At 39.6% G+C, this 144,179-nt stretch overlaps 1 protein-coding gene and 1 pseudogene across 4 annotated transcripts; both read left to right on the forward strand.

The window, feature by feature from the left end:
- Window positions 1-635: 635 nt before the first annotated feature.
- CHD1L (chromodomain helicase DNA binding protein 1 like) lies at window positions 636-56,261 on the forward strand. Of its 4 annotated transcripts, none has more exons than XM_050749758.1 (23): window positions 636-709; window positions 12,478-12,590; window positions 14,721-14,827; window positions 15,659-15,773; window positions 16,382-16,413; window positions 20,025-20,106; window positions 24,050-24,216; window positions 25,876-26,027; window positions 27,590-27,682; window positions 28,957-29,053; window positions 31,113-31,186; window positions 32,368-32,478; window positions 35,488-35,602; window positions 36,225-36,378; window positions 40,166-40,331; window positions 44,751-44,899; window positions 45,734-45,897; window positions 46,715-46,920; window positions 48,059-48,157; window positions 51,989-52,059; window positions 54,125-54,239; window positions 54,899-55,007; window positions 55,931-56,261. In XM_050749758.1, the coding sequence occupies exons 2-23, from the start codon at window positions 12,567-12,569 to the stop codon at window positions 56,007-56,009; spliced, it is 2,481 nt and encodes an 826-aa protein (XP_050605715.1). In that variant the 5' UTR covers window positions 636-709; window positions 12,478-12,566; the 3' UTR covers window positions 56,010-56,261. The 4 variants fall into 4 exon arrangements, with proteins under 4 accessions (XP_050605715.1, XP_050605706.1, XP_050605724.1 ...); XM_050749749.1 differs by lacking the exon at window positions 636-709 and adding an exon at window positions 748-937; XM_050749767.1 differs by lacking the exons at window positions 636-709; window positions 12,478-12,590 and adding an exon at window positions 863-937.
- Window positions 56,262-84,663: 28,402 nt separating this feature from the next.
- LOC126932376 (prostaglandin reductase 1-like) lies at window positions 84,664-85,815 on the forward strand (annotated as a pseudogene).
- The last annotated feature ends 58,364 nt before the right edge of the window (window positions 85,816-144,179 follow it).

Consider the following 144,179-nt stretch of genomic DNA (forward strand, 5'->3'; position numbering starts at 1 on the left):
GGACAATTATAACACCTAATTATTGGTTATTGTGAGGGTTAAATAAGAAAACATACTTAATGCCCTTAGGACACCACCTAGAACTTCATCAATAAATGCAGCTATTTTGTTATTATCATATTTATATTAGTGATGTAGTACATGATAAATCCACTCAAAGCTGATGTTGAGTCACTGAACACATTGCCCCAATCTGCTCGCCATAATGCACTCGAGATACCCACTGCAACAATGACGTCTTTGGTGATTTTAATTTACTACTATTCAGAGGTTCCCAGTTTTGGCCTACAGGTCACAGGCAGTAAGAAATGGATTTCAGGGACTAAACCAACTTATCACTACGTAAACCGATCAAGGACAGTTTGATCTTGTCATGAATCACTGGAGGGCATGGAACAAGTCCTCACTTCTACAACCCCCAGGGCCCAGCGGAGTATCTGACACATGATAGTCGATATTGATTAAATAATAAATGAATGAAGAGCATATGCCACCTCCTTGACGGGCAGTTCAGGCAACCAGACGCCCTGTGCGTGTTCAGACGCCTAGCGCGTGATCAGACGCCTAGCGCTTCAGAAGCATAACTAGTGAGAACTGGGCAGCCCTTCCACTCCGCACTGCAAAAACTGCCTAAGCCAGAGGGTAACTGCACCAGCTCCGCTCCGGAAATCGTGGCAGGACGCGCCCTCTGGCGGCGCCTCGCTCGCAGGTGGGCCCCAGCGCGCCGCCGCTCGCCCCCGCGCGTTGGGAGGTTGGGAGGGAACTGCACGCAAGGGCGCGCGGGGCGGGGCCTCTATTGGCTTGATGGAGCGCGCGGGCGCTGCCAGCCGCGGGGGCCAAGCGCCTGGCTTCTTAATGCGGCTTCATACTGAGGGCCGAGCCGAGGCGGCGCGGGCGCGGGTGCAGGAGCAGGACTTACGGCAATGGGGGCTGACAGGTGAGCGGGCTCCGGGCGGACTTTGCCCAGGCGGGCCAACCTGTTGGGACTGCCTCTTGCGGGCCGGAGGCGCAGCGGGTGGGCCGCCCGGTGGGCTGTTTACCCGCCGGCGCCAGGACCTTCCTTCGCTCCTGCCGTGGGCGGAGAGAAACCGCGCCCGGGCCTGCTGGCCACGTCCCCCGCCTGCGCGGCGCGCGGGGCGGCGGACGCGGGATGAATGAGGTCGCAGTCCCGGGAGCCAGGCCCGGCCCCCGGCCTGTGGAGGGGAAACATGGTGAGATCAGCGCCACCTGCAGGCCTCCGATGAAGAGTTGGACGGCCTGGTGCACCAAGGATGTAGGCTTCCGGTTGCTGTTACAGTGGGTTTGGGTCCTGGCCTGGGGAGTTTATTGGTTGTTTCTGTAAAACGATCAACTAATCTCCCAGCTTCAGCTTCTCCGTTTACTGTGTGCGCGCAGTTATTGGAGAATTCGCCACTGATTAATTCTCCCAATCGAGTTACGTGCGGTAGTGAGCGGACAGACTCAAGCAAAGCACTGTTTTATGAAGCTATTTTTGTGTCTTGAGTCATTCATAAATACTGACTGAACCACGCACTATATGCCAACTTAGCTTGTCCGCTCACCACCGCACGTAACTCGATTTATTGACACTAGCCCTTGCGGAGAGTCTGCAAAGCGCGAACCTTGCAGGCCCCGCAGCCCTGCAGCTGCACTGCTGACGGTACTTACTGCAGCCCCAGACCCCGCCCTCTTCCCGGGTCTGCGCTGACTCGCCGCTGAACCCCCAGCCTCGTTTTCCTTATTTACAAGTGGGGAACGTAGTGTGTGCTTTGTATTAACAGAATCGTGCATCAGTAATAAGAATACAGTCGTTTATTCATTACTGATTAAATGCTACTGGGAGCGTATTCTTAGGCATTGGCTACAGAGATGAGCTAAACAAATATGGACCCTTCCTACCTAGAGTTTTAGACTAGTGAGAGTGCATTTAAAAGTATAAACAATAACTTAAGTGCTCAATATCATGAAAGAGTGAGGTTTGTCATTCTAGGAATGAAACAAAAGGTGCAGTTCTGTGTTCAGCTTAGAAGAGAGAAGGATGAAGTTGAATGGAGAGGATGCAGATGGGAAAGAGAAAGACCTCTCCTTGATTCCCTGAGTCTGTAAGAATTTGTGGCCGTAAGGAGTATGTATGCAGTTTAAGTACGAGCTTGTCGACTGGTCTTTTTATGTTTGACTTTATCTTAAGTTGATGTTTGTGGTGTTTGCCTATTTCCTTTCAAGTGTTGGGAATGGTTCTTTAAGAACTTGTGTGAGAGAGGGCTCAGAAAAGTGTGCCAGTTGATACTTAGCTGGGGATAATATGCCGGGAGAAACGTACATATGGGCAAGTGTTTTAGTGAAAATGAGGAGACAAGAGGTTGCAAGTTTGAGTGGATGGAATGGAGTGAGTAAATTCAGAATTAAGTAGGCAAATGTGGCAGCTTGGATAAATTGGTAGTGGAGAGAAGGAAAACAAAAAAGCAGGGTCAAAGGAATAGGTACTGAATATTATAACTTGAAATTTCTATTTCTATTTACCAGAATAAACTAGTATTATGAGAAACTATTCTTCATGAGTTGGTTAAAAAAATTCTTACTGCTTTTTTTTTTCTTTTGGTTACAGAAGTAGTACATATTTTCAGTAAAACATTCAGGGAAATAGCCTATGCATAAAGAAATAAATATTAATCTCCATAATCTCCTTACTGTTAACATGTTCTCTATCCTGTATAATTTCCTTTACTTTCTGGTGGAGGGGGAAGGTGCAAAAATGGAGTTTGATGTACATGCTTTTGGGAAATCATAACTTTTTTTGTTTATCATTCAGTCTTCTTCAACGTCATTTTTAATGGTTACAGTGTTTCAGTATATGGAGGTACCATAGTTTAGACAGTCCCTCTTCTTGGTATTTATTTAAGTTCTTTTTTTTTTTGCTATTGTAAGTAACACTAATAAATATCCTTGTAACCAAGTATTTATTATAGCTATGGACGTTTAATTCCTGAAAAGTACTATTTCTAGAATAAAGAATATGCAAAATTTTTGCGTATTTCTCCATACTCTCAGTAACACTAGTATTTTCTAATTTCAGAAGTTAACATGTTATTGTATTGTTTAATTTAATGTTTATTTGGTTACCAATATTGATGGACATTTGGATATTCATCTTTGGATCATGAAATTACCTTAGGACCTTTTTGTTTCTGGAATATGCAGACCTGTTACTTCTTGCTCTTTTGCTTGCTGTTTCACTACTTGTCATCTCCCTGACAGAAGGGCAAAAGAATCTACATCTGGAGGTTAAAAAACTAAAGACTACCTTTCCCAAACCCCACCGTAGTTTGGTTGTAAATGTGACTTGGCTTTAGCCAGGCACATGACTGTGGGAGATTTGGAAGGGGAAAGTGAGGGAAAGGACTCAGAGGGGTTTGGGTTTTCTGCTTCCCTCTTGGCTACTACCTCATGGGTCTCTGGGTGGGTACAGAGCATTCATTTTGTTACCACGGTTGATAGGTTCCTGGAGCTGACGGTATGGTGGCCTCCTGGTTGGTTCCTGGCTTCCAGGTCATGGAGGTAGATACTTCCTTGGTGTGCCTGTTCTGTGGTGCTTGATTTAGCAGTTGCACCCAGAAGATCAGCCTGGATGTTACTCCTCCAGCCCTTTCGACAATTTTGTGGTTATCTAATTCCCTGTATTACATCCTTTTCTGCCTAACCTACCAAGGGTAATTTCTGTTTTTTTGCTGTTGACTCCTAAGTGTTAAGTATTGTTATCTTTGTGGATGTAATTCCATATTATTTTTGAAAATTCAACTTTTTTTTTTTTTGAGACAGGGTCTCACTCTGTCGCCCAGGCTGGAGTGCCGAGGCCCACTGCAGCCTTGACCTGCTGGGCTTAAGTGATCCTCCCACCTCAGCCTTCTGAGTAGCTGGGACTACAGGCATGAGTCACCAGTTGTAAGAAATAATACAGAAAGATCCCATGTAACCTTTACCCAGTTTCCCCTCATGGTCACATCTTGCAGTGTGGTACACTATCACATTGTGTATGCTTGCACCGATGGTACGCTATCACAACAGGATATTGACATTGGGACAGTCAAATCCAGAACATTTTCCATCTCCACAAGGATCCCTCAACTTGCACTTTGATAGCTATACTCACCTCCCTTCTACCTCACCACTTACTTAACCCCTGGCAGCCGCTAATCTGTTCTCCATTTCTATAAAATGTCATGTGAGTAAAATCATACAACATGTAGCCTTGGGGGACTGGCTTTTTTCACTCAGCATAATTCTCTGGAGATTGATCCAGGTCATTGCATGTATCAATAGTTTCTTTTTATTGCTGAGTAGTACTCCACAGCACAGTATACCACAGTTTGTTTTACCACTCACCCACTGAAGGATATCTGAGTTGTTTATAGTTTGTGACTATTGCCAAAAAAGAAAAGAAAGATACTGTAAACATTTGTGGATAGATTTTGTATGAAAATAAATCTTCATTTCTCTGTAATAAATGCCTAGGAGTTCTGTGAGTGGGTCATATGGTAGTTGCATGTTTAGGTTTTAAAGAAATTGCCAGACTTTTTCCAAAGTAGCTGTACTATTTTACATTCCCACCAGCAATGTATGAGTGATTGAGTTTAGATTCTCTGCATCCTTGCCAGCATTTGATATTGCCACTTTTTTATATTGACTATTCTAATGTATGTGTAATGGTATCTCATTGTGGCTTAGATATGAATTTCCCTATTGGCTAATGAAATATGTAACCTCTTTGATAAAATGTCTTCTTCTGTCTTTTGCCCATTTTAAAATAGGATCCTTTGTTGTTGTTGTTTTTTCCACTGTTGAGTTTTGACACACTCTAGTCTTTATTTACTCTAGATACTGGTATTTTCTCAGATATATGTCTTACAAAATATCAGGGGAAACCCCGCCCCTGATATTCAACGTGGGTTCTTTTCTATTTCCCTAAGCGTTGTCTGGTCTGAGAAATAAAGGGAAAGAGTACAAAAGGAGAAAATTTAAAGCTGGGTGACCAGGGGAGACATCACATGTCGGCAGGTTGCGTGATGCTCCCTGAGCCGTAAAACCAGCAAGTTTTTATTAGCAATTTTCAAAAGGGGAGGGAGTGTACGAATAGGGTGTGGGTCACAGAAATCACGTGCTTCACAAGGTAATATCACAAAGCAAATGGAGGCAGGGCGAGATCATAGGACCACAGGATGGGGTGAAATTAAAATTACTAATGAAGTTTTGGGCATGCATTGCCATTGATAACATCTTATTAGGTGACAGGGTTTGAGAGCAGACAACCTGTCTGACCAAAATTTATTAGGCGGGAATTTCCTTGTCCTAATAAGCCTGGGAGCACTACAGGAGACCGGGGCTTATTTCATCCCTTTGCCCTCGACCGTAAAAGGCAGCCACCCCTAAAGCAGCCATTTCTGAGGCCTACCCTCAGGGGCCATTCTCTTTCTCAGGGATGTTCCTTGCTGAGAAAAAGAATTCAGCGATATTTCTCCTATTTGCTTTTGAAGGAAGAGAAATATGACTCTGTTCCGCCCAGCTCACCAGCAGTCAGAGTTTAAGGTTATCTCTCTTGTTCCCTGAACATTGCTGTTATCCTGTTCTTTTTTCAAGGTGCCCAGATTTCATATTGTTCAAACACACATGCTCTACAATTTGTGCAATTAACGCAGTCATCACAGGGTCCTGAGGCGACATATATCCTTCTCAGCTTATGAAGATGACGGGATTAAGAGATTAAAGATAGGCATAGGAAATCACAAGGGTATCGACTGGGGAAGTGATAAGTGTCCATGAAATCTTCACAATTTATGTTCAGAGATTGCAGTAAAGACAGGCGTAAGAAATTATAAAAGTATTAATTTGGGGAACTAATAAATGTCCATGAAATCTTCACAATTTATGTTCTTCTGCCGTGGCTTCAGCCGGTCCCTCCATTTGGGGTCCCTGAGTTCCTACAACAACAAAAGTTTTAAATTTTGGCTAAAATTTATCAATTTATCAATTTTTTTTCTCTTACGGATAGTTTTCTTGTGATTTGGTGTCAAATATAAGAACTCATTGCCTACTCCTAGATCCTAAGGAGTTCTTCCCTAAAAGCTTTACAGTTTCTTATTTAAGTCCATGATCTACTTTGAGTTAATTTTTATTGCACAAATTTTGATATGTTGTATTTCCATTTTTATTTAGTTCAGTGTATTTATTTCCCTGGAGACTTCCTCTTTTGATGGACTGTTTAGAAAGAAGTGTGTTGTCTAGGTTCCAAGTGTTGAGAGATTTGCCTCTAATGTTTCTGTCCATGAATTCTAATTTTATTACATTGTGGTCAGAGAACATACACTCTACAATTTCAGTTCTTTTAAATGTGTTAAGGTTTTCTGGCTCTCCTTTAGTTTGGATATGGATTACTTGTTCCCACCAAATATCATGTTGAAATTTGATCTCCAATGTTGGAGGTGGGGCCTAGTGAAAGGTGTTTAAGTCATGGGGGCAAATCCTCCCTGAATAGATTAATGCTGTCCCTGAGCGGGGAGCAGAGAGAGTGAGCAACTTCTTACTTTTTAGCTTCCAGAAAGCTGGTTGTTAAAAAGAGCCTGGCATTCCCCACCCCTTTCTTCCTCTCTCACCATGTGATCTCTGTACATGCCAGCCCCACTTCCCCTTCTGCCATTAGTGGAAACAGTCTGAAGCCCTCACCTGAAGCAGATGTTGGTGCCATGCTTCTTGTACAGTCTGTAGAGACATGAGCCAAATAAATCTCTTTTATTTATAAATTATCCAACCTTGAGTATTCCATAGCAACACTAAATGGACTAAGACAGGCCCTGAATATGTTGTATGGTCCATGGCACTTGAAAAGAATGTGTATTCTCCTGTGTTTGGGTATCAGCAGAGCTTCATTCCTTTCTGGAGGCTCTAGGGGAGAATATATTTCGCAGCATCCAGAGGCTGCCCACATTACTTGACTCCTGGCCCCTTTCCTCCAACTTCAAAGCCAGCAACATTTCATCTCTTTGATCCTTCTCTAGCCAGCTTCCTCTCTAACCACAGCTGTTAAAGATTCTCCGAATGATGCATGTGATTAGATTGTATGTCCATTGCATTATCCAGGCCCACCTGGATAATTCAGAATACTCTTCCCATCTCAGGCCCCTTAGCCTTAATTATATGTTCAGAATGCCTTTTGCCATGTAAGGTAACATGCTCACTGATGCCAGGGTCAGGGCTTGGACATCTTTGTGAGGGCCACTATTTTGTCTACCACTTCATCCTTTTACTTTTCACTTATTTGATTATTTTTGGGTTGAATTTCTTGTAGACAATTTATAATTGGGTTATGTTTAAAATCCACTCTGGAAGTCTTTGTCTTTTTTTTGTTTTTTTGTTTTTTTTTGAGATGGAGTTTTGCTCTTGTTGCCCAGGCTGTACTACAATGGCGTGATCTCGGCTCACCGTAACCTCCTGCCTCCCAGGTTCAAGTGATTCTCCTGCCTCAGCTTCCTAAGTAGCTGGGATTACAGGCATGCGCCAGCACACCTGGCTAATTTTGTATTTTTAGTATAGAGACAGAGTTTCTTCATGTTGGCCAGGCTGGTCTTGAACTCCCTACCTTAGGTGATCCTCTCGCGTCAGCCTCCCAAAGTGCTGGGATGACAGGTGTGAGCCACTGTGCCCAGCCAAGTCTTTGTCTTTTAATTGGTATACTTATACCATTTATGTTTCATGTAATTATTACTGTGAGCTTAACTCTGCCATCTTATTTTTATTGTTTTTAATTTATCTGTTTTTGTTTTCTTTTTCTTGCCTTCTTGTGAATTATTTGAACATTTTTTAGAATTTTAGTTTTATTTACAGTGTTTTTTAGTTTATCTCTTTGTATAGCTTTTTAGTGGTCGTTACAGGTATTGTATATAAATGTATGTGTGTGTGTATAAAATCACAGACTACTAATACTGTCATTTTACCTATTTGAGTAAAGTACGGAAACATAACTTCCCTTTATATAAACATTACTTCCCTAAATATTTATCTTCCCTTTATATTTTTAGCTTTACCTTCTGTTTATAATTGTCTTAAATATTTCCTTTATATACCTTTAGAACCACATCAGACACTGTTATAATCTTTGCTTCAGCTGTCAAACATAATTTTAAAAACTCAAGAAAAGGAAAACCTGTTGTATTTACACATATTTTTGAATGCTGCATTCTCACATTCTTCTTGATGTTCCAAGGTTCCATCTTTTATCATTTCCTTTTTTTTCCAAGGGCCTCCTTTAGCCATTCTTTGAGGGTAGGTTTGTTGATGATAAATTCTTTGTTTTCCTTCATCTGAGAATTTCCTCTTCATTCCTGAATACTATTTTTCTTGATTACAGGAGTCTGGATTGGCGGTTCTTTTCTTTCAGTATTTGAAACATGTTGTGCCATTTCTTTCTGGCCTTTAAGATTTCTGACAAGAAATCTGCTTGCATTTGAATAGTTTTTCCTCTTTAAGTAAGGTAGTGTTTGGTTTTTTGTTTTGGCTGCATCTAAGATGTTTTCTTTGTCTTTTGTTTGCAGCATTTTAATAATTACATACCTTGGTGTGTATTTCTTTGGATTTTTTTTTTTTTTTTTGAGACAGAGACTCTCCTTGTCACCATGCTGGAGTGCAGTGGCGCTATCTTGGCTCACTGCAACCTCTGCCTCCTGGGTTCAAGCGATTTTCCTGCCTCAGCCTCCTGAGTAGCTGGGATTACAGGCACCCACCACCACACCCAGCTAATTTTTGTATTTTTAGTAGAGACGGGGTTTCACCATGTTGGCCAGGCTGGTCTCAATCTCTTGACATCATGATCTGCTTGCCTCGGCCTCCCGAAGTGCTGGCATTACAGGGGTGAGTCACCACGCCTGGCAGGATTTTGTTATGTTTGCAGTTTACTCAGTTTCTTGAAACTGTAAGTCTTTAGCCAGATTCAGGAAGTTTTCAGCTATTATTTAAGTACTTTTTCAGCCCTATCCTCCTTCACCTTTTTTTATTGGACACCATTGAACAAATGTAAGATCTTTTGTGGTAGTCCTGAAGGTCCTGAGGTTCATTTGTTTTCAGTCTGCTTTCTCTCTCTTCTGATTGTAATCTCTGTCTAACTTCTGTTCTGTAGAGTTCACTGATTCTTTCCTCACTTCCTTCCATTCTGCTATCAGTAGCCTTTTATTTTGGTTAGCGTATTTTTCAGTTTTAAAACTTCCACTTGGTCTTTCTTTATATCTTTTATTTCTTTGCCGAGATTTCTGTTTCTTACCCGAGGTTTTCTGTTTTTTCAGTTGCTCAAGTGCATCCATAACTACTTGTTGAAGCATTTTATCATTACTGCTATAAGGTCTTTGTCAGATAATTCTACCGTCTGTGTCATCTGGGTGTTGGCACCTATTGATTATCTTTTTTCGTTCAGTTTAAAATCTTCCCAGTTCTTGATCTAATGAATGATTTTTATAATAATTAGAGCCAGGCGTGTTTTTTTTTTTTTTTTTTTTAAATCATGTTCAAACCTCCTGTTTGACTGTCTTTGTCTGATGCTGCTCTGGCAGGGGAAGAGGGTCTGCTGCCTTGTTATTGCCAGGTGGGGATAGAAGTCCAGGCTCCCCCTTCAGCCTCTGTCCAGATCTGGGGATTGGGAAGGGGCTCCTCCTTCCTGCTGGGCGAGGGTGGGAGTTGTGGCTCCCTCCCGAGTCTCTACTGATCCTGCAGGTGAAGGCCAAGGGGTAGGGCCTTGTTACTGGTTGGTGGGGATAAAAAATCCCAGCTCCCTACTTGGCCTTCTCTTATACCATCCTGGCTGGGGTGCTGGGGCACTCGTTATAGCTATAGGTGAGAAGTCTATGCTTTCCACTTGGCCTTTGCTGGTGGGGACCACAGGTTTATTCCTGTGCTGTTTACTAGAATAGAGCAGTTATTATCTAAAAGTTTCCTGTCTTGCTAGGCTGCCATTTTCTAGCAGGAGCAGGCTTGTGAGGGATGGGGGTGGGATGGTTTGGCTGTGTCCCCAACTAAATCTCACCTTGAATTGTAATAATCTCCACGTGTCAAAAGTGGTGCCAGGTGGAGATATTTGAATCATGGGGTCAGTTCCCCCATATTATTCTCGTGGTAGTGAAGAAATCTCACAAGATCTGATGGTTTTATAAATGGGAGTTCCCTGCACAAGCTCTCTTGTCTGCTGCCATGTAAGATGTGGCTTTGCCCCTCATTTGCCTTCCACCGTGATTGTGAGGCCTCTCCATCCAGTGGAACTGTAAGTCAATTAAACCTCTTTCCTTTATAAATTACCCAATCTCAGGTATTTTTTTTTTTTTTTTTTTTTTTTTTTTTTGAGACGGAGTCTCGCGCTGTCGCCCAGGCTGGAGTGCAGTGGCCGGATCTCAGCTCACTGCAAGCTCCGCCTCCGGGGTTTGCGCCATTCTCCTGCCTCAGCCTCCCGAGTAGCTGGGACTACAGGCGCCCGCCACCTCGCCCGGCTAGTTTTTTGTATTTTTTAGTAGAGACGGGGTTTCACTGTGTTAGCCAGGATGGTCTCGATCTCCTGACCTCGTGATCCACCCGTCTCGGCCTCCCAAAGTGCTGGGATTACAGGCTTGAGCCACCGCGCCCGGCCAATCTCAGGTATTATTAGCAGCATGAGAAGAGACTAATATGTGGGGGGTTGTTCTGATTTTGGTTTTGGTCTACATCGGTTGGTGTTTCCGGTTTGCTGATTTCTTGACCTGTCAGACTGGGATATATAAAGCAAAAATAAATTCCAGGGAACTTACTACCCTGTCCTTCCTCAGGTCTCAAGGTCCCTAGCGAGTCTGCTTCTTCACTGCAGCTTTCAGAGTTTTTTTTTTTTTTGAGACGGAGTCTTGCTCTGTTGCCCAGGCTGAGTGCAGTGGCGCAATCACGGCTCACTGCAAGCTCCGCCTCCTGGATTCACGCCATTCTCCTGCCTCAGCCTCCCGAATAGCTGGGACTACAGGCGCCCACCACCACGCTGGCTAATTTTTTTGTATTTTTAGTAGAGACGGGGTTTCACCGTGTTAGCCAGGATGGTCTTGATCTCCTGACCTCGTGATCTGCCTGCCTCGGCCTCCCAAAGTGCTGGGATTACAGGCGTGAGCCACCGCGCCCGGCAGCTTTCAGAGTTTTGTGCTTGCTTTCTGTAGCATGTCTAGGGTTTTTATTTGTAGTTAGCAAGAGGAATAAGGGAAAATAAGTATACTCCCATCAGAAATAGAAATCTGTGAATTTTCTAATTTATAAAACGGGGATAATACCTACTCCATAGAACCATTATAAGCATTAAATGAGATACTGTAATTTATTTATTATTATTATTTTTTGAGACAGAGTCTCACTCTGTTGCCGAGGCTGTAGTGCAGTGGCGTGATCTCAGCTCACTACAACCTCTGCCTCCTGGATTCAAGCAATTCCCCCTGCCCCAGCCTCCCAAGTAGCTAGGATCACAGGCGTGCACCACCATGCCCAGCTAATTTTTGTATTATTTAGTAGAGACAGGGTTTCATCATGTCGGCTAGGCTGGTCTTAATCTCCTGACCTCAGGTGATCTGCCCGCCTCAGCCTCCCAAAATGCTGGGATCACAGGCATGAGCCTCCGCACCTGGCCTGAGATACTGTAATTTATGTGAAGTGTTTACTGCTCCTTTGGTATTTGTAAGTGCCTAAGAAAAAATAACTTATTTTTAAAATTTTGTACAATTAATATATATTTTGAAGATTTTTTAAAGGTATAAGTTCAACCAGAAAGTTATGTTTTTGCTAATAGTTCTTATATAAAGTATGTTTAGGGTTTTTCACCTTCCCAAGATATGGCTATTCTTTGAAATCGGATTTTTTTCACCAAGGGAAAGAGAAAAGAGAGTCAGTAAGCTCCATATTAATTTCACAAGTTTTCTGCCATCCCTGTACACAGTTAAGCACCCTTTGTGAAACATCATTTCCATTTTTAAAAACAGCGCTTCTGTGTTGAAGCGTTATTCAATGTAGTCCTAAGTTTTTTCCTTTAGCATTGATGACATATTTAAATGGGTGCAATTAAGCAAGCAGACACATGTACAATCCATGTGTTGTTGCTCTTTGTTCAGTTGTATCAGTAATGCCTCATTTCCCAGAATAGACACTGGTGTGAGTCTCAGGCAGTATAGAGGCCAGATCCCAAGTTGACTTTCTCATCTATCAAGTGAATCAGGTAACAATGACGGGCTACTTTGGGGCTTTGAATATAAAGGTGAATAAGTCTGCTCAAAAAGTAGTTTGGAAGTCAGCAGATTTTTAGATATCCATAACTCCTCAGCAAAAGATATGGCCAGTGAGGTTTAGAGTTACGTGAATTTAGGCTGTGTTGCTCATTCAAACTCTTAGAACATTGCCTGTGCATGTGCTGAAATGTCTGCTCTTCGGATTTGCTTTATTTTTTGTTTCTAGGGATTCACCTACGCTCTTATCAACTGGAGGGAGTAAACTGGCTCGCCCAGCGCTTCCATTGTCAGAATGGCTGTATCCTGGGAGATGAGATGGGCCTGGGGAAGACATGCCAGGTGTGTTACGATGAGACGAGTACTGCACACCGCCACTGCGGTACCTCCTTATAACTCATTCTGGAGCTGAGAGCTCTGGAGCTAAAACAAAGCTCAGTTTCACAGATGTCCCTGGGATCCAGGCTAACTGGCTCTTGTACCGGGAAAGGGCCTTCCCTGTGGTCTTCTCTGCCTCAGTCATTGCAGTTGCCCTGTTGACTTTATTCAGGGCCAGCAAATGCTACTTGTCCTTTCCTCAGATGTTCACATAGCTCTGCTTTAAGCTCTCTAAAAAGATACCACCTCCAAATTTGTTTTGCTCAAATTTTGTTTAGACTTTTTGCATCTATGTTCATGAAAGACATTGGTCTGTAATTTTCTTGTAGTGTCATTATCTAATTTTAGTATTGGGGTAAAACTGGCCTTGTAGAATGAGTTGAGAAGTATGCCCTTCTCTTCCATTTTCTGGAAGAGTTTATGTAGAATTGCTGTAATTTCTTCCTTAAATTCTTGCTAGAATTCACTAGTGACTCCACACTTGTTTTGTAGACATACCTGGATTATAGAATAAAAGATAAACTTTCTCGAAATTGCATCCTCAGGAAAAGCTAGACTGAATGGTTTTAATTCATTAAGTCACTTATTAAAGAATGGTTCCAGGCACAGTTTGGGCTGAGAAAACATAGATAATTTAAAAAGAAAATTATTTCTGTTATAAAAACTAACTACCACCCTGTAATGTAAGCACTCTAACCATAACCATGAATTGCAATGAATGTTTTGCATGATTGAACTTTTGTTTTTGAGACAAGGTCTTGCTCTGTCACCCAGGCTGGAATTCAGTGGCATGATCTTGGCTTACTGCAACCTCTGCCTCCCAGGCTCAAGGAATCCTTGGTCTCCTGAGTAGCTGGGACTACAGGCGCAGGCCACCATGCACAGCTTATTTTTAATTTTTTTTTTGTAGAGATGAGGTCTCACTGTGTTGCCCAGGCTGGCCTTGAACTTACGGGCTCAAGTGATCCTCCTGCCTCAGCCTCCCAAAGTGCTGGGATTACAGGTGTGAGCCACTGCACCCAGCCCGTGGTTGAAATTATAGTGCATATATAGTTTGTATTTTGTTAATCTAGCAGTGTCACTATAATGTTTTGCTTTGTTATATTCTTCACAATCATTATCAACATTGCATAATCTTCCATCAAGAGAATTTATAATTTACTTAAATGTTCTACAGATGAGAAACGATGATTCCTCCTCTTTTTGTGCTGTTTAATCTTGATGGAACATCCTTGTGCTTGTAGCTTTCTCAGGATTTTGAATTATATCCTTAGGACAGATTTTTCTCAGAAATAGCTCAGCATTTGAAGATGGAGTCTGTTGACACATTTTTGTTTTAAAATAGGTTATTTTCTCTGTATATTACAGCAACATTCAAGTCATAAGGTGTACTAGAATCTTCTGAAGTATGCTCATTTGCCTTTACCAGTATTTCCATTTTATGCCCTTCCTTAAGCTTAGGAGGATCATGTATTATCTGTTTTCCCCGTTAGAATCTGTCCTCCAGGAGGGCTGGGGGTTTTGTCTGTTTTGTTCACTGTTGTATCACTGGCGTATAGAACAGTGCCTAACAAATAGAAGACACCCTGTAAATACATATGGAAGAAAGGAAAACAGTAGGGGAAGGTGGGAGGAAGTGAGAGAGGAAGGAAAGCATCCTCCCTCGGGAAAGCCTGGCAGGCAGCAGAGGGCCACCATGCGATTGGGGGTTTTTACAGTCATATCTTGGCACTTCTTGCTTAATATTTTCAGAGTATTGCAGATCTTGGTCATCAGTTGGATTTTCATTGATTTTTATTGTCTTTCCTGACTTTTTCTTTACAGTAGAGGTTCAATTACCTAAACATTGAGCCTCATTGCTTGTTAACTACTGAAGTAATTGAGTTCCATAAATTTCCGTGGCAAGTATATTGAGGCTTACATGATTTCGCTCTACGAATGGATTACTCTTCTAATGTGCGGAAGATTGTACGATATTTCTTTGTAAAACAAGTCTTACACAAGAGTGTGTGTTCCCTACAGGGTTGTGGGTACTTCATGGTTGTTTCTCATGGAGAAATGTGATCAAAACTGCCTTCTTTTTCTGTGTTCCAGACTATTGCTCTCTTAATTTATTTGGCAGGAAGATTAAATGATGAAGGACCATTTCTGATTCTTTGTCCCTTGTCTGTTTTGAGCAACTGGAAAGAAGAAATGCAAAGGTACAGAGTAGATGTAGCTGAAATTTTATTGTTTATCTTCATTAAGATTTTTTTTTCTGGATGATGTATAAAATATGATAAAACAACCTATTGTTGGAATTAGTAAGTTTATTCCAGAAAACTTTGAACTTACGCAGTGTAGGTAGACACTGAGGATATAATAGGGGAAGAGTAATTGGCAATTTAAAGGTCAGTAATCGTTTATAGTAAGTATTGAACTTAGAAGCCATTTTTTGTTTTGTTTTTGTTTGTTTTTTTCTTTTGAGATGGAGTTTCACTCTTGTTGCCCAGGCTGGCGCGCAACGGCACGATCTTGGCTTACTGCCACCTCCACCTCCTACGTTCACATGATTCTCCTGCCTCAGCCTCCCAAGTAGCTGAGATTACAGGCATGCACCACCACACCCAGCTAATTTTGTATTTTTAGTAGAGACGGGGTTTCTCCATGTTGGTCAGGCTGGTCTCGAACTCCCGACCTCATGTGATCCGCCTGCCTCAGCTTCCCAAAGTGTTGGGATGACAGGTGTGAGCCACCGTGCCCAGCCTATTTTTCATAGTGACGTAGCAAGTAACTAATGTGGAAGAGATCGTTTTATTTTTAGAGTCAGCACAAGACCTTTTTAGATCTGATCCCTTTACCTGTTCACATAGGAACTTGCTCTGAGGTTCAACCATTACTTTAGATATGATTCAGAGCCCTAAGACTCTGGTTGTAGGACCTCATGAGGTCGGCACATTGCAATCCTCCCATGAAATGTGATTTTCCAGATATGTACATGCTGTCATATGGATCTAGTGTTTATGTTCATCTACTTCTTTTCTTGGATTCAGATTTGCTCCAAGTCTTTCCTGTGTAACATACGCAGGCGACAAGGAGGAAAGAGCCTGCCTTCAGCAAGACCTGAAACAGGAGTCACATTTTCATGTGCTACTGACTACCTACGAGGTATTCATTTGTTTCTCTATAGCAAGAACTCCTAACCTATGACCTTAGAATTTGTAGAGTCTGCTGAAATTATATTTAAGTTTTGTTGAGAGCACACAGTTTTCTGGGCAGGGAGTCTGCCTTCATCAGAGTCTCAAAAGAGGGCTGTGACCAAAAGAAGTGAAGGATCATTGCCCTTCAAATTAGTTCAATCTTTTCCTTTCTTGGTGGATCAAGGGGGAAGGCTTCTCAAGGAGGCGGCAATTGAGCTGCCTCTTGGTTGATGAACAGAAGGCAGGCAGGCAGGCAGGGGAAAGGGTTTTGTGGACTGAGGAATCATGTCTGTTACTGGAGGATAGGAATGGAAGACACCTTCGGCTGCCTTATTTTAAATCCTCGTTCTTCAGTCCAAGACAGTGTGTGACGCTGACCTTCCACTTAATCAGGCTTTTTTTCTCTTTGTTTTTAAGACGGCGCTACTTAGAACTTATTTTCAGGACATTTTTTGCTTAATGAACAAATGAGACTTAGATAAATCCTGCAGTTTAAGAGAGTTCACAGAAAACTAGCTTATCAATATCAGAATTTATCAATTCCAGCCTTTATAATGTGTCTTCCTAATTTTTCAGATTTGCTTGAAAGATGCATCATTTCTAAAATCGTGAGTAGGTTGTACTGTTTAAGAACTTGCGTTGAATGTATCGTGAATGTCATGTCTTTCCTTCACGTTTTAGTACTTTGCCTCTCCTGGCATGTCTGGTATGTCTTAGTTCTCTTTATGGGTAGGCAGCATGACGGGAGTCCCCATGTTACAGTCCTCTACTCATTAGCTGTGTGTCCTTGGGTTAGTTATTTAATCTCCATGAACTTCAGCTTCTTCATCTGTAAAATGGGGATAATTGTTTCTTACCTCAAATAGCTGTTATGAAAATTAAATGAGATTAAATATACTTTGTATGGTTAATAGATATTAGGCTCTTTACATGAAACTTGCGTAGACCCCTTTCAGTACTACCATTTGAAGATCTTACTGTAATATAGGAGACTCATTTGAGCTGTTTGCTGGAAATAACCTAAAGTAGCAATCAGTGCTATGGAATTAACTTTTTAGAAAGGGAGTTTTAAGTGTACCTCTAATTAGTTAACTTTTAGACCTCATGTTGGCCCATGAAATTGGAAACTCAGATTTAACTCTCAATACCACCTGATAATGGGAATGATAGGGTCATGTCAAGATAACAGTTAAAATGCAAATTAAACAAGGGCTAGAGTTTAGATAAGAAAGATATGTTGACAGGGTTTCATTCTGTGTAACCTCTGTAGTTATGACATGGTTAGGTGGATATTCTGTATTTTAATATTCAAAAATTTTTGTTTTAAAAGTATTTTATCAATATTTTAAATGTTATTTCTCATCCAGGTTCCTGTGAGTTGGATTTCTATTTTCGTGTTATTGTGAAATACTAGGGGCTAGGTCATAGATTCACGACTTCTATCCAGTATTTCATTTAAGTGAGCATATTATCTTACTTTTTTTTTTTTTTTTTTTTTTTTTGTTGAGACGGAGTCTCGCTTTGTCACCCAGGCTGGAGTGCAGTGGCTGGATCTCAGCTCACTGCAAGCTCCGCCTCCCGGGTTTGCGCCATTCTCCTGCCTCAGCCTCCCGAGTAGCTGGGACTACAGGCGCCCGCCACCTCGCCCGGCTAGTTTTTTGTATTTTTTTTTAGTAGAGACAGGGTTTCACCGTGTTAGCCAGGATGGTCTCGATCTCCTAACCTCGTGATCCGCCCGTCTCGGCCTCCCAAAGTGCTGGGATTACAGGCTTGAGCCACCGCGCCCGGCCATTATCTTACTTTTCTTAAGAAGATATACATTCCCTCTCTTTTTGTTATTAATATTCAACTTAATATTTGTTGAAAGTCACTCACTGGAAAGACATTGTTCTGAGAGTTATTGGCACTCTCGGGAAAGTAAATCATAGAGCTACCCTAAGAAGACATAAACTCCAGTGGAGGGATAAGAAGTGTACAGATATCCATAATACATAGCAATATATGGGAAGTCTCAAAAGACAGTAAAATTGGGACATAAATGTTGTTGGGTACTTTACATAAATTATCCTATTTAATCTTCATGAAAACCCTACGAGGCAGCTATTATCATCCATTTTACAGGTGAGGAAAGTAAGAGATTTGGTAACCCATCCAAGGTTACGTTGCTGATGATAAATAGCAAAGCAGACATTTAAACCCAGCATTTGGTGCTGTGGAGCCTCTTTTTAAGAGAACTTCTCAACATAGCTAGTTGTACTGGAGTTCTACATTATTCAGCAGAAATAGAATCTTTCTATTTCAGATCATTTGTTTTCAATGCATTTTCAGGTAGATTTAAGAACCTAAGTAACAGAGGGATATTTATAATACTGTCTTGTAGTATGAATCCCAACAACATAGATATATTCTTTCAATATATTTGGAAGGTTATATTGCTTATTACCATATTGTACATTCTGAGAATAGCAGGGAAGTGTAATATCATCTCTGCCCTAAAAAGATTTATTATGAAGAGTTAAGGCTGTGCATGTTACAAATATGAAAAATTTGAAATGTTTTGGACAATAGACTTGTGAAACTCTTTGCATCAAGAGGATTAGAATTTACCTCATCAGACTTTCCATTCAGTGCTGGAATTCCCCCCATCTTTTCCTCTTCAGGGAGCATCCTTTAGAGTATCCTTTGATGAGGGATTTGACCCACTTCCTTTCATGAGCCAAAATCCACCTCTCTATAGCCTGTTTCACTGAACAAGCATTTTTTGGACACCTAAATGTCTAGTTCTTCACTAGGGAATAGAACCTAATCTGTTTTGAAAGCTAATTCAAACAGAGCCAGGCACCATCCTAGAGAAACTTCTGTACCTTATCTCATGACCACTGTGCAACTTCATCTGGGCCGTTGTTTCTTACCATCCTTAAATGCATCCTCTGCTCATGCCACCCAGCCTTCTCCTTTGACTTCCTGCACTCTCTTTGGACCTTCCGTCCTCCCTCTACTCACTCCTCTCAGTAGGTGAATGGTAGTGTAGTAGGCACCTCTGTTCCTCCGCCTGTCCTCTGGAGTTTCTCTGTAGCCTCAGGAAGAGGGCCTCCTCCTTTTAAGGTGAACCTCTGCTCAAGATCTTTCTCTAATTTTGGGGGAATTTTCCTTTCCATACCTACTGTTTTTCTAATATTCTGTTTTACCGGTATATACATTTAGTTTTTTAAATATGAAAATAAAGTAGGGGGATTCCAGAATGTTTATAAAATAAAAAGTAAGCATCCTATAATTTCCACTTTATTATCTTTTGCATGACTTTTACATTTATAAAAGAGAATATATGATATTTGTATCTTTTTATTATTCTATAGGCCTTCTAAATTGCAACATAATCATATTTATTATTTAAAATGCCGTGTAATATTTTACCATCTATTATTGGACATTTAGGTTATTTTTCCATTTTTTGCTGTTTTAAATAATACAATTTGAAAAATTCCCACATAAATCTTCTTCTGTATTTTGAATTTTTTAAAAATAGCTTCCCAGTAGTGTTTGTCAAAGTATTTGCTTTTATGACTGAAACTTCTTGAGAAATTGCTGATGTGACCCACTATGCTATAAGATGTGCTCTGGCAGCAGCCACTAATGACTTCCATGTCAACAAATTCAGTGGATGTATCTTCCTGGACATCTCTGTGAGATTTGACTCTGTTCACCACTTCCCCATTTTAAAGTCACATTTCTTAAGTTCCTGCAGCACCACTGTCTCTTGATTTTTTTCTTCTGTGTTTGAACGTCAGCTCTGTCTTTATGACCTCCACCAAGTCACCTAACCTTTCTGAGCTTTAGTGTCTTTGTTAGTAAAATGAGCACAATTGTCTGCCTGCTATATTCTTTTGGACTAAATAACACATAAAGCCCTGAGGTCAGTGTCTGGCACAAAGTAATAGATCATAAATGTTTCCTTTTCCTTTCTGTCTCTGGCTTCTTCCTTTCTTCATAGGTCTTTCCCATTTTGTTAAAAAAAATCCCTTAGTTTTACTACCTTATCCAGATACTGTATTATGCACATGGTAGCCTCTCAGATAGGAAGGTAATTTGGTAGCACTTGTAATAGAAGGGGCTTACTGTTAGTCTTTTTAATAACAGGCACAGTTTTGTAGTAAGACTTTTGATTGTGAAATATGTGTTTAAATTACACAAAACTGAAAGCTTGGGTTTTCTCTCACAGATTCCCTTGGAGTGTTCTTGTTGTGGATGAAGCTCACAGGTTGAAAAACCAAAGCTCCCTGCTGCATAAGACCTTGTCAGAGGTAAACTTACAGTGTAGCCTTAGTTTTTATATAACCCCTTCTTTTAAAATAGACATTATATTTTAGAGTAATTTTAGATTCACAACAAAATTGAACAGAAACTACAGATGTTTCCCATGCATATGTCCCCACACATGTACAGCTCTCCCCTGTCCCCACACATGTACTGCTTCCCCCGTTATCAACGTACCCCACCAGAGTGGCACAGTTGTTGCAACTGATGAACCTACATTGATACATCACTATCACCCAAAGTCCATAGTTTACATTCGGGTTCACTCTTGGTGGTGTGCATTCTGTAGGTTTGGACAAATGTACAATACCATGATATCTACTGTTATAGTATCATACAGAGTAGTTTCACTGCCCTAAAAATTCTCTGTGCTCCACATATTCATCTTTTCTTCATAACTCCCTTAAAAAAAATACTAGTTTAGGCCTATATAGAGTCAATTAAATTGAAACCTTTTTTCGAGTTTGATTTCCGCAGAGCTAAATAAACATTTTATGGAAGACAGAAGTAGTACTGAATATGGCCTAACTTCTTTTTTTTTATATAGGAGATAGGTTTACTAATACCTGGTGAATAAGAACCCTACCCCAATAAAATGCATTTTATTTCAGAAATGTTTCAACTCTGTTTTGATCATCTTCAAAGGGACAATTTCTTTTAAAAAATCTTATGATTCTTCTCTACGCAATAGTAGATATATCAAGACATGTACCCCTCCCCCCAATTTACCTGTTGAAAAAATTTGATAGTTCACCTGGGGTCATAAAGAGACCAATTACATGCTATTGAATATTACCTCCAGTTTCTTGTCTTTGTCTTACTTTTGAGCATAATACACTTGCTTTCATTCCTTTCTCTGGATCTCTTGCATCATTCTGGCAAAGTAGATGAGAAATATCATTGTAGCCTAGATTGGTCCTTTTTTTCTGAGGAGTCAGTGCAATGTGAAATACCCTTCTTCTTACTGACTTGGTAAAGGTTTGTTCATTGATGAGACCTTATATGTTAATTTCTGTGATGATAATTGAAGTTTGTTCCTTGTCCTATAATAAACCAATTGATAAATTTAAAGGTCATTTGGAGGAAAGTCTTAGATACGAATTCTATATTTACTGGCCTAAAAGTTGCAGTTTTTAGAGTCTTAATGTAGATATGATCACTGTGTATTATTAGCCCAGTCTCAAAGGTTACTGTCCCCTGGTGGGGCCCCCTCTATCCCTGGTGTCCTTTGCCTTCTTTGTAGGGACTTTTAACAGTATCTCCTTCTGAGAGCTTGTCTTGGTCTGTTTTTCACAGAGTGGGTAATTCACATGAGCAGAAATTTACTTCTCACCGTTCTAGAGGCTGGGAAGTCCAAAATCAAGGTGCCAACATTTGGCAAGAACCTTCTTAACTGCATCCTCACGTGACAGAAGGTGAACGGGCAAGAGGGAGCAGAAGAGCAGGCTATCCAAATGCTGCATGACACTTTTTTTCTTTTTTTAAATAAAGGCCTGAATCTTATTCACGAGGGAAAAGCTCTCATGAACTAACCACCTCTTAAAGGCACTACCTCTTAATACTATCACATTGGCAACACCTGAATTTTGGAGGAAACACATTCAATCCATAGCAGTTGTCATATCCTGGCATCTAACCTTATAAAAGATGACTTCATAAACTACTGTGCCAGTTTACTAATTTACAATGGGAGGAGAGAAGCACGCATAGTAAAAGAACCTGGACATTGAGCGGGGAAGCTAAGCTCTGTTGCTGGCCCCAGAGCCTTTTCTTGTTATTCATAAGGAAACTAAGGCTCAAAGGGATTAAGTGAAGAAATGATTCTGGGTCATCTAAGCATTCCTTTTTAGATGAGGCTTGGGTTGCAGATAACTAGTTGGTTGGAAAGAAAATACATTTATTTATTGGACTGAGAGATGGGGAGGGGGATACTGCTGTTGGTTGTTTTTTTTTTCCCCTAATATTGTTTTCAGTTTATAAAAGTTGGAAGCAACCTAAATGTAAAATATAGGGAATTGGTTGTACAATGTATGCCACATTCACACAGTGCATTTGCAAAAGGTAAGGCTACCAAGAACAATTATGTAGAAGAATATTTAATAACATGGAAAATGTTTGCAAAGTATTTTATACACACAGAAAAAAGCTTACAAAATACTATTTACAAATAGAGATAGTCTCTTAATCTTTACCCCAGTTATAATTTTGATCCCAAAATGGACCTAACTGAATCAAAATGTTAATTTGTGTCATAGGTTAAGTTACCTGTAGTGACTAGCAGCCTTGGTTTCCTTTGTGACCTCACAGCCTTCATTTACTTCAGCTCTTTACTTGGTGAACACATATTGTAAGAATGTGAATTGATTTTTGGAAACATTTCTTTTGACGAGTTCCCATACTTGAAATACTACAAAAACATCACCTAACAAGCAGAACAAGCATGAATGGGTAGACATTGATTAGACATTTAAAAAGAAACAAACAAAAAAGGAATATGGCAAAAAAAAAAAATTGTTTACGTATGTTTTCATTGATTGTGTTATTCATTTATCATTTTTTATATTATAAAAGCAGTGTCTTCTATGACCCCCTCCAAATCAAAATATAGAAAGACAAGAAGAAAAGGAAAATATTCCAGTAATCCTACTCCTACATTAACACTTTAATGATGTATATGCTGCCATAATCTTTGCTGTGTGTATACACCCAAAAAGTAGTGTATATACGCATATAATATTTAAGAAGTCAAAATGTATATTATTTTAAATATCAAAATACAGTACACTTGTGTATGTACGTGTGTGTGTATATATGTGTATATATGTGTGTATATATATACATTTACATACTACGTTTTGACATTTAAAACAGACTGGGTGTTATGGCTCACACCTGTAATCCCAGCACTTTGGGAGGCCGAGGCAGGAAGATCACTTGAGCCCAGGAGTTCAGGAGCAGTCTGGGCAACATAGTGAGACCTTGTCTCTACAAAAAAATTAAGAAATTAGCTGAGTGTGGTGGTAAGTGCCTGTTAGCTCCAGCTACTGCAGAGACTGAAGTGGGAGGATCACTTGAACAGGGAGGAGGAGGTTACAGTGACCAAGATCATGCCACTGTACTCCAGCCTGGGTGATAGAGCAAGACCCTGTCTCAACAAAAGAAAAAAAATGATATACATACTCAAGATGTCAAGATGTGGCTTCCCCCTTTTGATGTATTATTTAATTCTACTGGTGTAAGTTCTTGTGAATGTCAGCTTAGAGAATATCTTTTGCTTGATCGAATATCTTTTCTTCTTTTTCCTAACCTACTTCATCTGTCTCTTATTCTTGATGTTCTTCTCTGTTGTTCAAAATTTAAGAAAATTTTTTCTCCATTTGAGATTCTCTGTCGTCCTATGTCCAGAAACATCCAGAAATCTTGACATCTTGCATCTGACACACCATTAAATTTTATAAAAGGACAGCCTCCTATTATAAATCTTACTTCTTGCTTTCAGTGGCGGGGCCTGATGCTGTAGTGTTGGGTTTTCAAACTGCATGAGCATGTGCATTGTGTCTCAGATAGCTCAGTAGACTCCCCCACACAGGTAGTAACACATAGTTTGAATCCCCACATAAATTGAATAATAACAGCCATATTAAATCCTCATGCAGTACTTCAGAATTCACAAAGTGTTATTACCTCCTCATATAACAGTATTTTCTTCACAGGATTATTATCCCCTTCTTATAGTTGAAACTGAAGAGGTATTATTTCCTGCATCAAACAGCTAGTATGCAGCTTGAACCTGAGCCATCTGATTTCATGTCCCCTTGGTCATTCCATTAAATCATGCCTCTCTCTGTGTGGGTAAAGGTTGTGATGGGGTAACTCAGCCTTGCATTCCAGTGTTACGGAATTTTTATTTTATTTATTTGTGTATTTGAGTTCTCAGTGGTTTTCAGTCTCCTGTTGACCGGAACTCCCATCCAGAACAGCCTCCAAGAGCTCTACTCCCTCCTCAGTTTTGTGGAGCCTGATCTCTTTTCCAAGGAAGAGGTGGGAGATTTTGTTCAACGCTACCAGGATATTGAGAAAGAGTCTGAGTCAGGCAAGTTCCTTTCCAACAAATCATCCCCAAGAAGTCTTGGCACAGAAACCATCCTCATGCATAATGGTTATAGGTAGAAAAGAAGGAGAATTGATGACCAGAGGACACCTTCCAGGGAGACAGAGAGCTGCAGATATTAGGGAGACGTTAGATCACACATGTTGTTCCCAGTTGTCTGCTATTCATGACTCTCTTAATTGTTTGCTATGTGATTTTGCAGTAGAGCTTCTTTAGTTCATTTTTAGAAGAAATAGAAAGTGCCTGCTGATTTGTAGACTTTTTTTTCCCAACTTGTAATTTCTATAAAGACTTTGTTAACTTTATATGTCACTTCCTGAGGGAAAAGAGTATGTGAGTGCTGTAGTCCCAAACTACTGTTCAGCATTCTACAGCACTGGTATTTCTTTTAATGCTGCACCAAAACCAGAATTGTGGGATGGGAACCCTTCCTCATTCATACAGCCAAGAGTTGTAGTCTTCTGTTCTTGTATCTTTGCCCCTCTGTGTTGGAGGATTATCTATATATCCCTGTGATACTATCCTGGGATGATTTTTGAAAACAGATGGGAGGTATCTCAACTAGTGAGTTTGTATGTACTAGGTAAGTGTGAATTTGAGGGGGCTTCTCACAGCAAAAATCCCCAGACCACAGACTGAAGATTACCTGGTGAACCTGCTCTGATTACTCCCATGTTTTGGGTTACTTGATAAAATATAAGACTTCTAGTCAAATGCATGGCATACTTGTATTACATGGGACACACTTGTGTTAAAAAGTTGTTCATTATTTATTTGAAATTCAGATTTAACTGGGCACCTGTATTTCCATTTGCATATCTGGCAATCCTAAAGGTAGTGTAATTCTAATTTAGAATAATTTTTGAAATTCAAGACACCTGGGGAAAGAATAAGGGATTTTTTTTTTTTTTTTTTTTGAGACGGAGTCTCGCTCTGCCGCCCAGGCTGGAGTGCAGTGGCCAGATCTCGGCTCACTGCAAGCTCTGCCTCCCGGGTTCACGCCATTCTCCTGCCTCAGCCTCCTGAGTAGCTGGGACTACAGGCGCCTGCCACCTCGCCCGGCTAGTTTTTTGTATTTTTTAGTAGAGACGGGGTTTCACCGTGTCAGCCAGGATGGTCTCGATCTCCTGACCTCGTGATCCGCCCATCTCGGCCTCCCAAAGTGCTGGGATTACAGGCTTGAGCCAAAGAATAAGGGATTTTTAAGTCAACCAAATTTGAATGCTGGCCACATTCACATCCAGCTGTGTGACTTTGGATACGCTGCCTAATTTCTGAGCCTCACTTAGCTATAAAAATGGGGACAGTATTCCTCACTTGAAATTTCTAAGCTGTTTTGCTGATCAATGAGATTAAATGCAAAAATACTCTGGAAACAAAAGAGCTTTGTGCAAACGAGATAAGTAAGAATCAAGTTATTTTGAGTGTTCCTAGATCTTGGGCTAAGAACCAGTCCTGATTCCAGAAAAAAGAAGATCCTAATGAAGGAAGAAATACTATAAAAAATGACCATACTGGCCTAGAATGCAGAATAATTGTGAAATGAGAAACAAAAATAAATTCCTTTAAGTTCTCTAGTAGTTCATTGCCTTGGTTCTACTTTTGTCCGACACTTCTTGTATTTTTTTTTTTCTTATATAGCAAGTGAACTGCACAAACTCTTGCAGCCGTTTCTGCTGAGGCGAGTGAAAGCTGACGTAGCTACAGAGCTTCCCAAGAAGACAGAAGTAGTGATATACCATGGCATGTCAGCATTGCAGAAGAAATACTACAAGGCCATTTTGATGAAAGACCTAGGTAATCAGAGGGCACTTGTCAATTTAGAAACTAAATGAGGATGTGATTTCATGTAGTAAAATATTTTATAATCACACTCATTTGTATGATCCCAAGAATATGGGATGGAATTTTGTATTCTGAATAATTATGGTCAGCTACAGTGGGACGGTGGCGGAGCATCTTAAATGTTAACTCAGCCTCGGTTGTTGCAGTTGTGAAATTTCCTTTTCTCCCCTCACTCAGTTTTTCTTAGTGCCTGTAATTAAGCAAACATTCCAGGTGTCCCAGTCATGCCTTTCATCCTCCTACCCTGTGAGATAGGGTAGTCTGCCTTCATTTTCAGTTTTGCTTTCCAAGGTTTCAGTTCTGCACTGAACTGTAGTCTGAAAATATTAAATGGAAGATTCCAAAAATAATTCATAAATTTTAAATCAAACTCTGTTGCTAGTAGCATGAGGAAATCTCATTCTGTTCCACCCAGGACACGAATCCTCCTTTTGTTCTGCGGATCCGTGCCGTCAGCGTTAGTAGCCTGCTCTGTCATCAGTCTGATAGTCATGGTATCACAGTGCTTTTGTTCAGGTGACCTTTATTTTACTTACAAATGGCCCCAAAGCACAAGAGTAGTGATGCCTGCATTTTGGATATGCTAAAGAAGCCATAAAGTGCTTCCTTTAAGCAAAAACGGTTAAAGTTCTCAATAAAAAAATGAAAAACAATTATATGCTGAGATTGCTAAGAACAACTCTTCTGTTTGTAACCTTGTGAATAGTGGTATATTGTTATAATTGTATTTGATTATGAGTCATTGTTAATCTTTTACTGTGCCAAATTAAACTTTTTCATAGGTATGTATGTATGGGGAAAAAACACAGAATACATACAGGGTTTGGTACTATCCATGGTTTCTAATATCCACTGACGGCTTTGGAACATATTCCCCATGGATGAGGGGGAACTGCTGTATTTAAGAGAGTGCAAAACTTTTTTGTTGAATCAAACTCACTGGGAGGAATTGGCAGTGGCAAAGGAGAGATAGAAATGAAATAATTTCTCAATTTGCATTTTTTTGTCCCTTGACACCACAACAACAGTTTGAATTTTTTGCTAAAGAGTCCTCCTGAGTTCAATTTATAGCGGAGGGTCAGACGGAGTCTGGCTCTGTCACCTAGGCTGGAGTGCAGTTATCTCGGCTCACTGCAAGCTCCGCCTCCCGGGTTCACGCCATTCTCCTGCCTCAATAGCTGGGACTACAACAACCCGCGCCCGGCTAGTATTTTTAGTAGAGAGGGGTTTCAGTACTCCTGACCTTGTGATTCAAAGTGCTGGGATTACAGGCGTGAGCCACCGCGCCCGGCCGTGGAGGGTCTTTCTTAAAACAAAATGGTTAAGAAAAGTTTATGTGAACATGCTGTTAATTCTCCATACAATTCAGTGAAATTTGGGAGGTTAGTATAGGTTCAAGGGATATAATTGAAATGATTAAGGTTATTTATAAAAACTCAGGGTTTTGGTTTTTTTTTTTTTGTTGTTCAGTAGGCCATCCGTCTCTTTTCTCTCTCTCTCTTTTTAAATTTCAGATGCATTTGAAAATGAGACGGCAAAGAAAGTTAAACTACAGAACATCTTGTCCCAGCTTCGAAAGTGTGTGGATCACCCATATTTGTTTGATGGTGAGGCACTGCCTTTTCCTCCCACATTATTCTTTGGTAATGTTTCTGTGGCCAAATCATACCAAAATTCTTCAAAATAATTGGATATACTTTCTTTGTCTACTTTGTTTATTCTCAATTTCTCTGTATTGGTGTTAACTCGTATATTGTTCATGTTCAGATATCTTCAGTTGTCCCAGTAATATCCCTTCTGGGTATGTTTTTCTTTTTTTGGTTAAATCCATGATCCAGTCCTAGACCCTGCAGACCCTGCATTGCATTTGCCGTGTCTCTTTTTTCTTCTATGGTCTGGAAACATTCTTCAGTGTTTTTTCCCCCCTTTTTTTTCTTTCATGACATGAAGAGTCAAGACCAGTGGTTTTGTGGAATGCGTGATAATCTAGGTTTTTAAAAATCATTTCTTCATGATTAGATTTCCCATTGTCTTGAACTGACTCAGTCAGCCTTTCCTCACCACTATTCCAGGTTCACTAATGATCTCCCTGTTGCCCAACCAATGGTTATTTGTCAGTTGACATTTCAGTTACCCTCTCAGAAGCCTTTGGCACAGTTGATCATTTCTTTCTTGAAGCACTTTCCTCCCTCAGCTTCTGGGATATACTTTATCTTTTCCATCTGCTCCTTCTCAGTCTCCTTTGTTGCTTCCACTTCATCATACAGACCTCTGTACATTTTCCCCTGAGCACTGCTTTAGTTGCATCCTAGGAATTTTGATGTGTGGTGTTTTTGTTTTTCTTCAGACTGGGGCTTTTTTGATTCCCTGATTGGTAGCCCTTGGAGCAGGCACTCCTGTGGCCGCTGAGACTCTAGATAGGATCAGTACAGAGGGCTTGCTGCAGTCATTTTAAGGGAATCTCTGCCAAGTAGTGCTACGAACTGTTTAAAGATTGTACAAAATCTCAAGTAGGTGCATATGAGAACTTTTTTAAGAGGAGGGGGTGTTGGAACACATAGGTTTTGAAAGAAGCCCTCCAGATTATTCTGACTGCCATTTTGACTTATACAGTGAGTCTCAAGATTTCAGTTTTGGGTCTCCTTGACCTTTAGCATCTTCTTATGCCTCAGTTTCCTGAAGAGTGGTTTCATTCCTTAGATAGATGTTTATTAGGCTTGTTGGATGTGCCAGGCTCTGTAATTGGTGTTAAACAGGACTGAGATCATCATGCAAACAACTACTTACATGAGGAGCTTTTGGCTTTTCTTCCTGTAGCCTAGCTATTGGCTTCTGCCCTTACTGAGGGCACATTACTGGGAGTGGGTTCTTTCTTTTCTAGGTGTGGAGCCGGAGCCTTTTGAAGTTGGAGACCACCTGATTGAGGCCAGTGGGAAGCTTCACCTGCTGGATAAGCTACTAGCATTCCTGTATTCTGGGTAGGTTCACATTTGCTGCTCTGAGCTAACGACTGTTAAGACCTGACTATTGAGGAACTCACTGAGTTGTTCAGGCCAATTCCAGTTTTCTTTTTTTTCCTTAACGCTGAATCAGGTTCTGCCTTCTCTGTGGCTACACTCCCACCCCATTCTATACCACTCCACCTTACCCCTTCCACAATCATTCTTTCCTTTCCTGAATTCCTACAGCACTTTGATCCTAATCCAGCACTTGGCAATGTGCTGCCTTAATCTGCTGTCTGGTTAATTGGCGTATGTTTACCGTATCACTCCAACTATATATTGTTTGGCTCCACAAGGACAGAGACAATACTGAGCATTTCTTTTATAGTTGCCTGCTAGTAACTTGCATTGAATTGACACATAATGAAGGCTCAGTAAACATTCATTTCTGTTAACCTGTGGGGTTTGATTTAAACTCAAGAGGAACTTGGAGGACTTTCTCAGAGACATGGGTTGCGCATTAGAAGACCAGGTTTAGAGCCAGGTGCTGTGGCTCATACCTGTAATCCCAGCACTTTGGGAGGCCTAGGTGGGCGGATCATGAGGTCAAGAGATCGAGACCATCTCGGCCAACATGGTGAAACCCCATCTCTACTAAAAATATAAAAACTAGCTGAGCATGGTGGCTTGTGCCTGTAGTCCCAGCTACTTGGGAGGCTGAGGCAGGAGAATCGCTTAAACCCGGGAGGCCGAGGTTGTAGTGAGCCGAGATCATGCCACTGCACTCCAGCCTGGTGACAGAGTGAGACACCATCTCAAAAAAAAAAAAAAAAAAAAAAAAAGACCAGGTTTAGTTAGTGTTCAGCAGCCATGTCTTCAGCTTATGCCTAATCCTCCTAGTCACCAGAGTTCTGTCTTTCTAGAGGAGTCTAGGAAAAGCCCAGATTCCCATGGGTTTCAGAATTATCCCTTTGGGATGACTGTCTTAGGTATGGGCTGAACTAATTATAAAACTTTGGATTTGGCAAAATTGCTCAACTTTAGGAATGTGCAAGTTAAATAATTTAATGTCTTACTGTATTTAATTGGTTCTCATATATCTGCCATAAGTATGTTAGAGTTGGAGAAGGACCTATAAATGCCTTCTGGCCAGTTTTTTATTTCACAGACCCAAAAAGGTTATATGACTTGCCCAAGGTCACACAGCCAACAAATGGCAGAAATGAGATTAGAATTGAGGTTTTCAGGTTCAATGCTTTCTCTACCTGTTTGGGGCTTGAATCTTGAAAGAGTTTCCCATGATTGTTCCTCTTACACTTGTTGCAAGCTCAGATTAAATAAGTTTTTATAATGAGAATGTTGTTTTGACAGTGCTGTGCTTCTTTGTTTATGCACATTTAAAATAACAGCAAGTAACAAGGGACTCTAAGCCTGACTTTGTTCTTGACTTACTCCATCATTTTGCCTCCTCCTTTCTTCTCTCCTCTCACTATATAAAAATTTTCTCAGGTATTACGGAAGATGAGACGTCACTTACCCCTTGCTTCTCTAAAGTAATGCTTCTCAGACTTTTCAACCCATATAGCTGTAGATGAGAGGATAGTAACTTTACACCCCCGACAGGGAAGGGTTGTAGATGACTAACCACAGCTTTCTACAGAGTCTCCAGTTTTTCTTTCTTTCTTTTTTTTTTTTTTTGTGCATTTGAATTTTGCATTTTACTCTTCACATATCTGTATTTATTTTGCTACTAAAGTGAAAGCTTATATTTCTTTCCACTGAGCAAAGTGGCATTCCAGAAAGAGGCACCTTGTTTATTCTAGGGCTTATATCCCCTGTTGCATTGACATGTCCCCTGGGAATAATCTCCACTCTAGTTTGAGGATGACTGCTCTGAGGGATACAGCTACCTGTGGAGGTGTACTCTCATAGAAAACATTTGGAGTTTCTGAGGCAGTCTATAAGTCATATGCCATTTATATTTCTACTTTGGTATTTATTTATAAACTTGTATTCTTTGGTAAATTTTGCCTGAAGGAAATTGACCTTAAATACCACTAGACTTGGCAGTGTTTCCTTTTCTTTTTCTTGCCAGGGGCCATCGGGTTTTACTTTTCTCCCAAATGACCCAGATGTTGGATATTCTCCAAGACTATATGGATTACAGAGGTGACACCTTTTGGCCACTACATTACCTAAGGCTCTGTTAGACTTAACAGTCCAGATAGGTTCATGAAGAAGAATATGGGATATGAGAATATTACAAAGGAAAGCAGGGTGAGAACATTACTCAGAACCAAAAAATCAAAAGTAAGGCGAGAGGAGAGTGATGTGTGAAGGCAAGGATGGACAGCAGAGAAGAGGCACGTGGGCGGAAGTAAACACCCACTTTCCCGTCAGTCACGTGGTTTAAAATTATGGACTGTAGAGCAAATGTTGTGGAAATGTTGTGTTTTTGAAAATGTATGATAAAGTTTCGGTGACTAGAGCTTTTAGTGTCTTGTAACATTCACCTCAACAGTTGGGCACTTATTCATGATCAGTGAAAAGGCGAATATTGAAATTATAGAGATACCAGATAAGCCAGGGGAAAAGTAAGAGCAACTTTTTCTATATAGACAATAAAGAATGTTGGTTATTACCTGGGAAGTCTGTGTAATATGTAATAAGATTTGTGTGAGATGATGAGAAAAGCCTCTAATATGAGTTGATCTTGAGCCCAGTGTTGAATAAGTATCAGCTCCAGACCTTATAATTTAGAAAAGTAGTTCAGACCGGGTGTCTTGAGTTCTGCAGTATACCTGGTCCAGCGGACACTTGCAGAAATGATGCTGGCACATGCCACTGGCTATTGAGGGGCCCCCAGATGCACAGACAGCCTGAGCTTGTAGCTCCCCTTCCACACATGGATGCACAGAGACAGGTGGTGAACTCTTAAAGCGTCTTTGAAAGGCAGATTGCTGGGCCGTTAGAAGGGCTCACTCACCTGCCTCCAAGCACTTGTCTTCTGTTTGCATAAGAATTACGTCTCAGCAAAATTGTAACTACCATAAGGATAGATGCTCAGGGTTGCTTGAGAACAGTCAAAACTGAGTATTAATTCCGTAAATGCCAACGACTTCAACTGCATGTACTTAAAAAATCCAGAGGAGTATGTTATGGTGAGTTCTTTTGTAAAATGATAATTGTCCCTGTTAGTTTAAATTTTTCCCATGGGATTTGCTTAAAGTAGGGTCGTGCCTGTATATGCAAAGGGACAAAATTGGCCTTTGGTTTTGGGCTTAATTTTTTATTCCCCAAAGACTACTTGAAAAGGGTTAAGATTTCTGTTTTTCTTTCTCTCTGTAAAGGCTACAGCTATGAGCGTGTGGATGGTTCTGTGAGAGGAGAAGAGAGACACTTGGCCATTAAGAACTTTGGACAGCAGCCCATTTTCGTTTTTCTCCTGAGTACTAGGGCAGGTAGGCTGCAAAGGCATTGATGGAAACAGACAAATGAGGGATAATAGAGTACTATTATATCCCAACTGTTAGTATACTTTTTTCCTTAATTCTGTGAAAGGTGAGATTATTGAATGTAAAACAAGGTACTGGACTTCAAGCATGGTGCTCTTTTCTATCCAGCCTGTCCAAACTGTCATCTCATCAAAGAAGCAAGGCTGAAACCTGGGGTTATTGGAAAGTAATTTTAATCTGCTTTGACCATTGACCTGGGAATGTCCTGAAAGGTTTCTGTAATTTTGTGGAATGTTTCATTTACATTCAGTGGAAGTAGCTCTTCTTCCCAGCCGTGAATTTGTCTGCTAGTTGTCCTTCCTCTGGACTATTCCTCTGGAATAGTGTTGAAAAGCTTAACAAAAATCTAGTTGTTTAAAAATGTGATTATGTTGAAACTACCAACTTTTTAGAATTATTTATGACATTGTCCATATGTGACTTAAATCATGAATATTATGACATATGTAATGCTTTACTAGTTACAGAGTGCTTTCATAATATGTTACATAATTTGAAATCAGTTCTTGGAGATGAAATGATTCTGTAAGTCATTGTGGTGTCTGAGAAAAAAAAAAAGAGGCCAGCACGGTGGCCCACGCCTGTAATCCCAGCACTTTGGGAGGCCGAGGTGGGTGGATCACTGGAAAGTCGGGAGTTTGAGACCAGCCTGGCCAACATGGTGAAACCCCGTCTCTACTAAAAAAAATACAAAACTTAGCTGGATGTGGTGGTGTGTGCCTGTAATCCTAACCACTAGGGAGGCTGAGGCAAGAGAATCACTGGAATTCAGGAGGCGGAGGTTGCAGCGAGCTAAGATTGCACCACTGCACTCCAGCGTGGGTGACAGAATGAGACTCTATCTTAAAAATAAAATAAGAAATTATTCTCATGTCCTGGAGCAAGCTGACCTTAGTTTTGAACTCATAGGATCCTAGTTTCATTATCTTAGTTTTGTAGACATAAATCTGGATGGAGTACATGCAGGAACATGAAAGGGGTATGTGTCTACTATTAAAGACAGATTGATATTTTTCTAAAAAGAGAGTTCAGTCTTATTTAGAAAGCTTTATAAATGCCTAGTACTATAAGGGTATGTGAAAGAAGTGTTAGATACAATTTTTGATTATAAGGAGATTATTTCACCTGTGTTTATCTCACTAATAAAATTAATAACATATTCATTTGGCCTCAGTCTTCCAAGGTCATAGACTGCACGCAGAATCTCAGCCATTTTCTCATGTGATCAGTTGCCTCGGGGTTAGTCTCAGGAGAAACTGAAAGAATCAGGCAGTGCATCATCACTGTCAGGAAGACAGTTTTATTTATGCTTTAATGATGTCATCATCAGAGAGCAGCATTATGTCTGAAATGTCTAAAATTAGGAAAAAAGACATCTCTGCTTTTCAGTTAATCTCCTTGGAGGACTCAGAGTAGATCTTCTGGGGGCTGAAGCTGTCCTGGATATTAGCCTTTTCCAAACACTGACTGTTGTGTTTGCTATCACAGTTTTGCTGTAGTTTTGCGGTATTTTCATGTATTTAACAGGTTTCCTTCCAACTTTGAAGTATTTCTGCGATTGAATCATATTGCCACCAGATGGCAGTGATAGCTCATGAATATGCTCCTATTCATGGATGTGGGTGTAGCTTATTTATAAAAATCTCACCCCTCAGTGAAGAAGAGCTGCACTTAGACAACATGAATTCAAGAAGATAATTTTATGGAACACAGTTTAAAATGAAATAAGCACTTGAAAAGTATTACAGTATAGTGGATAAAAGCATGGGCTCTGGACCCAGACTGCAAGGGAATGAATCCTGGCTCTTTCACCTTCTAGCCTTGCAACTTCAGAGAAGTCCCTTACCCTCCCTTTCAACATCTATAAAGTGGGGATAATCGTAGCAACTACTCAGCTTCCCGACAGAGTTGTTGTGAGGGTTAAAGGAGTTAATATAGAGAGAGTGCTTAGAATAATGCCTGGCAAGTAGTAAGCACAGCATAAGTGACATTATCATTATTATTAGGTATAATTTAGCATCTCTCAGTAATCGGTCATGATTACCTCCTTGTTCCAACTTCAACTTGATACGAAGACTTCAATTAGAATATTCCTCCCTGATTTGTCTGGAGATCCAGCTTATGGTCAGTAGTCCTTCTCAAAAGTTAGTCCTTAATTCAGGTTCATGGAACAAGCCCTTTCAGACTTGCTTGTTTCAGCAACAAGCTCTAACGACCCTGGCAAGAGGGAGTCTGTTTTGTACTTGTTTTCACATTAATCAAAGAGAAGGCTGCAATGTACCTTCATGGTCCTCTTAATGAATTCCTGTAACTCAGTTTACCTCCTCAGCTCTCTTCCTGCAGCACTGAAGACAGACCAGCGAGTTGTTCCGTGGAGGGTTCTTGTCTTGCCGCTGGTTTTGTTACTTTCTCTTTGATTCATGTGGAAACAAGTACAAAAAAGACTCTCTGCTCAGGAGGAGAATATCATCCCCTCTTCTCATTAACTTTTTGTCAGAGATCTTTCTTCCTAGTTGTAACTTGCAAGAGACATTTGGCGCTCTTCTCTTGACAGTGCACACTGCAGACCTCTCATATTTAGATCTGTTTTCTGAAAGAGCACGCGTCCTTTTCCTCAGACTACTCTAATCAAAACCCAATCAAGGTTTTTAAGCAGAAGAGAAAAAGTGGCTCCATGGCACTGACTTAAGTATCCACTTTTGCCACTTGCCCCTGCTCTGCTCATTCTGTTTCATTCAGTCATAAAAATTTTCCCTTCAGGCAGTAAGAGGTCAGGTAGCACTTCTCACTGCTAGAACAAGGCTCTGGAGTTGGGGGTGTGGGTCCATTTGAAGGACGAAGCCAAGTGTTTTGACTGATTTCAGTTTATCAGTCTGACCCACTCTAGCCTTGTGCTTATTTTCTAGCTCCTCTTCTGTGTGTTGCTGACTATGTTCCTTTTTGCATTGTTTGCAGGTGGAGTTGGCATGAACTTAACAGCGGCAGATACTGTGATTTTTGTTGACAGTGACTTTAATCCTCAGAATGACTTGCAAGCAGCTGCCAGGGCTCATCGAATTGGCCAAAACAAGTAAGTGATTTTTTTCTGCTTCCTTGGCTTGCCCAGCAGCAGTTCCGGGTTGTGAGAAAGGTGAAGAATATAGTCCTGGCAACAGTCCCACACTGGAAGCCGAGAGACCACCAGGTTTTAGCCCGTCTGTGCTACTGACTCCTAGGGTAGTATTGGGTGGGTCACATTATCAGTCCAGACTGACTTTATTGGAAAGAGCAAAATCAAACCGTGAAAGGATTAGAAGGAAACTTTAGAAGTCATTTAACTCATCCTTCTTGAGTCAGGTCTAACTCAGTTAAAAAATGGGGTTATGGGGCTATGGAGCGAAGCTAAAAAATAAAAAATAAATGTTGCCCTTTGAGGATAATTTGATCTTCCAGAGATTTTGCTTGGCCACAGATAAGGAATCTCAGTCATGGTTACCCCATCATTCTTTCCTTGACTCTCTTGAAATGGTTCAGAGAGAATTTTGGGCAAGTTCCTCTAACAAGTGCTCAGGTCCAGATGAACCAGTTTCCCTTTCATTGTACCCTGAATATGGTATTTGGTTTTGTTTGCTTTTAGATGTATTTACCTTGCATACTTTTGCCCAGCTTTGCAGACCTTTATAGCACAATACCCTCGTTTGACTTATGTCCAGGTCTGTTAAAGTTATTCGACTGATTGGCCGAGACACTGTGGAAGAAATAGTGTCTAGGAAAGCAGCCTCCAAACTGCAGCTCACCAACATGATCATAGAAGGAGGCCATTTTACTCTGGGAGCCCAGAAACCGTCTGCTGATGCTGACCTCCAGGTATGATATGATATATTGTTCTTCACTTTGGAATATGCCAGTACCCTTTGTAGAGAAGCATGTGAATGAAAAGAACCAGCACTCACCAGCCACTCTCCCCCAGCTACACATTTGTTCTTGGCCTCCCTCACACCTGCCACAGTGCTGGTTGTGTGCAGGGTCTGTAGGAACTAAGAATTCAGATCCAAGCCTCATCACTTCTTGGCTGTTTGGGTTTGAGCAGCTTTCTTAACCTCTTAGATCTACTCTTTTTGCATTTCTAAAAATAAAGACACCACGGGTTACATCAGAGGGCTATTAAGAGAATTAGTTAAAATAAAGAACTCAGCGTAGTCAATAACAATTAATTCTGTACCACCTTCTTAATCCCAGACCCTTTGATCAGTGACTTACATTACTTCATACTCACAAGAGGGCGAATGAGATCAGGAATTCAAAATTGTGCCATAGAAAAAAATGGGTGAAAGAACTAGAGGTAATTTGCTTAAAGAAGGGAATACTGGATGGGAGACAGACACTGGATTGGAAAATTTTAGAGCTCTCTTTTGGAAGAGGACTTAGAGTTATTCTGTAGCAGCCCTTGGGTTAAAATTAGAACTCATAATATTTCCTGGATCCTTTGTTTTTGCCCTAAGGATGAGGGGCTGGATGCAAAGAGACCAACTCCCAGGATACTAGAAAGATGCAGGTATGAAGGGAGTAATAAATGTCTGTCAAGGGCAGCATCAGTGGGAGAGTCTGGTGTGAGAAACATTGCAAAAGAAGGAAGGACAGGAGCTGGCTACTGTTTAGAGGTGGGTCTCAACAGTAGGGAGATAGAAAACTCAAAGATGTCTGTGAGGTTTTAAGCCCCTATGATGAGGAGAGTAGAAAGGAAAATAGGAGGTAGGGCAGAGTTTTAGGAAGATAAAGATAATTTAGGCTTTAGTCAGAGTGTGCAGTAACAATACAATATAAACATAAACCATTGTTAGAGGCAGACTCAGACAAAAGGAAAGAATTTTATTTGCAAAAGTTTGCAAGATAGAGTAGGCTTGGAAAGGACTAGTCTATCAAAAAATAGAAGTGTTTAAGAGAGAAAAAATTACACAATATTAGAAGCAGTTACTAAGTTTGTAATTAGTCTGAACATGGGTTTTAAAACAGCAGTTTTCTCACATGGTTACCATATCTGCAAAGGCCAATGCATATCTCTACATATCCAGTGTTGCAAAAGTCAGGGATCCTGTTGTTTTTGTTAGGGAGTCAGCAATTACAGGAAAGGCTCAAGGTTTTATTAATTTTGGGACTAGAACTAGAAAGAGTAACCCTGGGTTTTATTTATTTGTTTGTTCTTTATCTTAGGGGGTAAGTGTGGCTTTTTTCTTTTTCTGACTTTCCTTTTGTTGCTGACTCTATGTCACATGCATGCTTAATTAACCATAATGGTGATAGGGCAGGCTGTACGTTTTGTTTTCACATTGTCTAAGAGACAATTGCAAATATGAGATGAAAGCTTGAGAGAGAGGTAGAGGTACGCTGTAGATACCCTTAAATGCAGTTTTCCACAGAACAGTTCTTCATAGAACCTTGAGAGAGAAGGGCACTGCTGGGCATGGTGAAGGGATAACTGACAGAGCCTCAGAAGGCCCACATTCTCTTGTTAGAGGAGGAAGGATGTCTTAGGTTGTTTGCACTCTCCCAGTGGAGGGAGCTCCAGAGGTCCAGTGCGGGGTATCTTGTGATGTGGACACATCACTGTGAAAGGTGTAGACATACTTCCACCCCATGGGGCCACATACTAGTGGGAACATGGACTGTTGGCTGAGAGGGACTCTATTGGACTTACTGCCCAGCTCATGGGTATCGGGAAGTTACTTTCTGACTCTAATGTCTGATTTATCTCTTCCCCAAGCAGATGCTATGAGTTATTTGTGGTTGCCAAAAGCAAAGGTGATAACTCGATGCCCTTGTCTAGAAGGAAAGCAGGGGATTTTTTTTTTTTTTTTTTTTTTTTTTTGCAGCAGTGGAGTCTTGCTCTGTCTCCAGGCTGGAGTGCAGTGGCACGATCTCAGCTCACTGCAACCTCCGCCTCCCAGGTTCAAGCAGTTCTGCCTCAGCCTCCTGAGTAGCTGGGACTACAGGCATGCACCACCACACCTAGCTAATTTTTGCATTTTTAGTAGAGACGGGGTTTCACCATGTTGGCCAGAATGGTCTTGATCTCCTGACCTTGTGATCCGTCCGCCTTGGCTTCCCAAAGTGCTGGGATTACAGGCATGAGCCACTGCGCCTGGTGGATTTTTTTTTTTTTTTTTAATACCAGAAAACCAAAAGTAAAAGATGTGGTTCTGATTTGGTAAATCTAAGCAGTAGGTATGGAGTTCTGAAGGCCTGAAAGAAGGAAACCGGTTTTTTATCCTGCAGGGAGGACACAGTAGAAACAGGCAGGCAGATGCAGGTATAGTGAACACTTACTGGATGCTGTGTGCTGAGTGTTGTCTGAAGTGCTCTTTTCCAGTTGTTTCAGTAAATAAGAATAATAGCAGGATGAGATAGACACTATCTTTATCCCCATCTTAAGTAATTTGCCCAAGGTTATTCAGATTTAGGATTCCTATCCAAGCACTCTGTAACCTCCCAGCACATGACCTTAATTACTGTAATATACAGCTTCTCATAAAAACACATGTAATTTCCTTAATGACTAAGACACATTGCAAGTGAGCAATAACAAGGGAGAGCCAGGAGGTGAGCATAAGTACAAGGGGGTTGAAGGAAGAGTCCCAGTATGGACTAATTCTTACCATAAATAGTTGATTTCCTACTATTCTTGGTACCAGCTGCCAAAGCCAGTCATCCTGGTTATGTATATGGAGGGTAAATATAAATATATCTAGGTACATTCATACTTAAGTGAGCTGTGTATTGTTTTTTCAAGCAATTACAGAATACCTTAAGATTTCCAAGTTACTCACAAAATAGACGATCTAGAGATAATTAACCCAGTCTAAAAGGGCAAGATGAGAACAAGGGCCCAAGGTTGGAATCCACCTTGGGTCAGGATCTCAGCGTTAGTACTTAGGGAGGTGCAAAGTTGGAAGTAGCAAGTGAAAGCCAGGAAAAATGATCTATGCTTTCTGTGTGGTTCCTACAGCCATAGGCAATAGGCTGACAGTACTCCAGAGAGGGACGAGAGAAGAGAAACAGGATAGTGCAATGCCAGAGGAACATCCAGAAAAATTCAAACAGAGAAAAGGCCTTCGGGTCTGGTGGTTAGAAGCTGTTACTGGTCTTTGCCAAGGTGTTTTCCATAGACCACTGCATTAGGAAAACGAATTGCCAAAGAAAAGGAGTCAGTTCATGGTAGAGGTAAAGTTCCCAGTGTAACCTTCCCTTTCTAAGGAGTCTGGCAGTGGAGAGGTCGGAAAGTAGCTAACAGGGTCTCTGACCTCAGGTGGCTGCTGGGAATGCTTATGAAAAAGAGTCAGGGAGAGGTGCTGTAGAAACTGCAGGAAATTACTGTTATTCTTCAAAAAAATTGGAGGCTTATATATATTTTTTTGTTTTTATGCAGAATTGTCAAAGTCAGTACCTCCGATAATTATTTATCACCTCTCTGCTTACCCATCCTCCCAACTATGAAATGTCCCTGGCTGTTACCATCTATGATGGGGACAGCAGAAAGGCTGCCTGTTCATTAGAGAAGGACTGTGCCTGGTGTCGTTAATCCACTTAGCCAATCACTGATATCCTAATGTTTCTTTTCATGAGAACTTACTGGACTTTTTTGTTTCCTCTATTCAAGTTGAGTGAGATACTCAAATTCGGTTTGGATAAACTGCTTGCCTCTGAGGGGAATACCATGGATGAAATAGACCTGGAGTCCATCCTGGGAGAAACAAAAGATGGCCAGTGGGTCTCTGATGCCTTGCCTGCAGCAGAAGGAGGGATAAGAGAGCAAGAGGAAGGAAGTAAGTCGGAGATTAGAGCAGAGCAAATGGCACAACCACCCCAAGCTAGAGCTCATGTCCCCATGGAAAGTTTTGGATGCTGCTCTCTGGGACATCTTTTTTCTACCCTACCCTATTGTCATCTTGGGCACACTGTTTAAGACTTGCTTGATACAAGAACTGTATCCAGACTAACTGTAAATATGTGTGGCTCTTCCCTTGTAGCTGAACTGTGAACCAAAATCATAGTATTAATGTTTGTGATAGTATCAATCTTAAGGCTTTGAATTTGTCACTTTCCTCCCTTGGTTGCAAGCATCTTCTCCTTTGTTTATTAGTGAAGCCTCTACCATCCTTGGTATGATGCTCTGCATATAGTCATTCCTCTTCTAAACAAGAGAATTACTTGTTTGTTACATTGCAGCTAACATTGAGCATTTACTTTGTGTTCATCAACAGTGTGGACTTTGTCACGTGCTTTCTCCATTTAATTTCCACAATACGCCATGAGATGAAGGAGATGGTTGCCTTTCTCTTAAATTTTCTTTTCTCGATTTCTCAGCATTTGTCATTTTCTTCTTTTCTATTCTGAGTATTTAAATTTCTGACTTGAAGTAATTTTTCACATGGTAACTTTGTAAAGGCATTCCCTGGCATCTTGTAGTTATTTTGAAATGACTTATTTTTCTGGACCAGCTGCAGCAGAGATTCAATATGGACTGGGGTGAGAGGTTTGGGAGTCTTACTAGGCTTCTTAATTCACCGGTGCTTTCTTTCAATAATAGAGAGTAGTGCTGTTTCTTTACTAGATGGTAGCTCCTTTTCATGTTGGGTAGCGGTAGTGGCATGATTTCTGGTTTTGCAGTTCTCTTTTGTTTCTATAGGACTGTGAATTTCCATCACTTGCTTTCTCTTTCTTTTTGCCACAAACTTGTCAAAGGATGTCTCCCCACTTCTAAGTTGTCTCTCTCTTCCTGCCAGAAGCAATGCCTCCCCAAATTCCTGGCTGCATGTGTTTTTATACCTTCCCTTCCGTTCAGTTCCTTAGTAGCCACTTCTCTGATCCACCAGGTCTCAGACCTATCCTCATTATCTTGCCACTTGGATTGTGACCCTCTTTTGCGGGTAAATTTTATCTCTGACCTTTCCGGAACCCCCCTGCCCTCTCCTCTGCATAGTCTCTGCCTGACTGTCTACTTTAGTGTGGGCTTTGGAGCTGGCTCAGCTGGTTTTGGGGGTTCATTTCTCTTACTTCCATAAGTTGAAGTGTGTAGTATTTTCTGACTCCTAGTGTAGTAGGCATGGATTGGGGCGGCTTTGTTCTCCTTGTTGATCTGTATAGTTTTTGTAGGATAGGTGGAAAAGTTGGAATTTGGGCAGCTGGCATTGTTTTACAGGAAACTGCTTTTTGACTTTTTTTATGTTTTACTTTAAAATTCTTTATAAAAATATCTTGTTCGTATTCTTCAAGAACTCTTTCTTGTTCTCTGCTTATTGTTTTAATTGTACTCTGTTCTCATTTCAAAGACATACTGTCTTCTCTGGGGACATTTATTATGGCTTTTTAATATGTATTCCAGGGAGGATATTTATTATTCCAGGGAGGATTTTTTTTTTTGAGACGGAGTCTCGCTCTGTCGCGCCCAGGCTTTTCTCGGCTCAAAGCTCCGCCTCCCGGGTTCTTCTCCCACTCCCGCATTTTTTGACTTTTAGTAGAGACGGGGTTCTCCGTTCTCGATCTTTTGTGATTTTCGGCCTCCCAAAGTGCTGGGAAAAATTATATCTTTTTAAAAAGTATTTCTCTTCCCACTGCATTGACTTTTACTTCTCCTTCTTTTTTTTTTTTTAAAAACCACATATATATATATATTTGCTTATTTATCTATTCATTGAAATTTGCAGATAAAATTGTGTTTATCATGTACAACATGATTTCTTGAAGCACACGTACATTGTGGAATAGTTAAATCTAGTTAATGAACATACATCACTTCATATGGTTATATATTTGTGGTGAGAACACTTAACATCCACCCTCCTAGTATTTCTCAGGAATACAGTATGTCATCATTAGCTATAGTCACCATGGTACCTCTTTTTCTAAAAAAGAAAACTTGTTTGGGGGTCTCTTGTTCTCATTGATAGTTTCCCCAACTGTCTGGTATTCCCTGGCTGTCTGATCACATGTGCTGATGAAGTGCCACAAAGCTGATGGCAGCTCTGGCATGGGCAGGGGCATGGGCCTTGGGGCTTATTCCTGGTTGGCGAGTCAGCTTTTACGTGGAGGGCACCTTCCCTGATCCATATTTGACATCTTTTCACTGGGCAGCCCATTTTCTCCTGAGACTAATCCTCTAGTATTTTCCCTGGGAGAGGTGAGAATGGAGTTCATCTGGTTGCTCAAACTGAAAAGGCAGGGTGAGTCAAGGGCTCATAGCACTCCTGCTCCTTGGGGTGTACATCTTCTCTCAGCTCCCCCCTTTGCAGTACTCTGTACTTATAAGTCCTAAGCTCTTCGGAGATTGAGAGGGTCTCTAGACTCCTAATGAGCCCTTGGCTAGGCACCTGTGTTTTGTTTCCATGGCTCTTCTTAATCTGTCATTATCCCTCCAGCTACTTTGCATTTTCCAAAAGGTTATTGAACTTTTTCATCCACCATTGCCTCATATATCTTTTTTAAAATTCCTTTAACTGTCACTTGGTGGTTTCAAGTGAGAGAAGAAATAGATGCATGTGATCATATTTTTAAGTTATAATTGATTATATTAAATAGCAACACTTACACTCAGTTCTGTACTGATCCAGATAATTTCAGCTTATTTTCCTAACGTTTACTAGAACAAAATAAAGTCACACTCTTTTCCAGAAAGATAATTATATTTCTCAGTCAATCCAACTGCCTAAAATAATTTTACTTTTTTTAGACAGTCCAACTGCCAGGAAAAATCCCCAGTTGTATTAAACTTTGGATTTTTCTCTTTGATGAATGGGTATGGGTCTGCTCTGTGGTAAATGATTATCCTGGTAGGACAGAGATGCGTGTCTAGGCTTGTGATGGCAGAGTGAAGATAGGGAGCATGATTACTAAGAATGTAAGTGGATAGGAAAGACTGGTAATTAACGTGGCCCCAGTCAGAATTAAATAAAAAACAGGGTTGCTTTATCTTGAATGCCAGGGTTTTTTTTTTTTAAAAAGCATGTTTGGAAGTTGAGACTCACATGCAGTATGAAGCTACATATGTTGATCATATTTGACACTTCTCAGCTCTATTTTTTTCTGCTTGTTGATAGAGTGCCTCATTGAAAGCCCCCTGCTGATTTAATTAGCAAATGCCAATTAGAATTACAGCTGGTTAGATCTGGGTACAAGTGTGAAGCAATTGATCTCTTGAGAATGAAAATGTTTTGCTTTCATACTCTCTAGGGAAAACATACTTATAGCGGATTTCACAAATGTTGTGAAAATACATTATTTGGTAACATGTGCTACTAAAGATGCTTCCCTATTGAATCATTATCTTACCTATCTGTGGTTGCTAGTCTTGGCTGATCCTAACTTTTCTTAATCACTTGATTCATGATGTTGGCAGATCACTCCACCTCATTGAGCCTTTGTGTTCTCATCTGTAAAATGGTCCTATTAATGCCTGCTTTACTCTTTTACACAGTTGGAACAATCAGACACGATAATAGTTGTGAAAGTGATCTGACAGCATGAAGTACTATTCAAGATGACACTATTGTCTTCACTGCTATTGTTATTACCACAATTATTATTTGCTAGCCTGTTATCTCTCCACCCTTCTACAGACACAATTATATACTGAAAAGAGCACACTGGCCTTAGAATCAGAAGATCCCGCCTTTTCTAGTGAGAATTGCAGAGTCCCTTAATTTCTGCCTGAGCAGAAAGTTTTCCCTTTCAAAAGTAGGATTAGTTATAGCAGGATTGTGGTGAGGATCAGGATGAAGATGCTTGCCAAGATCTGTAAAGAATATTGTAAATCCAAGGGATTATTCTTGTGATTCTTCATTCTCTCATAGATTTGCCAAGTTGAATATTAAAAGTGTGTTTGGAATAAAAAAGTATAGATTTTATTAGATGATCTTAATGTCAGTGAGATTTGTGCTGAGGAATAGTTGGGAATGAATGAACGAGCAATGAACGGAGGAATCCAGCAGAGATTCACAAACCATCTAGGGATGAACGAAAGGGCTTTAAGCCATGCTTTCCCCTTGGAAAAATAAACACATGGGATCCCCATGTAGAACCCACATTCTTCAGTGTCAGTGGGATGGGAAATGAAATAACCTTCATCCAGACTTAGCCCATTTAGAATATAGGCTGTTCTCTTGTCCACTCTAGTTATTGTTTTGAATAGCATTAATCTATTTTTCCTTGGTATCTAACATTTCTCTCTTTGTGTTTTATGTTGTTAGAAAATCATATGTACTTATTTGAAGGTAAAGATTATTCTAAAGAGCCCAGTAAGGAAGACAGAAAATCATTTGAACAACTGGTAAACCTTCAGAAAACCCTTTTGGAGAAAACTAGTCAAGAGGGCCGATCACTCCGAAATAAAGGCAGTGTAAGAACTGTTAATTTATTTAAAAGTTGTTCTTCCAAACTCTCATTCTAAAAAAACAAAACAAACCAAAAAATGATGCTGGCGTTATTTTGTTCTCTTAGGATGATTTGTCAAGAAATAAGTATGTGTTTGTTGAAATGTTAATATAATAACTATACCCCAGTATAAAAACTATGTAAGAAAGTCAGCATAAAAAACATTACGAAGGAGAGAATATATTGTACGATTTAATGCAGGGGAAAGCGGCATTGTCCATCTAAGTCACCCCTAAAGGCATCCCTATATTATACCAAAATACCATATCCTGCTGTTGGTAATGATGACCCTATGGCAATAAGAGGATGGCAATCATAAATGATACATGTAGTGTTCACAGTGTTTGGCAGTTCATATGTGTTCATTAAATGCTAGCTATCACTAAGATAATCATGATGTTGAAATATAGTCTTAAAAAAGCTATATAATACATTGCAGAAAGATTTCCATTAAAAATGGGTGAAGTGGCATCCTGCAGGGTATGCTTTTAGTCAAGGAAAAAAGTTACTTTTCTGAAGTACCTTATTCCTAATGAAATGAATCAAAATGACTGTTTCAACCATGCCAATGCTGTGGCTGAGTTTACAGCATGGTATCCTGACCACTGTGCCTGAGAAGTGTGTAGTATGAACAGTGCCTCCAAGTGCTTTGGCTCCAGTTCCCACCATGCAGGGTGGGTGGAGATGCAGTGTTCTGTGGAATATTAAGCATGTTGCTAATGTACAGTGTGCATTAGAGATAATGAAACTTAGGGAGGAATCTTCTTGACCCTGGTGATGGATCTTGTTCCTCCTCTAGGTTCTCATCCCAGGCCTTGTGGAGGGATCCACCAAAAGGAAGCAGGTCCTGAGTCCAGAAGAGCTGGAGGACAGACAGAAGAAAAGACAAGAAGCTGCTGCCAAGAGAAGGAGACTGGTAGAGGAGAAGAAGAGGCAAAAAGAAGAGGCTGAACATAAGAAAAAGTATGTCTGCATTAACCAAGCTGGGGACCACAGTTGAAGGAGTCACTATTGTATAGTGAGACCATAGCTGAACATCACTTTAAAAATACAGAAAATTTCTTTTAAGCTGGTTTCTATTGGTAACAGAATACTTTTTAAAAACATTTCCTCTATGTAAGTGAAAAGTCTCAGTGCGTAAGGCAGGGAAGATGCATTCCATTGAAACCAGAAATTTTTTTTTTTGAGATGGGTTCTTGCTCTGTCACCCAGCCTGGAGTACGGTGGTATGGTCACAGCTCACTGCAGCCTCAATCTCCCATGCTCAGTGATCTCCCCACTATAACCTCCCTAGTAGCTGGGAACACAGGTGTGTGCCACCATGCCTGGCTAATTTTTTTTTTATTATTTGTAGAGACAGAGTTTCACTGTGTTGCCCAGGCTGGTCTCAAGATCCTGGGCCCAAGCTATCTTTCTGCCTTGGCCTCCAAAGTGCTGGGATTACAGGCATGAGCTACCTCTGCCTGGCCAAAACCAGAAAATTTTAAGATTTTATTGTAGCTGTCTGACAACGAGTAGTTTACTTGAACAATCTCTTTTAGTCATGTTCTTAAAAACAGGAACATTCAGTGAGTGCTCATTATTGAACTGTAGTCAGGAAGCAGTTAGCCTAATCAGTAAGACTTGTTTATTTACAAATAAGTAGAAAACTTCAATCCGAGTGAGTTTCTAATTGCATTTCTACTTGGCAGATATTGTTTGTGAACAGCAGTATAAAATGTGCTCCAAGGGAAATTGTGATTGTCTGGGTTAATTTCCTTTTCTTTCTGGCCTACTAAAGGATGGCCTGGTGGGAATCCAACCATTATCAGTCCTTCTGCCTGCCCTCTGAGGAGAGCGAGCCAGAGGACCTTGAGAATGGGGAAGATGAGAGCTCTGCTGAGCTGGATTACCAAGACCCAGATGCTACCTCCCTCAAGTACGTTAGTGGTGATGTGACCCACCCTCAGGCTGGGGCCGAGGATGCTCTCATCGTGCACTGCGTAGGTACGAGAAGTGGTATGGGCTGAGGATGGGGCCTCAATCCTTATGGTGCCAAGAGCTGGGGAGGATGGGGCAGAACCCTGACCCAGGGGTGGTGGTCCCAGTGTAGTATTGCGCGGTCAAAAGAGTGTGAATTTTAAAGTCAGGAGACATTCCAGAATCATTTCACTCTTGGCGCTCTCGTTTACCTGGTTTAGTTACCCAGTCTCTCAACTTCCACTTCCTTATCCATAGAATGGGACCATATCTGCCTTATCCTCTGCACATGGTTTTTAAGAGGCTGAAGTGAAGCAGCATTGACAAGACAAACAAATCCTTTGAGAAAAAGCAAACCTTCAAGCTCGTTCCCTTGCTTGACCTTTGTACTTTTTACTTCATCTGCCTAAAACCGTTTCTTCCCAAATAACCACATCAAATGTTCAAATGTCTGTTTCTCAGAGCGGTCTTCTGTGATTACCTCATATAAAACAGGCCCCATCCTCCCTCTGTTATTCTCTGTCCCTTCTCCCATATTTTCCTTTATCACATCTATCCCACCTGACATATTACCTACATATTTGTTTATTTGACTGTTGCATTGCATTAAAAATACACTTCATGGAAGCAGGGGTTTTTTCTTGTTTGCTGCTGTGACTCTGGTGCCTAGAACAATGCCTTACATGTAATACATGCTACCCAACATTTGTAGTGTGAATGAATGCCTATAAATGCTAAGATACTAAGCAGCTTTGTTAGTACCAGCTTGAATAAGTCATTTAACCTTTCCTGTGTGCTGTTTTATAACCTTGCCTGTGTGCTGTTGCATAACCATTGCTTCTACTCTCTCTGTAATGTTCCGTCTACTCTCTGTCCTTCCGCAGTCATCTCCCAGGAATCACAGATGCACCACAGAGATTTTGCTCATTGAGAACACTAATTTTTGAGATGCTTTCCTATTATGATGGCCCCAGCTATATCTTCCAGAAAACACAAACATATTTGGAAAGTCCAACCTGTGATATTCCTAGGAGAGATAAGATATTTTGTTTCTTCCCTTTGAAAAATCATTCTTCCACAAGTCCCTTTTGTGTGCCTTTGTTTTTCTAAATTGGGGACTGGACTTTACCTCCCATAGATGAAAATCTTCTCTTTCTTCAATCAGATGACTCTGGCCACTGGGGCAGAGGTGGTTTATTTACAGCTCTGGAAAAACGATCTGCTGAGCCAAGAAAAATATATGAGCTGGCGGGGAAAATGAAAGGTAAGAAGCAAAGCAGAGGGAAAGGTTACGGGTGGAATAAGAGAGGAGAGGACACCTAAGACTGTATCGTGAGGGTTACATAGCACTGGATAAGGAATCAGAATAACTGATTGGGAACTGAATTCTGTCATAAATTAGCTACTTGTTCTGTGACTTCAAGACTTTCCCTTACCTTTTCTGTACCTGTTTCCTCATCTGTGATTTGTGAATAATACTTGTTCTGCTTACTTCATGGAACTGTAGTGAGCATAATGAATGTGTGTATTCTGAAAAATGTCAATCCCTGCATACATGTTAAAGTCTTGGAATGGGCTGGACACAGTGGCCCATGCCTGTAATCCCAGACTTTGGGAGGCTGAGGCAGGAGGATTGCTTGAGGCCAGGAGTTTGAGACCAGCTTGGGCAACATAGTGAGATCCTGTCTCTACCAAAAATTAAAAAATTGGCTGGATGTGGTGGTGCACACCTGTAGTCGCAGCTACTCGGGAGGCCAAGGTGGGAGGATCACTTGAGCCTAAGAGGTTGAAGTTGCAGTGAGCTGTGATTGCACCACTGTACTACAGCCTGAGTGAGAGTGAGACCCTGTCTCATAAAAAAAAAAAGTATTGGAATAAAGATGAAGGAATATGTCATGGAAACATCAAAGATCTATGGGAAGCTGGGTGTGGTGGCTCACACCTGTAATCTCAGCCCTTTGGAAGGCTGAGACGAGGCAAGGAATTCAAAACCAGCCTCTCCAACATGGCAAAACCCTGTCTCTACCAAAAAAATACAGAATTAGCCAGGCGTGGTGGCACATGCCTGTAATCCCGGCTACTCAGGAGTAGGCTGAGGCAGAAGAATCACTTGAACCTGGGAGGTGGAGGTTGCAATGAGCTGAGATATGCCATTGCACTCCGGCCTGGGTGACTGAGCAAGACTGTCTCAAGAAAAAGACCTGTGGGAGAGAAATCAGACATACCATTAAAATACTGACAAGAGCTTTGGTTTGGTGCTGAGGGGAATGAAGAGGTTTTACGAAGTCAGCACAACCTGAGGTATAACGCTCCCTGGAGACAGAAATAAAGCTGTTTGGTGCCAGGGGAACTTAGAAGCCTGAACAATGTTGTCCCTTGGCATGGAGAAGGGAAAAAGGCACCTCCTTTTACACCCAGAAATAACAAAGTGGCAAGAGGAATAAAATTATTGTTGTGGTTATTTTCTGGAGATTGAAGGACCTCGTATGATAGAGAAGGGCCCTCCAGATTCCTTAGAGATTGTTTTTTCCTAATTCTTGCCAGTTCTCTATGGTGGAAAGGGATATAAGAACTTAGTATGACTACTTTTTCTAGTAAGACAAGTTACTGAAAGAAGGGTTAATGTGTGTTGAAATAGTCAATCCAGATCTAGATGCTAATTGGGCAGCTGGCAAAGCAAAACCCAGGAAAGGTCAGACCTGGAGGTGCAGATTGAGGAGTCCCTGTTTAGAGTCTGTGTTTGAAACCATGTGGGAGAGAGGATGGAGAAATGAGAGGCGTAGAACAGACCTGGAAAACACCTCCACTTAGGACTTGAGACAAGAAGATGGAATTTCACTTAGAAAATTAGGGACTTGAGACAAGAAGATGGAATTTCTGACAGAAGGAATTGTCAGAAAATTAGGCTAACATGGTGAAACCCCGTCTCTAAAAAATACAAAAAACTTGTGCAGTATTTACTCGGGAGGAGGCAGGAGGTAAACAGGCGGAGCTTGGTGAGCTGAAAGTATGTCAAGAAGGCAAAGAAATTCATGGTGTCAGACACTGAAGTGAGGATGAATTGGGAAAAGGCCATGGATTTGACCCAAGGTTGCTCACCTTGGAGCACTTTGAGTGGGGAGCTCGGACTTAAGGCCTGAGTGCTCAGTAAGGAAATGGAGATGGGAGTGTGCAGTTTTCTCTGGAGAAGGATTGAAGCAGGGTGCAGCAAAGTAGATGAAACTGTAGACTAGAATTCCCAGGGAAGGCTTCATGGAGGTCCTGGGCCTGGAAAGGTGGGTCGACTTTGAGTAGGTGGAGTGAAATGGCAAGAGGGTTCCCAACTGCTCATTACCACACCTAGTATTCCTCGTGTGTGGATATTGAAGGACCCCGGCAGTTACCCCGTTCCTTTGTGTGGAGGATGGCGTACAGGCCAGGCAGGCCAGAGTGGAGGGTTGAGGCGGAAGAATAGAGGAGAGTTTTGTTTTCACCGGAGGCTTGGGCCTGAAGACCTTATATGATTTGTCCAGGGAGATGCCATTCTGAGCAGAACCTTATCTAATGGAATGGGTAATGGCTGGTCGTTTTTGGGGGATTTGATCAAAAGGATGGTGTAGCACCAACAGTATTTTAGAATGACTGAACAACACGTTCAAACTGCTATCAACCTAACCAATAGACAGTGTCTGTAAAATAAAATGAACAAAGGTTTTTTGTTGTTTTGTTTTGTTTTTGTTTTTGAGATGGAGTCTCACTGTCTGGAGTGCAGTGGCACGATCTTGGCTCACTGCAATTTCCACCTCCCAGGCTCAGGCGATCCTCCTGCTTCAGCCTCCCAAGTAGCTTGTCCCACAGGCGCACACCACCACACCTGGCCACTCTTCTGAATTTTTGGTAGAGACAGGGTTTTGCCATGTTGCCCAGGCTGGCCTTGAACTCCAGAGCTCAAGTGATCCACCTCTCTCAGCCTCTCCAAGTGCTAGGATTACGCACATAAGCCACTGCACCCAGCCTGAGGTTTTTAAGGAGAAATGAGGAAGATTACATACTTTTTTTGAATCAGTTATCCTTGGCTACAAGGATTAGTAACAAGGGTGGCACCAGGCCGTGGTTGGGCAGGAAGTTGATGAGCAGATGTCTTTGCAGAAGTATATTTTTATGTAAGGTTGCCAAAGCCCTTGTTCAAGGTTGTGGTTTTTGTAAAATCTGTTGTGATAGTTCTTGTATTCAGACATTCGTGCATTACAACCTTCCCTTCATGGCCTTCCCTGGCTGTATTTGTCAGAGTTTTGTTTTATTTTTTGAGATAGGGTCTTACCCTGTCACCCAAGCTGGAGTGCATTGGTGTGATCATAGCTCATCGCAGCCTTGAACTCCTTTGCTCAAGGGATCCTCCCCCCTCAGCCTCTTAAGTAGCTAAGACTACAGGTTCACAACACCAAACCTAACTAATTTTTTCTTATTTTTTGTAGAGACTGGGTCTTGCCTTGTTGTCCAGGTTAGTCTGGAACCCCTGGCTTCCAGCAGTGCTCTCACCTCAGCCTCCCAGAGCACTGGGATTATAGTCGTGAGTCACTGTGCCCAGCCATATTTGTTAGAGTTTTTAACACAAGTATCTCTATTTTGATTCTAACTGCTTTCACATCAGCTTATGTAAAGCCATAGAATTAAATTAGCGCATTTTTCTTCACTATCAGTTTTATATGATTTGGATAGAGTAGGAAAATATACAAACAGATACAGATAAAGTAGAATGTAATAATTTGAATGATTTAAGACAAGCACAGAAGTACCAAAGGAGTTTCAAGCTCATAATGCTCCCTCCCCAAAGTCCCCCAGCTACCTCTGGGTTTTGTATTCACTTTCTGATGTCTATAGGGGTACTTTGTTGTTAACGTTTGAGGAGCATTAAATTAGGAGATCATAAAAATTCAGGAGTGAAGCAGGTGAGTATCCAGCTAAGAGGTTTACTGAGGCCAGGAAAGTGAGAAAGGGCTATGTAGGAAGGTGGGTCCTGAAACTCAACTGAATTTGAAGAAGGCGAGATACAAGGAGGATTCATTCCTTAGTGAACTTGGTGTTCTTTATGTTTCTCCTTTCTGTTTTACCTCAGACTTGAGTTTGGGAGGTGTCCTTTTATTTCCTGTTGATGATAAAGAATCAAGAAACAAAGGGCAAGATTTGGTAAGTAAAACTCATCTCTTTTCAGAACTAAAAGTGGACTCACATCAACTTCTCTTGAAGTGTCCCCTGCCCCCATTGGCCTCTCTACTAGTGTATTAGTTTATTAGGGCTGCCATAACAAAAAGCCACAGACTAGGTAGCTTAAACAGCAGAAATGTATTTCCTCACAATTCTGGAGGCTGAAAGTCCAAGATCAAGGTGTCGGCAGGTTTGGTTTCTCCCAAGGATTCTCTCCTTGGGTTGCAGATGGCGGTTGTCTTGCTGTGCATGCACAGCCCTGGTGTCTGTGTGTCCAGATTTCCTTTCTTATAAGGATAGCACTCACAGTGGATCAGGCCCCACCCTAAACCCTTGTTTTAACTTCACTGCCCCTTTAAAGACCCCGTCTCTAAATACAGTCAACATGAGGTACCACAGGTTAGGGCTTCAACGTATGAATTTGGTGGGGACACAGTTCAGCCCATAACAAGCAGATTGGGCTGTAGCTTTCACTGCACTTTCCGTGTCCCCAGGCTTCCATCCATCCGTCCCCGGAGCACTGTCCAGACAGTAGACCCCAACTAAGTACAGGGTTTCTATTTGTGTTTTTATCTTCAGTACCCTACATAGTACTAGCTCGTAAGAAATGCTCCATAAACATTTACTGCGTGAGTAAGAAGGCATGACTCAGAACTCTGAGGGTTTCATTTCTTATTATGTGAAAATTTCTGTGAAAGATTGTGTTTTCTAGTCAGCCATAATAAAGCAGGGGAGAGGAACTAATACATGTATCCTGTGCCCACCTCAGAATCCTTTTGCATCTTAGGCATCTTGGGATGCCTATAGTGAGTTTGATTTACCCCACCTAACTGGCTTTCTCCAAGGCCTGAATTCACATTCAAATTTTAAGCCAGAATTAAGAAGAGATTTCAAAACCAGGCCAAAAGAGAGACTCATCCTCTTGAAGTTGCTGTCTGTGTGACTGTGTTAGGCTGTTTTTGCATTGTGATAAAAGAATTCCCTGAGACTGGGTAATTTATAAAGAAAAGAGATTCATTTGCTCATGGTTCTGATGCTGTACAGGAAGCGTGGTACTGACATCTGCTCCTGGTGGAGGCTTCAGGAAGCTCACAGTCATGGTTGAAGGCAAAGGGGGAGCTAGTGTATCACACACGGCAAGAGCAGGATCAAGAGAGAGTGGGAGAAGGTGCCACACTGCTTTAAATAACTAGATCTCATGTGAACTACCAGAGTGGGAACTCATCACCAAGGGTATGGCACTAAGCCATCCATGAGGGATCCACCCTATGATCCAATACCTCCCACTTGGCCCCACCTCCAACACTGGGAATTACATCCCAACATGAGATTTGGAGGGGGACACACATCCAAACTACACAGTGAACTAACAGCAAAGTGGTTCCTGTAGAGTCATTCCTTCAGTAACTTCTAAAATGCTAAAAAAGGAGAAAAGTAAAGTGTCTGTGCATGAGAAACTCAGAATCCAGTGATTCAGGAAAACTGTTTACAGTGAGTAGAGTGCCATGTCTATGATATGACTGTGATGATGTTATCCCAGAAACTCCCTTGACACTCTCCAGCTCTGCCCACTTAGGTTAGGATGGTTGAGAGATACTTGGCATTTTGTCCTCATGGGAATTGTTCAAACAGAGATGGAATGACTGCTTGTCCTGGGGGTTGTGGAGCTGACTCAGGCATCAAAGGGCTGGGATGCAGGAGCCTCTAAGATCTTTTCCATGACTACAATTCGGAAAAATTCTTTTTTTTTTTTTTTTTTACCCTTGAGAACTTTTGGAAAGTATATGTTTTGGACTCATTCTCTGGTTTTAACATACTTTAAAAAGAAGAAGAAAAGCCTGTATAAAGTGACCACCAAGTGAGAATTATGATGGCATGTGAAGTCACACACACAGTTAGGACATTGCTGTTCAGACACAGCATCTGAAAGAGACGGAGCCAAGGCCCAGTGACCCATCAAGGGCTGTGCCGCCTCCAGGGGCGGTCACTTGGTTGATGGTGTGGCTGTCTCATGTCGGGTTGGTCATCTGATGGAGGTTTTTTCCAGTTGGCCTTGATTGTGGCTCAGCATCGTGATCGCTCCAATGTCCTGTCTGGCATTAAGATGGCAGCACTAGAAGAGGGCCTGAAGAAGATATTTTTAGCAGCAAAGAAGAAGAAAGGTAAGCTCTTCCTCCTGTGCTCAAGAGTAGATGAATTTGTTTCTGGGCATGTGATATGACTTTTGATAGGACTTTTCAAGACCCCACTTAATATGCATGGTAAAGGCAAACCACAGAAGTGATCACCCCACCATCTTGTAGTCAGATAGCCGTCCTTTCCAAAACACTTTTAATGTTGGTTATCTCTGTAGGCCGTCTCCATTCCCTGGGTATTTTTATCATGATTTTACAGATGAGGAGGCAGAGGACTAGACATGAAGCAACTTGGTCATATGTAGTTGGTAAATGCTGTTTATTTAATCACAGTTCCCAGTAACAGACAGTTCTTCAACAAAAATTGAGTTTAGTTTTGTTTCCAAACCTAGTGTGTCTCAGAGCTTATTGAATTGATTGGCTTGTTAGAGAATCTTTGCTTATTTTAATTTTGCCTCCACCAATCATAATCTGTTTCCATTGTATGTATTTCTAGAACATGTGGGTCCTTGTGTTCAACAGAATAATTTAATTTTTCTTATTACAATTCTTCCCGCAGAATATTTTTGACATTGTAATTACATGCTTTGAGTGAGATAGTCAATAATTATTTTCTCCCATGTATATTTTATACCCATCAATCAATTTTTGATGAGTGAAGACATCTGTTCTTCTCTTCATAATAGCAAGTGTTCATCTTCCACGTATTGGACATGCCACGAAAGGTTTTAACTGGTATGGTACTGAGCGACTTATTCGGAAACATCTGGCTGCAAGAGGCATCCCGACTTACATGTATCCTTTTGTGATCTTAATTGTGTGTTCTCCCAAACCAAGAGGGAAAATGTGTTCATTTTCTGGTGTCACTACTTAATCCAAGGCCAAGTTTCTTCTTGCCACAGTCTTTACTCTCCCCCTCTTCAGTGAGACAAAGTAAGAAGCTTTCTAACTTGTGTATATCAAATATGTATACCCAACAAGATCAACACATCCAAGCATTGCTGGATGCTAGCAGATAAATTAAAAGATACATGAAGGGGAGAATTAATTGAGCAATTGTTAATTTGGTAACATATTGAGTCACATGACTTCTCTAGAGATCCTTCAGGTCTGTGGAACAAGGCGTAATTCTAAGAACTTCACACTGTTCATTTTAATGAACAGTTAAGCAAACAAATAAGTGAATACAATAGTATTCCTGAACTTTTTTGATGTATTATTAAAAGGCAGTATGACATTTATTTTAACCATGAAGTCATGATCTACTTTAGTTAGACTAGTGTTTTCTTCTAGTAACCTCCTTGCTATATAAGTTAGCATATTTTGAACTATTTTACTGAGTCCCAAAATTACTAGAGAAAGCAGAATTGACCCCCAAATGCTATAATCACACAGAAACTCCATCTTTTTACTTAGATATTTGACTGAAATTCACTCAGTGATGGTCTTCAAGATACTTAAATCACTATAAAAACTTAGTAGAGAAGCCAGCTTTTATGTGCTTGCACAATTCGAGCAGTATGTAAAGAGTTTTAGTACCCCGAAAACAATAGTAGCAATAAGTACTAACAATATTGAAAGTATTTATGATATCGTGAAAGAGAATTAAAGCATACTACTTCTAGAACAGTTATTTCAGTGATTACTAGAGAACTAGTCGTTTTGGTAAAGTTAGTTTTAAAGCGATGACAGGTATCTTCCTTGACCATCCTTATCAGATATTATTTTCCTAGAAGCAAGTCTAGTGTCCTTCATTCACAGTCCTCATCTTCCTCCTCAAGACAGCTGGTGCCTTAACAATTGGCCCAGCCTCAGATCCTGTCTTTAGCAACCAGCTAATATTTACCCAGAGCTACTGCAATAGAATATTTCAAAATGGAATCAGGATCTGGTGGGCCTCAAAAATTGTCTCTTTTCTGAGTTTCAGTGTGGTTCTCCTGGATGTTTTGTTCTATTTTGGCACCTATAATATAGAGAAACACAACTTTTTTGGGAAAGCCCTTTGACCCCAGCTTGCTAGTTGCATAATAATAAATTATCTATTCCTAATGGTTTTATTGCTTTCTTTCCCCCTATATTTAGTTTTCTTCTCCTCTACCAGAATGATTACTTTATAGAGGGAAAGGCCGTATGGATTAAGGAGACATGAAAGGTCACAGAACAGAGTGGCTCTGGGAGCCGGAAGCACCTTCAGCCAGTTCATGCCTTCAAAAAGAAAGGACCCAGGAAGAGAGACTGAGAAGTGAGATTCTTTATCCAGACAAATAGTGTACCTCTTTCTCCTTTTTGCACTGCACAACATCAAGATCTGGAAAAAATACATTGATCTAGAGCTTGTCAAATGTCACTTCAGAAAAACCATAGGATCTTTTTTCTCCTAGCCACCAAATCCAATTCAGCTTCAAGGAATAAGGGAATTGTGAAAAGGGTGCAGTCCCATCACAGCATGACTGATGATACTGGGGAGGGTAGGAGACCCAAGAACCAACAGAGAAGGAGTCATGGAGGGAAGACTGTTAAGTCGTGGCTTTTCACACTTGGGTGTGTCTCAGTCTTGGCTGAGTATCCTCACCCAGCATCATTTCTGCTGACTTGAGGCCATCAACACCTAGAGTGCTATGGAGACCTGATGAGAAGTCTCAGTCCTGGGCTTTGATGTGGGGAACCCTGGCTTTTGGACTCAGAGCCAGGACCATGGTCTTCTAAGGAAGGTGGTACCTGCATTTTCCTATTCTGACTCTCTTCTCACATATTCACCCTTAGGTAATATAGCATCATGCTGAAGACCTGTTTCATCGAAAATTCAGCATTCCTTAAATTTTTTTCTCCCAAAACTTGCATCGATTTTAACTGCCTCCTATCCACTACTCTTTCCACCATCCTTAACATGTAGATTATTATAACAACTTTAAGATTTTATCTTAAGATTTGTATCTTTACAAAGATACAAATCTTTAAGATTTTTATCTTAAGTCTTGCCTACAACTGGAAGCAAGATTAAAACTCCCCCTATTCTGTCTACCATGCTCCAGTCATGTGGGATTTTTCTCTGGATGTAGTCCCTGACCCATGAACCTTGGTCTTTTGGTAAGCTGGGCATAAACAATATGGAGGAAGATCAGAAAACCCATGTAGCACATTGTCCCTTCAGTATGGGGTCACTTCTCAGTGGCAGTGCCCTGATTTGCTTGCCCACCTCTCTTAACTCTTCAGAGTCAAAAACACTGTCCTACTACATATTCAGAAATCTGCCCTATTTTTTATAATCCATTCTTTCTATCAAAGAGGTATCATTCTCTGGGAACGTAGAATGAGAGCAGCTATCTATTCTATTTACCCCAAGGGCTTGTTCTCTTTCTTCCACACCATATCTTGATGCCATCTCACTGTCCCCTCTGAGGATGGAGCCAGGAGGATGATACCAGATTTTATTCACCGTTGAGCTTTTGTAGACTAAACATCAGCTTTTGTGCATCCTAACCATGAGTATAAAAATCCCACTTATTGAGACAGTGAGGACCTTAAGTCTGCTGAAATTCTTCTATAAGTATAGGCTCGTATTTTCTTGACTTTTAATACATTTGTCTTATAACAAGCCTACAACTTCATTTTTTGCCCCATAAAAACTGTATTAATTAACCCTTTAAAAATACAGCTTGGATCAGCCATTTTTGAGCCCTAAACTATTTCTACGTCTGTGTTTTCTGTTTTCCCATTGACTAACTGAAGCAGTTGTCCCTCAGTATCCATGGCGGATTGGTTCCAGGACCTCCCATGGATACCAAGATCTGGGGATGCTCAAATCCTAAATACAAAATGGCATAGTATTTGCATATAACCTCACATCCCCCTGTATACTTTAAATCATCTCTAGATTACTTATAATACATAATAAGATGCAAATGCTATGTAAATAGTTGTCATACTATATTGTTTAGGAAATAATGACAAGGAAAACAGTCTGTAAATGGTCAACACAGATGTAATTTTTAAAAAATATTTTTCATCCACAGTTGGTTTAATCCATAGATGTAGATGCCACAGATACAGAGGGCTGACTGTGTAAACTCACTCTAGCATTACTTACTTTTCACCACAGTCTGCCTTCTTGTTTCCAAAAGACATCTGCAGTTTCTCACTTGGGCTCATGCTGGTGTGTCTCCTTATGCTGATGCCTCTTCCTCGACTGCCTTACTCCTCTAAATTATTTTCCCAGCATCCATCATCCCCTATCAAATTTAGTCTTTAATAACCCAGAAAAAGGCATTTTCTACATTCCCACTAAATTGTAATCTCGCAGGGCTACCAATGATAGCTGGGTTTATAGCACTTACATAGCTCCCTATGTTCTCATCAGTGTATTTACTTAACCCTCGCCTAGACAGTGAGGTCTTTGAGAAAAAAGGACTGATTCAAGCTATATTTTTAAAGGGTTAATTAACTTAATAGGAAATAGTTTTTTGGGGGCAAAAAAATAAAAGAAGTTGTAGGCTTGTTACAAGGTAAAGAAAAATGTATTAAAAGTCAAGAAAATATGAGCCTATACTTAGAAAAATTTCAAACCAGTAAGCTGACACTCAAATCTTTGTTGAGTTGAAATTTTATGGAAATAACTAGCTATCAATTTGGGGACTATAATAAACTAATTAATCTTAATTATAGTTTAAATCTTAAAATGAGAATATGGAAAAAAACGTTATTTTCACGGTGTCAGACTAGCAGTTGCCCCCTTAATTTTTTTGAGATGGAGTCTCACTCTGTCACCAGGCTGGAGTGCAGTGGTGCGATCTCGGCTCACTGCAACCTCTGCCTCCCAGGTTCGAGCAATTGTCCTGCCTCAGCCTTCCAAGTAGCTGGCACTACAGGCGCATGCCATCATCCCCAGCTAATTTCTGTATTTTTAGTATAGACAGGGTTTTACCATGTTGGTCAGGATAGTCTCTATATCTTGACCTCGTGATCCACCCGCCTTGGCCTCCCAAACTGCTGGGATTACAGGCATGAGCTACCACGCCTGCCCCCTCCCCCACCTTTTTTTTTGAGATAGAGTCTCACTCTGTTTCCCAGGCTGGAATGAAATAAAGAGGAATGAATTTCTTGAGACAAATGAAAATGAACACACACTAAAACCCATGGAATACAGCAAAAGCAGTTCTTAGTGGGACGTTTATAGCAGTAAGTGCCTAATCACAAAAGAAGGAAGATCTCCAGCAATGTATTATAACTCAAGGAACTAGAAAAAAGAACAAACTAAAAAAAAAATTAGTAGAAGAAAGGAAATAATAAAGATCAGAGCAGAAATAAATGGAATAGAGACTTAAAAAATTACAAAAGATTGGCTGGGTGCGGTGGCTCATGCCTGTAATCCCAGCACTTTGGGAGGCCAAGGCAGGTGGATCACGAGGTCAGGAGATTGAGACCATCCTGACTAACACAGTGAAACCCTGTCTCTACTAAAAATACAAAAAATTAGCCAGGCGTGGTGGCAGGTGCCTGTAGTCCCAGCTACTTGGGAGGCTGAGGCAGGAGAATGGCTTGAACCCAGGAGGTGGAGCTTGCAGTGAGCCAAGATTGCCTGGGTGACAGAGCAAGACTCCATCTCAAAAAAATAAAATAAAATTACAAAAGATCAACAAGATGAAGAGTTGGTTTTTGAAAAGATAAATCTTTAGCTGGACTAAGAAAAAAGACTCCAAATCAGAGATGAAGGAGACATTGCAACTGATTCTACAGAAATATAAGGGATCAGGCTGGGCGTGGTGGCTCATGCCTATAGTCCCAACCCTTTGGGAGGCTGAGGCAGGCAGATCCGCTTGAGGTCAGGAATTCAAGAACAGCCTGGCCAACATGCTGAAACCCCATCTCTACTAAAAATAGAGGTCGGCGCCTGTAATCCCAGCTACTTGGGAGGCTGAGGCAGAAGAATTGCTTGAACCTGGGAGGCAGAGGTTGCAGTGAGCCGAGATTGCACCACTGTACTCCAACCTGGGCAACAGAGCAAAACTCAATCTCAAAAAAAAAAAAAAAAAAAAAAAAATCATAAGAAACTATTATGAATAATTATATGCCAATGAAGAAATAGGCAAATTCTTGGACACATCCAATCTACCAAAACTGAATTATAAAGAAACAAAAAATCTGAATAGAGGCCAGGTGTAGTGGTTCACACCTGTAATCTGAGCATTTTTGAGGTGGGTGGATCACTTGAGCCTAGAAGTGAGAGACTGGCCTGGACAACAGAGTAAGACCCTGTTTCTACTAAAAATAAAATGAAAAATTAGTTGGGTGTGGTGGTTCGCACCTGTGGTGCCAGCTACTCAGGAGGCTGAGGGAGGACTGCTTGAGCCCAGGAGTTTCAGGCTGCAGTGAGCTATGATCACACCAGAACACTCCAGCCTGGGCAACAGAGCAAGACACTGTCTCAAAAAAAAAAAAAAAAAAAAAAAAAAATCTGAACAGACCAATAAAGAACAAGGAGATTAAACCAGTAATAATAAGCCTCCCAGGAAAGAAAAGCCCAGGAACAGATGGCTTCACTCCTGAATTCTAACAAACACTTATAAAGAATTAGTACCAAAAAATTAAGAAAATGGAATACTTCCAAACTTATCCTACAAGGTCAGCATTATCCCAATACCAAAAGTCAAACATACCAAAACCAAACAAGGATATAACAAAAAAAAAGAGAACTACAGGCCAGTATCCCTGATGAACATAGATGTAAAAATCTTCAACAACAACAAAATTCAGCAAACCAAATTCAACAACCCATGAAAAAGGTCATCCATCATGATCAAGTGCAATTCATCCCAGGAATTTGAGGGTGGTTCCATTCACACAAATCAATAAATGATACACAGTGTTAACAGAATGACAAAAACCTTATAATCATTTCAATAGATGTAGAAAAGGCATTTGACAAAATTCAAAATTCCTTTATGATAAAAACTCTAAACAAATTACATGTAGAAGGATTGTACCTCAAAACAATAAAGACCATATATGACAAACCCATAGCTAACATCATACCGAATGGGGAAAAGTTGAAACCCTTTATGCTAAGATCTGGAACAAGACAAGCATGCTCATGTTGGCCACTTCTATTCAACATGGTACTAAAAGTGCTAGCAAGAGAAAGAAAAGTAATTGAAATTGGAAAGGAAAAGTTAAATTGTCCCTGTTTGCAGAGACATGATCTTATATAAGAAACCCTAAACTCTCCATCAAAAAAACTGTTAGAACTAATACATTCAGTAAAGGTGAGGGATACAAAAATCAATAGAATTTCTATGCAGTAACAGCGAACTATCTAAAAAATTAAGAAAACAATCCATTTGCAATAGCTACCAAAAAACAAAATAGGAAGAAATTTAACCAAGGAGGTGAAAGATTTCTACACTAAAGACTGTAAAACATTCATAAATTAAAGAAAATACAATAAAGATAGTCTTTGTTTACAGATTGGAAAAATTAATATTGTTATAAAATGTCTATACTACCCAAAGCAATCTATATATAGATTGAATACAATCCCTATTAAAGTGAAATAGAAAAAAATGCTAAATTTGTATTGAACCACAGAAGATCCTGAATAGCCAAAGCAGTCTTGAGCATAAAGAACAAAGCTGGAAATACCACATTCTCTGACTTCAAAATGTACTACAAAGCTGTAGTAACTCAAACAGCATGGTACTGGCATAAGAACAGACACAGATCAATGAAACAGAATAGAGAGACGAACAATAAATTCACGCATTTACAGTAAAGATTCTTTACAAAGGCACCAAGAATACACAATGAGGAAAGGACATGTCTTCAATAAATGATGCTGGAAAAACTGGATACCACATGCAGAAGAATGAAATTAAATTCTTCTCTCTCATCTTTTATAAGAAAAAAAAAAATCAATTCAAAATGGATTAAAGACCTGAAACTGTGAAACTCCTAAAAGAAAATGTAGGGGGAGAGCTTCATGACATTGGTCCAGGCAATGATATGACCTAAATAGCATAAGTAACAAAAGCAAAAATAGATAAATGGAATTACCTCACACTGCAAACCTTCTGCACAGCAAGCAATCAACAGAGTGAAGACATACCCTACAAAATGGGAGAAAATGTTTGCGAAGTATGTATCTGATAAGGGATTAATATCCAAAATATATAAGGAACTGAAATAATGCAATAGAAAGAAACAAATAACTGGATATTTTAGATGGGCCAAAGATCTCAGTAGACATTTCTCAAAGAAGACATACAAATGACCAACAGGTATATGAAATAAATGCCCAACATCACTAATCATAAGGGAAATACATATCAAAACTACAATGAAATATCACCTCCTGTTAGGATTGCTGTTATCAAAAAAAAGATAAGTGTTGGCAAGGATATGAAGTAAAGGGAACCCTTACACACCATTAAGTAGGAATATAAATTAGTACAGCCATTATGGAAAACAGTATGGAAGTGCCTCAGAAAATTAAAAACGAAACTACCATATGACAACATATGATTGAGCAATCCCACTACTGGGTCTGTATCCAAAGAAAATGAAATCAGTATGCTGAAGATATCTGTTCTCCCTTGTTCACTGCAACATTATGCACAATAGCTAAGATATGGAAGCTAAGTGTTCATCAGTGGCTAAATAGATAAAGAAAATATATGTATACACAATGGAATACTTACTATTCAGCCGGTAATTTGTGACAACACAGATGAACATGGAGGATGTATGTTTAGCAAAATAAACCAGACACAGAAAAATACCATGTGATTTCCCTTATATATGGAATCTTAAGAAGTTGATCTCCAAAGTAGAGACAGAATGGTGGTTACCAGAGGCTTGGGTGGTTAGTGGGCTTGGGGAGTTGGGGAGATGTTGGCAATGAGTACATATTTACAATTAGGAGAAATAAGTTCAAGACATCTAAGGTACAGCATTATCTTGCTAATGTACAGTAAGATGACATTAATGATATATTGAAAAATGTTTAGAATGGATGTTGTGTTGTCATCAAAAATATATGAGATAATGCATTTGTTAATTAGCTAGATTTAACCATTCTGCAATGTATATATACTTAAGAACATCATGTTGTACATGATAAATACAATTTTATATGTCAAGTTAAATTAGAAAAGGAAAATAAAAAAATGCATACATAGGAGGATAGACATGACAACATCTGGATAATAGCATTATACAGGACAGAAAGATTAAAATGGAGATGAAAAATTATTAGAATAAATATTGGAGACAAATTTCTCATTAAAGAAAGATAAACTGCTTCAAATTGACAGTGTTCAGAGAGTACTAAGTAGAAGAGATGAGAACCCATACCTAGACATATAATGACATCTCCAAAAGTCTCAGCGGTTTTGCCACAAAGGACTCATTTTAAAAACATTTTTGGAGGAACTATTTAAATAAGAGAAATAGAACCAGCAGATGCTGGCCTGGACCACTTTACTACCTTGCTAACATGTCTCACTCCATCACCACACTTTAGGAACTTAGTGTAGCTCAGAATCTTTTTACTATTCATACACATTTGAATAAATTATTGGCTAAATATAAAATTTGTTTCAAAGTTATTTTCCAGCAATCCTGAGCAAAAAGAACAAAACTGTGGTACCAAAACAGAGATATAGACCAATAGAACAGAACAGAACAGAACCCTCAGAAATAATACCACACATCTACAGCCATCTGATCTTTGACAAACCTGAGAAAAACAAGAAATGGGGAAAGGATTCCCTATTTAATAAATGGTGCTGGGAAAATTGGCTAGCCGTAAGTAGAAAGCTGAAACTGGATCCTTTCCTTACTCCTTATACAAAAATTAATTCAAGATGGATTAGAGACTTAAATGTTAGACCTAAAACCATAAAAACCCTAGAAGAAAACCTAGGTAATACCATTCAGGACATAGGCATGGGCAAGGACTTCATGTCTAAAACACCAAAAGCAACAGCAACAAAAGCCAAAATTGACAAATGGGATCTAATTAAACTCAAGAGCTTCTGCACAGCAAAAGAAACTACCATCAGAGTTTACAGGCAACCTACAGAATGGGAGAAAATTTTTGCAATCTACTCATCTGACAAAGGGTTAATATCCGGAACCTACAAAGAACTCAAACAAATTTACAAGAAAAAAACAACCCCATCAAAAAGTAGGCAAGGGATATGAACAGACATTTCTCAAAAGAAGACATTTATACAGCCAACAGACACATGAAAAAATGCTCATCATCACTGCTCATCAGAGAAATGCAAATCAAAACCACAATGAGATACCATCTCACACCAGTTAGAATGGCAATCATTAAAAAGTCAGGAAACAACAGGTGCTGGAGAGGATGTGGAGAAATAGGAACACTTTTACACTGTTGGTGGGATTGTAAACTAGTTCAACCATTGTGGAAGACAGTGTGGCGATTCCTCAAGGATCTAGAACTAGAAATACCATATGACCCAGCCATCCCATTACTGGGTATATACCCAAAGGATTATAAATCATGCTGCTATAAAGACACATGCACACATATGTTATTGCAGCACTATTCACAATAGCAAAGACTTGGAGTCAACCCAAATGTCCATCAGTGACAGACTGGATTAAGAAAATGTGGCACATACACACCATGGAATACTATGCAGCCATAAAAAAGGATGAGTTTGTGTCCTTTGTAGGGACATGGATGCAGCTGGAAACCATCATTCTCAGCAAACTATCCCAAGAACAGAAAACCAAACACCGTGTGTTCTCACTCATAGGTGGGAATTGAACTTGGACACGGGAAGGGGAACATCACACACCGGGGCCTATTGTGGGGAGGAGGGAGGGGGGAGGGATGGCATTGGGAGTTATACCTGATGTAAAGGACGAGTTGATGGGTGCTGACAAGTTGATGGGTGTAGCACACCAACATGGCACATGTAGATATGTAACAAACCTGCACATTGTGCACATGTACTCTAGAACTTAAAGTATAATTTAAAAAAAGAAAGAACAAAACTGGAGACATCACATAACCTGACTTCAAAATATATTACAAAGCTATAGTAACCAAAACAGCATGGTATTAGTATAAAAATAAACACATAGACCAGTGGAGCAGAATAGAGGATCCAGACATAAAGCCACGCATTTGCAGCCAGCTGATCTTCAACAAAGCCAACAAGACCTTACACTGGGGAAGAAACACTATCTTCAACAAATAGTGCTGGGAAAATTGGATAGCCACCTGTAGAAGAATGAAACTGGACCCCTTACCTCTCACCATACATAAAGTAAATTCAAAATGCATTAAAGACTGTAAAATAAGACCCAAAAACTATAAAAATACTAGAAGCAATTTTAGGGAAAACTCTCTTGGATATTGTTCTAGGCAAAGAATGTATGACTTAAGACCTCAAAAGCACAGGCAACAAAACCAAGAACTAAAATGGGACTTGATTAAACTAAAAAGCTTCTTTATAGCAAAACAAATAACGGAGTGAAGAGACAACCTATTAAATGGGAGAAAATATTTGCAAACTATTCATTTGACAAGTGACTAATATCCAGAATACACAAGGACCTTGAACAACTCAACAGTTAACAAAAGAATAAAAAAGTGGGCAAAGGACATAATAGACAACTCTCAAAAGAAGACATACAAATGGCCAAGAGGTAAAAAAAAAAAAAAAAAAAAAAAAAAAAAAAAAAAAACTTAACATCACTAATCATCAGGTAAATGCAAATCAAAACCACAATGAGATAATATCTTACCCTATGCAGAATGTCTACCATTAAAAAGACAAAAAAAAAAAAAAAAAAAAAAAAAGATACTGGCAAGAATGCAGAGAAAAGGGAACTCTTATTCACTATGGGTGGGAATGTAAACTAGTACAACCACTGTGGAAAACAGTATGGAGATTTCTCAAAAAACTCAAATAGAATTACCATTTAATCTAGCAGTCCCACTACTAGGTATCTACTAAAAGGAAAATAAAGCAATATATCAAAGGAAAACCTGCATTCACATGTTTATTACAGCAGTTTTCACAATAAGGCTTGTGCCCCTCTGGGATGAAGCTTTGAGAGGAAGGAACAGGCAGCAATCTTTGCTGTTCTGCAGGCTCTGCTGGTGATACCCAGGCAAACAGGGTCTGGAATGGGCCTCCAGCAAACTCCAGCAGACCTGCAGAAGAGGGGCCTGACTGTTAGAAGGAAAACTATGAAACAGAAAGCAATAATATCAACATCAACAAAAAAGATGCCCATGCAAAAACCCCATCCAAAGATCCTCAGCATCAAACATCAAAGGTAGATAAATCCATGAAGATAAGGAAAAACCAGTGCAGAAATGCTGAAAATTCCAAAAACCAGATGCCTCTTCTCTTTGAAAGGATCACAACTCCTCACCAGCAAGGGAACAAAACTGGATAGAGAATGAGTTTGATAAATTGAGAGAAGTAGGCTTCAGAAGGTGGGTAATAACAAACTCCTCTGAGCTAAAGGAGCATGTTCTAATCCAATGCAAGGAAGCTAAGAAACCTTGATAAAAGGTTACAGGAAATACTAACTAGAATAACTAGTTTAGAGAAGAATGTAAATGACCCAATGGAACTGAAAAACACAGCATGAGAGTTTTGTGAAGCATACACAAGTATCAATAGCTGAATTGATCAAGCGGAAGAAAGGATATCAGAGATTGAAGATCAACCTAGTTAAATAAAGTGTGAAAACAAGATTAGAGAAAAAAAAATGAAAAGGAATGAACAAAGCCTCCAAGACATATGAGACTATGTGAAAAGACCAAATCTACAATTGATTGGTGTACCTGAAAGTGACAGGGAGAATGGAACCAAGTTGGAAAACACTTCAGGATGTTATTATCCAGGAGAACTTCCCCAAACTAGAGAGACAGGCCAACATTCAAATTCAGGAAATACAAAGAACACCACAAAGATACTCCTTGAGAAGAGCAACCCCAAGACACAGAATTGTGAGATTCACCAAGGTTGAAATGAAGAAAAAATGTTAAGGGCAGCCAGAGAGAAGGGTCAGGTTACCCACAAAGGGAAGCCCATCAACTAACAGCGGATCTCTCTGTGGAGACCCTACAAGCCAGAAGAGAGTGGGGGCCAATATTCAACATTCTTAAAGAAAATAACCTTCAATGCAGAATTTCTTATCCAGCCAAACTAAACTTCATAAGTGAAGGAGAAATAAAATCCTTTCCAGACAAGCAAATGCAGAGGGATTTTGTCACCACCAGGCCTGCCTTACAAGAGCTCCTGAAGGAAGCACTAAATATGGAAAGGAAAAATCAGTACCAGCCACTGCAAAAACATGCCAAAATATAAAGCCCAATGACACTATGAAGAAACTGCATCAACTAATGTGCAAAATAACCAGTTAACCTCATGACAACAGGATCAGATTCACACATAACAATATTAACCTTAAATGTAAATGGGCTAAATGCCCCAATTGAAAGACACAGACTGGCAAATTGGATAAAGAATCAAGACCCATCAGTGTGCCATATTCAGGAGACCCATCTCATGTGCAAAGATGCATAGGCTCAAAATAAAGGGATGAGGGAATATTTGCCAATCAAATAGAAAGCAAAAGAAGCAGGGATTGCAATCCTAGTCTCTGATAAAACAGACTTTAAACCAACAAAGATCAAAAAAGACAAAGAAGGGCATTACATAATGGTAAAGAGATCAATGCAACAAGAAGAGCTAACTATCTTAAATATATACAATACAGGAGCACCCAGATTCATAAAGCAAGTTCTTAGAGATCTACAGAGACATAGACTCCTACACAATAATAATGGGAGATTTTAACACCCCACTGTCAATATTAGACAGATCAGCAAGACAGAAAATTAACAAGGATATCTGGGACTTGAACTCAGCTCTGGACCAAGTGGACCTAATAGATATCTACAGAACTGTCCACCCCAAATCAACAGAATATACATTCTTCTCAGCACCACATCATACTTATTCTAAAATTGACCACATAATTGGAAGTAAAATACTCCTCAGCAAATGCAAAAGAATGGAAATCATAACAGTCTCTGAGACCACAGTGCAATCAAATTAGAACTCAGGATTAAGAAACTCACTCAAAACTGCACAACTACATGAAAACTGAACAACCTGTTCCTGAGTGACTACTGGGTAAATGATGATATTAAGGCAGAAATAAATAAGTTCTTTGAAACCAATGAGAACAAAGACACAACATAACAGAATCTCTGGGACACAGCTAAAGCAGTGTTTAGAGGAAAATTTATAGCACTAAATGCCCACAGGAGAAAGTGGGAAAGTTCTAAAATAGACACCCTAACGTCACAATGAAAAGAACTACAGAAGCAAGAGCAAACACATTCAAAAGCTAGCAGAAGACAAGAAATAACTAAGATCAAAGCAGAACTGAAGGAGATAGAGACATGAAAAACCCTTCCAAAAAATCAGTGAATCCAGGAGCTGGTTTTTTGGAAAGATTAACAAAATAGACCACTAGCCAGACTAATAAAGAAGGAAAGAGAGAAGAATCAAATAGACACAATAAAAAATGATAAAGGGGAGATCACCACTGATCCCACAGAAATACAAACTACCATCAGAGAAAACTATAAACACCTCTATGCAAATAAACTAGAAAATCTAGAAGAAATGGATAAATTCCTGGATGTATATACCCTCCCAAGACTAAACCAGGAAGAAGTCAAATCCCTGAACAGATCAATAACAATTTCTGAAATTGAGGCAGTAATTAATAGCCTACCAACCAAAAAAGGCCCAGGTCCAGATGGATTCACAGCCAAATTCTACCAGAGGTACAAAGAGGAGCTGATACCATTCCTTCTGTAACTATTCCAAACAATAGAAAAAGAGGGACTTCTCCCTCTCATTTTATGAGGCCAGCATCATGCTGATATCAAAACCTGGCAGAGACACAACAACAAAAGAAAATTTCAGGCCAATATCCCTGATGAACATCAATGCGAATATCCTCAATAAAATACTGGCAAACCGAATCCAGCAGCACATTAAAAAGCTTATCCACTATGATCAAGTCAGCTTCATCCCTAGGATGGAAGGCTAGTTCAACATACACAAATCAGTCATTGTAATCCATCACATAAACAGAACCAATGACAAAAACCACATGATTATCTCAATAGAAGAAAAGGCCTTTGATAAAATTCAACACCCCTTCATGCTAAAAACACTCAATAAACTAGGTATTGATGGAACATATCTCAAAATAATAAGATCTATTTATGAGAAACCCACAGCCAATAAATATCATACTGAATAGGCAAAAGCTGGAAGCATTCCCTTTGAAAACCAGCACAAGACAAGGATGTCCTCTCTCACCACTCCTATTCAACATAGTATTGGAAGTTCTGGCCAGGGCAATTAGGCAAGAGAAAAAAATAAAGGGTATTCAAATCGGAAGGGAGGAAGTCTAATTGTCTTTGTTTGCAGTTGACATGATTGTATATTTAGAAAACGCCATTGTTGGCTGGATGCAGTGGCTCACGCCTGTAATCCCCAGCACTTTGAGAGGCTGAGGTGGGTGGATCACAAGGTCAAGAGATTAAGAACATCCTGGCCAACATAGTGAAACCCTATCTCTACTAAAAATACAAAAATTACCTGGCTGTGGTAGTGTGTGCTTGTAGTCCCAGCTACTCGGGAGGCTGAGGCAGGAGAATCGCTTGAACCCAGGAGGTGGAGGTTGCAGTGGGCCGAGATTGTGCCACTGCACTCCAGCCTGATGACAGAGCGAGACTCCATCTCAAAGGAAAAAAAAAAAAAAAAGAAAAAGAAAACCCCATTGTCACAGCCCCAGAACTCCTTAAGCTGATAAACCATTTCGGCAAAGTCTCAGGATACAAAATCAATGTGCAAAAATCACAAGCATTTCTATACACCAATAATAGACAAACAGAGAGTCAAATCATGAGGGAATGTCCATTCACATTTGCTACAAAAAGAATTAAATATGCAGCAGTACAACTTACAAGATATGCGAAGGACCTCTTCAAGGAGAACTACAAACCACTGCTCAAGGCAGTAAGAGAGAACACAAACAAATGGAAAAACATTCCATCCTCATGGATAGGAAGAATCAATACCATGAAAATGGCCATACTGCTCAAAGTAATTTATAGATTCAATGCTATCCTGTATCCTGTATAGCCAAGACAACCCTAAGCAAAAAGAACAAAGCTGGAGGCATCATGCTACCTGACTTCAAACTATACTACAAGACTACAGTAACCAAAATGGCATAGTACTGGTATCAAAACAGATATATACCAATATATAGTACCAAAACAGATATATACCAATAGAACAGAAGAGAGGCCTCAGAAATAACACCACACATCTACAACCATTTGATCTTTGACAAACCTGACAAAAACAAGCAATGGGGAAAGGCTTCCCTATTTAATAAATGGTGTTGGGAAAATTGGCTAGCCATATCCTGAAAACCGAAACTGGACCCCTTCATTACACCTTATATGAAAATTAACTCAAAATGGATTAAAGACTTAAATGTAAGACCTAAAGCCATAAAAACCCTAAAAGAAAACTTAGGCAATACCATTCAGAACATAGGCATGGGCAAAGACTTCATGACTAAAACACCAAAAGCAATGGCAACAAAAGCCAGAATTCACAAATGGGATCTATTTAAAGAGCTTCTGAACAGCAAAATAAATCTATCATCAGAATGAACAGACAACCTACAGAATGGGAGAAAATTTTTGCAATCTATCCATCTGACAAAGGGCTAATATCCAGAATCTACAAAGAACTTAAATAAATTTACAAGAAAAAAAACCCATCAAAAAGTGGGTGAAGGATATGAACAGACACTTCTCAAAAGAGGACATTTATGCGGCCAAAAAACATGAAAAAAAGCTCATCATCACTGGTCATTAGAGAAATGCAAATCAAAACCACAATGAGATACCACTCATGCCAGTTAGAATGGCAATAATTAAAAAGTCAGGAAACAACAGATGCTGGAGAGGATGTGGAGAAATAGGAACGCTTTTACACTGCTGGTGGGAGCATAAGGAGAGGATGTGGAGAAATAGGAATGCTTTTACACTGTTGGTGGTAGTGTAAATTAGTTCAACCAGTGTTGAAGACGGTGTGGTGATTCCTCAAGGATCTAGAACCAAAAATACCATTTGATCCAGCAACCCCATTACTGGGTATATACCCCAATTATTATAAATCATTCTATAAAGACTCATGCACATGTATGCTTATTGCAGCACTGTTCACAATAGCAAAGACTTGGAGCCAACCCAAATGCCCATCAATGATAGACTGGATTTAAAAAATGTGGCACACATACACCATGGAATACTGTGCATCCAAAATAAAATGGATGAGTTCATGTCCTTTGCAGGGACATGGATGAAGCTGGAAACCATCATTCTCAGCAAACTAACACAGGAACAGAAAATCAAACACCGCATGTTCTCACTCCCATAAGTGGGAGTTGAACAGTAAGAACACATGGACACATGGAGGGGAACATCATACACCAGGGCCTGTCGGGGGTTACTGGGCCAGGGGAGGGATAGCATTACGAGAAAGATCTAATGTAGATGACGGGTTGACGGGTGCAGCAAATCACTATGGCATGTGTATACCTATGTAACAAACCTGCACATTCTGCACATATATCCTAGAACTTAAAATGTATTTAAAAAAAAAAAAGTCTTTTAGAATTAGCTACAGCTAATGGATAAAGAAGAACTTGGAGAAATTGAGCAATACAATAAAATTTGGTTTAAGAGATAATATATAGAACTTAACATATCTTAAAAAAGAATATACAAGTTTTTTATATACCATGAGACATTTATAAAAATTGATTATGTAATTGACTCCAGGGGGAGCCATAAACTTTTTTTTTTTTGTAAGTATCCTTTTTATTTTCCTCTACCCTCTTATTACCAACCAAAATTACAATGGATGACCCAAACAATTGCACCAGCTTTAACCTATGACTTCTATTATTCCCTGGCACATCCATGTGTACATTTACAGTTTAAGAAACAATTCAATAAATGAATCTCTTTTGATGGAAAAAAATATATACTGGGTTGTGATACTAAATTACTGAGAGCTGACACTTATCTTGCCCTTTCCTTAGAAACATATCCACCGCTAGGAGAAAGATGCCCTGAGAGGCAGGGAGGTAATTGCTGGCTATTTTGGATGAGCTCAGCAAATTTCAAAATAGGAATATCACTACCATACATCTTGTAAGAAGAGGAAACTGAAATTTATACCCAATGTCTGGTCTTCTTTTGAAATGAAAGAAAATGATAACAGAGTCTCAGATAAAGGGAGTATGACACAATCAACTTTTTTTTTTGCATTTAAATTTTCAAAGATTTAATGATGTGGCATAATATTCACATTATATTACTAAGCAAAATAAAAGGAAGTAATGAAATAGTATACAGAAAAATATTATTTTCATGGAAAATATTACATAGTCACACTTATACATGGATTTTACATGTCCTGTTATCAAAATCTATGTGTATGAAATTTCTTTTAATGCTCAAATAAACTGTATTTAACTTAATTACCATATTTTAATTTATATGAAATGGCATTTCCACCAGCATGATTTTTGTTTCTTGGCACCGCCACCACTTCTTACTTTCAGATGGTCCCTTAGGATGACTTATTCCAGCTTGCCATCCACCATGTTCACTACATTAACCCTGTGGTCTCTGCCATGATGCTTTTGCTAGTCACCTTCTGTGACTGATGCCTACCCCTCAGAGGCTGCCTGAAGGACTCTCTGAGAAGACACTGCTAATAGTGTCCCTCATTAAACCCCAACTCCATGACAAGTGTTCTCGTCTGAACTCTCTTAAATCTGCCATGCTCAGGAGAGAGGGCAGTGCTGGATTGCATGTAGTGCTTACTGGATCAGACCTTTCCACACCACCCTGCCACAAATTGTCACTTGGGTTTCTAAGCAACACTTGTCATTTCCATTGCCTACCAAATTCATAAAAGCAAAACTTTCAACTTTTCAATCTTGACTATAGTGTCAACAAAGCAAAAACAAACAAAAAATTCAAAAAACTAAAAAATATACAAAAATGCATTGTCTAGTTAAACATGGAACTGTTTAGGTACAGAGCTGTGCATTTATATTCTGTTTAGACATTTGGTTATTTTTGTCTCCTAATAGTCACCCTAGAAAAAATAATTTTTGAAATTAAAATATTATTCCAAGTCTTAGAATGTAATCTAACAAGTATCAATATCAGTTTTCTTTTTTAAAATTTTTTTATTATCATAATACTTTAAGTTCTAGGGTACATGTGCATAACGTGCAGGTTTGTTACGTATGTATACTTGTGCCATGTTGGTGTGCTGCACCCATCAACTCGTCCTTTACATCAGGTATAACTACCAATGCAATGCCTCCCCCCTTCTCCTTCCCCCCTCCCCATAATAGGCCCCGGTGTGTGATGTTCCCCTTCCCGAGTCCAAGTGATCTCATTGTTCAGTTCCCATCTATGAGTGAGAACATGCGGTGTTTGGTTTTCTGTTCTTGGGATAGTTTGCTGAGAATGATGGTTTCCAGCTGCATCCATGTCCCTACAAAGGACACGAACTCATCCTTTTTTATGGCTGCATAGTATTCCATGGTGTATATGTGCCACATTTTCTTAATCCAGTCTGTCACTGATGGACATTTGGGTTGATTCCAAGTCTTTGCTATTGTGAATAGTCTGCAATGAACATATGTGTGCATGTGTCTTTATAGCAGCATGATTTATAATCCTTTGGGTATATCCCCAGTAATGGGATGGCTGGGTCATATGGTACTTCTAGTTCTAGATCCTTGAGGAATTGCCATACTGTTTTCCATAATGGTTGAACTAGTTTACAATCCCACCAACAGTGTAAAAGTATTCCTGTTTCTCCACATCCTCTCCAGCACCTGTTGTTTCCTGACTTTTTAATGATTGCCATTCTAACTGGTGTGAGATGGTATCTCATTGTGGTTTTGATTTGCATTTCTCTGATGGCCAGTGATGATGAGCATTTTTTCATGTGTCTGTTGGCTGTATGCACGTCTTCTTTTGAGAAATATCTGTTCATATCCCTTGCCCACTTTTTGATGGGTTTTTTTTCCTGTAAATTTGTTTGAGTTCTTTGTAGGTTCTGGATATTAGCCCTTTGTCAGATGAGTAGATTGCAAAAATTTTCTCCCATTCTGTAGGTTGCCTGTAAACTCTGATGGTAGTTTCTTTTGCTGTGCAGAAGCTCTTGAGTTTAATTAGATCCCATTTGTCAATTTTGGCTTTTGTTGCCGTTGCTTTTGGTGTTTTAGACATGAAGTCCTTGCCCATGCCTATGTCCTGAATGGTATTACCTAGGTTTTCTTCTAGGGTTTTTATGGTTTTAGGTCTAACATTTAAGTCTCTAATCCATCTTGAATTAATTTTCGTATAAGGAGTAAGGAAAGGATCCAGTTTCAGCTTTCTACTTATGGCTAGCCAATTTTCCCAGCACCATTTATTAAATAGGGAATCCTTTCCCCAATTCTTGTTTTTCTCAGGTTTGTCAAAGATCAGATGGCTGTAGATGTATGGTATTATTTCTGAGGACTCTGTTCTGTTCCATTGGTCTATATCTCTGTTTTGGTACCGGTACCATGCTGTTTTGGTTACTGTAGCCTTGTAGTATAGTTTGAGGTCAGGTAGCGTGATGCCTCCAGCTTTGTTCTTTTGACTTAGGATTGTCTTGGCAATGTGGGCTCTTTTTTGGTTCCATATGAACTTTAAAGCAGTTTTTTCCAATTCTGTGAAGAAAGTCATTGGTAGCTTGATGGAGATGGCATTGAATCTATAAATTACCTTGGGCAGTATGGCCATTTTCACAATATTGATTCTTCCTATCCATGAGCATGGTATGTTCTTCCATTTGTTTGTGTCCTCTTTTATTTCACTGAGCAGTGATTTGTAGTTCTCCTTGAAGAGGTCCTTTACATCCCTTGTAAGTTGGATTCCTAGGTATTTTATTCTCTTTGAAGCAATTGTGAATGGGAGTTCATTCATGATTTGGCTCTCTGTTTGTCTGTTACTGTTGTATAAGAATGCTTGTGATTTTTGCACATTGATTTTGTATCCTGAGACTTTGCTGAAGTTGCTTATCAGCGTAAGGAGATTTTGGGCTGAGACAATGGGGTTTTCTAAATATACAATCATGTCATCTGCAAAGAGGGACAATTTGACTTCTTCTTTTCCTAACTGAATACCCTTTATTTCTTTCTCTTGCCTGATTGCCCTAGCCAGAACTTTCAACACTATGTTGAATAGGAGTGGTGAGAGAGGGCATCCTTGCCTTGTGCCAGTTTTCAAAGGGAATGCTTCCAGTTTTTGCCGATTCTGTATGATATTGGCTGTGGGTTTGTCATAAATAGCTCTTATGATTTTGAGATACGTCCCACCAAGACCTAATTTATTGAGAATTTTTAGCATGAAGGGCTGTTGAATTTTGTCAAAGGCCTTTTCTGCATCTATTGAGATAATCATGTGGTTTTTGTCTTTGTTTCTGTTTATATGCTGGATTACGTTTATTGATTTGCGTATGTTGAACCAACCTTGCATCCCAGGGACGAAGCCCACTTGATCATGGTGGATAAGCTTTTTTGATGTGCTGCTGGATTCAGTTTGCCAGTATTTTGTTGAGGATTTTTGCATCGATGTTCATCAGGGATATTGGTCTAAAATTCTCTTTTTTTTGTTGTGTCTCTGCCAGGCTTTGGTATCAGGATGATGTTGGCCTCATAAAATGAGTTAGGGAGGATTCCTTCTTTTTCTATTGATTGGAATAGTTTCAGAAGGAATGGTACCAGCTCCTCCTTGTACCTCTGGTAGAATTCAGCTGTGTATCCATCTGGTCCTGGACTTTTTTTGTTTGGTAGGCTATTTATTATTGCCTCAATTTCAGAGCCTGCTATTGGTCTATTCAGGGATTCAACTTCTTCCTGGTTTAGTCTTGGAAGAGTGTAAGTGTCCAGGAAATTATCCATTTCTTCTAGATTTTCTAGTTTATTTGCATAGAGGTGTTTACGGTTTTCTCTGATGGTAGTTTGTATTTCTCTGGGTCGGTGGTGATAACCCCTTTATCATTTTTTATTGTGTCTATTTGATCTTCTCTCTTTTCTTCTTTGTTAGTCTTGCTAGTGGTCTATCAATTTTGTTGAACTTTTCGAAAAACCAACTCCTGGATTGATTGATTTTTTGGAGGGTTTTTTGTGTCTCTATCTTCTTCAGTTCTGCTCTGATCTTAGTTATTTCTTGCCTTCTGCTAGCTTTTGAATATGTTTGCTCTTGCTTCTCTAGTTCTTTTAATTGTGATGTTAGAGTGTCAATCTTAGATCTTTCCAGCTTTCTCTTGTGGGCATTTAGTGCTATAAATTTCCCTCTCCACACTGCTTTAAATGTGTCCCAGAGATTCTGGTATGTTGTATCTTTGTTCTCATTGGTTTCAAAGAACATCTTTATTTCTGCCTTCATATCGTTATGTACCCAGTAGTCATTCAGGAGCAGGTTGTTCAGTTTCCATGTAGTTGAGTGGTTTTGATTGAGTTTCTTAATCCTGAGTTCTAGTTTAATTGCACTGTGGTCTGAGAGACAGTTGCTATAATTTCTGTTCTTGTACATTTGCTGAGGAGTGCTTTACTTCCAATTATGTGGTCAATTTTGGAATAAGTGCGATGTGGTGCTGAGAAGAATGTATATTCTGTTGATTTTGGGGTGGAAAGTTCTGTAGATGTCTATTAGGTCCGCTTGGTGCAGAGATGAGTTCAATTCCTGGATATCCTTCTTAACTTTCTGTCTCATTGATCTGTCTAATATTGACAGTGGGGTGTTGAAGTTTCCCATTATTATTGTATGGGAGTTTAAGTCTCTTTGTAAGTCTCTAAGGACTTGCTTTATGAATCTGCGTGCTCCTGTATTGGGTGCATATATATTTAGGATAGTTAGCTCTTCCTGTTGAATTGGTCCCTTTACCATTATGTAATGGCCGCCTTTGTCTCTTTTGATCTTTTACGGTTTAAAGTCTGTTTTACCAGAGACTAGGATTGCAACCACTGCTTTTTTTTGTTTTCCATTTGCTTGGTAGATCTTCCTCCATCCTTTTATTTTGAGCCTATGTGTGTCTCTGCATGTGAGATGGGTCTCCTGAATACAGCAAACTGATGGGTCTTGACTCTTTATCCAGTTTGCCAGTCTGTGTCTTTTAATTGGAGCATTTAGTCCATTTACATTTAAAGTTAATATTGTTATGTGTGAACTTGATCCTGTCATTATGATATTAACTGGTTATTTTGCTCGTTAGTTGATGCAGTTTCTTCCTAGCATCGATGGTCTTTACATTTGGCATTTTTTTGCAATGGCTGGTACCGGTTGTTCCTTTCCATGTTTAGTGCTTCCTTCAGGGTCTCTTGTAAGGCAGGCCTGGTGGTGACAAAATCTCTAAGCATTTGCTTGTCTGTAAAGGATTTTATTTCTCCTTCACTTATGAAACTTAGTTTGGCTGGATATGAAATTCTGGGTTGACAATCCTTTTCTTTAAGAATGTTGAATATTGGCCCCCACTCTCTTCTGGCTTGGAGGGCTTCTGCCAAGAGATCTGCTGTTAGTCTGATGGGCTTCCCTTTGTGGTTAACCCGACCTTTCTCTCTGGCTGCCCTTAACAGTTTTTCCTTCATTTCAACTTTGGTGAATCTGACAATTATGTGTCTTGGAGTTACTCTTCTTGAGGAGTATCTTTGTGGCATTCTCTGTACTTCCTGAATTTGAATGTTGGCCTGCCTCACTATATTGGGGAAGTTCTCCTGGATGATATCCTGCAGAGTGTTTTCCAACTTGGTTCCATTTTGCCCCTCACTTTCAGGCACCCCAATCAGACATAGATTTGGTCTTTTCACATAATGCCATATTTCTTGAATCTTTGTTCATTTCTTTTTCCTCTTTTTTCTTTAGACTTCTCTTCTCACTTCATTTCATTCATTTGATCCTCAATCACTAATACTCTTTCTTCCAGTTGATCAAGTTGGTTACTGAAGCTTGTGCATTTGTCACGTATTTCTCATGTCATGGTTTTTATCTCTGTCAGTTCGTTTATGGCCTTCTCTGCATTGATTATTCTAGTTACCCATTCTTCCTTTCTTTTTTCAAGATTTTTAGTTTCTTTGCGCTGGGTATGTAATTCCTCCTTTAGTTCTGAGAAGTTTGATGGACTGAAGCCTTCTTCTCTCAACTCGTCAAAGTCATTCTCCATCCAGTTTTGATCCGTTGCTGGCAATGAGCTGTGTTCCTCAGTTGAAAATGCAGAAATCACCCATCTTCTGTGTCGCTGGCACTGGGAGCTGGAGACTGGAGCTGTTCATATTCAGCCATCCTGCTCCACCTATTGCCATAAACTTTAAAAAACAGAGAGAGAGCGAGCAAAAAGGAGCAGAAAGGGAGGAGAGAGTAGAAAGGGCTAATATATAAACAGTCACTATGCTTCATTTGCAGTGAAGGATGCATATTAAAGTAACAATGTACACTTCTCACCTTTAAACTGACAAAATTTAGAGTGACAAAAATCTTTTGACAGTGATAGGCTACCTTCATACATTTTTGGTAGAAATATAAGCTATTACAGCCTTTTAAAAAAGCCATCTGACAGTATTTGTTAAAATTTAAACTACACATACCCTTCCACCACATGTTCCCAATTCTGGAAATCTATCACATAGATATAAAAGCAGAAGTATGTAAATGATATGCTTAGACAGATGTATGCACAGCTGATTTTCATTACCAAATACTAGACTGACCATACTATTTGTTACAGATGGTAAACATTTGTCCTATTTGAACCAGCAAAACTTCTGGTTGGTTGAGTTCCACGTCATACTGCTTACTGGTATTTTTAATATTGCTCCAGTATGTAATAGATATATATGTCTATGTACGTATGAGTGTATGGTTTGTAGTGGCAAAATAAACAAATAAATAAATAAAACTTTAGACAAGTTAAATGTTCATTAACAGAGGATAAATGGTTAAATAAATGATACATCCATATTACATAAACCATTTTGTAGCCATTTAGAAGTTTGATTATAATGGATAAAAACAAGATAAACAAAGTTGTAGCAGAAAGTGCTAGTTGCCAGCATGGTATCTATTCTTCCCCAGTATGAAACAAGACCCTGATGTTTGTTAGTGTGTGTGTGTAATGTATCCAGTTAAACAATGACACATTCCAGCTATGTTTGCTGCTAAGAGTGGCCATGTCACTAAGTTATAGCTAATGATGGGTAGGTGAAAATTGTTGGGTGGGCTTTATGAGAAATAGCTTGCAGATTGTAAAGCGTCTTCTGCTTCTGGACATGAGGAAGTAATTGAGTCCAGAATTATGCTTCCACTATAGACTATTAGAAAACTGGACCAATAAAACAAACAACAAGGAAAAAAAGAACAACGCTTTTAAGCATTGGAAAATGGAAAGCTCAGAACTATAACACCTGAAAGAAGTGAAATAAACAAAGTGAGCCTTAGGCACGAAAGCTTTATTCTCACAGACAATTTTTGGACTGTGGCACCGGCAGGGAACCCAAACAAATCATGACAAACTGTTGAGTTAAGTAAAGGAGAGACCACAGTTCAAGGGGGCTTGGATTTTGGCATAGAGTAACCAAGAGGAGGGAGAAAGAGAGGAAGACTTTCAGATATATCTATGGTTGTCTCTATGAATCAATAACAATAGAAATCTGTGAATGGTAGGGTAAACCTCCGTGAGGCTGGGCAAGAACAGCTTCTTGGAAAAAAAAAAAAAACAGCTGCTAGGAAGGAGACAAAAATATTCCTAGATATCACACTGAGCTAGAGATTATTATAGTTTCCAGCAGCCAGACTGGAAAGATAAACAGACCACACTGAGTATACAGAGCATTTAGTAGAGAACCCAGGAAGGCCATGCCTTGGAAGTGGGTCCAAGTTAGCCCTAGAATAAAGACTATAGACTTACCCTGAAAGAACTTAAAAACAACTTTCAAAAGAATAAAACACCACAAGTAATTTAACTGCTGGAGAGAACAAAATCCAACAATCTTTTATTTTTTTTAATGCAAAAAAAAAAAAAAAATCCAGCAACCAGCCATATATAATTTACAATGTCCAGCTTCTAATAAAAAGTGTTAAACATCAGGCAGAAAAATAAGGCCCATAACCAGGTGTATTAGTCCGTTTTCACACTGCTGATAAAGACATACCCGAGACTGGGCAATTTAGAAAAGAAAGAGGTTTATTGGACTTACAGTCTCCCTTGGCTTTGGAGGCCTCACAATCATGGTGGAAGGTGAAAGGCACATCTCACATGGTAACAGTCAAGAGAAGAGTGCTTGTGCAGGGAAACTTCTGTTTTTAAAACCATCAGATCTCGTGAGATTTATTCACTATCATGAGAACAGCACAGGAAAGACCCACCCCCATGATTCAGTGACTTCCCACCAGGCTCCTCCTATGACATGTGGGAATTGTGAGAGTTACAATTCAAGATGAGATTTGGATAGGGACACAGCCAAACCGTGTCACCCAGAGAACGTGCAGACAATAGAAACAGACTCAGAAATGAAAAAGATGATAGAACTAGTAGATAAGGATGTTAAAACAGATACTATAAACATGATCATATGTTCAAAAATATAAAATAAACATGAACATAATGAGATAAATGGAAGATATAAATATGGACACAGTAGAACTCCCAGAGGTAACAAAACACCAGGATAAAAAATTTACTGGATAAGACTAATGGCATGTCAGAGACTGTAGAAGAAAATACTAAAGACATAGCAATAGAATATATCCAAAATGCATCAAAGAGAAAAAGAAGACTGATAAAATCTCAGTGACTTGTGGGGATATTAAAGCACATGATATATACATATTTGGTGTCTCAGAAAGAGATCAGACAGACTGGGGCAGAAAAATAATGGCTCAACAGTTTCTAATTTTTTTGAAAGCTATAAAAACAGAGAATAAAAAAATCCAATCTTCAAGAAAGAGACACACATACACATATACCCCAAACCACTCCAAAGCATACAACAATCAAGTTATTGAAAACTAGAAAACTGGTTGACTAAAAAAAGATACTTTACATATATCGGAACAACTAGAAAAAGACATTGCACACACATAGGAAAAAGATTAGTATGGATTTCTTATAAGAAATTACTTAAATATAAAAACAATGGGACAGTGACTTTTAAGTACTGATAACAAAACAGAACAACCCCCCGCAAAAAAACAACAACAAAACAAAACAAAAAAAACCCTTGTCTACCCACAATTTTCTATCCAGTGAAATTATCCCTCAGAAATGAATACTAAGTTGGGGGACAAGATGGCCAACTAGAAGCAGCAGCGATCAGAGGCTCCCAACGAAAGAACCATAATAGCGTGTGAATCCTGCACCAGCAAACAAGGTATACAGGATCTCTCACCAGAACTAAGCGGCTGGCATGATCCACGGAGAGGAAGGAAGAGCAGTGTGGTACAACTGCACACCCGAGAGCCACACGGGGCAGGGGAGACCCCACGCCCCAAGCCAAGGGCGGCGGTAAGTGAGAGTGCTACCCGGCTGGGGAAACTGCTTTTTCCATGGAACAGTGCAATCCATGGATTGGAAGATCCCACTCGCGAACCCACACCACTGGGGCCTAGGGTTCCTCTCAGCTAGAATCTGCTTAAGCCTGCCAAGTTACAGGGAAGAGGGGTGACCAGCACCACAGTTCCAGCTGCCTGCTGTCTACACCATTTGAGCTCCTTGGGGAAGGGGCAGCAGCCAGCACTGGGACTCATAACTGCTTATCACACTAAGCTCCCTGGGTGGCAGAAGGGCGGCATCCATCTCTATAGCTCCAGGCTGCACTTTTCCACTGCTGGAGCCAGTGAGGCAGGACAGCTTGGTCCCAAGAGGTGTTTCCAACAGCTCAACACACTGGGTGTGGCAGGCTGTGGCCAGAGTGCCTCTTCAGGCCTGGGTGGGGTCCCCCTGCAGGAACTCTAACAACTCTAGCCGGAGACTCCAGGACAGGACCCTGATCTCCCTGGGCCTTTCCTCCTGGTAGTTCGGAGTAATCCCGGCAGCCCGGATGAGTGGGTTTCCCCCAGCAAAGCACACCCTCTCCACCAAGGGACAAAGTGCTTGGTTAAACAGGTCTTGTTCCCTGTGCCACCCAACGAGGTGAGACCCTCAAACAGGGGTTGTCAGACATCCGATACAGGAGTGATCCTACTGGCATCGGCATCGGGCTGGTGCCCCTTGAGGTCAGAGGTCCCAGAATAAGGAGGAGGCACTTATCTTTGCTGTTCTCCAGCCTTCTTGAGTGACATCTGCAGGCACAGGAGCGAACCAGAGGAATATGGTCTGAAGTGAAACCCCAGCAAACTGCAGCTGCCCTACAGAAGAGGGACCTTACCATTGAAAGAAAAACAAAAGCAACAACAACAGCATCAACAACAAAAAAAAGTCCCCACAAAAACCCCATCCAAGAGTCAGCAGCTTCAAAGATCGAAACTAGACAAACTCATGGTGATAAGAAAAAAATCAATGAAAAAATGCTGAAAACCCGAAAGGCCAATGTGCCTCTTCTCCTTCAAATGACCGCAACGCCTCTCTAGCAAGGGCACAGAATTGGACAGAGGATGAGATGGACGAATTGATAGAAGTAGGTTTCAGAAGATGGGTAATAAAAAAACCTCTGCTGAGCTAAAGGACCATGATCTAAGCCAATGCAAAGAAGTGAAAAACCTTTATAAAAGATTAGAGGACCTGCTAACTAGAATAACCAGTTTAAAAAGGAACATAAATGACCTGATGTAGCTGAAAAACACAGCATGAGAACTTCGTGAAGCATAGACAAGAATCAACAGCCAAATTGACCAAGTTGAAGAAAGGATATCAGAGTTTGAAGACCACCTTGCTGAAATAAGGCATGCAGAAAAGATTAGAGAAAGAAAGAATGAAAAGGAGCACATGAAGCCTCCAAGAAATATGGGACTATGTAAAAAGACCAAGCCTATGATTGACTGGAGTACCTGAAGGAGATGGGGAGAATGGAAACAAACTGGAAAACACACTTCAGGATATCATCCAGGAGAACTTCCCCAACCTAGCAAGACAGGCCAACATGCAAATTCAGAAAATACAGAGAACACCACTAAGATACTCCATGAGAAGATCAACCCCAAGACACATAAATGTCAGATTCACCAAGGTGAAATGAAGGAAAAATTGTTAAGGCCAGCCAGAGAGAAAGGTCAGGTCACCTACAAAGGGAAGCCCATCAGACTAACAGCAGACCTTTCAGCAGAAACCCTATAAGCCAGAAGAGATTGGGAGCCAATATCAAACATTCTTAAAGAAAAGAATTTCCAACCCAGAGTTTCATAGCTGACCAAACTAAGCTTCATAAGCGAAGGAGAAATAAAATCCTTTCCAGACAAGCAAATGCTGGGGATTTTGTCACCACCAGGCCTGCCTTGCAGGAGCTCCTGAAGGAGACACTAAATATGGAAAGGAAAAACTAGTACCAGTCACTGCAAAAAACACACCAAAATATAAAGACCAAGACACTATGAAGAAACTGCATCAACTAGTGTGCAAAATAAGCAGCTAGCATCACAATGACAGTATCAAATTCACACATAACAATACTAACCTTGGCCGGGAGCGGTGGCTCACACCTGTAATCCCAGCACTTTGGGAGGCCAAGGCAGGTGGATCACCTGAGGTCAGGAGTTTGAGAGCAGCCAGGCCAACATGGTGAAAGCCATCTCTACTAAAAATACAAAAATTAGCTGGACATGGTGGTGGGCACCTGTAAGCCCAGCTACTTGGGAGGCTTAGGCAGGAGAATTGCTTGAACCCAGGAAGCAGAGGTTACAGTGAGCCGAGATCACGCCATTGCACTCCAGCCTGGACAACAAGAGTGAAACCTTGTCCAAAACAAAACAAAGAAATGAACCTTAAATGCAAATGGGCTAAATGCTCCAACTAAAAGACACAGACTGGCAAATTGGATAAAGAGTCAAAACCCATCAGTGTGCTGTATTTAGGAGACCCATCTCACATGCAAAGACACACATTGGCTCAAAATAAAAGGATGGAGTAAAATTTACCAATCAAATGGAAAGATTAAAAAAAAAAAAAAAAAAAAAAAAAAGAGGGGTCGCAATCCTAGTCTCTGACAAAACAGACTTCAAACCAACAAAGATCAAAAAAGACAAAGAAGGCAGTCCCAGCCGCCATCCCCAGACAGTGGGATCCTCGGGCTCCTGAGCTTCAGGATGGTTCATGCTAAGAGATGGACCCTGAAGAAGCACTTTGTTGGCAATCCTACTAATGGTGACTTTGAGCTGAAGATCGCTGAGCTCTCACCCTTAAAAATAGAGAGGTCCTGCTTGAAGCTTTGTTCCTCACTGTGGACCCTTACATGAGAGTGGCAGCCAAAAGAATGAAGGTGATACAATGATGGGTCAGCAAGTGGCCAGATTTGTGGAAAGTGAAAACGCAGCCTTACCAACAGGAACATTGTACTGGCTCCTTCAGGGTGAACAGCACACTCCATTTCTGATGGAAAAGATCTGGAAAAGCTGCCAACAGAGTGGCCTGACACAGTACCACTGTCTCTGGCTCTGGGGACAGTTAGCATGACAGGCCTGACTGCCTACTTTGGCCTACTTGACGTCTGTGGTGTGAAGGGTGGAGAAACAGTGATGGTTAATGCAGCAGCTGGAGCTGTGGGCTCTGTTTTGGGGCAGATTGCAAAGCTCAAGGGCTGCAAAGTTGTTGGAGCAGTAGGGTCTGACGAAAAGATTGCCTACCTTAAAAAGCTTGGATTTGATGTTGTCTTTAACTACAAGACAGTAGAGTCTTTGAAGAAACTTTGAAGAAAGCCTCTCCTGATGGTTACAATTGTTATTTTGATAATGTAAGTGGAAAGTTTTCAAACACTGTTATCTCCCAGATGAAGAAATTTGGAAGAATTCCCATATATAGAGTTATCTCTGCATATAACATATACATATCTACATATAATGCCTGTAATCCCAACACTTTGGGAGGCTGAGGCAGGTGGATCACCTGAGGTCAGGAGTTTGAGACCGGCCTGGCCAACATGGTGAAACCCCCTTCTCTACTAAAAATACAAAAATGAGCCAGGCATGGTGGCACCAGCCCACTTCCCCCAGGCCCAACCCCAGAGATTGTTATCTATCAGGAGCTTCACATGGAAGGGTTCATCGTGACCTGTTGGCAAGGAGATGCCCACCAAAAAGCTCTAAAGGACTTGCTGAAATGGGTCTCAGAGGGGAAAATCCAGTACCAGGAATACATCATTGAAGGATTTGAAAACATGCCAGCTGCATTTATGGGAATGCTGAAAGGAAATAATTTGGGGAAAACAATAGTGAAAACATGAAAAAAATGACACATGGAATCTGAAGGCCATTCAGGTGATTACTTAATTTTTCACCATTTAGCAAAACTGTATACTACTTTAAATGTCTAAGAAGTAGTACTTGTAATGGGTTGGACCTACCTAATAAAATGTATTTAAGTGGTATGTAATTAGTGATGGAAGATGAAAATTTCACAGTCAACAACAAGAAGCCACTTCACTGTTCACTATAGCTTCTTCTGAGTTGTGGTAGAAAATAATGGCTTTGGAGTTTGAAAGTTTACTTTCAACACTGCATGTTCTCACTCATAAGTGGAAGCTGAACAATGAGAAAACATGGACACAGGGAAGGGAACAACCCATACTGGAGCCTATGGGGGGTGGGAGAAAGGAGAGCATCAGGATAAATAGCTAATGCATGTACAGCTTAATACCTAGGTGATGGGTTGATAGGTGCAGCAAACCACCATGGCATATGTTTACCTATGAAAAAAAGCTACACATTCTGCACATGTATCCCGGAATGTGAAATAAAATAAAATTTAAAAAAAAGACAAAAAAGGGCACTACATAATGGTAAAAGGATCAATTCAACAAGAAGAGCTAACTATCCTAAATATATATGCACCCAATACAGGAGCACCCAGATTCATAAAACAGGTTCTTGGAGACCTATAAAGAGACTTAGACTCTCACACAATAATAGTGGGAGACTTTAACACCCCACTGTCGATATTAGATCAATGTGACAGAAAATGAACAAGGATATTCAGGACTTGAACTCAGCTCCGGATCAAGTGAACCTAACAGACATCTACAGAACTCTCCACCCCAAATCAACAGAATATACATTCTTCTCAGCACCATGTAGCACTTACTCTAAAACAGATCACATAATTAGAAGTAAAACACTCCTCAGCAAATGGAAAAACTGAAATCATAACAAAAGTCTCTTAGACCGTAGTGCAATCTATTTAGAACTCAGGATTAAGAAATTAACTCAAAACCACAAAATTACGGAAATTGAACAACCTTCTCCTGAATGACTCCTGGGTAAATAATGAAAGTAAGGCAGAAATCCAGAAGTTCTTTGAAACCAATGAGAACAAAGAGAGAATGTACCAGAATCTCTAGGATGCAGCTACAGCACTGTTAAGAGGGAGATTTATAGCACTAAATGTCCATATCAGAAAGCCAGAAATCTCAAATTGACAACCTAACTTCATCATTAAAAGAGCTAGAGAAACAAGAGCAAATTAATTAAAAAAAAAGCAGAATACAAGAAATAACTAACATCAGAGCAGAAATGAAGGAGATAGAAACACGAAAAGCCCTCCAAAAAAATCAATGAATCCAGGAGCTGTTTTTTTTTTTTGAAAAAATTAACAAAATAGACCACTAACTCGACTGATAAATAAGAAAAGACAGAAGAATCAAATAGACAATAAAAAATGATAAAGGTGATATCACCACTGACCCCGCAGAAATACAAACTACCATCAGAGAATACCATAAACACCTCTACACAAATAAACTAGAAAATCTAGAAGAAATGGAGAAATTCCTGGACACATACACCCTCCCAAGAATAAACCAGGAAGAGGTAAAATCCTTGAATAGATCAATAACAAGTTAAGAAATTGAGGCAGTAATTAATAGCCTGCCAACCAAAAAAAGCCCAGGACCAGATGGATTCACAGCCAAATTCTACCAGAGGTTCAAATAGGAGCTGGTACCTTTTCTTCTGAAACTATTCCAAACAATTGAAAAGGAGGGACTCCTCCCTAATTCATTTTATGAGGCCAGCATCATCCTGATACCAAAGCCTGGCAGAGACACAACAAAAAAAGAAAACTTCAGGCCAGTATTCCTGATGAATATCGATGCAAAAATCTTCAATAAAATACTGACAAACCAAATCGAGTAGCACATCAAAAAACATATCCACCACGAACAAGTCAGCTTCATTGCTGAGATGCAAGGCTGGTTCAACATACACAAATCAATAAATGTAATCCATCACATAAACAGACCCAAAGACAAAAACCACATGATTATCTCAATGGATGCAGAAAAGGCATTTGATAAAATTCAACATTCCTTTATGTTTACAACTCTCAATAAACTAGGTATTGAAGAAACATGTCCCAAAATACTAAGAGCTATTTATGACAAACTCACAGCCAATATCATACTGAATGTGCAAAAGGTGGAAGCATTCCCTTTGAAAACTGAAACAAGACAAGGACAAGAAAATCTAGGCAATATCATTCAGGACATAGGCATGGTCAAAGATTTTATGATGAAATAACTAAAAGCAATTGCAACAAAAGCTAAAATTGACAAATGGGATCCAATTGAACTACAGTTTCTGCACAGCAAAAGAAACTATCACCAGAGTGAACAGGCAACCTACAGAATGGTTGAAATTTTTTGCAACCTACCCATCTGATGAAGGGCTAATATCCAGAATTTACAAGGAACTTAAACAAATTTACAAGAAAGAAACAAACAACTCCATCAAAAACTAGGTCAAGTACATGAACAGATACTTCTCAAAAGAAAACATTTACAGGGCCAACACACATACGAAAAAAAGTTCAACATCTCTGATCATTAGAGTAATGCAAGTCAAAACCACAATGAGATATCATCTCATGCCAGTCAGAATAAGGATTATTAAAAAGTCAACAAACAATAGATGCTGGTGAGGCTGTGGAGAAATAGGAACACTTTTACACTCTTGGCGGGAATGTAAATAGTTCAACCATTGTGGAAGACAGTAAGGAAATTCCTCAAGGATCTAGAACCAGAAATACCATTTGACCCAGCAATTCGATTACTGGGTATATGCCCAAAGGAATATAAATCATTCTGCTATAAAGACACATGCACACATATGTTTATTACAGCACTATTTATAATAGCAAAGTCATGGAACTCCCAAATGCCCATCAATGATAGACTGGATAAAGAAAATGTGGTACATATACACTGTGGAATAGTATACAGTTATAAAAAGGAATGAGATCATGTTCTTTGCGGTGACATGGATGAGGCTGGAAGCCATCATCCTCAGCAAACTAACACAGGAACAGAAAACCAAACACTGCATGTTCTCACTCAGAAGTGGGAGTTGAACAATGAGAACAGATGGACACAGGGAGGGGAACAACACACACCAGGGCCTGTTGGGGGTTGGGAGGCGAGGGGAGGGAACTTAGAGGACAGGTCAATAGGTGCAGCAAACTACCATGGCACAGGTATACCTGTGTAACAAATCTGCATGTTCTGTACATATTCCCAGAACTTAAAGTAAAATAAAAATCAAAATAAAAGAAAAAAATGAATACTAAATCAAAACTTTTTTTTCAGATAAACAAAAGCTGAGAAAATTAAGCAGAAGCAGGTCTACATTACAAGAAATGTTAAATGAAGTTCTCCAGACATAAGGAAAATGGTGTAACTTGCAAACTTCTATCTACACAAACGAATGAAGAGTACTGCAAATCGTATATATGTGGGTACATAAAAAAGACGATACCCCTCATTTTTAAGATCTTTAATGGATAATTTAATTCTAAGATCAAAATAATTTAGTGTGTGGTTCATAACATGCAGAAATAAAATATATGACAACAATAGCACAAGGGACAGAATGGGGAATAAAATACTACTTTAAGCGTTTCAAATTATATGTGAAATATCATTACAACATTTAAAAGTAGATTATAATAAATCAAAGATACATATTTTAAACCATAGAGTAGTGTAGACAAATGGAAAAATGTGAGCCAAATGTGTAATTTCAAATTTTCTAGTAGCCACATTAAAAATTAAAAAGAAACAGGTAAAATTAATTTTAATGATTTTGTTTAACCCAACAAGAAAACACTGACACAACAAGAAAAAAGCTGAACAAATTAAAAATCACCAACTGAGATCTCCCAGAGAATTGAGGTCACAGGGCAAACCACCACTCGGAAAACCAGAGAGATGGGCAGATACAGTGAATCACAACTTACCAGGAGCGGAAACTGTTGAAGTCAGTAACTGATAGGAACACTTAAATAGTAATTGACAAATCGCTACAAACTGATAGCAAATTAGCTTGAGAATTAAAAACTCCTGGTGACCCAGCGTAGGGTTCCCCACACTTATGATTTTACTTTTAAAAGCCCAACCAAGGGTCTCACAGTGAAAAGGAAAGAAAACATCTCCTTGTGCTTTGGGCAGGGGAAAACGGGAAAGCAGTCCTTTTGAAATTGGCCCAGAGTGTTCTATTCTTCATAACAAAGACCTGCGCTCAACCCAAACTACTTTACCAGGGCCTTATCTGATCAAACATAGGGACAATTAGACAGCTGTAGTGCACTCTACCCATCTTGTCTCACATAAAGAAGGGGAAAAAAGGCTAAGAAATTATTCTGGAAGTTACAGCCCAGGGACTTTGCTCATTTGAAAAAAAAAAAAAAAAAGAGAGAGAGAGAGAGATTTAAGCAGATGATTATAGAATGTCTCCCTTCCTCCCCTCCCCAATACTTCATTATTATAATAGGGCTCCAGTATAATAAAAGTGGATTATAACTGAGAGAGTTAGATACAGAGTCTAATTAAGAAGCCATTTCTAGGGAAACCCAAAAACCACAAGGGAGACAAAAACAAGGACACTAGAGGAAATTTAAGGCTCTGACACCTATAGCTACAGCAAATACTAAATATTGCATAACTCCTAGCCAGATAAACATAAAATCTTACACGAAGCCCTATTTACCTCAGTTCCTATTACTTAATATATACCACATACAGCTTTCAAAATAAAATAAAAACTCAAGTCATCTTAAAATGCAGGAAAAGGCCAGGTGCGGTGGCTCATGCCTGTAATCCCAGCACTTTGGGAGGCCGAGGCAGGCGGATCACAAGGTCAGGAGTTGGAGACCAGCCTGAACAACATGGTGAAATCCCGTCTCTACTAAAAATACAAAAAATTAAAAAATTAGCCAGGCATGGTGGCACATGTCTATAATCCCAGCTACTCAGGAGGCTGAGGCAGGAGAATCGCTTGAACCCACGAGGTGGAGATTGCAGTGAGCCAAGATCTCGTCATTGCACTCCAGCCTGGGTGACAGAGCGAGACTGTGTCAAAAAAAAAAAAAAAAAAAAAAAAGCAGTCTAAAAAGACAATATAAGCATTATAACCAGACCTAGCTATGATACAAATTGTTTTTTTCTAGGCTGGAAATTTAAAATAACTATGACCTGTTAAGGGCTCTAAAGAAAATGGTGGACAACATGAAAGACCAGATTGGTAATGTAAACAGAGAGATGAAAACGCTAAGAAAGAATCAAAAACACTGTGACAGAAATAAAGAATGTCTTTGATGGTCTCAATAGACTGAATATGGCTGAAGAAAGAATCCATGAAGATGAATTAATAGAAACTCCCATAACATAAATGTAAATACCAAATAGAGTGAAACAATTACAATACAACATCCAAGAACTGTGAAACAATTTCAGTAAGTGTAACGTGCACAACTGAAATACCAGGAGAAGAAAAAGAATGGAGCAGAAGATACATTTGAAATAAAAATGTCCAAGACTTTTCCAAAATAATGGCAGACGCGAAACGGCAGTTTCAGTTAGCTCAGAGAACACCAAGCAGGATAAATGTCAAAACAAAACAAAACAACAACAACCAAAAAAACACTATGCGTAGGTATATCATATTCAAACTTGAGAAAGACAAAGAGAAATCCTTCAAAAAAGCCAGAGGAAAGAACAACTTACTTATAGAGAAACAAGGAAAAGTATTATAGATGACTTCTCGTCAGAAACCACACAAGCAGGAAGAGAATGGAGTGAAATATTTAAAGTGTTGAGACAAATAAACCCACTAACCTAGAGTTCTATATCTAGTGAATTTATTCTTCAAAACTGAAGAAGAACTAAAGACTTTTTCACAGAAACAAAAATTGAGAGAAGTCATTGTCAGCAGACCTTGCCCTGTAAGAAAAACTAAAGTTGTTCTTCATGGAGCAGGAAAATGATCTCGGTCAGAAACTTGGATCCACATAAACAAAGGAAAATTGTCAGGGAATGAAGAAGTAAAAGTAAAGTAAAATGTTTTGTTTGTCTTATTCTTAATTGATTGAAAAGATAATTATTTAAGGTAATAACAGTAACAATGTATTGGTGATTGTATTCAAATGGACCAATAAAATGAATGACAGTAATGTCGTAAGAGATGAGAGGGAAAAATTGGAAATACTCTGTTATAGGGTACTTTCACAGCCAGGAAGAGGAAGAAATATTAACTGTACATGTATGTATATGGCAAACCATAGGACAACTACTTAAAAAATTGAAAAGAGAGTAATTGATATGCTAAAAGAAGAGATAAAATTGAATCATATAAAACCAGAAAATGCAGAAAAAGAGATTTTAAAAAAGAACAAGTATAATGAATAGAAAACAGTTACAAACAGTAAATATTGACTCAACAATATCAATAATCACTTTAAGTGAGAACGGTCTAAATGTACCAATTAAAAGATGGTCAGAGTGCCTAAAAAACAAGATTCAACTGTTGTATTTCAATACAGATGTGATTCCCAGTCTACTTTCAGGCAAGTTGTCAACACTCTTTGTTATTTGGTTTCCTGTCATTAAAAAAAGTTGACTAACTTCCCTACTAACTAGTATACCCAGACAGTAAAGAGCTTAAAGGAGAGGGGCTTTGAGCAGAATGGTGGCATACTGATATAAGAGAATAACAGCAGGGAGCTAGGAGATGCACGAAACTGCAGCAAAGTAACCTCAGCCTCTGAATTCAAGTGCCCTTCAAGGAACTGAACTCATTTAACCATACTATCATATTTGGGAAGCAGAGATTATTACTTCCATTTCACACTTTGTGAAAACGGTTAAGTATCTTCTGTGTACTCTAGACAAGACATCCGGGCTCCAGGCCTCTCTTACATGGTCCAGCACTTATTTCATGGAATCTTCTCTACTTTGCCCTTCTGTATTCACTAGTGCCCACTCCCTTGTCCTCTGCCAATACCATCGTGGTTCTACAGGAAAATGGGGTGTCTGTCATTCTCTGAAGCTGTGAACTTTGCATCTTCCTTTGACTTTAAAATATCTGGCCTGTAATGATAAGGATCCAGCAAGCCACTGAAAAGCAATGGCACTTAAGAAAATCTCCGGTAACTGTCTTTTCCTCTTGCTTTCTCGGTCCTGCTCAAAGTTGTCTTGTTGGCAGGCAGCCACCTGTGAAATGTGCACATTTCAAAGCAAATGGCTCCAGGAGCTCATAATTGCTGCCAAACGTGTGTGGATTTTAATAGCCCATTTTCATTAGCCTTGTGTGAAATCACCTGTCTCTGTGTTGGTACCCAACTTAATTGTCAATTATGGTGATTAAGCTTGGCTTTCACTACCATGGCTGGTAATCATTAGTATTATCTCTGAGGCTGAACGAAGGGAAAAAAATCATGCCAGAAAAAAATATAATTTTGTAGGTGAAGGTGAATATTTTGGTGTCAGTGAATGAGGAGAATGGCATTTTTTTTTTTTTTTTTAAATTTGGGCTGAACCAAACTTGAGTCTACCCGTTATTTCCAACCTGCCTTTTAGATGTTTTAGGACAAATCGCTTCTCTTTTGTCACTTGCTTTTCTGTCACCAAAGAAGGGTTCCTGATACCTATCCCTTTGCAATTTTCCTGAGATGTGCATAGGTAATTAAGACAGTAAGTTAGATAATTAATGCCTTTAACATGCTTTCAGCAATGTCGGTGATTCCCAGTATAATAGGTGGAGACCTAGAAAAACTTGGGAGATAGCACAGAAAGTGCTGCCAATGTACAACTTGAGATTTTGATTGATGTTGTTCTTTTTGCTTTCATCAGCCTTGTTAAATTTTAAGCACCTTACCTTGCTTTCTTGACTATGCAGTCATCTAATTTTCCATCTTGACTAATATTTTACTTTTTCGTGGAATTTGCAATGAACAATAATGAAAGTCAACGACATTATCATTATCATCCTTTCCCTCCTTCTTTACAAATTTTAATTCAGTAAAATCCCAAACTCATTTCTGTTGTGCTTTTATGGGATTTCAGGACATGGCAAAATAATGAAAGACATTTTTGAAAATGGTATCATTAGACATCATCTCTAGTATTTGAGTGCCATGTGTGTCCCCAAGGTTTATGACACTCTTAAGACTTGACAGTTTCCTTTATCTTTCCAAAACCCTTGGAGGAAACTAATAAGAGTTTTTTTTTAATTCTAATTTAATAGGAAGAAAGAAATTAAGTCATGCAAGCTTAAGGGATATGAAGAGTGAATCAGTGACTATTGCCTTCTGGGGTACAGGAGGAATGAGGCTCTATTCCAGATAGTCTTTAATGAAAACACCTAAAATCCATAACCTAGCAAAGATCCTCTGGCAAGTCTAGACTGAGGCTGGCAAGAGTTACAAAGGAATTAGCTTTCTGGACAGTTTCGCTCTCTTCCCACTTTCCCAATCCCAGTTAGTGTTCTTTACAGTGTTTTGTTTTTAAAGGCCTGATTATAACAAATGCTGTCTTCATCACTTGGTTTCTAAAACCCCTGTACTCAGGATTACAGAGTGTCCTCAGAAGCTTCATGGTTGCTCATCCGTGAAGTGTGGAGGACTGGAATTCAAACTTTTATGGTGCTTTTCTAATTTCTGTATATATTTCTCTTGTAATTAAAAATATATTTTTTAATTTCCAAAAAGGAGAATATAATTTATCACTTAGGAATAGAGGAGGAAGACAAATTACAGCTGAAACATTTTCTCTTTCATGAAGCTTTAACCAACTCTTCCTCTTCCAAGTCCCTAGGACAAAATAAATTGCCCTTTTTCCTGTGTTTCCCACTCTTCTTTATTCTTGTGTGGATTACAGAGTGACCACATTTTGTTATAGTTATTTGTTGTATAATCCCACATTTTTATCCTCAAATTTTGGTCAAGAGAGGTCTTCTTTCTCAGCTGCTGTGTAATTAAGTTTTAGGGTGACAAAGGAAAGAGAAAATTCAAACACCCAAGAACTGAGAAGGATGAGCCTTTTAAAGGAGAGCTTATTGCCTTACGGTGAACTAATTAAAACGCTTTGGTAATTTGGATGTGCTATAAGGGCTGAGTGGTTTCTTTATCAAACAGCATTCTGCAAATTCATGGAGTTCCCAGGTAGACTTGCAAATGCTTGTGCTTTGTGACAGACATGTCTCTGGAAGAGCTGACTTTGGTCTAATTGTAAACTTTTTCATTTTTCTTAGTGTGTATGTATCTCCCATTAGGACAGATACAGATTGTATATTGTGTTCATTCTTTTCCATATCCTAGCACAATGTCTGACACAAAGAGAAGAGCAACAAATGTTTGCTAAATAGGCTTACAGTATCACATGCTACCCCCGTAACTCCACAAGTCAATTTGAAATTAAAGGAGAAATAATGTTAGATATTCATTTTCTTCCTTTAAAGTCTGCACCTCCAATATACATTGGAAACAATGAAACAAGACATAATGATGTCTTTTGATATCAGGATCTCGAACTCCAGCTGATCCCTACCTCTTTTTGTTTTCACAGAACCTATGACTTCCCTCAAGAAGCTAGCAGACAAGAAATTGCTGTTTCTAGACCCACCCTTTGCTTCTCCTTTGTGCTTATGGATCTGTTATTTTCTGGTTATTTAAATTTAAAGCTGCCTTTGAAATTTCAGCCCTCAGTATCAAGAGCTCCCAAAATTTTCCTGCAAAAATTCCTCGATTCAGCCATCTCTGCCAGTTGGGGTTTCTGAGGAAATGAACCAAAGCCGGCAGCGGTTGCTATGGTGACTGAGTCTCCCTGGTGTGAAGTCAGGGGAGCATCCATTTGAAGGAATGGGGGAGCTAAATTCTAGTAGAATGACCATCTGCTAAGAATGAAGTGATCCTGGAGAAGGAGTGGGGTTAGGGGAGTCTTAAGGAATATGGAAAAAATTGGAATAGATACTATGAGAGATGCATCAGCAACTCAACAAGAGATGAGTAAAGTGATTGCCCGAACAGCAGTGAGAGTCCAGCCTAGGGAAGATTGCATGTTATCAGAGTGGACCCTAGGAGCACGGCTTTGTGGTTATTCACAGAAATTCTCAGCAGCCTGGGAGTGGCAACAGAGAAAAGGACAGAAGAAGTGACCAGAGCTTGGTATTGGCAAAGAAGAAACATGAAATATGTGTAGATCATGCACACTTGTCAGACGTAAATACACTTCAGCTTATAAAGAACTGCATTCACATAAGTTTTTGTTTAAAACAGTTTGCCAAAGAATGAACAGAAGTTTGTGTGAAACTGAAGTGTGATGGAAAGCAAAACCTCTTATTATTTGAGCAATAATCCCCAAATCACAGAGTTACTACGAGGGTACATTTTATGATTTATTAGTAGAGATATAGTACCTGTTACATAGTCGAGCTCAGTAAATTCTTGTCTTGATATTTAAAAAATCATTTTCTCTCACCCAGGCTAGTGTGCAGTGGCACAATCAGCTCACTGCAGCCTTGAACTCTTGAGCTCGAAAGATTCTCCCACTTCAGCCTCCCAGGTAGCTGGGACTACAGGTGTGTGCCACCACACCTGGATAATTTTTTTTATAGAGTCAGGGTCTTGCTATGCTGCCCAGGCTGATCTTGAACTCTTGGGCTCAAGCGATCCTCCAGCCTCAGACTCCCAAAATGCTGGAATTACAGTTTTAAACCACTGTGCCTGGCCATTTATTTATTTATTTATTGAGACGGAGTCTCCCTCTTCACCCAGGCTGGAGTGCAGTGGCACGATCTTGGCTCACTGCAACCTCCGCCTCCTGGGTTCAAGTGATTCTCCTGCCTCAGCCTCCCGAGTACCTGTGATTACTGGTGTGTGCCACCAAGCTGGGCTAATTTTTTGTGTTTTTAGTAGAGATGGGGTTTCACCATGTTAGCCTGGGTGGTCTCGATCTCCTGACCTCGTGATCTGCCCACCTCTGCCTCCCAAAGGTATTTATTTTATTATTATTTTTTAAATCCTGTCCTGATTATTTATTTTGCAAAAAAAAGTGTTAACGTGGAATATTAACATACAACTCAAAAACAGTCAAATGCAAAGTGGTTCAGAAAGGGGTTGCTCTGGTCTTTTTTTTTTTAAGTGACACTAAACATTGTTGATTTTTAATTATCTCTCAGAATGACTATTAGATACCCTTCCCTACTACATTTTGATTTTTGCTTTAGCATAGCTGGTGAGTTTTGGAATCAGAGAGACTGAGCTCTGATTTGTACTAGCTAGGAATATTAGACAAGCCACTTCTTTAAGTCTCAGTTCCTTTGTTTATATAATGGGAATAATATTAATATCTGACTTGCAGGATTGTTTGTAAAGATTGAAAGCAGCATATTTAATTGTGCTTTCGTGGTTCTGGGCACAAAATAGGCACCTGAGTGTAGGGACCCCTGGACTTGAAAGTTCATTCCTTTCATGGTAATTCTTCCTTTGAAATATATAGTCTGGGAACATTTGTTTCTAGACCTTCTTGTTTCAAGTTTTTTTTTTTAATTATACTTTAAGTTCTAGGGTACATATTTTGAGGTATGTTCCTTCTATGTTTATGGAGAGTTTTTTTTATTCTATTTTATTTTATTTTATTATACTTTAAGTTCTAGGGTACATGTGCACAACGTGCAGGTTTGTTACATATGTATACAGATGCCATGTTGGTGTGCTGCACCCATTAACTTGTCATTTACATCAGGTATATCTCCTAATGCTATCCCTGCTCCCTTCCACCTCCCCACAATAGGACCCGGTGTGTGATGTTCCCCTTCCTGTGTCCAAGTGATCTCATTGTTCAATTCCCACCTGTGAGTGAGAACATGCAGTATTTGGTTTTCTGTTCTTGTGATAGTTTGCTGAGAATGATGGTTTCCAGCTGCATCCATGTCCCTACAAAGGACACGAACTCATCCTTTTTTATGGCTGCATAGTATTCCATGGTGTGTATGTGCCACATTTTCTTAATCCAGTCTGTCACTGATGGACACTTGGGTTGATTCCAAGTCTTTGCTACTATGAATAGTGCCACAATAAACATACGTGTGCATGTGTCTTTATAGCAGCATGACTTATAATCCTTTGGGTATATCCCCAGTAATGGGATGGCTGGGTTGAATGGTATTTCTAGTTCTAGATCCTTGAGGAATCGCCACACTGTTTTCCATAATGGTTGAACTAGTTTACAGTCCCACCAACAGTGTAAAAGTGTCCCTATTTCTCCACATCCTCTCCAGCACCTGTTGTTTCCTGATTTTTTAATGATTGCCATTCTAGCTGGTGTGAGATGGTATCTCATTGTGGTTTTGATTTGCATTTCTCTGATGGCAAGTAATGATGAACATTTTTTCATGTGTCTGTTGGCTGTATGAATGTCTTCTTTTGAGAAGTGTCTGTTCATATCCTTTGCCCACTTTTTGATGGGGTTGTTTGTTTTTTTCTTGTAAATTTGACTGAGTTCTTTAAATAGGTTCTGGATATTAGCCCTTTGTCAGATGAGTAGATTGCAAAAATGTTTTCCCATTCTGTAGGCTGCCTGTTCACTCTGATGGTAGTTTCTTTTGCTGTGCAGAAGCTCTTGAGTTTAATTAGATCCCATTTGTCAATTTTGGCTTTTGTTGCCGTTGCTTTTGGTGTTTTAGACATGAAGTCCTTGCCCATGCCTATGTCCTGAATGGTATTACCTAGGTTTTCTCCTAGGGTTTTTATGGTATTAGGTCTAACATTTAAGTCTCTAATCCATCTTGAATTAATTTTCATATAAGGAGTAAGGAAAGGATCCAGTTTCAGCTTTCTACTTATGGCTAGCCAATTTTCCCAGCGCCATTTATTAAATAGGGAATCCTTTCCCCATTTCTTGTTTTTGTCAGGTTTGTCAAAGATCAGATGGCTGTAGATGTGTGGCATTATTTCTGAGGGCTCTCTTCTGTTCCATTGGTCTATATCTCTGTTTTGGTACCAGTACCATGCTGTTTTGGTTGCTGAAGCCTTGTAGTATAGTTTGAAGTCAGATAGCGTGATGCCTCCAGCTTTGTTCTTTTGGCTTAGGATTGTCTTGGCAATGCGGGCTCTTTTTTGGTTCCATATGAACTTTAAAGCAGTTTTTTCCAATTCTGTGAAGAAAGTCATTGGTAGCTTGATGGGGATGGCATTGAATCTATAAATTACCTTGGGCACTATGGCCATTTTCATGAGATTGATTCTTCCTATCCATGAGCATGGTATATTCTTCCATTTGTTTGGGTCCTCTTTTATTTCACTGAGCAGTGGTTTGTAGTTCTCCTTGAAGAGGTCCTTCACATCCCTTGTAAGTTGGATTCCTAGGTATTTTATTCTCTTTGAAGCAATTGTGAATGGAAGTTCATTCATGATTTGGCTCTCTGTTTGTCTGTTACTGGTGTATAAGAATGCTTGTGATTTTTGCACATTAATTTTGTATCCTGAGACTTTGCTGAAGTTGCTTATCAGCTTAAGGAGATTTTGGGCTGAGACAATGGGGTTTTCTAAATATACAATCATGTCATCTGCAAACAGGGACAATCTGACTTCTTCTTTTCCTAACTGAATACCCTTGATTTCTTTCTCTTGCCTGATTACCCTAGCCAGAACTTCCAACACTATGTTGAATAGGAGTGGTGAGAGAGGGCATCCCTGTCTTGTGCCAGTTTTCAAAGGGAATTTTTCCAGTTTTTGCCCATTCAGTATGATTTTGGCTGTGGGTTTGTCATAAATAGCTCTTATTATTTTGAGAAACATTCCATCAATACCAAATTTATTGAGAGTTTTTAGCATGAAGGGCTGTTGAATTTTGTCAAAGGCCTTTTCTGCATCTATTGAGATAATCATGTGGTTTTTGTCTTTGGTTCTGTTTATATGCTGGATTACGTTTATTGATTTGCATATATTGAACCAGCCTTGCATCCCAGGGATGAAGCCCACTTGATCATGGTGGATAAACTTTTTGATGTGCTGCCGGATTCGATTTGCCAGTATTTTATTGAGGATTTTTGCATCGATGTTCATCAGGAATATTGGTCTAAAATTCTCTTTTTTTGTTGTGTCTCTGTCAGGCTTTGGTGTCAGGATGATGTTGGCCTCATAAAAAGAGTTAGGGAGGATTCCCTCTTTTTCTATTGATTGGAATAGTTTCAAAAGGAATGGTACCAACTCCTCCCTGTACCTCTGGTAGAATTCGGCTGTGAATCCGTCTGTTCCTGGACTTTTTTTGATTGATAGGCTATTAATTATTGCCTCCATTTCAGAGTCTGCTACTGGCTATTCAGGGATTCAACTTCTTCCTGGTTTAGTCTTGGGAGAGTGTAAGTGTCCAGGAAATTATCCATTTCTTCTAGGTTTTCTAGTTTATTTGTGTAGAGGTGTTTATAGTATTCTGTGATGGTAGTTTGTATTTCTGTGGAGTCGGTGGTGATATCCCCTTTATCATTTTTTATTGCATCTATTTTATTCTTCTCTCTTTTCTTCTTTATTAGTCTTGCTAGTGGTCTATCAATTTTATTGATCTTTTCAAAAAACCAGCTCCTGGATTCATTGATTTTTTGGAGGGTTTTTTGTGTCTCTATCTCCTTCAGTTCTGCTCTGATCTTAGTTATTTCTTGCCTTCTGCTAGCTTTTGAAGTGTTTGCTCTTGCTTCTCTAGTTCTTTTAATTGTGATGTTAGGGTGTCAATTTTAGATCTTTCTAGCTTTCTCTTGTGGGCATTTAGTGCTATAAATTTCCCTCTCCACATTGCTTTAAATGTGTCCCAGAGATTCTGGTATGTTGTATCTTTGTTCTCATTGGTTTCAAAGAACATATTTATTTCTGCCTTCATTTTGTTATGTACCCAGTAGTCAGTCAGGAGCAGGTTGTTCAGTTTCTATGTAGTTGAGCAGTTTTGATTGAGGTTCTTAGTCATGAGTTCTACTTTAATTGCACTGAGGTCTGAGAGACAGTTTGTTATAATTTCTGTTCTTGTACATTTTCTGAGGAGTGCTTTACTTCCAACTATGTGGTCAATTTTGGAAGAAGTGCGATGTGGTGCTGAGAAGAATGTGTATTCTGTTGATTTGGGGTGGAGAGTTCTGTCAATGTCTATTAGGTCCACTTAGTGCAGAGTTGAGTTCAATTCCTGGATATCCTTGTTAACTTTCTGTCTCATTGATCTGTCTAATGTTGACAGTGGGGTGTTAATGTCTCCCATTATTATTGTATGGAAGCCTAAGTCTCTTTTTAAGTCTGTAAGGACTTGCTTTATGAATCTGGGTGCTCCTGTATTGGGTGCATATATATTTAGGATAGTTAGCTCTTCCTGATGAATTGATCCCTTTACCATTATGTAATAGCCTTCTTTGTCTCTTTTGATCTTTTGGTTTAAAGTCTGTTTTATCAGAGACTAGGATTGCAACCCCTGCTTCTTTTCTGTTTTCCATTTGGTTGTTAGATCTTCCTCCATCCCTTTATTTTGAGCCTATGTGTGTCTCTGCATGTGAGATGCGTCCCCTGAATACAGCAAACTGATGGGTCTTGACTCTTTATCCAATTTGCCAGTCTGTGTCTTTTAATTGGACCATTTAGTCCATTTACATTTAAGGTTAATATTGTTATGTGTGAACTTGATCCTGTCATTATGATATTAGCTGGTTATTTTGCTCACCAGTTGATGCAGTTTCTTCCTAGCATCGATGGACTTTACATTTTGACATGTTTTTGCAATGGCTGGTACCAGTTGTTCCTTTCCATGTTTAGTGCTTCCTTAGGATCTCTTGTAGGGCAGGCCTGGCGGTGACAAAATCTCTAAGCATTTGCTTGTCTGTAAAGGATTTCATTTCTCCTTCACTTATGAAACTTAGTTTGGCTGGATATGAAATTGTGGGTTGAAAATTCTTTTCTTTAAGAATGTTGAATATTGGCCCCCACTCTCTTCTGGCTTGTAGAGTTTCTGCTGAGAGATCTGCTGTTAGTCTGATGGGCTTCCCTTTATGTGTAACCTGACCTTTCTCTCTGGCTGCCCTTAACATTTTTTCATTCATTTCAACTTTGGTGAATCTGACAATTATGTGTCTTGGAGTTGCTCTTCTCAAGGAGTATCATTGTGGCATTCTCTGTACTTCCTGAATTTGAATGTTGGCCTGCCTTACTAGGTTGGGGAAGTTCTCCTGGATGATATCCTGCAGAGTGTTTTCCAGCTTGATTCCATTTTCCCCATCACTTTCAGGCACACCAATCAGACGTAGATTTGGTCTTTTCACATAATCCCATACTTCTTGGAGGCTTTGTTCATTTCTTTTTACTCTTTTTTCTCCATGCTTCTCTTCTTGCTTCGTTTCATTCATTTGATCTTCAATTGCTGATACTCTTTCTTCCAGTTGATTGAGTCAGTTACTGAATTTGTGCATTTATCACGTAGTTGTCGTGTTATGGTTTTCATCTCTATCAGTTCTTTTAAGGTCTTCTCTGCACTGATTATTCTAGTTATCCATTCATACATTCTTTTTTCAAGGTTTTTAATTTCTTTGCACTGGCTACGTAGTTCCTCCTTTAGCTCTAAGAAGTTTGATCGACTGAAGCTTTCTTCTCTCAACTCGTCAAAGTCATTCTCCGTCCAGCTTTGTTCCGTTGCTGGTGATGAGCTACGTTCCTTTGGAGTGTGAGATGTGCTCTGATTTTTTGAATTTCCCGCTTTTCTGCACTGCTTTTTCCCCGTCTTTGTGGTTTTATCTGCCTTTGGTTTTTGATGATGGTGATGTACTGATGGGGTTTTGGTGTGGGTGTCCTTTCTGTTTGTTAGTTTTCATTCTAACAGTCAGGACCCTCAGCTGTAGGTCTGTTGGAATTTGCTTGAGGTCCACTCCAGACCCTGTTTGCCTGGGTATCAGCAGTGGAGGCTGCAGAAGATAGAATATTGCTGAACAGTGAGTGTTGTTGTCTGATTCTTGCTCTGGAAGCTTCATCTTAGGGGTGTACCCTGCCGTGTGAGGTGTGAGGTGTAGGTCTGCACCTAGTGGGGGATGTCTCCCAGTTAGGCTACTCAGGGGTCAGGGACCCACTTGAGCAGCAGTCTGTCTGTTCTCAGGTCTCAACCTCCGTGCTGGGAGATCCACTGCTCTCTTCAAAGCTATCAGACAGGGGCATTTACCTCTGCTGAGGTTTCTGCTGCTTTTTGTTTAGCTATGCCCTGTCCCCAGAGGAGGAGTCTACAGAGGCAGGCAGGCCTCCTTGAGCTGCAGTGGGCTCCACCCAGTTAGAGCTTCCAGGCGGCTTTGTTTACCTACTTAAGCCTCAGCAATGGCGGGTGCCCCTCCCCTAGCCTCACTGCCACCTTGCAGTTAGATCTCTGACTGCTATGCTAGCAATGAGGGAGGCTCCGTGGGCGTGGGACCCTCCCGGCCAGGTGTGGGATATAATCTCCTGGTGTGCCATTTGCTAAGACCCTTGGTAAAGCACAGTATTAGGGTGGGAGTTACCCGATTTTCCATGTGTTGTGTGTCTCAGTTTCCCTTGGCTAGGAAAAGGGATTCCCTTCCCCCTTGCGCTTCCCAGATGAGGCAATTCCTCACCCTGCTTTAGCTCTCCCTGGTCAGGCTGCACCAGCTGACCAGCACCGATTGTCCGGCACTCCCCAGTGAGATGAACCTGGTATCTCAGTTGAAAATGCAGGAATCACCCGTCTTTGTGTCACTCACACTGCGAGCTGGAGGCTGGAGCTGTTCCTGTTCAGCCATCTTGGGCGTGCTTGCTCAGTATTTATTTTTTAACCTGTTTATCCACTAGCTGGTAAGTCATTTGAAGGCAGTAATTATGCCTTATTCATTTTTTTTTTTTGTCCTTCAAAGCATTGATATAGGATCTCTTGCATAGTAGTTTCCTAATACCTGTTTGTTGCCCCAGAATAACAAATTCTCAAAGTTGGAAAGGAACTCGAAAGATCATAAGACACCATCCCATATCCAGGAATGAATTTCCTCCCAAACCTCCAGGGTAAATGGCACTCCACCTCTCCATGGTGCTTCCACTGATAGGGAGACTGCTGCCTCCCACAGCAGCCCACCCCATGGTTGGACAGCTGGTATTGCTGGAAAGTGTTCCTTTGTACTGTGTTGAGATTTCAGCCAGCCTAGTGTGATAGCTCAAGACTCTAATCCCAGCTACTCAGGAAGCTGAGGTGGGAGGATGCTTGAGGCCCAGAGTTTAAGATCAGCTGGAGCAGCACAGCAACACTATGTCTCAAAAAATAAAAATAAAAATAAAATAAGAAAAGAAAGAAAGAAAGTTGCTTTCCTGTGACGTCTACTTATAGTGCCTTTTGCTGCTCTCAGAGCCACACATAGTTCCTTCATGAGTCCATCTTACAGCCCTTCAAGTATTTGAAGCAGGTTTCACATTATTTGGGATCTAATATTCTCTATTCCTTTATGTGTTCTTCAAATAAATGTATTTCAAGATCCTCCATCTCTCCTCTAGGGGTCTGGTTAGCCAAAATTTCTCATAACATGCAGAGCCTGGATGAACCCCACACAACAGTGAGGCAAAACCAACAGGGAGTAGAGCTGGATAAGGCTTCTGTTCATATACTTATGAACACTTAACTTTTCTGGCAGTGGTCCTCTAACACCAATGTAACTAATAGTCAACTGAAGCACCCATGTTGTCTCCTGTAAACCACTGTGCAGTCCAATCTTATTCATTCCAGGCTTGTACAGCTGGGTTTAGAAACCAGGTAAATGGCTTTATATTTATCCTTCTTAGTTGGTTGTCCTCTTTTATCAAGCCTGTTGAGATGCTTTTAAAAGCCTGGTTCCATGAGGAATAATGTTCCTTCCCTCTGGTGTCATTGTGAGGATTGCGTGAATCAATGCATGCAAAGCACCTAAAATACCATGCACATAGTAGGTACTCAATAAATAGTAGTTCATGTGATTATGATCAACCAAATTTGAATTAAATAATGAATTCTAAATTCTCTGACACCTCTAGTATTCTCGGATACCAGAAACAAATATTATTTTTTAGGGCAAACAAGTAATTTGGGACACCTGATTCTGTTTCATTACTCAACCTAACATTTTTATTTGTTCCATGTTTTAAAAACTCTGCCTGTAACTAAAAAGGAGTAGAAATAACTTAGGTCACAAAGCAAAACATTCCTTATCCTTACTCGACAAGCATGTTATCCAAGTGATGTAAACAGTAAGATCATCAGATGAATGACTGTCAAAAGGAAAAGGGTTGCTGAGAAAATATAGTCAGAAGCATCCATCAAAAATGGATGAAGTGGCAATTTCAACACTGGGAGTGAGACTGATAAATATAAACAAAACATGATGCCAAAAAAGATATGGTTTTGTATTTAGTGCAGATTTGATGTAACAAATGAAATAATTTGATATATGTAGGCATATCATATGAGTTTTATATAGCTATAAGGAGTGACTTTTAGCTGATTGCATTATTAGGGCCCTGAAGTTATCAAGCCTGTAATGTCAAATTTCCCAAAGTGTAGTTCAAGGACTTTATGCATCAGAATCACCTGGGTGCTTGTTTAAAATGATTACTAGATATTGTCCTAAACCACTAAATCATAATCACTAAAGACTGGGCCCAGGAATCTGAACATTAACAAGCTTTCCAATTGATTCTGATGTCTACAAAAGGTTGAGAACCTCTGCAGTATAGTGTAAACTGGAAAGCAAAGGGTAGTTACTGCTTGGAGGAAAGAGAGAGAATCTCACCACCCCTACTGCAGGGACATGAATCTACTATATGCCTTATCACTCCCTTAGAAGCTATTAACTTGAAAGCTAAATCTCTCCCTTGATCTGCCTCACTCATTCTGGATCATAGTACAGATCATATAGAAAAACTGAGGTCTCCACAGCCGTGAAACCTCTGAAATGACTCAGCAAGATAATCTTCCCAGGAGGAAGCTAATTCCTGAGAGATCAGAGAACAACCCTGTGGCCCTCTCAAGAGGAGGCTGTTCTTTTCATACACTTGATAATACAGCAATCATTGCTCTTCTGAGATTTCTAAAACTGGTTAGGCCAATCATGACTTATTCTGTACGCTGGGTAGAGGCTCTCTTCCCTGAGGTTAAGAAACATCTACTGCGTGTTTATCTGGGAAGAAGTAAGAGACTGGCTACTGGGTTGGCAATGGTTTATGTCTGACATGTCTCCTGCTACCTCCTTCCCCCCATCACATACACTCATGTGCATGTGTGCATACATGCACACACACACACACACACATACACACACAGGCACACACAGGCACACATACTCCATTCTCCAGCCACACTGGCATTTCTTTCATCTTTGGATTTTTCCATATGCTGTTCCCGCTGTCTGATAATCTTTTCACCTTCTTCTTCACCAGACTAATACCTGTACACTTTTTAGGTCTCCCTAAAATGTCTCTTGCCCTGGGAAGTATTCCCTGACAAACCCTCCTGAGTCAAGTACCCTTGCTGTGTTCTTTCATTACAGTGCATGTCCCTTATCTTCACGTTTATCTACCTTACAATAGTACTGGTTTAAGTATCAGTCTTTTCTACAGCATCTTTCTCAGCACACATGGTAGAAAGAGGACATGCTGCCTTCCTTATCTTTGCATTCCCAGTAGCTGTAACAGTACCAGGTCCATCATGGCATTTGTTGGGTAAATGAACAGTCTCCTTCTGAGCTGGGCTTAGATTTTATTAACCACCAGGTTTTCATAGTTTGAGGACACATTCGAAATCCTGAGAGATAAAGAGACCTCAGATAGATGCCAAAATAGGTATGAGGAGTTTTGCAGCTACAGAAGAATAATGCATCATTTGACAACGAGCTGATTGTAGAAATTAGGCAGTTTCCTGGGTGAGAGTCTGCCTTCTGACCTGAGGTACTGACAGACCCAGCCAATGTCCAGGCAGTGTGACAGAAGCTAGCATGGTTGTGTTTCTCTGGGCCACCCAGACTGATGAGCCTCCCTCCTTGCTTTTCTCTACTCTTCCTCCTGTGTGGATCTTCATGTCTGGGGCCGGGGAATGCAGACAGCACGTCTCTCTGGTCTTTTTAGTTTTGTCATCTAGTCTTAATACCCTTCCTCTTTTCCTTCCTCATTTCTCACTACTTACGCCAGGTCAAACACTAGTGGCTTTTCTTTCTTTTGTGTATAGTAGACAAGAAATTAAGTGCAGTTGAAACAGGAAGCTTTAGGTTAGATACTACCTTAGAATACTATGAAAAATGGAATAATAAGGGGCAAATAAGAAATAAGAGATAATTAAGATAATAAGAGGCAAACATCTAAGATTGTCTAGAGAGTGTTGAGAATCAAAGTTGGCCTTTTTCGGAGAGAAAACAGTCAATTGCTTTCTTAAACTTTCCTTTATACTAATATTTAATAATTATCTGTCTCATGCTGCAAGCAGCCAGGTAACCTGAAAGGGAAAGGTTGCCATGATATCTGTTGCATTATTCTTCATTTTTAAAGCAAAAGCAAAGTTCCTTATTTAAATAGCCAACATTAAACACAGCCATTTAAAATGATGTAACAAATGTATGAAACATACAAGATTCAAAGAAGTCACTTAGGTAAAATCAGCAATCTTTCTCACATTGTTATTTATGAATGTTCAATCCAACCCTGATTTATATCCTCAGGTTTTTGCAAAGGTTCCTTTCTAACTCATCTTGAGTTCTTATATTATTTACCCTCCCTAAACATCTTATTGAGACAAATCAGGGATTTCAGGCTATCTTAATATGAAAAACTTTACCCATCTGCCACAACTTCCTTCGGTCACAGGCACACGTATTCTTTACCCTGCTTAACTATTAGGACTAAATCTAGAACCTGGATTGCCTTCCCCTTGGCTCAACTGCTGCTGCTGCTGCTGCTTTTACTTATTTTCAACATAAACAGAAAAGGAACAATTTGTCATGTTAGCTGTCTGTGACAGTAGCATGAACCTCTGTGACTTTTTCATGACAAGGGAGTCATATTTTTTCCTCCTCAGAAAAAGAATAGTAGCTATTCCTCTACTAAAACAGCTTTTCCTCACTGGGAAACCCTTAAGTTTGCATAAAACAAAGAGTTTTATGCAAAGCATGAAGTTAGGCTTTATGCATAGCAGTTGCTCTATAAGGTTGTTGATGAAACAAAGTTCTTCCAGTTAAAGAAACCATGTGCCTGGCATATAACACAAGCATCAAACACACACACACATACACACACACACACACGTGCAAATTGAAAATTCAGCAATGCTTTACAAGGATACTCAGTAACTCCCTTTTACCACAATCCCCCCTGAAAAAAGTCAGATGAACACTCATGTGCCATGATCACATAACCTCATTTCTTTTGGTGTCTAATGTTATTTTTCTCCCTAAACCCCAAACTGCAGAAATACCACAGGCTGCCGGCAAAAGAACTAGTTGATCCGCTGAATCAATGAATCCTGGATCCACCCTTGGAAACCTGTGATTAGCTTTCTCTGCAATCAGGATAATTCAGGAGAGCAGAGTAACCACACGGAAAGCCACCTTCTTCCCACTCTCCTACACTGAACAATTTATTCTTGGTGTCCTTACTTCCTATGTGTATCACAGGATGAGGCAGTGGAATAGTTAGCTGATCCCCAGATTTTCCTGTCACCTGTACCTGCCTTGTGGGTTGTTACGCTGAGCCAAATTATTCCAGAGGAGGTGAATTCCAGAAAGAAATTTCTTTTCAACAGTTCAGTAGAGTTTCATATTTTCAGAATACAGTCCCAAATTATAGGTAAAGTCATTCTTTTTCTAGTGATTTATATTTACATTTGATATTCTAAACTAGTAACCAAATATCTCCCCTCTTACATGTATATAGAGGGAATATTTAGGCAAGGAGAAAGGGATATCAGCAACAGCTTAATATGTACTGACTACTCCATGTCCAAAGCTCCATCTATTGCCTCATTTAATCCTCTGACACTCCTGTAGATTAGATACTATAATTATCTCCACTGTACAGATAAGGAAGCTGAGGTTTAAAAAGTCAGTAATGTGCCCAAGATCAAATAGTTATCAGAACTGGGATATAAACCTGGAATCTGACCCTTACTTCATTGCCACTAAGCTCTTTCAAAGCTCCTGGCTGGTACAACCAAAGAGGATATGGCCAGAGGTAGGGTGGGAATCCTGGTTCTGTTCCATCATATTTAGGCTCTACTGGATGAGGAGGAGACTTATTGGCCACTGAGAGAAGCTGAGAGTTCTGTCCTTTTATCTAAAGAACAAAAAGAAATAAGAATATAGAAAGGTTTCTTATCTACATACCCAAGGCCCATAGTTTTAGTGATATCTTGTAACTTCACTCACTCCTGGGGAGTTGTGGTGGTAAAAGTTTATTGTGAATTTTGTGAGGTTTTGTTTCTGTTTGTTTGTTTTGCAGAAATCTTATGCATGGCACTCTGTTCTTCATGACACAAGATCTGCTCTTAAATCCCCTTCTTCGAATGAGCAGTTAAAAGGAGTGTAGTGATTATTTACATTCATAATTCATGTTAGTGACAGAAGTGATATGAAAATTACCCAATCCTAAATCCTTATAGAAATAGTCTTTTCTCTCACTTTGTGGCTTGTGATAAGCTAGTACAATATGGAGGGCAAGGTAGAAAAGTGTGTTTCAACTCCATACACACGGCTGCAGAGAAGCAAATGCCCTGCCAATGGTGCTGATTCACCGCCAAGTCGCAATATTCTGAAAGGAATCAATTGAGTTATCCTGGGTGCAATCTTTAACCAGTCCCTCTTCCTTTCATGCATACATATTCATCACTTTAATCAGAAAATAATCCATTCTGGAGTGGCAGCTGCTTTCTAAATAAATTGCTGTTCCTTAGCAGCTGAATCCAACAGGCTGTTTTTCTCACTTCGGTGAATTTGTTCTGACAACACTGCACGCCAGTCATTTGCTCTTTTCCTTTCATGATTTGGTTTTATTATTAATCTATTCATTATGTTTATTGGTTCTGTCCATTATTTAAGAGCCTCAGTGCATATTTACAAGTACAATGAAAAGAGACAGCCTCAGCCATTGTAGCATACAGGCTAACAGGCAGTCAAGACATAAAATGATCCTTCTCTCTTCACCTCTGACTAAAGCTATGTGGGGCTGTTGGGCTGACAAACCGAATCAACGAGCTAGTACAACATGATTCAGTCAAACAGCCAGATGATGCAATCAAGCAATTGGTTTGCTTTATTTTTGCTCCACTTAATCCAAATTTAAGGTTTAAATGTTCTTTTTAAAAAATTGTTTGTATATAATCCACATACCATAAAATTCGCCCTTTAAAGTGTGCAATTCAGTGGTTTTTAGTATATTCACAAAGTTATGTAGTCATCACTACTATATAATTCCAGAACATTTTCATCACCCCTAAAAGAAATCCATACCTATTAGCAGTCACTTGCCTTCTCCCTTCCTCCTGGCCCCTAACGACCATTAATGTACTTTCTATCTCTCTGGATTTGCTTATTCTGGACATTTTATGTAAATAAAATCATATAATACGTGGCCTTTTATGTCTGGCTTCTTTCACATAGCATAATGTTTTCAAGGTTCATCCATGTTTTGGCATGTATCAGTACTTTAATCATTTTTATGGCTGAATAATATCCCTTGGTGTAGATGTGCCACATTTTATACATTCATCAGTTAATGGACATTTGGGTTGTTTCCACTTTTGGACTATTACGAATAATTCTGCTAGACACACTTGTGTACAAGATTTTGTGTGAACATATGTTTCATTTCTCTTGAGTATATTCATAGGAGTGGAATTTCTGGGTCATAACTCTATATTTAACATTTTGAGGAATTGCCAAACTGTTTGTTCCAAAGTGGCTGCACCATTTTACCTTCCCAACAGTAATGTACAAGAGTTGGAATTTCTCCACATCTTCACCAACACTTGTTATTATCTTGTTTATTATAGCCATCCTAGTAGATGTGATGTGATATCTCACTGACTGTGTTCATAATTACTTTTTTCCTGATGGTTAATGATGTACCAATTTACATATGCTTATTGCCCATCTATATATCTTCTTTAGAGAAATATTTATTCAGCTATTTTGTCCATTTTTAAATTGGGTTATTTGTTCTTTTATTGTGAATTTTAAGGTATGTATTTATTCTTATCACATATATGATTGGAAAATATTTTCTCCTGTTCTGTGAGTTGTCTTCTTGCTTCTTAATAGCGTCCTTTGAAACACAAAAGCTTTTAATTTTTAGGAAGTCTGATTTATGCATTTTTTTCTTGATTGCTTGTGCTTTGCTTTTGATGTTACATTTGAGAATTCAATGTATAATCCAAGGCCATGATGATTTACATCTATATTTTATTCTAAGAGTTTTATAGTTTTCTTATATCTAGGTCCATTTTAAATTAATTTTTTGTATATTATATGAAATTTGATCCATTTTAAATTAATTTTTGTATATTCTGTGAAATAGGTGTCAAATTTCATTCTTTTGCATGTGGCTATTCAGTTGTTCCAGCAACATTTCTTGAAAACACTATTCTTTCCTCCTTTGAATTGTCTTAGTACCCCTGTTGAAAGTCAACTGATCATAAATGTATGAACTTATTTCTGGATTCTCAATCCTATTCCATGGATTGATTGATTGATTGATTTTTGATCAAGGTCTTGCTCTGTCACCCAGGCTGGAATGCAGTGGTGCAATCACAGCTCATTGCAGCCTCAAACTCCTGGACTCAGGCGATCCTCCTGCCCCAACCTAGGACTAGTAGCTAGGACTACAAGCACACACCCCCATGCACTGCTAACATTGATTTAAATGGCTTGCTTACTGTAGCTTTGTAATCAGTTTTGGAATCACAAAGTGTGAGCTTTCCAATTTGTTCTTCTTTTTCAATATCATGTTGGGTCCTTTGCTTTTTCATGTAAATTTTAGGATCAGCTTGTCAATTTCTGCAAAAAAGGAAAGCAGCTGGTATTTTAATAAAGGTGTTAAATCTGTAGATCAGTTTGGTGAATACTGCCATCTTAACAATATTAATTATTCCAATCCATGAACACAGAATGTCTTTCCATTTATTTATGTCTTTTCAAATTTATTTCAGTGACATTCAAGAACAATCCAATAATTGTTCTTTATTGAAATAAACAGGTGGTTCAGAGGCCTAGAGAGACATAGAATGAATTAATCTCCCCCTCTCTCATTTTCCCTGTCTTTCATTGTTTCTCTTGCCCTCTCACTCTCATTTTCTCTCTTGGCTTCATTATAAAGCAGCAGAAAAACACATTTTAAAAATATTGGAAAGAAATCTTATTATTAACACCACATTTAAAGAAATAAGCACAATCCCAGTAGTAGTCCCAGCACTGGTTATTTCCACCAGAGACACAAACAACACACATTCTGTTTCTTGTATAGCAATTGCACTTCACTGTAGAAATACAAACCATTCTAGGGGTCAACATAGTCTAATGGCAACATTTCATGTTACAACTGTTGAGCACTAGGGCACAGCTAGCAGATGATCTGCAGCTTTTCTCTCAAATTCACCCAAATATGGAGTCTATTTACTCAATGTATTCTTGATTTATAGAATTCCGTGAATGTAAAACACACACACACACACACACACACACACACACACACACGGCTTAGCCCTACTAAAACAGATGTTTACAAAAACAGAATCTGTTCCCTCAAGAAGGTAACAGGCTGGGCAAGGTGGCTTGCGCCTGTAATCCCAGTTGTTTGGAAGGCCAAGGCCGGAGGATTGCTTGAGGTTAGGAGTTTGAGACCAGCATGGGCAACAGTGAGACTCATCTCTACAAATAATAAAAAAATTAGCCAAGTGTGATAGTGTGTGCCTGTTGTCCCAGTTACTCAAGAGGCTGAGGTGGAGGACTGCTTGAGCCCCAGAGTTTGAGGTTGCAGTGAACTATGATCATGCCACTGCACTCCAGCCTGAGTAACAGGGCAACAGAGTGAGACTCTGTCTCTAAAACAAACAACAACAACAAAACAATAGTTTGTTTAGAAAGAGACCATGCACATATGAAACCATTTGGTAGTGGTGTAGCAGGGCCCATAGTAATAATATCAAATGGATGGCCAAGGAAGACCACAAATGAGAGAGAAGACAAGGAAAGGATGACACAGGGATACTTGTGTGGTCCTTGCCTACCACACGCTTTCCATCTCAAGCAAAAATGTCCATCTGAGTGTCTCTAATTAAGAAAGAAGTTTTAGGCATCATGCAAATGCTCTCTTCCCTCTTGGTCTTCCTAGGGATTGCTCTTTCCTTTCTGGGTCTTCATGATCATTGTTTCAATGATGCCCTTCCCAGCATGTTCCACCTCCACTTTCACCATGGTGGTGAAATATCTAGCCCTTCATTATTCATTATCCAGCCTTTCGTCATCCCCACCATCCAACTTCTCAGCTCCTTATCATGGTTTGTCGGGGCCTCTTGGAGTTATGAAATCCAACCTGATTCCTGTTGATTCATATTAGTAATACCTCGTTGAGGTACGTGTCCCCATAAAAATTACTTCATATTTTTACCCTATGTCTTCACTCTTAATGAATAATATGTTCTCCCACTTCAGACAGAGATCATAAGCATGAATATTTCTACCTAAATATATTTCCTACAAGCAGTTTCTCATCATCCAGTTTCAGAGTAACCATTTTACTTTCTCAAGCACTAACCCGTCAATTTGTAACTCTCCTAGGAGCTTTATCAGGAAGCTAGTTGCAATAAACACATTCCTACTCTCTTAATATCTTTCATCTCTCACTTTCTCTCTCTCTACCCCCATGGCGGCTCATTTCTTTTCATCTCCAAACAAAACAAAAGAAAAACAACAAACAACTTTCTTTCACTCAGGTACCCATTTTGGTCATTGTCTCCTTTTCTTCCTCTTTCCGTGCACAATTTTTTTTTTTTTAAGTATACAATTTGGCTTCCCTTTATTCTCTGTTTACCCATTTACTTCTCAATATCATGTAATCTGGCATCAACTCTTAACATTAAATCTCTCCTCATCCTTTTTGTCAAACCACATCCCATGCTCCTTCTCTGCCTTTCTTTCTGCTAGAGGTTAGCACAGGGTCCTGTGCTTTTAAGATTTACAGAGAAATTGCCTCTCTGGACTGCTTCTGCCCCACACAGAAGTATGGCACTCTGAACCCCTTCTCATCTTCAGCTTTCCTGAAATTTTCAATGAATTCTATAATAAGCACTTTTCTGAAATGTTTCCTATTTTCACGTATTTTCCTCTTTGTGTCCTTATCTGATTCCCCTTTATCTCCATAGTGCATGGACTGGACATTTATCGTTCTGCATGTCCAGCATCAATTAAAAGGACTTTTCTCTTGACTTTTGTTTGATGATGTCTTTCTGATTGTCACCACTACTATTGCGACAAGTGCATAGAAATTTATCTGAAACCTAGTAAAGCTGGAAAACTATGTCTATCTATTTTGGATTGCCTATCTTTAAAGAGATTTATTACAATATTTTCTTAAATTTACTTATTTTTTTTTTTCAATTATACTTTAAGTTCTAGGGTACATGTGCACAACTAGCAGGTTTGTTACATATGTATACATGCGCCATGTTGGTGTGCTGCACCCATTAACTCATCATTTACATTAGGTATATCACCTAATGCTATCCCTCCCCACTCCCTACAATAGGCCCTGGTGTGTGGTGTTCCCCTTCCTGTGTCCAAGTGATCTCATTGTTCAATTCCCACCTATGAGTAAGAACATGTGGTATTTGGTTTTCTGTTCTTGCCATAGTTTGCTGAGAATGATGGTTTCCAGCTGCATCCATGTCCCTACAAAGGACACGAACTCATCCTTTTTTATGGCTGCATAGTATTCCATGGTATATGTGCCACATTTTCTTAATCCAGTCTCTCACTGATGGATATTTGGGTTTATTCCAAGTCTTTGCTATTGTGAACAGTGCTGCAATAAACATACGTGTGCATGTATCTTTATAGCAGGATGATTTATAATCCTTTGGGTATATCCCCAGTAATGGGATGGCTGGGTCAAATGGTATTTCTAGTTCTAGATCCTGGAGGAATTGCCACACTATCTTCCACAATGGTTGAACTAGTTTACAGTCCCACCAACAGTGTAAAAATGTTCCTATTTCTCCACATCCTCTCCAGCACCTGTTGTTTCCTGACTTTTTAATGATTGCCATTCTAACTGGTGTGAGATGGTATCTCATTGTGGTTTTGATTTGCATTTCTCTGATGGTGAGTAATGATGAGCATTTTTTCATGTGTCTGTTGGCTGCATAAATGTCTTCTTTTGAGAAGTGTCTGTTCATATCCTTTGCCCACTTTCTGATGGGGTTGTTTTTTCTTGTAAATTTGTTTGAGTTCTTTGTAGATTCTGGATATTAGCCCTTTGTGAGATGAGTAGATTGCAAAAATTTTCTCCCATTCTGTATGTTGCCTGTTCACTCTGATGGTAGTTTCTTTTGCTGTGCAGAAGCTCTATGGTTTAATTAGATCCCATTTGTCAATTTTAGCTTCTGTGGCCATTGCTTTTGATGTTTTAGATATGAAGTCCTTGCCCATGCCTATGTCTTCAATGGTATTACCTAGGTTTTCTTCTAGGGTTTTTATGGTTTTAGGTCTAACATTTAAGTGTCTGATCCATCTTGAATTAATTTTCGTATAAGGAGTAAGGAAAGGACCTGGTTTCAGCTTTCTACTTATGGCTAGCCAATTTTCCCAGCACCATTTACTAAATAGGGAATCCTATCCTTTCCCCATTTCTTGTTTTTGTCAGGTTTATCAAAGATCAGATGGCTGTAGATGTGTGGCATTATTTCTGAGGGCTCTGTTCTGTTCCATTGGTCTACATCTCTGTTTTGGTACCGGTACCATGCTGTTTTGGTTACTGTAGCCTTGTAGTATAGTTTGAAGTCAGGTAGCATGATGCCTCCAGCTTTGTTCTTTTGGCTTAGGATTTTCTTGCCAATGCAGGCTTTATTTTGGTTCCATATGAACTTTAAAGCAGTTTTTTCCAATTCTGTGAAGAAAGTCATTGGTAGCTTAATGGGGATGGCATTGAATCTATAAATTACCTTGGGCACTATGGCCATTTTCATGAGATTGATTCTTCCTATCCATAAGCACAGTATGTTCTTCCATTTGTTTGTGTCCTCTTTTATTTCACTGAGCAGTGGTTTGTAGTTCTCCTTGAAGAGGTCCTTCACATCCCTTGTAAGTTGGATTCCTAGGTATTTTATTCTCTTTGAAGCTATTGTGAATGGGAGTTCATTCATGATTTGGTTCTCTGTTTGTCTGTTACTGGTGTATAAGAATGCTTGTGATTTTTGCACATTGATTTTGTATCCTGAGACTTTGCTGAAGTTGCTTATCAGCTTAAGGAGATTCTGGGCTGAGACAATGGGGTTTTCTAAATATACAATCATGTCATCTGCAAACAGGGACAATTTGACTTCTTCTTTTCCTAACTGAATACCCTTGATTTCTTTCTCTTGCCTGATTGCCCTAGCCAGAACTTCCAACACTATGTTGAATAGGAGTGGTGAGAGAGGGCATCCCTGTCTTGTGCCAGTTTTCAAAAGGGAATGCTTCTAGTTTTTGCCCATTCAGTATGATATTGGCTGTGGGTTTGTCATAAATAGCTCTTATTATTTTGAGACATGTCCCACCAATACCTAATTTTTTGAGAGTTTTTAGCATGAAGGGCTGTTGGATTTTGTCAAAGGCCTTTTCTGCATCTATTGAGATAATCATGTGGTTTTTGTCTTTGGTTCTGTTTATATGCTGGATTACGTTTATTGATTTGCGTATGTTGAACCAGCCTTGCATCCCAGGGATGAAGCCCACTTGATCATGGTGGATAAGCTTTTTGATGTGCTGCTGGATTCGGTTTGCCAGTATTTTACTGAGGAGTCTTGCATCGATGTTCATCAGGGATATTGGTCTAAAATTCTGTTTTTTTATTGCGTCTCTGCCAGGCTTTGGTATCAGGATGATGTTGGCCTCATAAGATGAGTTAGGGAGGATTCCCTCTTTTTCTATTGATTGGAATAGTTTCAGAAGGAAAGGTACCAACTCCTCCTTGTACCTCTGGTAGAATTCGGCTGTGAATCCGTCTGTTCCTGGACTTTTTTTGGTTGGTAGGCTATTAATTATTGCCTCCATCCATTTCTAAGCCTGCTATTGGTCTAATCAGGGATTCTACTTCTTCCTGGTTTAGTCTTGGGAGAGTGTATGTGTCTAGGAATTTATCCGTTTCTTCTAGGTTTTCTAGTTTATTTGCGTAGAGGTGTTTAGAGTATTCTCTGATGGTAGTTTGTATTTCTGTTGGGCCGATGGTGATATCCCCTTTATCATTTTTTATTGTGTCTATTTGTTTCTTCTCTCTTTTCTTCTCTTGCTAGCGGTCTCTCAATCTTGTTGATCTTTTCAAAAAACCAGTCCCTGGATTCATTGATTTTTTTGAAGGGTTTTTTGTGTCTCTCTCTCCTTCAGTTTCTGCTCTGATCTTAGTTATTTCTTGCCTTCTGCTAGCTTTCGAATGTGTTTGCTCTTGCTTCTCTAGTTCTTTTAATTGGGATGTTAGGGCATCAATTTTAGATCTTTCCAGCTTTCTCTTGTGGGCATTTAGTGCTATAAATTTCCCTCTACACACTGCTTTAAATGTGTCCCAGAGATTCTGGTATGTTGTATCTTTGTTCTCATTGGTTTCAAAGAACATCTTTATTTCTGCCTTCATTTCGTTATGTACCCAGTAGTCATTCAGGAGCAGGTTGTTCAGTTTCCATGTAGTTGAGCGGTGTTGATTGAGTTTCTTAGTCCTGAGTTCTACTTTAATTGCACTGAGGTCTGAGAGACAGTTTGTTATAATTTCTGTTCTTGTACATTTTCTGAGGAGTGCTTTACTTCCTACTATGTGGTCAATTTTGGAATAAGTGCGATGTGGTGCTGAGAAGAATGTATATTCTGTTGATTTGGGGTGGAGAGTTCTGTAGATGTCTATTAGGTCTGCTTGGTGCAGCGTTCAGTTCAATTCCTGGATATCCTTGTTAACTTTCTGTCTCATTGATCTGTCTAATGTTGACAGTGGCGTGTTAAAGTCTCTCATTATTATTGTATGGGAGTCTAAGTCTCTTTGTAAGTCTCTAAGGACTTGCTTTATGAATCTGGATTCTCCTGTATTGGGTGCATATATATTTAGGATAGTTAGCTCTTCCTGATGAATTGATCCCTTTACCATTATGTAATAGCCTTCTTTGTCTCTTTTGATCTTTGATGGTTTAAAGTCTGTTTTATCAGAGACTAGGATTGCAACCCCTGCCTTTTTTTTTGTTTTACTTTGCTTGGTAGATCTTCCTCCATCCCTTTATTTTGAGCCTATGTGTGTCTCTGTATGTGAGATGGGTCTCCTGAATACAGCAAACTGATGGGTGTTGACTCTTTATCCAATTTGCCAGTCTGTGTCTTTTAATTGGACCATTTAGTCCATTTACATTTAAAGTTAATATTGTTATGTGTGAACTTGATCCTGTCATTATGATATTAGCTGGTTATTTTGCTCACCAGTTGATGCAGTTTCTTCCTAGCACTGATGGTCTTTACATTTTGGCATGTTTTTGCAATGGTTGGTACTGGTTGTTCCTTTCCATGTTTAGTGCTTCCTTCAGGACCTCTTGTAGCACAGACCTGGTGGTGACAAAGTCTCTAAGCATCTGCTTGTCTGTAAAGGATTTTATTTCTCCTTCACTTATGAAACTTAGTTTGGCTGGATATGAAATTCTGGGTTGAAAATTCTTTTCTTTAAGAATGTTAAATATTGGCCCCCACTCTCTTCTGGCTTGTATAGTTTCTGCTGAGAGATCTGCTGTTAGTCCGATGGGCTTCCCTTTGTGGGTAACCTCACTTTTCTCTCTGGCTGCCCTTAACATTTTTTCCTTCATTTCAACTTTGGTAAATCTGACAATTATGTGTCTTGGAGTTGCTCTTCTCAAGGAGTATCTTTGTGGCGTTCTCTATATTTCCTGAATTTGAATATTGGCCTGCCTTGCTACGTTGGGGAAGTTCTCCTGGATAATATCCTGCAGAGTGTTTTCCAACTTGGTTACATTCTCCCTGTCACTTTCAGGCACACCAATCAGATGTAGATTTGGTCTTTTCACATAATCCCATATTTCTTGGAGCCTTTGTTCATTTCTTTTTCTTTTTTTTTCTTTAATCATATGTGGTTTTTTAATTATTATTATTATGTTCATTTCTTTTTACTCTTTTTTGTCTAAGCTTCTCTTCTCACTTCATTTCATTCATTTGGTCTTCAATCGCTGACACTATTTCTTCCAGTTGATTGAGTTGGTTAGTGAAGCTTGTGCGTTTGTCACATAGTTCTCATGTCATGGTTTTCATCTCTCTCAGTTCGTTTGTGGACTTCTCTGCAGTGGTTATTCTAGTTATCCATTCTTCCATTCTTTTTTCAGGGATTTTAGTTTCTTTGCACTGGGTACGTAGTTCCTCCTTTAGCTTTGAGAAGTTTGATTGACTGAAGCCTTCTTCTCTCAACTTGTCAAAGTCATTCTCCATCCAGCTTTGTTCCATTGCTGGCAATGAGCTGTGTTCCTTTGGAGGGGGAGATGCGCTGTGATTTTTTGACTTTCCAGCTTTTCTGCACTGCTTTTTCCCCATCTTTGTGGTTTTATCTGCCTTTGGTCTTTGATGATGTTGACGTGCTGATGGGTTTTTGGTGTGGGTGTCCTGTTTGTTAGTTTTCCTTCTAACAGTCAGGACCCTCAGCTTCAGGTCTATTGGAGTTTGCTTGAGGTTCACTCCAGACCCTGTTTGCCTGGGTATCAGCAGCGGAGGCTGCGGAAGATAGAATATTGCTGAACAGCAGGTGTTGTTGTCTGATTATTGCTCTGGAAGCTTTGTCTCAGAGGTGTACCCAGCTGTGTGAGGTGTGAGGTGTCAGTCTGCACCTAGTGGGGGATGTCTCCCAGTTAAGCTACTCAGGGTTCAGGGACCCACTTGATCAGGCAGTCTCTCCATTCTCAGATCTCAATCTCCATGCTGGGAGAACCACTGCTCTCTTCTAAGCTGTCAGACAGGGACATTTACTTCTGCAGAGGTTTCTGCTGCTTTTTGTTTAGCTATGCCCTGTCCCCAGAGGTGGAGTCTATAGAGGCAGGCAGGCCTCCTTGAGCTGCAGTGGGCTCCACCCAGTTCGAGCTTCCCAGTGGCTTTGTTTACCTACTTAAGCCTCAGCAATGGCGGGCGCCCCTCCCCTAGCCTTGCTGCACCTTGCAGTTAGATCTCAGACTGCTGTGCTAGCAATGAGGGAAGCTCTGTGGGTGTGGGACCCTCCAGGCCAGGCATGGGATATAATCTCCTGGTGTGCCGTTTGCTAAGACCCTTGGTAAAGTGCAGTATTAGGGTGGGAGTTACCCGATTTTCCAGGTGTTGTGTGTCTCAGTTTCCCTTGGCTAGGAAAAGGAATTCCCTTCCCCCTTGTACTTCCCCAGGTGAAAGTGATGCCTCACCCTGCTTCAGCTCTCCTGGTTGGGCTACACCCACTGACCAGCACCAACTGTCTGACATGCCCCAGTGAGATGAACCTGGTACCTCAGTTGAAAATGCAGAAATCACCCTTCTTCTGTGTCACTCACGCTGGGAGCTGGAGGCTGGAGTTGTTCCTATTTGGCCATCTTTGGCAACCCCCCTTAAATTTACTTATTTCAACTTATGAGGCTCCAATAGAGACCAAATTGAGATGCAAATAGAGAAGTTCCTTGTCATTTTTTGGAAATTAAAGTGTTACTATAGCTTCTTGAGTTTCATAGGTTGACTTCTCTTTGACCCTAAACCAAATTAAAAGTACATATTAAAAATAATTCTAACATTCTTCTTAAGTTCTTACTCTCAAGGCTTATTTAGTAAAAGTGCACATCAGTGACATCAGAAATTTCTTCAATTTCTTTGAATAAAGTCATTGCTGAACAAGCAGGGGTTGTCCACATTTCTCATTTATAATCTTGCTTTTTGTTTTTGGTAGAGATGGGGTTTTACCATGTTGCCCAGGTTGGTCTCAAACTTCTGGGCTTAAGTGATCCTCCAACATAGGCTTCCCAAAGTGCTGGGATGACAGGCATGAGCCACAGCACCTGGCCCTGTAATCTATTAATTTACACAATATTAGTTGAGCATACCAGGAGTAGCTTCAGATGAGAAATGACTTTTGAACTGAATCTGCAAAAATGTTTACTAGGTGAAGAAAGTTTCAGATGTAGGGAGGAAAGGGCATCAGAAGACATTCAAGTAAGAAGGAACGAGCACTAACAAAGGCAGAGAATTATGAAGGAATAGCATGTTTGAGAGACTGCAAAGATTTCAATGTGGCTGTAGTATAGGGTAGAATATTGGGAGATTAGGCAGGAAGCAAGCATAGGCTGCAGTTAGACTGGAAAAGTGCTTGTGCACCAAACAGGGGAGGGGGTGGTGTTTGAGAAGGGGCCCAAGAAAGACTGGCAATGTTCTATTTTTTAACCTGAGTCATGGTTATAGGAGTGTTTGTTTCATGGTATTTTATGTACTTCTGTATTTTGTGTACTTTTGTGTATTTGTGTTATATTACAGACAGAACATTTTTAAGAGGAGAAAGTAGAAAACTCATTAATATTCTAACATATGGTAGCTAGACACACCTAGAAATAAAGCAGTTCTTGGCACATAGAAAAAGCCATGAGAGTCGATATTATCTTTTAAAGACAATCTTTGTCCCACTCCTGGTTCCCAGCTTCCTTTCCTAAACAACTTTAACAGTGTGTTCCAGAAATCTTTTAGGCACTTAGAAACACCCTTCTCTCTACACTTTGAATTATCAAGGCTGAGGAACTCGCTTGATCTTCTCTATCCATGCACAAACACTTATGCATGGGTTTGCAAGTGATTCAATGCTGTATCTCCCTCAGTTCTTATCCTAGGACTTTTTGCCCAGTAGGAGCTCAGTACATATTTGTAAAGGGAATAAGTAACCTCTTCCTGCTTCCACTCAAACTCAATATCAAAGTTAGCACCTGTATCATAGGCTCATCTAACAGAGGTGACACCTTGGTGCAAGAGAGCATTACCAGTAGCTGAATGGACATATTGCTTCCCATTAAAGAATGGCTAGGGAATGGGGCCCCAATGGTCAACTAGAGCAGCTGAGATAGGAGACTCCCACTGAAAAGAACCAAAACAGCCTGTGAATCCTGCACTGGCAACCGAGGTACCCAGGTTCTGCCATCAGGACTGACTAGGTGGCTGGCATGACCCATGGAGAGGAGAAAAGAGCATGGTGGTGCATCAGCCTACCTGAGAGCTGCATGGGGCAGGGGAGTCCCTACCCACACTCAAGGGAGGCAGTAAGTGAGCATGCTACCTACTCAGCCTGGGAAACTGTGCTTTTTTCATGGAACTGTGCAACTCATGGATTGGAAGATCCCATTGGTGAGCCCATGCCACCAGGGCCAGGGGTCCCAAGCATGGAGCCTTGCAGATTCTCAACAGCCACTTGGCTGGAATCTGCCTAAGTCTACTGAGTTCCCTTGGGAGAGGGGCAGCCATCACCAAGGCTGCTGCCTGCTCTCTAAGCTGTCTGAGCTCCTTGGCGGAGTAGTGGCAGCCACCACTGCAGTTGCCTAAGACAAAAGAGCTCCCTGAGGGAGAGGTGACCACCACCACTGTTGCTGCCTGATGTCTAAGCTGTCTGAACTTCTTGGGGGAGACATGGCAGCCAACATTGCAGCTGCTAGCTACCTAAGACACTAAGCTCCCCTTGGGGAAGGGCAGCAGCCATTACTATAGCTCCAGGCTGTGCTTTTCCCCCAGCTGGAGCCGTGGCTGGATGGCTTGGTTCCAAGAAGTATTCCCCACAGCACAGCACACCGGCTGTGGCAGACCATGGCCACACTGCCTATTTAGGCCAGGCCCTCACCCATCCCTCCTCACTGGGTGGCGTGTCCCTGCAGGGCCTCCAACAACTACAGACAGGTGCTCAGGGACAGAAATCTCATCTGCCTGGGCTGGAGTCCCTAGAGGTAGGGATGACCATAGTGTTTGTGGACCAGAAGACTTAGTCTTCTGCTACCTCTGAGGAATCTGGGTAGCCCAGACAAGTGGGTTTCCCTGCAGTGCAGCACACTCCCTCCACTAAGAGACAACCAAAGTGCTTTGTTAAATGGGCCCTGGTTCCTGTGCCCCCATACTGGGTGATACCTCCCAACAGGGGTCATCAGGAGCATTCCTAACTGGCATCAGATTGATGCCCCTCGAGGTCAGAGATCCCAGAAGAAGGAGCAGGCACCCATCTTTGCTGTTCTTCAGCCTCCTGGGGTGACATCTCCAGACATGAGAGCGAACCAGATGAACAGGGCCTGAAGTGAACCCCCAGTAAACCACAGCATCCCTACAGAAGAGGGTCTTGACCGTTGAAAGAAAAACAAACAGAAAGCAACAATAACAGTATCAAAGGTACCCACAAAAGCCCCATCCAAGGGTCAGCAACCTCAAATATCAAAACTAGACAAACTTATAAAGGTGAGAAAGAATCAACGAAAAGATGCTGAAAATCCAAAAAGCCAGAGTGCCTCTTCTCTTCCAAATCATCACAACACCTCTCTAGTGAGGGCACAGAATTGGATGAAGGATGAAATGGATGAAATGACAGAAGTAGGTTTCAGAAGGCAGGTAATAACAAACTTCACTGAGGTAAAGGAGCACGTTCCAACCCAATGCAAAGAAACCAAGAACCATAATAAAAGGTTACAGGAGATGCTAGCCAGAATAACCAGTTTAGAGAACATAAATGACCTGATGAAGCTGAAAAACACAGCACGAGAACTTTGTGAAGCATACACAAATATCAATAGCCAAGTTGATCAAGTGGAAGAACGAGTATCAGAGGCTGCAGACTATCTTGCTGAAATAAAGCAGGCAGACAAAATTAGAGAAGAAATGAAAAGGAACAAACAAAACCTCTGATAACTATGGGACTCTGTAAAAAACCAAACCTACAATTGATTCATGTACCTGAAAGAGACGGGAAAATGGAACCAAGTTGGAGAACGTACTTCAGGATAACATCCAAGAGAACTTCCCCAACAAAGCAAGACAAGCCAACATTCAAATTCAGAAAATACAGAGAACCCCACTAAGACACTGCATGAGAAAATCAACCCCAAGACAAATAATCATCAGATTCTCCAAGGTCGAATGAGCAAAAAAATGTTAAGGGCAGCCAGAGAGAAAGGCCATGTCATCTACAAAGAGGAGTCCATCAGACTAACAGTGGATGTCTCAGCAGAAAGCCTACAAGCCAGAAGAGAGTGTGAGCCAATATTCAATATTCTTAAAGAAAAGAATTTTCAATCCAGAATTTCATATCCAGCTAAACTAAGCTTCCTAAGTGAAGGAAAAATTAAATCCTTTTCCGACAAGCAAATGCTGAGGGAATTTGTCACCACTAGGACTGCCTTGCTAGAGCTCCTGATGGAAGCACTAAATATGGAAATGAAAAACTGGTACCAGTCACTTCAAAAACACACCAAAATACAAACACCAATGACACTACATCAACTAGTGTGCAAAATAACCAGCTAGCATCATGACAACAGGATCAGATTCACACATAACAATATTAACCTTGAATGTAAATGGGCTAAATGCCCCAATTAAAAGACACAGGCTGGCAAATTGGATAAAGAGTCAAGACCCATTAGTGTACTGTATTCAAGAGACCCATCTCTCATGCAAAGACACACAGAGGCTCAAAATAACAGGATGGAGGAAAATTTACCAAGCAAATGGAAAGCAGAAAAAAGCAAGGATTGTAATCCTAGTTCTGACAAAACAGACTTTAAACCAACAAAGATCAAAAAAGACAAAGAAGGGCACTATGGAACAGTAAAGGGATCAATGCAACAAGAAGAGCTAACTGTCCTAAATGTATATGCACCCAATACAGGAGTACCCACATTCATAAAACAAGTTCTTAGAGACCTACAAAGAGACTTAGACTCCCACACAATACTAGTGGGAGACTTTAACATCCCACTGTCAATATTAGACAGATCAATGAGACAGGAAATTAACAAGGATATTCGGGACTTGAACTCAGCTCTGGATCAAGTGGACCTAACAGCTATCTACTGAACTCTCCACCCCAAAACAACTGAATATATATTCTCCTCAGTGCCACATGGCACTTACTCTAAAATCAGCTTCATAATTGGAAATAAAATATTCCTCAGCAAATGCAAAAGAATAGAAATCATAACAGTCTCTCAGATCACAGTGCAATCAAATTAGAACTCAAGATTAAGAAACTCATTCAAAACCACACAACGACATGGAAATTGAACAACTTTCTCCTGAATGACAACTGAGTAAATAATGAAATTAAGTCAGAAGTCCAGAAGTCCCTCTGTTCCTTGAGAACAAAGAGACAACTTACCAGAATCTGTGGGACACAGCTAAAGCAGTGTTAAGAGGGAAATTTATAGCACTAAATGCCCATACCAGAAAGTTAGAAAGATCTCAAATTGACACCCTAACATCACAACCAAATGAACTAGAGAAGCAAGAGCAAACAAATCCAAAAGCTAGCAAAAGACAAGAAGTAACTAAGATCAGAGTGGAACTGAAGGAGATAGAAACATGAAAAACCCTTAAAAAAATCAATGAATCCACGAGCTGCTTTTTTGAAAAAATTAATAAAATAGACTGCTAGCTAAACAAAGAAGAATAGAGAGGAGAATCAAATAAACACAATAAAAAATGATAAAGGGGATATCACCACTGACCCCACAGAAATACAAACTACCATCAGAGAATACCAACCAAAAAAGTCCAGGATCAGAAGAATTCACAGCTGAATTCTACCAGAGGTACAAATAGGAGCTGGTACCATTTTTTCTGAAACTATTCCAAGCAATTGAAAAGGAGGGACTCCTTCCTAACTCATTCTATGAGGTCAGCCTCATCCTGATACCAAAACCTGGCAGAGACACAACAAAAAAGTAAAACTTTAGGCCAATATTCCTGATGAACATCAATGCGAAAATCCTCAATAAAATACTGGCAAACCGAATCCAGCAGCACATCAAAAAGCTTGTTCACCATGATTAAGTTGGCTTCATTCCTGGGATGCAAGGCTGGCTCAATATATGCAAATCAATAAATGTAATCCATCACATAAACAGAACCAATGACAAAAACCACATGATTATCTCAATAGATGCAGAAAAGGCCTTCAATAAAATTCAACATTCCTTCATGTTAAAAACTCTCAACAAACTAGGTATTGATGGAACATATCTCAAAATAATAAGAGCTATTTGTGACAAACCCACAGTTGGTATCATACTGAATGTGTAAAGACTGGAAGCATTCCCTTTGAAAACCAGCACAAGACAAAGATGCCCTCTGTCACCACTCCCATTCAACACAGTATTGAAAGTTCAGGCCAGGGAAATCAGGCAAGAGAAGGAAATAAAGGATATTCAAATAGGAAGGGAGGAAGTCAAATTGTCTTTGTTTGCAGACGACATGATTGTATATTTAGAAAACCCCATCATCCCAGCCCAAAAGCTCCTTAAGTTGATAAGCAACTTCAGCAAAGTCTCAGGATACAAAATCTGTGTGCAAAAATCACAAGCATTCCTATACACCAACAATAGACAGGCAGAGAGCCAAATCATGGATAAACTCCCATTCACAATTGCTGCAAAGAGAATAAAATAACTAGGAATACAGTTAATAAGGGATGTAAAGGGCTTCTTCAAGGAAAACTACAAACTACTGCTCAAGGAAATAAGAGAAGACACAAACAAATGGAAAAACATTCCATCCTCATGGATAAGAAGAATCAATATTGTGAAAATGGCCATACTGCCCAAAGTAAATTATACATCCAATGCTATTCCCATCAAACTACCATTGACATTCTTCACAGAATTACTAAAAAACTGCTTTAAAATTCATATGGAACCAAAAAAGAGCCTGTATAGCCAAGACAATCCTAAGCAAAAACAAAAGCTGGAGGCATCACTCTACCTGACTTCAAACTATACTACAAGGCTATAGTAACCAAAATAGCATGGTACTGGTACCAAAACAGACATATAGGCCAATGGAATAAAATAGAGATCTCTGAAATAAGATCACACATCTACAACCATCTGATTTCCAACAAACCGGCCAAAAACAAGCAATAGGGAAAGGATTCCTTATTTAATAAATGGTACTGGAAAAACTGGCTAGTCATATGCAGAAAACTGAAACTGGACCCCTTCCTTACACCCTCTACAAAAATTAACTCAAGATGGATTAATGACTTAAATGTAAAACCCAAAACCAAAAAAATGCTAGAAGAAAATCTAGGCAATACCATTCAGGACATAGGCATGGTCAAAGATTTTATGATGAAATCACTAAAAGCAATTGCAACAGAAGCTAAAATTGACAAATGGGATCTAATTGAACTAAAGAGTTTCTGCACGGCAAAAGAAACTATCATCAGAGTGAACAGGTAACCTACAGAATGGGAGAAAATTTCTGCAATCTACCCATCTGACAAAGGTCTAATTTCCAGAATTTATAGGAAACTTAAACAAATTTACAAGAAAGAAACAAACAACCCCATCAAAAAGTGGGCAAAGGACATGAACAGACACTTCTCAAAAGAAGACATTTATGTGGCCAACAAACATATGAAAAAAGCTCATCATCAGTGGTCATTAGAGAAATGCAAATCAAAACCACAATGAGATACCATCTCATGCCAGCTAGATTGCCAATCATTAAAAAGTCAGGAAACAACAGATGCTGGAGAGGATGTGGAGAAATAGGAACGCTTTTACATTGTTGGTGGGAGTGTAAATTAGTTCAACCATTGTGGAAGACATTGTGGTGATTCCTCAAGGATCTAGAACCAGAAACACCATTTGACCCAGCAATCCCATTACTGGTATATATCCAAAGGATTATAAATCATTCTGCTATAAAGACACATGCACATGTATGTTTATTGCAGCACTATTCACAATAGCAAAGACTTGGAACCAACCCAAATGCCCATCAATGATAGACTGGATAAAGAAAATGTGGCACGTATACACCATGGAATACTATGCAGCCATAAAAAAGGATGAGTTCATGTCCTTTGCAGGGACATGAATGAAGCTAGAAACTATCATTCTCAGGAACCTGACAGAGGAACAGAAAACCAAACACCGCATATTCTCACTCATAAGTGGGAGTTGAACAATGAGAACACGTGGACACAGGGAGGGGAACATCACACACTGGGGCCTGTCCGGGGGTTGGGGGGCCTAGGGGAGTGATAGCATTAGGAGAAATGCCTAATGTAGATGATGGGTTGATGGGTGCAGCAAACCACCATGGCACATGCATACCTATGTAACAAACCTGCAAGTTCTGCACATGTATCCCAGAACTTAAAGTATAATAATAATAAAAAAAGAAGACATTCATGCAGCCAACAAACATATGAAAAAAAGCTCAGTATCACTGGTTATTACAGAAATGCAAATCATAACCACAATGAGATACCATCTCATGCCAGCAAGAATGGCAATTATTAAAAAGTCAAGAAACAACAGATGCTTGTGAGGCTGTAGAGAAACAGGAATGCTTTTCCACTGTGGGTGGGAATGTAAATTAGTTCAGCCATTGTGGAATACAGTGTGGTGGTTCCTCACGGATCGATAACCAGAACACCATTTGACCTAACAATCCCACTATTGAGTATATACCCAAAGGAATATAAATCATTCTATTATAAAGATACCTGCACACGTATATTTATTGCAGGACTATTCACAATAGCAAAGACATGGAACCACCCCAAATACCCATCAATGACAGACTGGATAAAGAAAATGAGGTACATATATACCATGGAATACTATGAAGCCAAAGAAAGAAATGAGATCATGTCCCTTGCAGGGACAGGGATAAAGCTAGAAGCCATCATCCTCAGCAAAATAAAACACAAACAGGAAACCAAACACTGCTTGTTCTCACTCATAAGTGGGAGCTTAGCAATGAGAACACATGGACACAGGGAGGGGGACATCATACACCAGAGCCTGTCGTGGGGGTGAGGGGAGGGAGAGCATCAGGACAAATGGCTGATGCATGCTGGGCTTAATACCTAGATGATGGGTTGACAGGTGCAGCAAACCACCATGACATATGTTCACCTATGTAAAAAACCTGCACTTTCTGCACATGGATCCCAGAACTTAAATTTAAAAAAAAAGAGAAAAGAATGGCTAAAAGGTGACTATTTCCTTATTCCTCCTGCGCTCCTTTTTTCTAAACCAAACCTCCAAACATATTTGGACATAATTCTTTGGAAAATCTATGCAATGTAAACTGTGTAGATCTCTGGCCATCTAATATTTTTGGTATGAGGTTCATCTTAACCTTAATGTGTATAATGTCAGTAAGAATCCCCAGGCAAAAGGGCTTGAGAGTACTAAGTCTCATTATGTTAGTTTTACCATAAAACTGTTATTGAGGAGGAAATGGAAATAACAGGATACTTTATGAGAGCTGTGGGCTTCTTGAGCTCTCTCATGGCTCCTAATGAGAGCATAATCACAAAATTATTATAGGGAATTTTTTTCTTCACCCAATAAAAATGACACATTTTTCTGAGCCTAAACTAGAAAACAACTTTTGCATGTCCCTGCTGTCATTTACCTGAACATGGTGCAAGCACTTATTTTTGGTTCTTAATGAAGGCACGGAGCTTCTAATTATTTAGGGAAGTGATTAACTGAGTTTCCCAGTGACTTGGTGTCGCAGGAGAAATCTTTTAATTTGCACGCTCCTATGGCTGATGTATCTTGCAAACAGTGACTGGTTAACAATCCCCATTGCCACTCATTTGCCACTGCTACTCCAACTCATTGACTTTGAAAGTTTTAATAGTGCCCAATGAAACTTTTAATTGCCACTGATTAGCGTTTAGGTTTCCCAAGGCAGGCTGTTAGGGGACACAGCCTGGTTCTGCAAAGAACTGACTGCAGCGGTCTTGGATGAAGATGATATAAGGAACAGAATTCCCTCATCTCGGTCTTTCTCCTACCCACTTTTTTGTCATGAAGGCTCCATATCTATTTTTGAAGACCTGCCTTATTTTTAAATTTTTATTTCATCTCAGATGACTGTAAGAAATTCACAAACAAGAACAGAAAACCAAAGAACATCATAATTTCAACACAAATTCTGAAAATATGACTTAGGGTTTAAAAACTTTAACCTTTACTTTTTCTTGCCCAAGTCTCATTAGCCCTGATTTGTCTCTCCCATCTATTTTGGAGTAAGACCTAATCTCAAAATTTCAATGGATTTGGCCGCTAATATCAGAACATGACAGTCACTGCACCTCCCATGTGGAACTCTTGCTATGGAATCTACATTTGACTTGGAATAATTGTGGGTAATGAAACTAAAAGTTGATTTTCAGGAAATCACATGCAACATTAATAGAGCAGAAAATAAATTGAAAAAGAAGTGGATCCTGTGTTTTCCTCAATCAACCAATAGTAAAGTGTCAGATTCAGTAGATGTCTTAGCATCAAGGAAAGAAGATTAGAAAAAGTATAAAGACAAACAAGTCAAAAGTAAATTTGGGGGCCAGACATGGTGGCTCATGCCTGTAATCCCAGCGTTTTGTAAGGCTGAGGCAGGAGGTATCACTTGCTTCCAGGAGTTCAAGACCAGCCCGGGCAACATAGCAAGACCCCTATCTTTACAAAAAAAGTTTTTTAATTAGCCATGCATGGTGGCAGCCACCTGTAGCTCCAGCTACTTTGGAGGCTGAGGTGGGAGGACCTCCTGAGCCCAGGAGTTTGAGGCTGCAGTGATATATGATCAGGCCACTGCACTCCAACCTGGGCCACAGAGCGAGACTCCATGTGTAATAAATAAATAAATAAATAAATGTTGGCAGGACTTTTTGATACAGAGAAATGAAAAAAAAGTTTAAGTTCTTTCTGGTTTGGAGAACTTGATTGATTATAAATATGGACACTGCACTAATCATTTTGGGGGTTCTTTCAATTAAAGAAAAAATATTAAAAACATTTTAATAGAGAGGATTTCACCATGTTGGCCAGGCTGGTCTTGAACTCCCAGCCTGAAGTGATCTGCTCACCTTGGCCTCCCGAAGTGCTGGGATTACAGGTGTGAGCCACTGCGTCCAGCCTCTTTCAACTTTTTACGGCGATGTGGTTTCTATTATCCTTTTCTGAGTAATTTGTTTTGTTTTGCATCCTTTCTCCTTTAAGACAGCTGGAAATGATTTAATTAAAACATTTGAGGGGAAGTTCAGTATGATCATCTGCAATTATTAATCAAAAATTTACCATTTTTCTATTTGTCTTTTAGTTGCTTCATTAGTTAATTTCAACAAATGCTTAGGGAATCACTGATTATGTATTTGCTGAGCACAGAAACTGCCTGGTTACTGGTAGTATTTGCAGGGGTACTATTTGGAACAGATCTTTTCTAGTATTTCAGGCCTTGCTCTGTCGATTTGGTGCAATTAATAGTGCACTTTACAAATCAGTTGTTGGCCTCTAGCCCATCGTGTACCATATGCACTTTTTCTTTTAAACCCTCCTAGTTTATGAAATGACTTTCACTGTGCCAGGTGAATTTTTCCAGGCTGGAGACCATCTGTTGTTTCTTCTTTTTCATCTCACTTTGACAACTGTCTTCTACTTTACAAGGAGGGACACATCTCTTACCCACACCAAATCTAAATGAGCTCACCATTGCCTCAGGGTGCCAAAGAGACAAGTTACATATTGGCTTAGGCAAAGTCTCATTTTGAAGGAACCTCAGTGTGGCTGTCTTTTTCAGCCTTTCACATATTTCTGTTAAGGGAGAAGCTTGATACTTGAAATGATGTCATTTTGACCCATGTAAGGTGGTGTAAATTCAGATGTATTACAGATATGGCCGAAGTGACAACAGATTTTCTTCAGCATGATCTCACCTCTTCTATTCTCTAACCCAAAACGTGGCATCAGAAAGAAAGAGCAAAGGCAACAAGGCCTTATTTCATTCTTGGAAAGTCTCTATATTTTGCATATTTGTCTATTTCTTTATATATCTTACAATAAAAAATTGACAGTTGGACAACCGTCACGGGGATGCATAATATGTTTATTTAAATTTTTTGTTTTGTTTTTTTTTGAGGCAGAGTCTCGCTCTGTCGCCCAGGCTGGAGTGCAGTGGCCGGATCTCAGCTCACTGAAAGCTCCGCCTCCCAGGTTTACGCCATTCTCCTGCCTCAGCCTCCGGAGTAGCTGGGACTACAGGCGCCCGCCACCTCGCCCGGCTAGATTTTTGTATTTTTTAGTAGAGACGGGGTTTCACCGTGTTAGCCAGGATGGTCTTGATCTCCTGACCTCGTGATTCGCCCGTCTCGGCCTCCCAAAATGCTGGGATTACAGGCTTGAGCCACCGCGCCCGGCCCTATTTAAATTTTTTTAAGTCACCTTTTTTTCTGATTTGGCTGATGAATTTGACAATGAAAGCTGGCTTTGTCAATTAGATTACATAGTGGATATTTACCATAAATTGAATGAGGTGGGTATCGAGTCACAGATTCAAGACTTTGATAAAAGCATATAAAATAAAAGCATTTTATCAAGAAACATTGCATTGCAAAGATGTATTAAAATGAACAGCAATTTGATTTTCTGAACCCTTTCTGAGTCTACCGAGCAAAGTAAGTATCTTTAAGTGGAAGAGTAACAGGCATAAGTAATGGTAATTTGACAATTCTTGGTAAAGCCTTTTTGGGATACTTCCCAGAAAATGAGAAAGTGATTGACTGTAATGAATATGTAACAAATCAATTCGTAAGTCAGGTGGTTTCCAATTCTTTGCTTCAACAAAATTTATGTAGTAGCTGATATACTTAAGTATTATTGATTATACAATACTACGTGATTTTGTCAGATAGCTCAGAAGAAGTTAAAAGATTTAAGTGACAGTGGCGTGGCAAAACTATTTCCATTTTCAGTTACTTATTTACTCGAGCTTAGCTACTTAGCACTGAAAGTGACAAAAAAAGTAGGAGAATTGATGCTAAATTCTATTTCATTCTAGCAATAAGTAATATTGGATATATGAACTAACTTTTTGATTTCTAAATTATATTTATGTCTTTGACTTTTTTGCAATTAAAAAAATAATTTCAACTTTTATTTTAGATTCAGAAGGTACATGTACAGATTTGTTACATGGGTATGCTAGGTGATACTGAGGTTTGGGGTATGAGTGACCCTGTCACCCAGGTAGTGGGCATAGTACCTAATAGGTAGTGTTCCAACCCTTCCACCCCTTCTTCTCTCCCCCAGCTAGTAGTCCCCAATGTCTATTATTTCTTTTTTTTTTTCTATTTGCACCACCTTTTATTTATTTATTTTATTTATTTATTTATTTATTTATTATTATTATTTTTTATTATTATTATACTTTAAGTTCTAGGGTACATGTGCATAACGTGCAGGTTTGTTACATATGTATACTTGTGCCATGTTGCTGTGCTGCACCCATCAACTCGTCAGCACCCAACTACTTGTCATTTACATCAGGTATAACTCCCAATGCAATCCCTCCCCCCTCCCCCCTCCCCATAATAGGCCCCAGTGTGTGATATCCCCCTTCCCGAGTCCAAGTGATCTCATTGTTCAGTTCCCACCTATGAGTGAGAACATGCGGTGTTTGGTTTTCTGTTCTTGGGATAGTTTGCTAAGAATGATGGTTTCCAGCTGCATCCATGTCCCTACAAAGGATGCAAACTCATCCTTTTTTATGGCTGCATAGTATTCCATGGTGTATATGTGCCACATTTTCTTAATCCAGTCTGTCACTGATGGACATTTGGGTTGATTCCAAGTCTTTGCTATTGTGAATAGTGCCGCAATGAACATACATGTGCATGTGTCTTTATAGCAGCATGATTTATAATCCTTTGGGTATATACCCAGTAATGGGATGGCTGCGTCATATGGTACTTTTAGTTCTAGATCCTTGAGGAATTGCCATACTGTTTTCCATAATGGTTGAACTAGTTTACAATCCCACCAACAGTGTAAAAGTGTTCCTATTTCTCCACATCCTCTCCAGCACCTGTTGTTTCCTGACTTTTTAATGATTGCCATTCTAACTGGTGTGAGATGGTATCTCATTGTGGTTTTGATTTGCATTTCTCTGATGGCCAGTGATGATGAGCATTTTTTCATGTGTCTGTTGGCTGTATGAATGTCTTCTTTTGAGAAATGTCTGTTCATATCCTTTGCCCACTTTTTGATGGGGTTGTTTGTTTTTTTCTTGTAAATTTGTTTGAGTTCTTTGTAGGTTCTGGATATTAGCCCTTTGACAGATGAGTAGATTGCAAAAATTTTCTCCCATTCTGTAGGTTGCCTGTTCACTCTGATGGTAGTTTCTTTTGCTGTGCAGAAGCTTTTTAGTTTAATTAGATCCCATTTGTCAATTTTGGTTTTTGCTGCCATTGCTTTTGGTGTTTTAGATGCAATAATGTCTATTATTTCTACCTTTATGTCCATGAGTATCCAATGTTTAGCTCCCTCTTATAAGTGGGAACATGCAGTATTTGGTTTTCTGTTCCTACTTGAATTCACTTAGGATAATGGCCTCCAGATGCATCCATGTTGCTGCAAAGGACATGATTTCATTCTTTGTTATGGCTGCATAGTATTCCTTAGTTTATATGTACCACATTTATCCAATCCTACACTGATGGGCACCTAGGTTGATTCCATGTCTTTGCTATTGTGAATAGTGCTGTGGTGAACCTACAAGGGCATATGTCTTTTTTTGTGGAATAATTTATTTTCCTTTGGGTGTATACCCTGTAGTGGGATTGCTGGGTCTAATGGTAGGTCTGTTTCTAGTTCTTTAAGAAATCTTCAAGCTGCTTTCCACAGCAGATGAACTAATTTACATTCCCACCAATAGTGTATAAGTGTTCTCTTTTCTCTGCAGCCTCACCAACATCTGTTATTTTTTCCACTTTTTAATAATAACCTTGCTGGCTGGTGTGAGATAGTATATCTCATTGTGATTCCGACTTGCATTTCTCTGATGATTACTGGTGTTGAGCATTTTTTCATATTTTATTAGCTGCTTGTATGTCTTCTTTTGAGAATTGTCTGTCCGTGTCTTTTGCCCACTGTTTAATGGAGATACTTCTTTTTTGCTTGTTAAGTTCCTTATAAACTCTGGATATTATACTTTTGTCAGATGCATCATTTGCAAATATTTTCTCCCATTCTTTGGGTTGTCAGTTTACTCTGCTGATAACTTCTTTTGCTGTGCAGAAGCTCTTCAGTTTAATTAGGTTCTACTTGTCCATTTTTGGTTTTGTTGCAATTGCTTTTGAGGACTTAGTCATAAATTCTTTGTCAAGGCTGATGTCCAGAGGACATTTCTTCTAAGATTTTTGTAGTTTGAGGTCTTACATTTAAATCGTTAATCCATCTTGAGTTAATTTTTGTATATAATGAAAAGTAGCAGGTCCCGTTTCATTCTTCTGCATATGGCTAGCCAGTTCTCGCAGCACCATTTATTGAATAGGCTGTCCTTTCCGCATGGCTTAGTTTTGTCAACTTTGTCGAAGATCAGATGGTTGTAGGTATGTAGCTTTACATCTGAGTTCTCTATTCTATTTCATTGGTCTATGTGTCTGTTTTTGTATCAGTGCAATGCTGTTTTCATTATTGTAACCTTACTGTAACCTGTTTTGGCTATCCAGGCTCTTTTTTGATTCCACGTTAATTTTAGAATAGTTTTTTATCCTGTGAAAAATGACACTGGTAGTTTAATAGACATAGCGTTGAATCTGTAGATTGCTTTGGGCAGTATGGCCATTTTAACAATATTGATTCTTTCAATCCATGAGTATGGAATGTTTTTCTACTTGTTTGTGTCATCTGATTTCTTTCACCAGTGCTTTGTAGTTCTCTTCTTTGTAGAGATCTTTCACCTCCTAGCTTAGGTGTATTCCCAGATATTTTTTGTGAGGCTATTGTAAACAGGATTGCATTTTTATTTTGGCTCTCAGTTGGAATGTTATTGGTGTATAGAAATGCTATTATTTTTATATGTTGGTTCTATATCCTGAAACTTTACTGAAGTTATTTATCAGGTCCAGGAGCCTTCTGGCAGAGTCTTTAAGGTTTTCTAGGCATAGAATCATATCATCAGTGGCCAGGGGCAGTGGCTCATGCCTGTAATTCCAGTATTTTTGGAGGCCGAGGCAGGCCGATGACTTGGGGTCAGGAGTTTGAGACCACCCTGGCCAACATGGTGAAACCCCATTTCCACTCAAAGTATAAAAATTAGCCAGGCATGGTGGCACACACCTGTGGTCCCAGCTACTCAGGAGGCTGAGGCAGGAGAATCACTTGAACCTGGGAGACAGAGGCTGCAGTGAGCCGAGACTGTGCCACTGCACTCCAACCTGGGTGACAGAGCGAGACTTTGTCTCAAAGGAAAAATAAAAAAGAATCATATCATCAGTGAAACAAGATAATTTGGCTTCTTCTATTCTATTTTGATGCCTTTTAATTCTTTCTCTTGCCTGATGGCTCTGGCTAGGACTTCCAGTACTATGTGAAACAGGAGAAGTAAGAGTGCCATCCTTGTTTTGAAATGGATAAATTCCTGGAAACACAGAACTTCCCAAGACTGAATCAGGAAATTGAAACCTTGAACAGACCAATAATGAGGTCTGAAACTGAATCAACCATAAAAAACCTAACAACCAAAAAAAGTGCTGGACTGGATGGATTCACAGCTGAATTCTACCAGAAGTACAGAGAAGAGCTGGAACCAATTTTATTGAAACTAGTCCAAAAAATTAAAGAGAAGAGACTCCTCCCTAACTGATTCTAGGAAGCCAGCATCATCACTCTGATATCAAAATCTGGCAAAGACACAATAAAAAAAGAAAACTACAGCCCAATATCCCCGATGAACATAGATTTTTAAATCCTCAATAAAATACTAGCAAACCAAATGCAGCAGCGCATTAAAAAGTTAATTCACCACCATCAAGGAGGCTTTATTCCTAGGATGCAAGTTTGGTTCAACATGTGCAAATCCACAGATGTAATTCACCATAAACAGAGAAATTAAAAGAAAAACCATATGATTATCAATAGATGCAGAGAAAGCTTTTGATAAAATCCAACATCCCTTCATAATAAGAACTCTGAACAAACTAGTCAGTGAAAAAAAACAAACTAATATTTTTCAAGAGTTAAAGTTAATTTACATGGTTTTGACCAATTGTGTACCATTATTGTTTGTGTTAATAACTCAATCCAGGAGAAATTTTTAATATTCAGAGCTTTATGTTAATGGGAAATTTTAAATATTTAATTTCAATTTATTAGTTATCATTTATAATTTTATATTACATAAGTAATTTATTATTATTATTATTATTTTGAGACAGAGTCTTGCTCTGTCACCCAGGCTGGAGTACCGTGGCATGATCTCGGCTCACTGCAACCTCTGCCTCCCAGGTTCAGGTGATTCTCCTGCCTCATCCTCCCGAGTAGCTGGGACTATAGGCGCCCTTCACCAGGCCTGGCTAATTTTTTTATTTTTAGTACAGACAGGGTTTTACCACGTTAGCCAGGATGGTCTCAATCTCCTGACCTCATGATCCACACACCTTGGCCTCCCAAAGTGCTGGGACAGGCATTGGCCTCCTTAGATGTAATTCTTGAAACATACAAGTGCTGGGATTACTCTGTCGCCCAGGCTGAGCCATCACGCCACTGGCTCCGCCTCCCGGGTTCACGCCATTGTCAGTATTATAAAACACCTATACTTTTTTTGTAATTTTTGAAACATTAGCAATGTACATCTCCTGACCTAAAAAAACAGGCTTAAATGATGTAAATTTCTAACTCTTTAAGAAGAGCATGTTCATGTAGTTTTAAAAATGGGTGATGGTCATGTTAAATTATCATTTAGATTCCACTAATAAATTTAAACTAGTGATATACCTATCTTAATTAAACATGCCAATAGGTATCATAGCCATAAAAATTATATTTTTGCAGCCTTTTAAAGCCATAATGAAAAATTTTAGCTATTACTTAAAAATGTAGACGGTGAAGTACATATTTTCAAAATTATTTAAGGGGGAAAATATATATATATGAGGCCCACTACCCCTTTCCTGAATATATATGTATCTGTCATGATCATCTTTGGCTGAGACAAAATTGTCTTAAGTAAATGTTAAAGTAGTCTAGTAAGAATTACTTAAAATTACTAGTGTATCACTGAGTTGGGAGAGGTGATATCAATCTTGGCTTGATCTCTCATTAACAACATGATCCATGATCCTAATCTTGCTAAGCCTTGCTTCCTACTTCAGAGAGGAACCAGAGGGTATTAATGAGAGATTTCCTCAACTTCATGCCCCTGCCTGCCATTCGCTTGGCTACATCAACACTCCAAGGGACAGTCATCCTTGTCTAAGACTGACTCCTCCTCCTGTGCTCCAAATTTCACTACTGCTTGTCTTTCTCAGGAACTCTGCTCATCAATTATTCTTCCCCCCCTCCTTACCTCCAATCATCACAACGCTAGTGGGTTTTCCCACTCAGCATTTAGAAAGCCCAAGTCTCTACCATATTAACATTGGAAACACAGCGTGGGGAAGAAGGCATTCTCATAATTTGCTGCAGGTAGTTTAAATTGGCATTTCCTTTCTGTAAAGCAAGTTAGTAATAGGAATCAAAGTCTTTAGAAATGGATGTGGAATCTGATTTATCCATTTGAATTGTTGAACAGTATCCTTAAGAAATAATCCAGTATATGTGCTTGTATGTATGCCTATTTTACAGGGATGTCCATCACACTGATATTCACAGTAGGGGAAAATTAGAAGCAGTTTAAAAACTCAACAGCAGGTTTGTTGAACTAGTTATCACATGTGCCATTTAAAGTCATGGTGTTGAAAAATGTAATTAAATGAGGAAATGTTTGCATTAGTGGAAAAAGTCGGATTGTGCGCTACAGAGTGGTATATGTATCTTCCAGTAGTTATTCCTCTCTGGATATGGAATAAGAGGATTTGTCTCTTTGCATTTTACTATATTTTATTTACTACAATTAATATAGACTGCTTTGTTTAACTTTGTAAATTTTATTTCTCTCTAGCTGACATGCACTAAAGAAAAGAAACTGGAAGAGCCCAGGGTGGTAGTGATGGAATCGGCATTAGCAAGTGAGAAATTTCAACAAATTCATAGATTTGAGGAGTTTTGATCTAGAATAATCTATTTTCTGGTCCTTTTATATCAACGGCATTCAAAAATTGTTATTTGCAGACCACTTAAATAGGTCAAAATATGTGACACCGCATCTATCCCACTTTCTGAAGTAAAAAGAACTTGCTGATAACAGATTTAAAAGGATCCAAGAAACATGCTGCCATAAGCATTTTTAGAAGCATTATGAATCAAGTATTATTTACATTATAAGTATAGGTTATACTTATAAAACAAGGCTCTAGAAATTTAAAAATCACCTATAAATTATACTTACATTGAGTATATACTTATATTGAGTATATACTGTACTTCCTTAAATGGCAAAAATGTATACATAACATATCATCAATGAAGACTTACTGTACTAGCTAATGATTTTGGATTATATATGTACTTATTTAACAGTAAGGAAATGGGTAGTACATGTTTCTTATTACTTTTAATATTGAAAAGTTACTTTCATATGAAACATATATACAGATAGGGAAAGTTTAAACAAAGTTTATCAGAGTTTCATTTTAAAAAAACATATCACAAAAATTCCAGAAATTGCAATGTTCTCCATGTCATTGTTTCTTCAGAGTAATTTGCAAGGGGTTTTCAAACATGTCTGCAGTCAAAATTTTTTCACTAAATTTCTTCAGAAAATTTATCATATATTTTAATTGTTTTTGGTGAAAACTTCGAAAATTTGTGGTGGCTTGGGATTTTCAAGTTTCTATGGGGTGCAGTTTGTATTTCCAACCCCTGTGGTATTATATATTCCCACATATAAACTGTAGATGCTAAATAATAGTAGCTCTATCAGTATAATGACAGAAAAATAGAACTTGAGTTCTTCCTCCCCGAAAGAACCTGGGTGTATAATTAGGAGTTCTTTGAATTAACCGTTATGTAGAAGATAATGTTTATGACAGGATAAGTAATAAAAATATGTTAACTGGAGGTTAATATATATTATGAAAACTCAGTAGTAACTACAGTGATTATTTAGATTATTAGATGAACAAAAGTTTATTTTTTTTCAGGAAAGAGTATTTTATCACTGGCATTGTTTACAATTCCTAACACGTAACAATAATAAAAAGCAGATGCATGTTCACTAATTTTATCACTGCTTTAAATTCTCTGTAGTCAATATAGCCCCTTATTGCATATCACCAGGTTGGACCATTCTCACTGCCACAAATATATGGAAATTAAACAACACATTCAAACAACCAATGGATCAAAAAAGAAATCACAAGGAATATTAGAAAATACCTTGAGACGAATGAGACTGAAAACACGAGATTCCAAAATTTATGGGATTCAGCAAAAGCAATGCTAAGAGAAAAATTTATAACTGTAAATGAATACATTTAAAAAGAAGAAAGATATCAAATCAATAACCTAACTGTGCATCTCAGGAAACTAGGAAAAATAGCAAACTAAATCCAAATCTAGCAGAAGGGAGGAAATATTACCCGAAGTGATCTATAGGTTCAAAGCAGTTCCTATCAAAATCCCAATGGTATTTTTTGCAGAAATAGAAAAACCAATCCTGAAATTCATGTCAAATTGGGACGTGTCCCAAATAGCCAAAACGATCTGGAAAAAACAACAAAGTTAGAGGACTCATACTTCCTCATTTCAAAACTTACTACAAAGCTACAGTAATGAAGACAGTGTGATCCTGGAATGAGGACAGACATATGGACCAATGCAATCAAATAGAGAGCCTAGAACTAAATCCTTGCAGATATGGTCAAATTACTTTTAATAAGTGTTCCAAGACCATTCAATAGGGGGAAGAGGTTTTTTCCAATAAATGATGTTAGAAAAACTGGATATCTACATGCAAAATAATGAAGTTAAACCCTTACCTTAAACCATACACAAACATAACTCAAAATAGATCAAACACCTAAATACAAGATCTAAAAAAATAAAACTCTTAGAAGAAAACATAGGGAAAAAACCTTTATGACATTGTCTTTGGCAATGAATTCTTAAATATGACACCAAAAGCACAGACAACAAAAAGAAAAAATAGATAAAGTGGACTTGAACAAAATGAAAACTTTTGTGTATCTGAAAACTCTATCAACAGAGTGAAACAACAACCCACAGAATGGAAGAAAATGCTTGCAAATCAGAAATCCGATAAGGATTGCTATGGCCTGAATGTGTCTCCTTAAAATTCATGTATTTATGTAATCCCAGCACTTTGGGAGGCCAAGGTGGGTGGATCACTTGAAGTCAGGAGTTCAAGAGCAGCCTGGCCAACACAGTGAAACCTTGTCTCTACTAAAAATACAAAAATTAATCAGGTGTGGTGGCACACACCTGTAATCCCAGCTACTCAGGAGGCTGAGGCACGAGAATCGCTTGAGCCCAGGAGGCAGAGGTTGCAGTGAAGTGAGATCACGCTACTGCACTCCAGCCTGGGTGACAGAGCAACATTCCATCTCACAAAAAAATTTTTTTTCATATATTTAAATCTGGTATTAAAAGACAGGCACTTTGGGAGGTGATTAGGTCCATGAGGGTGGAACCCTGGTGAATAATATTAGTGCTCTGTTTGTCCCTTCCATCATGTGAGGACACAGCAAGAAGCTTCCCTCTATGAACCACTCAGCTGGCCCTCTCCAAACACCAAATCTGCTGACGGTTTGTTCTTGAACTTCCCAAGCCTCCACAACTGTGAGAAATAAATTTCTATTGTTTATAAGCTAACAAGTTTGTTGTGAATATTTTACCACAATTTTTAAAAAAAATTTAAATAGTCTCCATACAAATCTTCACAAAGTACTAACTATTAAATAAATGCAATGGTTTCAGACTGACAATATAATGGCAACTCTCAAAGTAGCTGGATTGGCAATTGCTATTCGCAGCTTGACATTTGTGAAAGGGTATGAACTACTGATTCCGATAAGACTACCCAGGATATTGGAACCGGATGTGAAGGGAAGCTGCTCATCTATCCAGTAGAGAACTGCTATCTAAATCCTCTCCTAAACAAACCCTAGTTGCAATAAAGTAGCAAATTTCTCAAAGACCTCCCAGGTGGAGAAGGAGCATGGGCAAGGAAGGTGAAAAGTGAGAGGCTGCCGGCAAAGCCTAAGGAGCACCAGGCTGTGGTCCACGGGGTCCAGGCTCCGGGGGCAAGAGCATCCAGTGGAGGGAGTGGGCCCAGCACTTTGGGTAACATGAAGTGGTTTTTCAGACCTCAGTTCCAGCATACATTCTTTCAATGAAGAAACCTCATGCAGGATTCTAAAATATATACCAGTAGCTGAAGAGCTGCTCAGTTGGTGAGAGCCCCTGTCCCCCACGCCCTCCTTCTCTCTCTTACTGCCTTGGAACTTGGGCCTGGAGCATGGTGTGAGAAACAATCTACTAACTAACGATTAGTGTGAATTTAAATGTTTTCTTTATCTCTCTTACTGACTTCTTCAGTAGAAATATGAGTTATCCATGCAAAGGCTTAGTTGAACATTCGTAGGTAATTAATGAATATTACTTTACATTCTCATTATTTTAATAGTAGCTTTCACTAAATGTCTACATGGGGATTTTTTTACCTGATTGATGGGTTCTGGGGCACTTCTGAAGATATCTCAAAGTTGCCACAGAGGCCTCATCATTATCTCACACTTGATGGAAGCATGACAGAAGGGGCATTGGATGGGGCTGGGAATCTGGAGACCTACATTCTGGTCCTGGGCTGTGAATTCACCAGTCATGTACCTTGAGTAGCTACTGGAACTCAATTTCTCCATGTCCAAATTAAAATTCTTGGATTAGACATCTCTACCTGCTATCAGCTCCAATACTACATGATTATACCTTTTTTTTCCCCTAGTCCTACATAGGCCATATTGCCAGAGTGTCAGTGAATTCATCCCAGGTACACTACATGCCACAGAAATACTAATGATGATGATGTCTGCTAACATCACAAAAAAGACCAACTAACTCTTCAGGTAGTTAGAACAAGAACAAACACTCGGTAGCCCTCATAGCCTTCTCAATAGTATTCAGAATTGCAAGCTCAAATATGACTAGCCACATGCATATTTTAGGAGGAAAAAAGCTTACATTTTAATACCTGTATTATCCCAGAATGAACTGGTCAACATAAATTATTTTTTAAACTTAAAAAATAAGTTTTAAAAATTATCTTTAAGCTTAAAAAATAAAAATAAACAAAAAATATTTTTTAAATTTAAAAATAATTTAAAATTTTAAAATTTTTATTTTAAATCTCTAACATTTTTCTGAAAGATCTTCTAAAACAGTCTTAGATATTTCACTGCTTTCTTAAACAAAGAAGGTTAAATAAAATTTAACAATTTATTGATAGCTGAGGATTATCTTTTCGGGAAAAAAAGTATCCTTTTATAATACAGTGATCTCCATAACCACTGTTGAGGTGTGGAAGGTTTGGTCCTTTGCCGAGTGGCTCATATTGCTCTTTTTGAAATAGCTGTCCTCAGTGTTTTTGCTCTTACTTTGTTGTCATGCTGTCAGCTATCACTGTGTCTGTGTGTGCACTGGCAACCAGCAGAGTTCTGCATTTCATGTCAGCTCTCAGCATCATTTCTTTGGTGGGGCGGGGGGTGATTGTGGTGGTGTGGTATTTTCATTGTCTTTTTAAAAAATACTTCTTTTTCTCAATTTTGTTATGGATATATGAGGCTGGGAAGCTGATCACCAGAGAAATAAAATGTAATTGAGATTCCATGATATTTCTGTTTCTTATCCCAAGAAAAGTGATTTAAAAAATCCAGCTGTGAGTGGGATATACAATACATACACATGGTACATATGTCTTGTACATATTACATATATTGTATCTTT

The sequence above is a fragment of the Macaca thibetana genome, chromosome 1 (genome assembly GCF_024542745.1).
Source record: "Macaca thibetana thibetana isolate TM-01 chromosome 1, ASM2454274v1, whole genome shotgun sequence".
Lineage (NCBI taxonomy): Eukaryota > Metazoa > Chordata > Mammalia > Primates > Cercopithecidae > Macaca > Macaca thibetana.

Bases quoted from the DNA above. Each gene is read 5' to 3' on its own strand.
- CHD1L (XM_050749749.1), top strand. From the start codon at position 805: ATGGAGCGCGCGGGCGCTGCCAGCCGCGGGGGCCAAGCGCCTGGCTTC. The intron at 16,414-20,024 runs GTGAGTAGGTTG...TTTCTCTCACAG, and splicing joins GATGCATCATTTCTAAAATC to ATTCCCTTGGAGTGTTCTTG. The intron at 26,028-27,589 runs GTAATCAGAGGG...TTTAAATTTCAG, and splicing joins CATTTTGATGAAAGACCTAG to ATGCATTTGAAAATGAGACG.